Source organism: Molothrus ater, chromosome 1, assembly GCF_012460135.2.
Source record: "Molothrus ater isolate BHLD 08-10-18 breed brown headed cowbird chromosome 1, BPBGC_Mater_1.1, whole genome shotgun sequence".
Classification (NCBI taxonomy): domain Eukaryota; kingdom Metazoa; phylum Chordata; class Aves; order Passeriformes; family Icteridae; genus Molothrus; species Molothrus ater.
Genome location: NC_050478.2, coordinates 14,806,962 through 14,951,140, shown reverse-complemented (window position 1 = coordinate 14,951,140; position 144,179 = coordinate 14,806,962). Strand labels below are relative to the sequence as shown.

Genomic DNA, 144,179 nt, shown 5'->3' with positions numbered 1-144,179 from the left:
TCAAAGGCCAGAAGCAGGAGAATTTTTCCTGGGGTTTGTTCATTTTTGAGTGTAATTTCACAGAGGCACGCTCAGGTTTCTTAAGTGGTTTAGTATTCAACATTCAAAACTAGCCAGCTGACTGGTTTCCTTGAGCCTGGAGGAAGCTCTTAGCAGTCCTCACAGAGAATCACTTCTGTACCAAGCCATGCTAAACCATGACAGTAATACATACGTATCAAGTACAATTGTTAACTTCAAAAGCAGTAATTTTTTAACAAGAAAGCATGCTAAATGACTACTATTAACTAACACACTACAGCTTACAGTTTCTATTCTTCAGTCATTCTCCACTGTGATTGCAGAGCTGATTACTCCCACCGAGATGCAACACCTCATTCATTTGAATCCATAGCTTTCCATTTAAAAATGCAATGGTTTCAATCATTTGTCAGAATGATTTTAAATTCAAATCCTAATCAAACTTTCTGGCTGCTCTTCACATTACAGGAAGATTTGTATGTAGATACTGTAGTTCCAGTCACTCCTGAAAATATCACCTGGCATTTAAAGACAGACCACCTAGGAAATTCAACAAATGTTTTCATTTTGTCCATCTATTTCTACATATAGTTTTCCAAGCATATTTATTTCTACTACACAACTGAGTCCATTCACTGCATAACAGAGCAGTACCAAAAAGCCTTTTTTTATACCACTATCTATTATGTCCTGTGCCCTGCCACAAAACAAAGTTCAACTGGGTTAACTGAGGTTTGGTCTTGAAAATCTCTTATTTGGTGTTCATAGAGATTAGTATCTTCCAAGTCATCACCAGGGCCAAATTATTTACATTATCCTTATTCCTCCAGGAACTGTGGGTAAGATAAATTGTTTGTAACCTCTAGCTTCCACCTTTTCAAAAGTCTGTTGACTGTTAGGAGGTTTTGGGTTGGAATTTTTGAGGGATTTTATGTTTTTTTTTTTTTTGCTTGTTTGTTTTAAAGCATGGTTTAGTGCCTTTTCTCTCTCCTCAGAGATCATGTGCCCCTCTGAAGTTCTCAAATAGCTGTAAAATTATTCCAGACTGTTTCTTTAAATTCCTGGCATGAATTTTAGATGGGCTAGTCAAGCTCAAAGACTGTAATTTGTCACATTAGAATAAAACTTATCTAACAGCCACCACAAGGTTCAGCCTTGTGCCCCTTGCTGTCATCCTCCATACTACCACAGCCTTATGTCAGACTGAATCTATGATGACAGCTATGGGAACCAATTCCACAAAAAGCCATCACTGTCCTGTTATTTCCCCTGAAAACAATTAGAAACAATTAGTCATCTGAAAAATTGGCTCCCTGAACTGCCAGGATGTGTGTATGCAAAGCAGTGGGGAAATGCAGAAGAAAGAAAGAAAGAAAGATGATCCCCTTTGGCAGCAGTTACCCATTACACTGGCTTAACTGCTTCATTAAATTTAAAAAGTCTTTTTTAAATGAATACCAAAGACAAAAACCCCCCACTAAGACTCAGGAAACATTTCAACCATCTCAAGTATCAAGTACAATCAAGAAAAAACTTCTTCTTACTACAAACATTCACAGAATATTCTCATCTTATTCTACACCTTCATTGCTAGATGGATCTCACCTTGTTCCTTCTTTCAAGATATACCTTTCATGTAAATAGGAATTGTTCACATATTTTTGTTCCTATTAACAAGTTTCCACTTTCAATGTAATCACATTTCTTTCTTAATGTACCCTTCTGATTGAAACAGCATTGAAATACCTGCATTTGTTTTACAAAAACACTCAGCCTGAACTGCTTAACACCACAGCAGGCTGCTTTGGAATTTCTTCCCTTTCTATTCCAGCTTGCTTCCCTTAGATCTTCCACACATACCATTTCAGAACATGTACTTATTGAAGGGAGTTTATTCTCCCTGAAACTGCTTTGCACTTTTACGTTTCCCTATTTTCAACCTATTAGCTCTGCTTATATCCAGACAACCTTTCATTTTCAGTTGCTTTCTCTGCCTGACATAGAATGCTATTGTAATTATAATTTTACGAGTGCTGTAATGCTAATTTGATCCAGTAATTTCAGAACAATTGTACTGTTCTTCAAACTTCATTCCTTTTACTTTTTACTAATGCTCAGCCAAATATGTGTTAGAAGTTAAAGAGTTCATACAAGAAAACCCTAAAAATCTGCTCACTTTTCCCAGCACCCAAGTTGGCTTTCCATCAGCTTAGCATCCTATACTGGCTCTCCAAGTGGTCTGACAATCCCAACAAAAAAGGGATGCGGTGGGAGCACTCAGCTCAGAGACAGAGGGTGTCACAGAGGATGTCTTAGGGAAGGCACAGCTTCATCACTCTTTGTAACACTCAGCCAGAAACATGAACCAAGGGGCAGGCACTGACCTCTTTTCTCTGGTGACAAGTGACAGGACCTCAGGAACAGCTAGAAGCTGTGTCAAGAGAGGTTTAGCTTGGATATTACAAAAAGGTTCTTCAGCCAGAACAGGCTGCCCAGGGAAGTGGTCACAGAACCAGTCTGACAGAGTTCAGGAAGTGTTTGGACAACACTCTTGGGCACATGGTGTGACTGTTGGGCTTGTACAGTGCAGGCTCAGGAGCTGGACTTTATGATCCTTGTGGGTCCCTTCCAACTCTGGTATTTCATTATTCTATTAACTGCACCTTATTCTCCACACTATATTCCCATCCAGAAAATTATCTGGACAGTTAAAACACCAATACATACCAGATTACACTGTTAGTTGTTTAAATAACCAAAAGCTTGATAATGACTTTCATCCCTTAGTTCCTCTAATTAAAAGAGTCTACAGGAAAAGCCCACCAAAACAGCAACTCTTTTTCTGAGTATGTAGAATGTAACAAAGGATGATGCAATTTCATAAGCAAAATTATGCGTTGACACTAATTGTCATTCTGTGGTCTTCCTTCCTAGTAATTTTAGGACAGCAAGTTTATCCCCTGTATCCACTCTTACTGCACACTAGTATCACCATACATGCTCCAAAACATCAAAGAGTGACAGGATAATCTAAAGCAAGCTGACAGCAACAAAGGCACAAAGGCACGAGGGAAATCAAAGCAGAGCAGTACTCATTACAGACTGAAGGAACCAGAACTTGTGGTCAGTGCTGCTTTGTGGTGGGCAGTAGGACCTCTGTCAAATGATAATGCAAGGATGTAGGGCTAATTCTTTGTCACAAGTTCAGTATTTCCATCTTTTATGCATTTCTAGCACAGTACATTCAAAAATGTGAATTACAATAATTAGAACACAAAAGAAAGGATACTGTGATTGTGGCTCAATCTAACTACCAGCAGGCACTCCTGCTTGCAAGCAGAAACAAGGAGAAGCACAGCAACTGCAAGCAAGCAGTATTTGCCTTCTTTCACATTTTGGTAATACTTCTTAAATTTTTGGCAACATGACTGTGGGATTTTAAATTAGTTGCAGTTTCTAAAATAAACTGGCACTTAGAGAGAACACAGAGGTTTCTTTGACAAAATATCTACTCTGGAGACCATATTCCAAGTAAGATAACCACAGCACACAGCATTAAAAGACTAAGTGACATAACCTGTCATTACAGTTAAACAAACCAGAGCGATAAAATGCATATTACTCTTTTGAAACGACAACTGAAAAAGCGTTACTGCAGTAGCAATGAGTGCATCTTCTCAAGAAATAAAGGAAAAAATCCACTTTTTTGTAATTTGATTGTATGTTTCCTCAAATATTTTCTCCAATTAATTCAGACCTCTTAGAAATAATAATTTAAGGCACATCTGCTTATGGAAATTACTGAAAGAGTCAGCTCTCAAGGCCAGTGTGCAGAACAGAAAGTCTCCCAATACCCCAAGTCTACCCTTACTAAGCAAGAGAGTGGTGTCTTTGCTGGAGGGGAAGCAAAGGTGGGGTGGACAAGTAGAAAATTTTAAAAGTACTGGTACTTCTAAAAAGCACACATGACTGAGTTCAAGCCCGTGCAGATCAGAATCACATCTTTGTCTCTGCAACAAAACCAATACAAAAACAAACTACATCTGATTGTGTCATTACTGGGAACTAAGGCAAATCACTGCCCATCTACTGGTCTCTGCAGAACTGCTGATTTACATCACTATGACTGGGCAAAATCCTCTCACATCCACCCCTGACAAGTGTTTTCCCAAGGCTACCACTTCACTGCACTTGCAGTGTTTAAGGTGCAAGAACTGAAAGGGAACCAGTTTCCATAGACAGTTGTCAAGAAGCATTAGGTTCACAACAGTTACACTGAACCAGATTATAGCTGACACACAATCAAGGCCATACAAACTCCTAGACCTGCCTTTTTTAATACACATTTTACCTCCTAGCAGCTTATGGTCCAAAAAAACTTCTAAACACACACACAAAAAATCCAACAAAATTGCAGCTTATTTGAAACAAATACATTAATCTATAATTAAGAGCAAATAAGAAAATATTAAGAATTGAAAAAACCAGAAGCTGTTCATCATGTCATCAAGAGGTGGTAAACTGGTGCACGAACAACCTGATTCCAGGCTTATAAGGTAAAGGGTTTTGGCTGCTCAGAGTAGGGACTGCTGAAACACTTCTATGACCTACTGCACACAAGTCACTCTCCAACCTCCACCTTTGCTTGTTCAGTGACCCACAGGACACATTGTGTCTCAGCCATATAAGATCTCAGTAACCTGCAGGGTCAGGGAAGAAGGCCTCTTGGAAGCATGACGGTCAAGTTAAGCAAATTTTGAGAAAATTTGTGTACAGATTCAATCCAATAGATCTCTCCACAAAGAAGACAGAAAGGAATAAACACCTGAACTGGTTCATTCTCTTCACCTCCTTCTGTTATCAGATCTTAGCCATCCTGTAACTTACTAATCAGACAACTTCTATCCAAGATTAGGAGGAACATGAGGAGTAATATCAGACAGTTGTGTGCAAAACAAAGAGGTCTGTATTTTTTTAATGCCTTGCCTTATTCTGTACTCACATAATTCCTTCTCCATTCCTAGAACCAGTTCAGCCACTGGAAATATGTTTCTGTGGGACTCAGGGGCAGTTAAATGCCACCATAATAGAGAAAGCTCACCCAGGGACAGGGAAGCACTAGCAATGCTGCAAAAGAAATGTACAGAAAGCACACCAGAACACAGAAGACATCTTAGATCAATGCAAACTGTTCCAAGACACTGCCTCTGCACCACTCTTCCCTTCAGGGCAGAAAGTGGCTCTAGTGGCTTCTGGTATGACTGAAAGCAAAAATGCTTAGTTCCTCCTGAGCAGCAGCTCCACAGGTCATTACAGAAGCACTTATCACAGTAAGATACCACACACTGCCCTTAGTTCCTCACACACATACGCTGTCACACCTAACTGCTTACAAAACAACAAACATATTCTGACAAGTTTATTACAGCACTTGTTTCCAAACCTGCTGCTGAAAAGTTCCAAACATGACTGAGGTTGTACTGATGAGGGCAATTTGAGTCTGCCTTGCAATGTACAGAAGTCTTCAATGGGTATTCTGGCACAAGACCAGTCTCTGAGTTCCAGTGATCCTTGACTGAGACCCAGAATCCAGCTCCTGAATAACAGATGATAGATCTGGCCTTTGATAATGGCAAGGCAATAGTCTTGTAGGTAAGCATAACTGCAGCTCTGACTCTCTTGAACTCAAGTACATGAATATCATGTAAGTGTTAGCAATAGTTTAAATCTGGTCACAAGAAGCCCACATGATCAAAACAGGACAGAAAAGGTGGGTCAGCAAAGCAGCCTTCCTTGCTCTACCTGTGATGGGTCCTAAGGAAAAGAGCAGATGACTTCTGTCCCTCATCTGGCCCACAGGCAATTGTAGCCCTCCTTCTATTATGACTCTCAGTATATATGGACACACAGTGAACACCTTCTATCAACTGAAGCTGCCTGCAGATCCACCCAGACCACACAGCTTTACATCTTCCCTTCTGATGCTCTTCTGTCAAGACCTCTCAATGGCCTGAATCGTTCTACACAGCAGAGAAAAACTTTTCTTGTTGTTACAGCAGAGCCTAAAACTGTCCCTTCATGGAGGGGAAACTATGGACGTCACTCCTGTTTATCAACTGATGTCAGTCTCTTGAGTAGTCAGTTAAGAAGGATTTTTCTACTGTAATCACTGTAATAATTAGATCTCTGTTAAAAATGCCAACTTAAAAGAGTTGCATAAGTTTAAATAGCAATAACTCAGTGAAAATGGGATCTAATTTACATCTAAAAATGCACGGGTTTGTAATTAACAAAGTATCAAAAACCCCTTCGGAATTATTAGACTTTTCTCTAGAACACTGGTCAGAAATCAGAGAGATCAGCCACACCACCTTGAGCATTGTAGCAGACTGTTTCCCCCATGTTCAAATCAGACATTTCTAAGAGCATGGAAGGAGTCCTTTCATTTGAAGAAATCTTGCATCTGTATTTGTGGACTCACAGCAGCAAATTACTTACAACTCAGAGGAAATTTTCACCTTCTATTGTTGTTCAGTGAATGGTGGTAGACAGGTGGAGGGCTCACAGGACATTTAACCCAGAAATCTAACATTAGTACTAGAGCTCATGACAACACTAGAAGAAATGGAGAGTGACTTGTTATCCTGTTACCAGTAGACTGAAATCAGTTTCGTGTTTTAAACTATTGTGCAAAACAGACAGAGATGGAGAAATGAATGAGACTGGCTCCAAACATGCTGGAGAGGATGAGATACACAACCTAGGAACCCTAGGAATCAGGAAAATTCAAGTATTTAACACATACATTAATTATGCAGTATAGTTCACAAACATAATGTACCTCCATCTTTCCAGGCACAGGTCCCATTCAGACCACCTAAAGAGACTTGTCTGCCTGCCAAATTGCCACTGCACAACATACATTCAGCAGCACAGGTCTTGGTATCAAGTTGAAGTATTTTGTTTAGGAATTGCAGAAGATCAAAACTGGCAGAAGGCACTAAACCATCTCCTCAGTGCTGGTAATGGCCATGCCTATCCCTTCTTCTGTAACCACTCTGGCTCTCATGAACTCCTCAGCCTAGGCAGCCTTGTAACCCACAGACCACAGAGAGAAGGGAACTCGCTCTTAGGTGAGTCTTCTCGTGAGCTTAATCAGTCTACAGGCAATGCAAAGACCAGGAGAAAACCTAGGAAATCACTGGAACTGCCTCTTCTCACTACTAACATTTAAACCAGCTCAGCTTGTCTCACACAACTTTGCCACATCAGACTTAACTGCAAACTTGTCCAAGAGCCCCTTCCTTACCTCAGCCTGCTGTTCCAGCTGTGTGCTCATCTGAGACTGCAATGAATGAAAACTATTTCAAGTCATCTACAGTAAACAAAGTAATTTTCCCTTAAATAAGGATTCCAAAGAACACATTAAGATGCTTTTAATGTATTATGTAAATACACACCCAGGGCATGACCTCTACTCTGAAATCAGACTGTAACACAAAGTGAATTGAGATTTTTATCCAGTACAAAAGAACATAGTTTCTAGGACACAGTATACAACTGAATGGAAACAGCTCCTTTCCTTTCCACAGTCTTCAGCTATAACATTTAGAACAGCCTGCATAAAGTTTTGTAACAAAATTATTCTCCTCTTATATGGACTATTGAAGTGGAACTTCAAGATCATTTCATTAGTTGACTAATAATTGTATCAAGTTCCCAAGTTGAAGGATATCACTGCATCTACCTTGCTACTTGCTTAAAACATTTCTGTGCATTACCAAATACTTTGTAACTCAGATAATTTTGCATGGCAAAAGCTTACACTTGGATTCCAGCATTTTTATTAGTTACAGGGACTTAGTACTACTGTTGAGTGTTATCTGAATAACAAGAAACATGGTAACTCAACAAGTTTGTATTCTGTTTCACCATCCTTCCACATGCCGATAACACAGGGTTGTGTATTCCAACCCAGACATGAGCCTCAACTGCTCTAGTTTTAAATCCTCACCAAATACTATACATAGCACTGGGTGAAGTTAAAGGCTAAGCCAAAAATCTACATTCCACAGACAGCAGAATTAGAAAGAATTCAACTCAGCTGAGTGAAATTTTTGACCTTTCTCTCAAAGTTTTTTACATAAACTATGAACAACAGTATGCCTATCACTGCTTCCATAGGCTTTGTTCTTCAGACCAGGTTTTCCAATGACACTCATTAAACCAACCCTCTTCTCCCTTTGCAGTTCACACCTCTCGATCTGGATCCAACAATCCTGGCAGCAGTACACAGTACAATCCAGACAGGTGAGACAAATGAACAAAGCCATAAGAGTGAGCATCACCCCATCTCCCCAGCATTAAGTTCATCAAGGGCTCAGAAACATTCCCTTTCACAGGCCACACATCACAAACTGCAAAAATCAACAGTTTCCCAGATCACATATGATCAAAGAGTCTGAAGAAAAAACAAGTCCAAGAACAGGATCTAGTTGGTTTGGGGTTTTTCTTAGAAGTATTAAAAACAGATCTTGAAAATTTTACCTACCTAGAACTACTATTTTTCCTCTCAGAAGTTGCGGTAAAACTTTAAAACTCAGTATTGCCTACAGCTTGACTGTCATATTTCTGAACACCAAATTGCACAACTACGCAAGGACTTCAAATAAACAAATGTCCAATTTGGTTGGCTGGGGCAGCCTCAATGCCAGGCATCATCAGTAAGCAAACTCTTCACAGAATGCAGAAACATTTTTGGACACTTGCAAGACAAGTGTGCTTTCTATCAGAGTACCACTTTGTCTCTCAAAAAGGAGCCCATGGGCATCATTACCAAGGAGAGTAAAAAAGCACAAAACCCACTGCCATGCTTCCACAGCTGTTCTCTCTGAGCCACAAGATATCAGAACCTGGGAGTCTCATTTTAGTCTTTGTGTTTAGCAGGCCAATAATTTATTTCCTCTATGAACTTTTTAGGCCAGTATGCTCTATCCAACTCTAATGTTAAAGAGGCTTGAAAGAAACTCAATACATTTGCAACTTTGTATTTTGTTCATTTACCTTTCTCATCAACCAAAACCAGCAATTTAAAAAAAAAACCCAAACAAACAAACCAGTGAGTGAATAGGGTTTACACAGGATCTCTAGCAAACAAAACTAAACCAGCTGTACCTCCCCTAAGACTGCTTCATTTACAACAAGCCTGTCAGGTTTAACTACCTCTTCTGTACAGTTTTATTACCTCAAGCAGTCATTCACATTAAGTAGTAACAGAATTTAATTGGTGTTTCTACTGAACATTATACAATAATATGGGGACAGAAAAACACTAAAACCATTAACAAGAAAACAAAGTATCAACATTTTCTAAGTTCATTCATTCATGAGTTGAGGTTCAGCACCTCATGTCAAATAAAAAAGAAATCTGCCTTAAAAGCTAAACAATCTAAGCACCTTTTAAGAAGTCACATGTGCATTCCACATAAAAAAGCTCATATATAACAGTTGCATTAAAAAAATTCAAAGTAAAGAAGCTTCCAGAGCATTGTCTTAAACTATCAAGTTTATTTATTATTTCAAAAATAAACAAACAAACCTTTTTAACATTAACCACTTCAGTGCTATGGGGAAGAAAAAGTCTGCAGAAAAAGCATACAGTGCACCATAGCCATGACTAAAAGCTAATCTGTTAAACAAGCCCTTTTGCAGACTTCACAATATCCAAGTACTTGAGTCCTCTGTATATCACAAAATGGAAATAAATTGCTATATAGTGCTGAGCAGAAATGTGAGCTGCATAAGCACACACAGGATGCCAGAGTACACCTAACCTTGTCTTTTGAATACCTGTCAGTGCCAATGGTATCAAAGTTCCTACCTCATACTTCTACAAATTACAATACTTGTTACAAGAAAAAAACCAAAACATTGCAGATTGCAACTTAGTAAAAGGAGCTTTTTAACATACCAAGACAGCAAGATATCAAGAGGGATGATAAAGACATTTGAGAAAATTGAAGTAAGATCCACAAAGTATAAATGCTAGCAGAGACATAATAAAGTTTTACTACATAAGGCATCTAGTAAAAAGGAAATTTGCTTAGCAATTACTTAGAATTGCTCTAGCAAATTACATTTTGTCAAAGTACATTCATGAAAATGCAAGTAGAACTACCCATACTTTTCAACTAAACACACTGAGCTTCCATATTTGCAACACCAACAGATCAGTGTTTCAGGTCTGATTCCACACAGGTGGGAAAGTGCTTCCCCAACAGTGACAGGTGCAATAGTGAGTAACTCAGACTTTCCTGCTATAGATGTCAGTCTACAGTTTGTAAATCTGCGTATTTAGACCTTTTGCTTGACTTAGAATAAACATTACTGCATATCAATGCAAAGATGCTGCCTAGAGAAGAGGCCCTGTATGAGGCTGAAAAGCTTAGACAAAATAGCAGCTTAAAAGTTTCCTGATCAGTAATGTACATTTTGAATTATAAGCTCCTATGAGTCAGACCAGTTATTCATTGTGCTTTGTAATCCCCAAGTTTATTTAGACTGCCTTTAAAAATGGAGGGTAGACTAGCATTTCATAGTCATGACCTTCTACCTGCAATTATGATCAAACCTGTTTTCAAGGTATAAACACTCAGCAACAAAGTAAAGTCACACATAGGAGGGTAGGAAAGGAAGAACAGAAGTGAATGGGAAAGGTTTCCTCTAAGGACAAGCATTTCCTTAATACTTGGAAGCCCAGTGTATTTTAAGTGACATTGTTATTCTCTCTGTGCACCCAGTGAGAGTGAAGTGTCTGAGTGAGACAAAACAACTGCCCAATGTCATGTACAAGGAGAGTCAGCCAAATCCCACTGCTCCAGTCCCAACAGAGGTGCCTGCTTTTCCACCACAGGTGCAGCTTCTCAATGGCTGCAGGGGAATCAAGTTACAGCGGTATGAATACCCATGATTTGATGTGTCTACACAAGATACATAAACGTATCTACAAAATGTATAAACATATTAAGCACAACAAACACTTCAGAGACTGCTTTGTGCCCTTCTCAAACACTGAGTCTGAGAATATAGCCCATGTATAAGTAGAGAAACAAAGTTAAGAGGACTCTAGAAAATATTCTTATGCCAGACATGCTACCTGTCTCTCTCACCACGTGGTGCCAGGCAAATTACCAGAGACTCTGAGGTATTTGTACTTGTCATTAATTCATTATACCTCTTTTGTGCAAGAACTATTTTAGCTACATTACCATTAATGAGTATATTTATAAAGGATTATTTAGCACATTGTGTTTTGAAAAATATCAACTTGATGCTGCATACATTCCCAAAGAATAAAACTGAGAGCTGCCTGATGTTATGCTTTTGAATTATCAACTGCAGCTTCAGTTTCATACTGCTTCCCACATTACAGTAACTGCAAGCCAAAGTAAACTGAGGTTCCCTCAATCCCTGGAAATGATCCTGTTGCCAAAAGCTGAGTCAGGACCTCGAGTTCCAATTCCACCTGTCCAGACAGTGCCATCTGCTAAAGTGGTGGGCTTACTTCCTTCAAACTCCCAGCAATAAACCCCATCTAACATCCTTAGATAATGTGGATGTGTAATTCATATTTAACAAACATGCAAGAGCAAAGTGTTGAAACGATTCAGAGTTAACTTATCAGCCAGCATTTAACCCATCAGCCAGCATTTAACCCTAGGAACTTCTGAAGAGAAAGTACACCACAGCCTAAATTGTGCACACTCACTCTCCCTGGTAATGGTGGGAACAAGCCACAAAAACAAAACAAACATCCAGCCAGTATAAACACAGTTGGGAACTCTACATACACACCTGACCACAATGCAAAACAATCGGGGTTAAGACACTCTCCAGCAAAATTAACGCTGAATCTTCCCCTTCCTTCTACTAACTAAAACAAATGCTGCTCACAGTGTTTCTCTTGAGTACAGGTCAAGTAAGAAGGCAAACTTACTTTGCTGAGAGACAGGACAATGATTTTCCTAAGAAAATCAATACTGGAAAACATTCAAAATATTATTTTCCATAAAATTACACCATTGAAACCACAACTTAATACAAGCCAAAATACAACTTAATACAAGCCAAAATATGTCAGATACCTCCCTACTTTAATTTTTAAAATTACTGAGTTAAGCCAACTTCTGGATACATTTAATAATAATCAAGCTACGAAATCATGCACAGGGACCTTTTTTACCTGATGAAATGAATGAATAATGAACAGATTGATGACTTGGTTTCACAAGTTTGTTTTTTTTATAGGCTCTCATTTACCAATGAGACTATCTATGAATATTTTTCTTATTGCTTCAGGATGGCTCCAGAATTTCATACTATCCTGCCACACAATGAAACTTCTGATGAAACTTGTTCCACAACCTACCCATGACAGCAATTCCTCAAAGTTAGTGCTAGTAGATGTTTGTTATTTTCCTCAGTAACAGAAACTTACTAGGACCACTTCAGAGCTTCTCTTTCCTCACCAGCTTCCCCAGCAAGGTTTTGTATTTATTTCTAGGACATTCTGCAGCCCATATCCCCATCACTTAAAGACAGCTAAGGCCCTCAAAGAAAACATTTCACAACTACCAGCACAAGGTCCCTTTGTAATAAAGTACAGATGCTGTGGAAAACCAGACCAGACATAAGGGTTTAAGCATTAACTGCAACAAACCTCATGTTCTCTGTTCTAGTCCAAGATGTGCCAATTTTTTTTCAATATTCTAAACTTCTTCTCAAAACAAGACACCTCAAAGGAAATAATTCTTCTTCAGAGGAAGGCTGAGAGCAGGAACACGCAACAGAAGTTTCTGTTCATCAATTTTATCCTACAGCTCTGGTAAAGATTGGTTAGACAGAGGTGCTTTGTAAACATTCATGTTTCACTGATTTCCACCCCCCACACCTTCTCACAGAACAAACCTTACATTATTGACCAGAAAAGGGAAGCTGTTTTACCTCAGTTTTAGTAGCTCAAGTTCCTTCACCTCATACATTCAGCAAGAGCATAAATTCTTGCCTATTAACCTGAAGTACCATGAAAAACATTAGTTCCCCAAGAGGGACTGTATTAAACTACCTTTAATCCTAGTACTTGAACAGCCTCATTTTGTACTTGGCCTATTTCAAGACCACAGCATCTTCATCAGAAAACAAAGCAAGCACACTAATGTTAATAATAACTTCCTTCTAACTGAATAAGATAAATAGCAAGAGAAGGGCAAACAAGGCAAAGAACACATGAAATAAAAAAAAAAGTATCCCTGAGAACCAGGAAAGAGCACATAAGTGCATCTCTAAGTATCTGAAAGGTCCAGCACTTCTGTGTAAGTAACCTGCTTAAAGGATTCTGTACATAATACAAAACATTCTGCAGCACTCAGATTCATTAACTCTTACCTGTAGCCTTGCTCATGAACTTGCAAATAAAACCACCCTGTTGTCTTGAATTCAGCCTTTTTACAAGATTTACCCAGATTTATCAGATCTGGGTTACTGAATTGTAAGTATTGCAAATCACATTACAATACTGCAAACTCTTATTCTGAAGCCAGTTCCTATTTTCTGCCACTCTCTTCAGAATTCTTTCTTGTATAAGTACAGAGAAAAATCAAGTACCAAAAAGGCACATAGGACATGTCCTGCTGAAATACTAATGCAGGATTGGGGCTGGGGGGAATAGCCTCACCTCACAGTGAAAAGCTTCATTTGTTAAGCAAAAACAAGGGCACAGGGGAAATGAGAAATCCAATTTTATTATCAGTGTTTAAAGAAATTTAAGAAGGAGAACAAAACTAGAGAATTTAGAAATACAAGAGAATGGGGCATTTCAAATAATTAAGTCCTGGTAAATGCCTGGAAGAAAATATGTTATATCTATATAGACAGAGTAACATGGAGAATGATAATGGCACAAAGAGCAAAACAAAAACATCAAATCCTGTAAAGTGTTTCCACCAAGAAAAGCATTTTCAGTGAGACTAATTACAGATCAATAGTTTGGAAGAGCAACAGGCACCCTTTCTTAACATCTTTAATTCACAACCATTACAATTTCACAACAAGACACATGACAAAATCCTTGTGGTCTGAAAAGGAAAATCTAGAAAAAGAAGCCTATGCAGAATTCATCTTTGCAATCTGACACCTTCCTAGTAGCCATGTTCTGAATTGAACATCTAACTAAAAAATCTGAAGACTACAGCTCTTAAAATCATAACAGAAAACAAACAGTAGCACTAGATGTGTGTAGAGGGCAGCCTTTATTACCAATGCCTCTCCTCAAATGTAAGCTTCATAAGCCTTCCAGGCAGGCTACAAAATCCGTGATTTCTGTTTACAACTCGGAAGGAACCTTGAAGTCTTGAAATTGATATAAAGTACAAACTCGAACGGATGTTGGAAAGCAATCCAAATACACCCTCTTGAAAGCTTCCAATTCAAAAAGCATTAATTTCTTAATTCCTGATTAAATATAAGGAAACCAATCTTTAAGTATGGTACTTAAACCTTAAGAGGATCATTTCCTCTCTCACTCAAACTATCTATCTGTGCTTGAAGAAACTGACAGAGCAGAAAGTTTTCAAACTTTTATTCCAGCCTCAATTGATGCAATTCACCTTCACATATCTGTTTACCCAGAACAGGGTTAGTCCTTGAAAGCACACAAAGCAGAATACACAGAAATACAAACACAAGTGGATGGGAGAGCAGAGCACACTCACTGAACAGAAGTGAGACAAAAAAGCAGCAGCCAGCATCTTCTGCCTGGTTCATCAGTCATTTGATGGGTTCCTTGACACTAAAGCTAGTGTTTCCTCTTACAAGTACAATGTGGAAAAGTAGTAGAAAAAGAACAGCAACTTATTACATACATCTATGGTCTGCCAATGACAATATTCTGCTCTAGCAGAGCACATGCCCACACATGAACATATACTCAGTCCTATAAAACAGGAACTTGAAACAATAATGCATTGACTTAGAAGTATTCAAAACTCAGACTAAATACCTGTAACAAATTGGTAAATAATTGTACATACATTTCTGAGGAATATAATCATATTATCACGGCACAATTATTGTGATGACTACAAGCAAAGTGGTCTACTCGATGAAAAGATGAGCAGATTTAAGGGCTGGCTACATTGCATAATCTTCCTACCTGAAGCAAATTAATACTAGGCAGGTTCCTATGAGTAACTAAAATTTTGCTGGAATAAATACAGAATGTTAGCTATTAAAATGAAAAGAAAACTAAGGACACATCACTATGTTTCTCAAACATTAAGGTTACTGAACTATTGTCCCTAGCATTATTCATATTCTGCATACAACTAATACCCAATCCTTAGCTGAAATACATTATATGATGGATGAAAGCTGGAAGATGATGGCTCAAAGCCAGGAAGATAACATTTCTGGGCTCCTCTTTTAAGGCCAGCTATGAAAATTCTCAGAAGGTAAAGCCTTTCCATACAAGTCTGGCTTTAAAATTATTTACAGTTGACCCTGACAAACTCTTCTCCTCAAATCCCTGCCAGTTGTATTACTTCTTGTGCTCTCACAAATGCTTCTAGCAAAGTTGTATTTGTGGGCATCCTCCTTTCCCTGGCTTAATATAAACAATTTGAGACACATTTTTGAACTTTGCCAACTGTTAAACATGCTCATTGCAAGTGAGTTCTAGGTACACCTAAACTTCTTAACCTCAAGTGTGAGCATGGACAATTGGTCTCACTGTAGTTAAAACTCTGCTGTGCAGAAAGCCACTGCAGTTACAAGACTTCTCTGTGTGCAATTATTGGCATGTCCACAACAGGGCAAAAAAACCCTGAGAATGCATTCATCAAACAAATTCCGTAAGAGCAGTCTTTCCCTTTCTAAGGAAGGTCAGCTTCCTTAAGAGGGACAACTTCCTTAAGAGGAACTCATAGAATAGAGTCACAGAATATCCAGAGTTGGAACAGACCCCCAGGGATCAAGTCCTACTCCTGGCTCTGCCCAGAACAATCCCAAGAGTTACACCATGTGCCTGAGAACACTGTCCAGATGCTTCTTGAACTCTGTCAGGTTTGGTGCTGTGACCACTTCCACGGGGAACCTGTTCCAGTGCCTAACTGTGCTCTGGGTGAAGAAGCTTTTGCTAATATCCACCCTAAATGTTACTTGACACAGTTCATGTCTTTTAGATTATTGAAAATATCTTAATAATCCTGCTTTCAAAAGGAAAAACTTCTTTCAATATTAGTATTATAGACAATAATCAAACTGAAGTCTGCCAATTCATATCCTCCTCAATTTCAAAAGAGCATCTGGACCTCTTGGAGAAACCTCTGACATGCATACCCAACTCCCACTATTTTCTGAAAGTTTAAGTATTTCCAGCATTACTTCAGAGTATAGCATACAGCTTTACCATTATCACATGCTTAAGTGAGAGCATATACAGAACATTGCCTTATCACACCACTTCCATGGCAGACCCCAGCTCACAACTTCAACTTAGGGCATGACTTCCCTATGGTGTAACAACAGGACATGTATCATGATTCCTCAACTTTTACACAGAGCTGTCAGCTTCCAGGCAGCTGTCAAACCCCAAAGGTATAATCTATACGTCTTCTTAATAGATGAAGGCCCACCCCAGTGAGAAACCAGAAGCAAAATTTACTCAAATAAATTCCAGCAACCTGTAACAGAAGTCTATGCCACCACCATCCCTCTGACTTTAAAGGGAGCACTGCTGCTACAGGTGGGTTTCACATCACAGGATTAACAACATTCTTCAGGGAGCTGAAGGTGGTGCATGAATTGATCACTACAGGAGCTACTCCTCATCATCTGCCAGATTTCCTAACTTGCATGAATACTCAGAATAACTTAAATATAACTTAAATAACATCAAACAGAACAGAAAACTTTATTGTAACTGAAGATGGAATGTGCAGGAACTCATCACTATTACTCTTACATGTGAAATTAGGCCCCACTTGTCATGAGCTGCCACCTTATTTCTCTCTAAATTCTGTCTAAGCACTTCAAACCTTTTTCACACAGGTTCATCTGAAGTAAACAACTAAGTTCAGTACCAAACTAAACAGTAAAGTTAAGGTCATGACATGAACTCACAGAAAAATCTCCTCCAACTACAAACTGAGGTGTCCGTGGACTTACTTTAGACAAAACTGCAAAAAGCCCTTGTTTCTGTGTTCACCTCCTATCAAACATGCAGGTTCTTGGAAACCTCATCTACAAGTTCAGTGTATTGAAAATTATGCACTAAAAAAAGGTTAGACTGGCATACAAAATTAATGCCTTTGCTATGAGTGAGCAGCAAAGATGCTCAAAGGGGAACACAATACAAACAAAAAACCAGTACTCTTCCAGTTCATGGGACTCATGAATCCAAGACTATGCAAAAAGAGGTGTCTCTACTCTCCCCATTTACTTGAAAATCCTTTCATGTTTCAGTTGTCCTTTTCTAAAAAGAGACCACTAAAGGAGTTCAGCTGTTCTGCTTAAAATTTCAGGACTTCTACAGCTGGAGAGGAGGGCACAGATTCTCTTCTGTTAGTAAGCAAAAAACTTTATAGTTTCCTAACACACATCAAAGGAAAAAAAAACCAAAAAACCAAGCCCAGACTGGAAACTATTGATTCAGTTACAGTACCTGCTATGATTTTACATTCATGTAATTCTGATGCCCCCAACAAGATTCTAAAATACTCAATATCCATGAATCCTGTGTCAGTAAGGCAGTGGTTATTTTAAGAACACTTAAGGCAGCACACACACACAATTACACACACTTCTGTGGAAGCACTCACAGAATGCAGTTTCTTAATAAAAAAGACTGGAGAACCCTTTAGTGAAATTTCCATATGTAAGTTAACACTGTTCATACACTGACTCACTACACTCAGCTACATGCTTACTTCACACATTTTGAATTCATTAGGGCTTAGATGGTAACATATGGATGCCTTTTTGTACATTCCTTACCAACTTTTTCCCTTGATAAGCCAAAACCAGCTGTTTCAGCAGCAAGAGACCCTGGATATGGTAGCCTCCCAATGCCTGCAGTATGGATTTGGGAGGAGAAAGACATTTGTCTGTCTAGATATGGCTTGGCAGAGATCTATGCTAGCAGTGCCCAAGGCAATTCCATGGAAAGGATGTGATCCTCGAGCCTATCCAAACTGGGTAAATGAAAATTTACCATGTAGTTCTTTGTTAAATTAAGATACATCCTATTAGAGAATATGTTTGAAGTCTTCTGAAGCATTTGAATGAATATTAGCTTATCTTCACTGGGTCTTCTATAGCATTTAGCAAATACTGACAGGTCATGCTGAAGGGGGAAGAAGGGGGAAAATTACATCTAATAATGAAATTTTAACAAATAAGCTTTTCTTACACATCCCCAAAACCAGGGCAGGAAAGATAATATGACTGTGGATTTAAAGAGATCAAAAGCACAGTTTAAACTATTTCAACAGTTTGCTGACACACCAGGTAACAGAGTATGACAGTATCCAGAAATGATAATTACACACACAGACTGAATTCCACCCGCTGTGCAAGCTGTCACACCATGACACATACACAAAGGAAAACAGTAAGAACTGAATGAACAGCTGTACAGATTTTAATTTTGGACTCTGGGTGCTTAATTCTTCTATCTGAAACTAGCAACACTAACTAAAATTAGAAATCAAGCTTTAAATTTAAACTGTAATCCACAAGAGAACAACTCCATGTAGTGCACCACTGTCAGAAATCTAGCAGGGCAAGCAAGCAGCTACTCCAGAGCTAGGTGAGGACAGGGACTCATCACCAGACCAGGATGCCAGTCAGAAGAGGGAGTTAGGAATAATTCAATAAAGAAACAGCACTCTCTCTCTCTCCTGCCTCAACACCAGATGTCAGAGACACTGGCATTTTAAAAACTTTACATGAGGGAGAAAGTGCATTTAACCTATACAAACTTGAACACACAAAAGACAAAAATCAAAACTAATATCCAAAACCTTAGCAGACCAAAGTACTATCAGAATTTACATGAGGACAACAAACTCACTCAAGGAAAAAGTCAAACAACCGCCTTCCACAAACCCATGATAATTCTCACAACCCTAGGGCTGTTATTAACTCTGGAAATGTCACCAACACAGACAAATTATTAGGTAATTAATTTCTCAGATCTAAGGGACTTAATTAAATGTATCCCTGCTCATGCTAATCTTTGCTAGGGCACTGCTTCAACTAAGAAATTTTAACTTCCCAACATTTTAAAATACCTTATAATGCTGACATGATGTCCTTCAAACACATGGCTTGGTTCCTTTTTAAAACTCCCTTGAAAAAACCAAAAACCCAACTATAATCATAATCATTTTCCATAAGGATTTATTTTATAAATTATCCACAAAGTCACAACAATCCATCCCCCCTCAGCCCCCAAACTTCAATTTTTTAAGAGAATATAGAGGCTAGGTATGTAGAGTGTGTTCTTTGTACTTTCCTTTCAAAAAATGCAAGGAAAACAAGTGTAGTTTCCCTTGGTTTGGTCGGAAGCCACCAAATCTAGGCTGCCTGCAGAGCTATACATGCTTTCTCTCTGAAATGTCACTGAACATGTTCAAAAAGCTTCAGTCTGTCATTTTTTCCCACTTTTTATCCTGCTTAACTAAAGTTACTTCTGCTCTGCTTTCCCAGCTGCCTCCTTTCTGTCTAGAATCTGAATTTCTAGTAAAAAAAAAAAATAACACTCTCCTCAGAAATAGTAAACCACAGGATACACAAAGCAACACCTTTTTAAAAGTCCTTTTTAAATGATGAACAAATCTACTCCACCTACTTGTTTATTCATAGTAATCAAGTCTTAATAGCCAAATCTGCTGTACTGTATTACTAACAGTGGTCTGTTGTCTGGTTCTCAAAATTACAGCATCAAGGATCTGTTTTGCTCAAAACCAGCATTTTGAAATAACATAAGGGATGTTTATTGTTACATAAGAAGATTCATTACATTTTGAAGGGTTTTTTTTAGATGTACATGATACTTTTTAATTTCTTAGATGCAGCAACAGACTTTGCAACAGCCACAATGTGTTTACCTCAGAAACCTGGCAGCTAAACCAACTGTCAGAACACAGGATGAGTTGGTAACCTCCAGTACCACTGTCTGCATGTCAAAGAGGTTTTTTACTGGTCCTTTACCTCCTAACAAAACCACTGACTGAAGCCAAGCCATGGCCAGGCAAGGCAGACTCTACAGAATTAACACCACTCAAGGCCCTTAGCTGTCACTTCCTTTAAAAGGGTTACTTTTTATATATCCCTGGATCAACTGCATATTTTACAGCTCCCAGAGACTCAGCAAGGTTGTTTTTCCTTCAGAAGACTTAGAGAATATCACTTCTGAACTGCAGTTTCCAGTTGTAATAAGGAAGATGCACTATTTTTGCTATTTACTTCTTTGTAGGAACATGATGGGAGAAAGATAAGATGAAAGGGAAGCAAAATAAGCATCAAAACAGTAATTAGTCATTTAAATATCTTGTGACTCGATGCCTGAATATTAAATCTCTTTGATTGCATTTTTCCCTAGGGAAAGTTATTTAGTCAAGAGGAGAACTCTTAGCTCCAAATATCTGTTCATTTAAAATTACATTTATGCAAAACTCAAACCAATGATAGAATTCTATTTATAAAAAGTTATAAATGCTAATCCATACTAGTTGAAGACACCCTCTCCTCCAAAATCTTATGGACACTTGGCCATCTGTTTGTAATAAAACATCTATCATTTCTGTGAGCATTAGGGAAAAAATCCTCCAATTCAAGTCTTCAGCTACATAGCACAAACTATCAACTTACCAAAATCCTGCATGGCCTGAAGTTTGGGAAACAGAATACAGGAGGGTATTGAACCTATGAGGTTTTCCCCAACTTAAGTCATAGAACTCTGTTGTCAACACTAATATAAACTGAAGAGAAAGCTTTTTAGGGCAAGAAGGAAGGAAGGAAATTTAGAGTAACTCTGCAGAAACAATAAGGAACAAGAGTTTAATAGCGACTATTTTATGTATGAAGGTCCAAAAAAGATTCAGAAGGACACTTGTGCTTACTGATGGCAAACAAATTTCTTTTGGGGGTGTGTGTTTGTGTGTGTACACACACATTCAAAACAAATGCAGAAGCAAACTCCAGCTGTGGGAAGTGTCTACCTACTCCCAGAGCTAACCCTCAAAGCTAAATTTAGGAAACAAAAGCATCACATTAACCACAAAAACAAGTCTTATAATTAATGTTTAAAATTTTTTCCTTACCCATGACTACTTAGGTAGGATATATATGTCTGGGTTTAGGGAGATGATACAGACAGGCCATGTAATTTTCTAGCCTGAAAACTTGTAACTGCCAGGCAAACAGTAAAAGAGAAAGACAGCAACCTGACATTTCTACAAATAAATGCATGCATGCAGTCTCACTCTCCTGAACTGAGAGATAAACTCAGCAAGTGTCACAGCATACAGCAAAATTTAATATTCTGGTACATGAGGAAATAAAAGGTGCTTTCTCTCATATTCAGAATCTACAGGTATCAATTCAGAATATATCTACTGCACCCAAAGGAAACACAAGCATCCTAAGCACTGCTACCTACCACTTAAATACTCCTCAATCAATACCATGCTAATGTTTTAAGCACCTTCACAAAAATAAACACCACCAAAACAACTCGATAAAACCCAACCTACCAGTTAGAAAAATAATAAAATCCTGCAAGACCGCTACACTTCACAATATACATTTTAGCACATGTGTAAAGCAACTTATGGCTTGCAGAAGACTTGGAAATACCAAATTATGTTAAAATGGTAAGGAGTTATGTTAAAAAAAGCCTTAGAGAATGGTTACTCTATGGACAACAACATGCAAAGGGCATTACTCTCTAGAAATCTTTCTGCCTGAAGACATTTCATAAAAATTCACTGAGGCCATTAACTAAGAGCAATAGTGCCACAAAGAGGAAACTCCATTTAAAGATGATACCTCTCTTAAAACAAATGTAACTCCAAGTTTGCTACATCTAGAACTAGGAACTAAAAACTTTACAGCCTGTCACCTTCAAAGGACAAAGAAGTCTGACAAATAGAAAAACTCAGGCCTATGAAACTCTAACAGAATCACTGAATATTCTCAGTTGGAAGGGCCCCACAAGGATCATCGAGTCCAACTCTTCAGTGAATGGTCCATATGGGGATGGATCCCACAGCCTTGGCACTACCCGCACGCTGCTCTGACCAACCGAGCTAGTGTCACCTTTGTTCTTAGCACCAAATTTCAAAACCTGCTTACATAACTGTATTTCTGCAGTACTTCCCTATTTGCTGTGCCCAATGCACAGATGGGGAGAACTGATTATACTACGGAAATAATTAAAGATTTACAACACTGCAAATAACGCACTTCAGAGCAGAGTCTTCAACAATAACAGTTACCAAGTGTTTTACCTTCAGCAAAAGCAGCTACTTATTGTCTGACCTATCTTGGAAAGTGCTGAGTGAATGATTAAATGACCCTGAAGTTCAAAATGGTTTAAAGTTTCATCCTCCACTGAGACAGCAAAACCGAGCAGGAAGTGATAGACTTTTAGCCTCCAACACGGATTTCCTTACTCTGAGCAGTGCTTCAGAACTGACTTTCGTGGGGACCGTCACAACTTCACCTACACCGCGCCTGTCTGATGGCACTTACAGGGCTCTTAGATAAACCTAAATATAAATCCTTCCACTTCCTATTTCAAGGCAAAAGGAAAAGGCACCACCGGGGCCCCACCGGGCCCCGCTCCCCTGAGGGCGGCCGGGCCCGCGCGCGCTCCCGCCGCCGCGCGCCCCCCGCGGCGCCGTCCGGCTCGGCAGCGCCCCCCGGCGGGGGAGCGCGCACATGGCGCCGCCGCCGGGCCCCGTCTGCTCCTCGCGGCTGCCGCACCAGGCCCGGCCCAAGGACCGAGACACAAAATGGCGGCCGCCCCGCTGTGTCACGTGACCCCCTTTGTGCCTTTCGGGGCCCGGCGGAGGGGCCGCCGGCGGCCGCGGGGCACGAGCGGGGGGCGAAGGGGCCGTGAGGGAGCTCCTGGGGAGGGCGCGGTGAAGGATGGCCGGGCTCGGCGCTTTCCCGCCCCGGGTGTCCCCCCCCTCCCGGCGGGCGGGGAGAGTGGGGAGAAGATGGCGGCCATTTTGTGCTTGCGCAGAGGCGAAGGTGGGGGCCCGGGTGCGGGGGGGATGGTGGGACCCGGCCGAGGGGGGGGGGGGGGTCTCACGTACCGACTCCTCTTCCTTCTCCATGCCCGTGGGCATCTGCGGCACGGCCCGGTTAATGGAGGCATATTCGGCCAAGTCAGGCAGGTCCTCGCAGCGGAAGACGGGCAGCGGCTTGGACGCGTCCAGCGCCCGGGCCCGGAACGACAGTTTGCTCATGTTAGGCGGCGATGGCGGCTCCGGCTGGGAAGGGGGGGGCGACAGCAAGCGCGCTCCGAGCTGAGAGCCGGACCCCGCCGAGCGATCTCATGGAGGGACCGGGGCTCCCCCGGCGGGGCGGGGCGCACTCCGACACGGGGCCCGGCGGCGCCCGCTGGCGCGGCTGGGCTGGGCGCTGGCTCCGCTCCTCCGCCGCTCCGGTTCCGCTCAATACGCCACGGCCAACATGGCGGACATTAAACCTCGACTGGCCGCCTCTTTCAGCCAACCCCAGCGCCACAGCCATTCCCACACTGCATCGCGCAGGGCGCGGGCACGGCGCCGCCCGGGGGGAGCGCGCGCGGCGCGGGCACGGCGGCGCGGGCTCGGGAGCGCGGGACGCTGCGAGCGGCCCGAGCGGGATCGGGAGCGCGGGAAGGCTCGGAGCCGCCGGAGCCAGATCGGGGCACAGGGATCAGGGGCGCAGTCGGGAGCAAAGGGAGTTTTAATCAACGTGTGCGGCACCGCTCCGCCCTCCGGCCGCCGAGCTGTGCCGCGGATCCGCGCTCCGCTCCTGCCGGGGTGAGGAAGTTGGGGCAGCCCCCAGCCCCTCAGCCCGGGGGGAACCTCCCCTGGAGCCGCGCCTGACCATGACAGCTCTGGGAAACCTGGCCGAGAGAGGCGGGGAGGTGCCGGCCCCGACCTTTCCAGCCTCTCGGGGGCCGGAAGCGGGACAGGGGTGCCGGGTTCTGAATTCACCCCGACCCGGGAGGGCTGCGGTGCCCCCGGCCGCGGCCGGAGCGTCGCCCCGCGAGTGGGGGGGGTCCGACGGCGGGGCCGCCCCGGGAGCGCCCCTCGCCTCAGGCCCCGGCCGCGGCCCCGCCGCCGGGCGCTGTCCCTCTCTCTCCGCGCCGCCGAACCGGGTTCGCGTCCGTGCTAAATAAAGGGGAAGCGCGGGCACCTGCCCGAAAACGGTGAAGAACCATAAGAACCGGGCACCTCCACAACGGCATTTCCACCCCTTTTCTCTGAGGTTTTCAGAAACTTAGTCCGGCAGCAAAGTGCAGACACGTGAACTGGTTTAAGCCTTGCGTGGACTTAAGTTGTTATCAGTGACCCGGCTCAAGCGAGCTCACCCCAGGCAATGGGTAGAACCCACTTGAGCGTGTCTGATTAGGGAAGCTCGTTTACATCTCAATGAGTCGATTAAAGTGATGCACTGTTCGGCTCTAAGCAAGGGATCGGAAATGCCGAGTTAGCCCCGTCTCGGTGCTCTCTGCACAAGCCGCCCCAGGGCATCCCAGCGCGGCCGCAGGAGCGTCAAACTCCGCTCCGGCCAGGCCAGGGCTGCAGCCGCCCAGCTGAGGAGCTCTACGTGCCCGTGTATGCTCTCGCACCAGGTTACAGGTAATTCTAGCTCTGTAGTCAAAGCTATCTTATCAAAGTTATGCTTAGTTTCATTTAAAATGCTAGATAGTTATGTGTTGACTGAATTTCAGCGTCCCTCCACTTCTAATGCAAAATACTGTAGTTTTTACGGTCACACGGGAATCGGTGGACAAAACTTTGCTCTTTATCACATACTACTCTTGGGAAACAACTTTCAGAAATACGGCATAGGTAGAGCAAAAAAAAACCCAGAAAACCAAAAATAGAAAAATCTTATTTTGCTTAGCAATTTTAGAAATCTCTATAAAAGAAGCAAAAACCATTTTTAAAATCGCACCACCTTAATAATAACACCACTCACCTCAACCTTAAGCCACTACTAGGCACTAGATGAAATATTGCTAGATGCAGTTGTTGACAGAATTTTCAAGCCAACTATTTGCATGACTGTTTGGGAAACCAAAACCTGCTATGTTTCCCAAGCTGATTAAACTGCAACTCATTTGGCTTCATAACTTCTCTGGGATGCTAAATTCTACCTGTACTGCAAATGGGTGATGCAGTGGAAGACAGCTGCTAGGGAGAATGAGACTATTTTTTTTTAAGAGAGCCTTGTTTGTTGTTTTTTAATTTTTTTTTCAGGAGAGTGGCATGAACTAAGTATCATTGTATTCATTTTTATTTCAGTAGTTACATCAGAATCAAATGTTTAACCATGCACATTGCCTTTTACTCTATTTCTAAAGCTTAAAACACACACTAGTTCAAAAAATATAATCCTAAAATAAATTGCCCATAAAGCATCTACACCCTTTTCCACAAATACTAAATAATTTAGTTTATCCAATTAGCAGACAGATAAGGTGCTGAGAAAAAAGAACAAAAAAAATCACAATATGCCATCATAGATTAGCTTTGACTTTAAAAATTAAATGAAAATTAAATACCTGGCAGCTAAGCAAAAAAAAAAAAAAAAAAAAAGCCATTAAGTATAACTCTCCACTTATACTGATGAAAGGAAAACAATACATAATGAACATAATGAAAACCAAAGTACTGAAAATATCCTGAACTATAAAGGAAGAATAATCAAATTCAAACTTATCCTTAATTGACCTTTGCATTTCTAACCCTGCCACAGGCTTGAGAAAAGTGCAGAACAAGCAGAAAGGACAATAACGTTTGGAGACAAAGAGGACAGTGCATTAAGAAAAAGTTTTGGCATGAAACACTTGGATTCATCAGCTTTTAATGTTTTGCCAATAAAAGAGATTGTGTTAAAGTATTTTGTAGCAGAAGATGATTAGCCCTCAAAATTAATTTGCTAGTATGATGGAAAGTGTGATAACTGAAAACAGTGTGACATCAGCCCTGATGTCTGCTCACAGGAAAAAGTATGGAACATAACCAGACTGATATTTCCATTTTCTCTTCCTTTCAGTAAGAAAATGCAGGTATATTTTAGGGTTTTTTTCAATTTTGTAGCTTATATCAAAATGCACAATTTACATCTGTAGCCATCAGTGCTGCACTATGACAGTAGCTAATGCAGAATTGGTATGTTTTGTATAGTGACCAAGATACTCTCTGCAAGCTCTCAGTAAAAGATCAGTAAGTATAAATTAATTTTTTGAACCTAAGTGCTATGTGTCTATTTTAAAAACTGAACTGTAGGATAAAGGGACTGAAATATAATGAAAAGACATTTAGAATTGCTATCATTATTGCTTTTTAAATGGCTGAAATAATTTGGGGCATTTCTTTAAGGCTTTATCTTTTTATGATCACAATTAAAAGGACAAGGTTAACTGAAATGAAAGCACTTTGTGTATCAGCTATGCAGCTGGTAAATATAACCCTTTCAAAATACATTCAAAAGTACTAAATTCAGACTGAGCATTATGGGCAAAGATACCCCTTGATCCATCCACCTCCAGACAGGGGGGTAGGGGTCCCTTGTGCTCTCATCTAACTCAGGTTTGTGGAGCCCAAAAACATAACTTCTATTTTGGTTTGCAAGTCCTGTGTACTGTTGGACAAGTTTTTATACATTTTGGTACTTAGTTAGTTTTATGGCTTAAAACCTCTGAGTTCAAGAAGGACTTCAGTCATTTATTTAAGCATGAATTGTAGCCTTTGGCACATGGAGTTAATATTGCCTCCCATTTTAGCAGTAATCATCACAAAAGTACTACACATAACATGCATATAAGTTAAACCATGTCACTTTTGTTGCCTTTTGGCCTCAAGCATTTTGAATTTTAAAGATATAAAATTCTAGGAGACCGTTGTTCAATTTGAAAAAAAGAAAAATCTTTTAAAAATATTTTGGTTTTTTTTTAATTAGGGTTTGTTTGCATTTTGTATATACACTGATTTTTGTATCCATAAATATTTGCAATTTTTTTTTCACTCTGTTACTACCTTACACCCTACTTCTAATAACTCTTCATTTATTTATGCAGCAATTTTGTTGACCTGTTTTTTTTTTAATGCCCTTTTTTTTAAATACTCCAAAGTTGAGTAATAATACTCCAGCATCCTCACAAAAACAAAGCTCATCCTCAAACAGATATGCCATGGAGGCATATCCAAAAGAGAAGGAAAAGCTACTGGCAGCAATTCTCTTACTGAGAAGAGACAAAGCTAAGAGAGGAGCAGCAAAAGCTATTGCCAGATTTCTAGTTTTCCAGTAACAGCTAAACTCTTAGAGGTGGTGGAGACAGTTGTCCATAGGAGGACTAAGAAGACTTCAAAAGGAATTAATGACTAAAGGTTAATGACTTAATTAATTATTTAGGATTATTATTTTACAGACTCACCATTGTCCTAACATCACCTGGACAGATAAGCAAGAAAATGGTAAAATGGGCTCTATCTGAAAACACAAAGGATTTGATAGAGTTTTTTTAGTACTGTCAGAAGAGAATCACTTTATATAACTTGTTTTGGAGACTCAAGTTTTTATGTGTCTAGGGAAAACACATCACAGTGGAAGCAGTTATTCTCTTAGAGACAGTGGTGGTAAAAAGACACAAATTATGCTGAGACTCTTCTGTCTTGAAATACATCTTTCCCTGCTTAAGTTTTAATGGATTCAGAACAGGTGTCCTAGGAATTGTAAGGGTTAAAAGTGACTTATGATTTTCTCCTTCATGTTTTCATTTTTTTACACATATCCCCTCTAAAATACTTTGCTAGACACACCTTGAATTCTTGATTTAGTCATCTTTACTAGCAAGTAATTTCACAAATTAATTGTTTAGTATTAAGTAGTAAGATAAAAGGGAACAAAACAAAGTCCAAAAATGCTTCATTTTATGCTCTGGGTTTTTGTTTTTTTTAAAAGTCTTTATCCAAAACATTTTATATTCTAACATACAGAATAATAATAATAATACTAAAATCACAATTCATTAGGTAAACACAATTTGAGCAGGGTGGTTTGGTTACCTCTTCTGACTTAGGCATGGACTTCTGCAAACATCAGATTATAACACATGAATAATCTCTGAGTCAAGTAAATTTAATCACATGATCCTGTATTATTTCTAGTAGAACAGCCAGCAGAAGGGCAAAGCCCTTATGCTTTGCTTGCAAAAAAACCCTAACACAAACAACAAAAAACCCAAGCAAACAAACAAAAAAGCAAGCAAAACCACAAGCACATTTAAAAAAACCAAAACAAACAACAACCAACCAAGCATAAAAGCCCTGCCTTCTCCTGCCAACACAATTGCTAGTTCTTCAATCAAAGAGCTAAGGATGTCTTACTTTGATATTCTGCATAGCATAAGGTGGAAGGCTAAAAAAAGGCAAACAGAAGTAGAGAAATTATAGCTGTACACGTGTCTGCACACTGTCCCAAATCCTTCAATTGACTACTGAGCTAAAACAAACAAACAAAAAAAACCAATACGCACACCTGGCACCACTACATAAACCTCAAGTGCCAGTGCTCACAGCCCAACCTGGGATAAAGGGGTAAACTGGGGACAGGCTCTGTGCCTTTGCATGACTTCAGAAACTTTACTTCTACCCTGGTAGTTGCCTGGCTCTATGTAAATGCAAATAAAATACAAATTCAGTTCAATAGTAAGAGCTGAATGTCTTACTATCACATGCTCTAACTTTTTAGATTTTTACCTTACACTTCCAAGATAGAAATCCTGCCTTGAAAGTCAAGTTAAGAAAAATCATTTCAAGTGCTTCAGGGATTCCGGTAAGTATGATCAAGTATTTTCAAACTTCAAAATTACATTGCTGATGTTAAATAACATGGAGTTAAGTTAATGTGGAGTTACAATATAACTTTATCTATAAGTATATAACTTTATATAACAAAGACAAATGCTTTAATTTACAGTTCCTGAATCAGAATGAAAGTAGGTTATCTGCTTCCCTCACACAATTGAGGAAAACAGTGGCTTATACCGAGATAGGAATTAGCTTGCCTTCAGAAATCTTTTGGTGCAGGAAAGTATATTTACATCTTGGAATGAAGAGGCATTTCCTAACATATATGTTTAGATTTTTTTTTATTTTAATGTTAGTGAGATGTACCTACATACCTACAATGTAAGTGAACTCTTGAGTTCCACATGAAATTAATACAAATATGTTATTAAGTACCTTATACAGGCTATACCATCTTTATTTAACATAAATACATTTCTCCAAAGGAATGAAAAAAATACAAATAACTCAGCTTTTGGATTTCCAAAGCTAGTTATTAGTTCTTGCCAGCTTGCAAGAACACAAATATTCTTTCCATTTTAGAAGTGGATTTTTTACACACTGCAGTTTGACTTATACTAAATTAAGCATGAGTGAATGTTATAAAACTATTGCTTGTCTTCTGGGATACAAATAATAATGATCATATTTATAACCCAATGTTTATATATAAAGTTAAGAAAGCATAAATTAATAATGCTGCATTAGTGGGAAAAAAAGGCCTAATGAATTAAGTTTGACTGTAAATATCCAGCAGAGGAGGCTAGTTCTGAATAGAAAACTGATCAGATGAGACTGTTTTGAGATATCCTTACCTATATAATGATAGCAGATGCTTAAAATGTAAAATTCTGATAGGGTTAACCTGAAGAAAATGTAATTTCTGAGGTTTTTCAACATTTAGAGAACTTGTGGGGGGTGGGCAGATGTTGAGAGGGAAGTGTTTTGGTCTAGATGAAACAAGAAGTTGCCGTGAGAAGAAAAATAGAGAAATCACATGATCCTATTTTCTCTGTCACTAATGTAGGTGGGATAATGGAAACCAGAGGTGCTGCGATATCCCTGGAATTTTCTTCTCAGCTCCCCTGCGAAATCCCCAAATCTGCTGTTAGGGCAATCTGAGAAGCAGAGCCAAATGGAAGGTGGTTTTCTCAAGTCATTCAGGTTACAAGCAGGTAAGACTTGCACCCCCTCATCCATTTCTGACAAAGACACTCAGTTCCCATTCTTTATTGTACAGTGTGTCAGTTTTTGGCTGTTCTGACATTCTGCTCCTCTGACCAAGAGAACACGACAGAGCCCTGTCATTAACACTGGGGTTAATGTGCACCAGCACATTAATGTGCACCAGCCTGCCACTGGTCACACGTGCCAAGTCTGCTGAGCTTTTGACTTATAAGCAACTCAAGAAAGGTGTTAGCTTAGAGGAACACAACCTAATTAAAATAAATATCAAGGGAGAATATGAAAGATGGGAAGGAAAACAGTTTCTCACATTAAAGTAGTTCATCTGGAGGTCTGATTGACTAGACCTTCCAAATCCCACAGATTCCCATAATATCCAATTTTTAACTTGGAAATTGTTTCAGAGATGACAAAAGAAAGCAGAATACTTTCTTATGGAATCTTCATTCATTATGTGCTTATAGATGGATATGGGCTAAACAGAAAGTTTCTATGCAGAGTTATCAGATGTATGTTTTCCCCCCCTCTGTTATCCAGCATGGTTTCTCTTTAAAAGATGCTGATTGCAGCAGTTTTCTTGAATTGTGAATACACAAGCACTTTGGCTAAAGACATCAAGATGTTCTGCCTTGTGTGGATACCTTTAAGACCATCAGAAATAACACAGCTGCTCTGAATTATAACCTTTTAAATTGAATTTTAAATTTTCTTGAGGAAAAAAAAAATCTTTTGAATAAATCCAGCCAGAAAACATGCCCTATCTACCCCTGGTGTTACAGATGAAAAACTGTCAGGTGAAAGGACCCTTTCAAGAAGTTATCCTTTTAGTGATCAGGTTATGGCAGCACCAAGACTCTTTGATAAATAGAAAGGGATGCCTTGAAATCCTCAGATCTGAGTCACTTGATTTTTAAGTCTGTTTGAACAAACATGGAAAGCTCACTCTTATTTGTATTAATGAATATTCCAGATGCACATCCCTGTGAGGCCAAAGGTCTTACCTCCATTTAGTCATTTTCTCAAGGCTCTGAAGGAGAGTAAGGATTAAGAGCTAACTTTTCATTACCTAAATCATGCATAGGTCAGTATTAGCAAACTCAGGGGCATGGGATATCTCTGATTAAGTGAGGGCATTCATAACTGAACAGGAGGCAGATGGAGACCTGATCAAGATACTCAGTTAAATTTAAGATACAGTTCTTATCACATCAGACATCCAAAATTTGGTTGTGTTTATTTGCTTGTTGTTTTTGCTGTTGTTGGAGTCCTTTTGTCATTTTTTGAAGCTATGATTTACTTGATCTCTTTCTTTCCACTGAGGATTACAGATTTAACAATACTTGTCTAAAGGCAAGTGAAAGAAAGAAGTTCTACATGAATGTATACAATACAGGGATTCTGAGTCACTCAGAAGCCCAACTTACTGTAAATCCTGAGAAATACCTGGATTTAACACCACCTTTCAGGCCCATTTCCCAGGTCTCTAACCCAAGTCAAAACCAAAAAGAAACCTGATAAAAGGAAGACTGCTCTGGGAAGAACAAATGTGCTCAGTGTTCCCTGGAATTCCTACATTTTACATTTAAACATTATTGGCTAAAATCCATGAGGCAGTCCTGGGAGTGGGATGAGATTGAACCCCACCTTTTCTCTCTTCCTCTGGAAATCCCAGTGCTCAGTGCATTGTAAAATCTAACTCATCCTTTTCCCATTACCTAGCAATAGTGCTCCAGGTTCTGCTCAACAACATAAGATGGCAAGTCAGCATCCCCCATTTTCAGTCATTTGCTCCAAGCTGGAATTCCCATGGACTACATTTAGAGCTCTTGCTATTTTTACTGGTGCTCAAAGCAATAGCCACTGCACCTGTAACTACTGCTTTCTGTTGTATGGTGTTGGTTGGCTCTGAGGAACTTTCCATTTACCATCCAGGAGCTCCAGAACAGCATCCCAACTTGCTGCTCAAGTAGTGAAGTCTAGGACTCACATATTATTTGGCAATTCCCATCTCTCTGTTGTTTATATTGGGACATAAGCAGAGAGAATAATTTTTAGCAAATGTACCAACTTTTTAAGCACTGCAATGCCTTCTGACCACCAATTTCAGGCTCTAGCTACTATTCATAGAGAACTGATGAACAAACCTTCCTATTAAGGAAGTTTATATTATTGGTATTATCTTTCTCCTAGATAGTCCAGTGGTAACACAATTAACTGGAGATGTGACTTAGTAAAGGGTTTAAAGAAGCCCACAGGACCTGAAGCCACTGGTGTGTGGTCACATCTATCCAAGGCATATTTTGTTGCTCACAACAGCAACACAGGAGTTATATTTCAAACCTCTGACATTCTCTCACCCTGTATATTTACTAAAGAATTTAAAATCTAGGATTGTCTCTTCACTGCAACATGAATTAACTTCTTGTGCTATTTGCTAAGAGAGGAAAAATATGAAGAATGCTAAAAGGTGGAAGGATGTGCTAGCTACAGCAGTTCCTCTGGCATATAGGATTTAGAGCAGATAATTTCGTAACACTGAAAGGTCATGCAAATACCAGTCTGGAAGAGATGTGGAGAGACCCAACTTTGTAGAAGATGAGTCTGAAGCGGGCATGTAATATATTGTCCTTTGTTCACCACTGGGAAACAGGTGATCCTAGAAGCAATTTTTAAACTAATTATTCATTGCAACAAGTTGATGCTGACAAGTATGATGTGGAGAAGTACAGCTAGCAAAGTTATGAAATTAGAAAGGTGAGAAACAAGATTATGTCACAAGATGTCCAGCGTAGAGATAGCTCCCCCACTTTTGAAACCTTGCTGGATCAAAGACACAATGAACACTTTAGAGCCCTCAAAAGATAACAGAGAGGAGTCCCAGGCACCAAGATGTGTTATCAGCACAGGAAACTGGGGAGCACAACACATGAGTCAATGAAGCAGGGGGGTATGGCTTTTGTTTGAGCTGAGCCCCAAACAACATTCTTCTACACCACCAACCCACTTCTGAGGAACTGTTTGCACAGTGTTTTGGTTAACTTTGGAAGCTGGTTATATCTGCCTGGGATCTACACATCTTGCATTAACTACTATTCACCATTTTAGACAGCCATTTTTACTATGACTCTTACTTGAGTACATAATATTAGTAATATTAGTAAGAGGAATCTCACCAAGGCACAAAGAACATTTTGGTCACTCAGTTTGAATTAAGCTCTTGAAAAAGATTGGTTTATAGTACGATCCCATACTTCAAATAGTTTTAAGCCACAAGACCCAAATATCTTTCAAGGGTGTCTGGACTCTATATAGACTTTATAGGTAAAAGGGAAACTGTACTAGGAGAAAAATACATTAGTTTTGGCATCTTAGAAATGGAGGTATATATAAGGGAGAAAATTAAGAAACCTGCCAAAATAAAATTTAAAAACAAACAAAAAGAAGTTCTTATGCCGCTTGAGGTCCTGGAATTCCACATACTGGTATTTCAGAAGGAGCATGTGGAGAGAACACAATAAAGATTGAACTACCCCACAGAAATTACTCTTCCAGGCATTTCTGCAGAAGATGCAGGAGGCAAATTAGTTGCTAGCTTTGAGAGGATGCACAATCTTAAACACTTCTTACTCCTTATTGGCAACACAATGGCTCAAAAAGAAAGGAGGAGATAAGTGTGAGAATCACCGTATTACAGATCAGCACTTTACTCTTCTCACCTTACGATTTGATGGGAGTAAAACCAGACACTTTCATCAGATACAGCTTCAAAGTTGCAAAACCACAACCAAAGTTAAAGAGTAGCCTCAGTTGAATGGGAGAGAGGGGAGAAAGTGTGAAGCAAGTTTCCATTCAGATTTCATGTTCTTGCTGACTTCATTGAGCTCGAAGTGACTGAGCAGCAAGATCACAACAATCAGTTCATGGCCTGCATGCACAGGGTGCAGCCACAAGAAATCATAACTTTCATGGTGCAGGATGATAAGAGCATTAAAATACCTTCAGTAAGCACCTCAGTTTATCATTTGTTCAGTACTGTTGTCCATGGATGAGCACACTGAGTATTGGTCTAAATGATGTCAAAAAAGAAAAGTTGCATCAGAATTTAAGAACCCAGTGATTCTCTAAGATTGATAAATATTGTAATGAACTCAACAACTGGCACTACTTCTGTTGGCATAAACTGTGCCCAAAATGCCAACATTATGTCCTAGTGATCAGGTCTCAGAAATGGAAATGGAGAATGGCCAAAATCCACACTTTCTAAGAGGGTTTATGTCTTGCTATTTTTCCTCAAGTCTAAGAGTTGTACCAGGACACCAAAGAAGTAATGGTCATCCTGCACTGTCATAGGCCACCAGGTCTCTGCTCCAGCCAAGAATCCATAAAAGATCTTGTCTGACAGAGCAGAGATGATAAAAGCTGGCTGCTCTCTTGGATATACATTTGGTACGGGTAGGAGGTTGCAAGATGTATTTTACCTAAGACTGAAGCAAAATTTACCTTCTTTTAAAAAAGGATAATGAATAAGAGACCATTACGGAGATCTACTGAAGTTTTATATCTGTTTCCATAAAACTAATTAACTTAATGAGCAAATTCTTTGAACCGATATCTAAATGCATTATTGAAGATTTAAACATTCACAAGAAGTTTTTAGAGACTGTTTCAAACTGCCTAGTATTTGTCAAATTTATTCTTTGAAAATGCTGAAGACATTGAAATGTAAAATAGATGCAAAGGCCTCTAAAATTATCAGCTTTTATCACTCCAAAATAACAGGCACATAGATTCCTTAAAAATGTGTTAAATTTAATGTCAAATTTGTTCCTGAACCTGTTGAGTTTCCAATATATGCTCTGATCATGGGCTTGACTATGTCTTCCCACCCATCTTAGAATATTAATCACTTCTGTTTTCTTACACCTAATATGGATGTTAGCAGAAAGCCTTCTAATCCTTTTGCACTTAGAACCGAGGTGATCTGTAGGTTGTAACAAAAGAGAACAACACACATTAACATGTATCTATGTATAAAGACAGGTAAAATGCATGCTCTACTTAGCAACAGGAAAGAACCCACCCACCTCAGGTGAATCCTCTTACAATCTGAAGGACTACATAAGGTTTTCTCTTCTTTTCAACCCCACCTTCATACCCAACCCAAACTCCTACAGACCTCATCAGAAGAATTGCATATGCAAGCACGAGAGCGAGGGGGACCTTAGGGCTTGACAACCAGCCGTGGATGGAACATTTAACTTCACAACAAGCAAACAATGGACTAGTTGCACAATAAGTGTGTGCCAAAGCCTTCCATATTGGCTGCAAAAAACAATTTTAAAATCTTTCATCTGCAGCCACTGTAAAATCATTTTGGGGGTGGGGCCGAAAATCTCATCACTGAGGAAAACTGGACCCTAGGCACAGGTCTGAAAAAAAAATTAAGGATCTGCTTCATTACACAAACCAGCGAAAGGGTGAGGTCATGCCTCTGCCGGGCCATAGTTCATGCGACGCTACAATTTTCTAGAGATACAATTTCATCGTCATTCTAACTAATTTGCGGTTACTTTTGATACAGAGAAAAGGAAAAGATACAATAGATCAACCCGTGCCCCACCTTTCTCCCTCCGGCCCCCTCCCCCTTTAGAGCCAGGGACACGAATTGTTTCGGAGCCCCACAGCGCCACCAGCACAGAGCAACGCAAAACAAAAAAGATCTCTCACCGGGTGAAAAAAAAAAAAAAAAAGGAAAAAAAAAAGAAAGCGCCTAGAAAAATGCCAAAATTTACAAAATGTCTCCCAAATGTACCTTCTTGGGAGGAAAAGACCAAACAAACCACTCAACCCCCTCCCTCCCCCCGCCCCCCCCCCAAAAAAAAAGAACAAACAACCCAACACCAAGACATCTAAGTGAAGTGTGGGGAAATAAGAACCTTTATATAACTAATGCTTTAAGCTAATTATCACAAGAGGTGGAATTTGTTAATAAAAAGGTCACTGTTTAGTAAGAGACATAACTTAATATAAACCCTCTTATGTCCATCTCCACCTTCACCATACCAAGGGCAGTTTTCCCCCTTACTTTAGACCAAAGTAATCCATCAAGAGCCATCACAAATGGCATTGTAAACTCTTTTAGCTACCACCAGACCATACAGTAGCAACACAATATGCTTCTTTATACACGAGAGCTGCATTATATTTATATATACAGTCACATATTTGCTCCTGGATCCGTTTATTACTCGGTAAAGAATTCCCCTTGCCCCCCCGCCCCAACAAAAAGCCAGAACGAAAAAAAAAAAAAAAACCAAGTCCATCTGGAAAATATTTGAGTTCTTATACCCCTAAACTGAAGTTAAATTGTTTTTAATCTTTGCGTGTATAAAATTTTAAAGAGGAAACAAAACTGACTTCAGTAATTGTCGCTATTAAGGAGACACCGTTGGGTGGGATTCACATGAGATCAAAGCTATGAAAAATACAAGACTACGTTTTGTTCATCAACACAACGAAAATCCTCCACAGCACTAATACACACCAAAAACCCGCAGAAAAGAATATTTTTGGTTAAAACCACAAACTTACCTTCGAAGAAGGCAGCCCTTGCAAAAGGGCTGTAACAATATGGACTGCATACTCGCTTTCCTACAACCAGCCACCTCCATGCTGCAAAGGGCTTCCCGAACATCCTTAAAATATTTCGCAAATGCAGAAAGTGAGACTTTTCTTTTCTTTCCTTTTTTTTTTTTTTTTCTTCCCTCCTCCCTCTCTTCTTTCCTCCCCCTCCCCGTCACCCCGCCAGGATCGCCGGGCGAGGAAGGAGGCGGCTTCCCGAGGGTCGGCGGGCGATGCCGGCGGGCGGCCGCAGCCGGGGCGGGGGACCCGGTGCCGCCGGGGTCACAACTTTGCCGGGGCTGGCGTTGGCTCGATGGGCTACGCGGGCAGCGGCGCCCCCGCCCGCCCCCCGCTCCCCCCGCCGCCGCCGCCTGGAAAAATGCAGTGTGCCATTTTACACCCGCCTCTGGAGCACACAGGACCAAAGTCTAGCGCTGGTTTTCGGTGACACTGCAAAACTACGGCTCGCCCCGCGCAACCCCACGCCTCATCCTCCCCTCGGAGAGAGCAGCTGCCCCTTGAGAATTAATAAAGAAAGACAGTTGGACAAAATAATTCCGAGACTTCGCCGTTTTCCCTCCGTCCCTCCCCCCGCCCCCGCCCCCACTCCGAAGCCCGCAGCAAGTTTGTGCCGCCCGGCGCATCCCTCGGCCTCCCCCCGCGGCACCCCCGCACCCCCGCCCCGCCGGGCTCCGGCAGCCTCGCAGCATCCGAAAGAGCCAGTCATGCCTGAAACAAAATCCATGATTCCTGGAAAGTGGGCAGCCTTGAATCCCAACAAATACTCGATTTACTTACAATTATAAATACCTACCTTATGAAAGGACTAAATTAACACTAAATTCAACAGATACATCCGTTACGGCAGGAATAGTTTTTCCATAAATACTGTTTTAAAAACCCCTCCTTATACTGACTGACAGAATTCTACCATGCTGCCCACAAACAAAATGGCTGTGGCACCGAGTTTTTTGGTTCCTCCCACTGTGCCTCCCCCTGGCCTCCAGGAAGTGGTAGAAATCCAAAATAAAATCCGCACGAAAAGTACAATACATCAGCCAAACTCCGCACGGCACCGCCAGACAACATCGGGAGGGAAGCACATTCACCAACACTGTAGTTTCTCGAGGATTTTTATTGTTTTTAAAAGGGCATCAATCACTGGGAATTTACATCACTGTGTAATTTGAACTTCCTGCTTTACATATTTATAAGGTCTTTCACCTATCTTGGCAGGCTTTCAAATTAAGTGGGTTGGGAAATTTGATGCTGTGGCTCCAGTTTGTGAGCTGAGTCAGGTAGTGCCTGCTGGAGCTGGGCTCTGAAACGTCGGGCAAATTCTGACACCTTCCCTGTTCAGTGCAAGATAAAATAATCCCCCTCGCATATCACAGTCTCGTAAGCGAGCATGTAGGCACCAAGGAGCCCCTGGAATGAGGATTCTCAGCAGAAACTGAAATTTAGGCCTCTTGCACATAAATACACGCTTTGTAATATTTATCATTTTGCATTTGTAGTTCACAGCAGTCTCCCTGAATCATGATCTCTGTGGAAATAATCTTGGATTTTCTCTTATTACGACCCCGTTTAGTGTTGCAGCCCTTTAACTTTTGCGAAATTCACCCTAAAATAAAAATAAACAGGAAGATATAGCGTATTTCTATTAGGGATTATGATAAAAATGTCACTATGTGGTCCTATATCTGAGCCGCCAATCTTGCCAGGCAGTAGCACAACTCCTCTTGCACGCTGCCTCGTGGGCTCCGCAGGGCTGATTCATTTCCCGTGAGAATCCTTTTCCTGCCTTTAGGAGGAGTTACAATGGAGACAGGCTGTCAGACCTGCCGAGCCCGATCCAGCCCTATATTAAAACACTTGAATTAATATTCTCACCTACTGCTATTCTAAACCTTTTTCAGAGGCATTGAAAAAACAGTGGAATCGGTGATGTTTTTCCTGAACCACCTCATATTTCTTAGATTTAAAACAAAACAAAACAAAACAAACAAAAAAACCAAAACAAACAAACAAACAAAAAAAAACACCAAAAAAAAAACCCTCCCAAAAAAACCTGCAGAGAACTTGGGGCAAATTTTCCGTTGGTATAATTTGTTTGTATCATCGTGTTATCTAGCAGCCTTAATCCTGAACTGTGATTATAATGTTATATTGTATAGGAATATAGGGCAAAAAGATAATTCCTGCCTGAAGAACTCCAAAGTATAAGACAAAAGACAGCAGATGGCTATGGGCAGATGAGGGAAACAATGAGACTGTATTGATCAGCGAGGAAGGCACAGTTTGCAACACACCATCACTCCAACTCTTCTTTCTATGTGTACTTCATGGTGAAGAAGACATAAGGTGGGATTTGCTGAAGAAAATTAATCAGGTTTTGTGGCTGTTGAAAGAAACTTCCAGCAAGAGGGACAGCATGGAAGAAAGCACAAAGCTGTTTGAAAAAGCAGCAGGTGAACTACAGAAACCTAATCAAATTGGCATTAATCTTTGTATAATGACAGAAAATAGATAAGGAGGAAGTAGGCTATTGAAAGCATTGAAAATACAGACACAAAGCTTATGTTTGAGACAGAGGAGGCAAAGAAAGGATCCAAAAGGCATGGTAGAAAAATCATAAGCCAGGCCTGCTAGCAGTAAACAAGCCCTAGGGAAAAAAGTAGACAGTAGTTCACGTTGTATGGGCCTGAAGAGATGTAGCACAGTTTTTTAGGAAAAAATAAGTGTTTTTCTTAACTATGAGTTTGGGGACTCTGTGTTGATTGTCTGCACCTTCCTCCTAGATTGTACTTAGTGAATTCTTAAGTCCTTCTCCTGATGGTAGTGTTTAGTGTGTGGACACCTGATTACTAAAGGGTCCCCTCAAAGTTGTTAAAAGGAGTGGGTAAGCACATAGGAAGGCTGGGACCAAGCTGACCTTTCACATTGGGAAAGTTGCTTCTTCCATCACTTGTTTTTGGAGAGACCTTCATCTGCCAGCAGTGCCCCATGGGTTACTGAATGTCTTACACCAGCACAGGTCTGCCAGATGCATGGTGGAGGGGCAGGAAGGACTCTGCTTTAGGGCATAGCTACAGCCAGGACAGCAAATCATGCTTTGGAGGGGGAGTATGGTCTGTAGGCTCAGAGCCCTCTCAGGACACCCTTTACTATGTTGCTATAGGTTATTAAACATTTTCACATTTTTTCTTTATTTTCCACATTTGCAGTAGTAGCAGGCACGTATTTTTTAATTCTTTGTACTTCTTCTGCACAAACCACCTCAGATAACTTTGCATTTACTATGAGACTCTTAAGTCTGTTGGCTAGTTATGCTACAACTTGGGGTTAAACACTACACAGTAAATAACCTCAAATAAGCAAAGCCTTGGTGAACGTCTGTGGAATTATTGTGGTGTGGCAAATGTGAAAGAATTTGGCTGGATTCTTTTGTTACAGGCTGAACTGAACTGCAACTGTCCCAGTTCCTTCAGATTTGAAGGTTACTAGTTCTGTAGATAAGCTGATGTGTGGTAACTGTTTAAGCCACGGTCATTTTCTCTCATGTTGGATCTCATCATCAGTTTTAACTGAAAACAGTGTGTATCAAGTGCTAAATGTTAAGAATTGAGATAGGGATTGAAATACACGTTGTGGCTGTTTCTTTTAAATCTGGATGAGTGTTCCAAGAAAAGTTGAACCATATGTTGTCAGGCTTTAAGAATAACCCCAGAATTCTTACAGTTCAGAGTAACTGAAAAGAGCACCACCACCCATTCTGCACTTTTTTTTTCCTGCTTTGTCCACTGCTTGGTGGGAATGTTTGCCTTGAGATTTTGCTCAAAAAGAGAGAAATAGAATATCTGTAAAGGAGCAAAGAAAAAAACTAGCTACATTTTAGGATTTAGACTAACACATAAAAAAAAAAGTGGCTAAAACCTCATAGCACTCAAATAACAGCTCCTTACTGAAATTAGAGAAACTACTTTTTACATTCTGCTTGCAGTATAATTGCTTTATTATTCTTTATCTTTCATTTGCATTGATCTTTATCTTGCCCATAAAGATTTAACTCTATTGCCATATTTTCCAAGTAGTTCTCTATCTCTACACTTGTAATAAACAAATTACACTGATCTCCTTTTGACAATATTTTCATGATGTCTTTAGGAAGGGAATTACCAGTTGTGTTCAGTAAATCATTAGATAGATAGCAAGAGATGGAGGTTATCAAAGGGCTTTTGCAACTCATATGTAAATATTCATTTGTTTTCTTTCATAAAAGTGGCATTGAATGTTTTTTGGTTGAAAGATCACCAAATGCATAAATAGTTTGCATTTTTATTCAATAGATAATGTTCACATAGCTGCATAACTGCTCTTGAAGAATGAAAAAAGGTATTTGCTGTAATTTGGAAAATTCATAAATTATAGCATAAGAATGGATTATTGGTGCCTGACTGCATTATAAAGGAGGACACAGGCTCCCCTAGCTTAATTCTTGCTTGACCCAGGTCAGATATTTTTTAAAAAGCATGCAGTCTTGACTAAAAATGCATAGTGGTAAAAAAAATCCACAAAATCTTTACTAAATTGCTACAGTGATTACTTAATTCACTTTAAATCACACACTCTGTTCCATATTAAACCTCCTCTTTCCATTTCTCTGTCCAAGTCCAGGTGTTGTTTGAGTATATAAGACTCACAAAATGTTACTCTTTGTTAGGGATGTTATGTGATTTTAGTACTTCTCTAATTTACCAGTAATCTTCATGCTCAGTATTCCATGCACATGAGAGATAAGCACAATATGCCAACAGCAATGACTCTACTTGCCAGTACTAAAGAAACTCCTTCTATTTTTTATGCATATCGCAACATTTTATTTGCTTTCCTGCAGCCTTACAGATACCCCTTGTTCAGCAAACCCTCCCATTAATACCTGTATCCTTTGCAGTAGTCTCTTTTCAGTTGTATCATCTCCCTGCTTCTCTCAATAGGACTTAACATTGCTCTCAGGATTTAACTTTTGCCCCTGCACAGATACATGGACTGCTCTACTTGGGCCCACCTTAAAAAGCCCATCCAAATTACCTTTTATCAATAACTCATTCACAGCTGCTTTCTTCTCATTCAAACTCTGTAGCACTGTGAGCATCAGTAAGGATTCCTTTCCATGTCACTCTTACCTTAAGCAGTGTTTTCATTTGCTTCAGACACTGAACTTGTACTGCTGACTTCATGTCCTTGTACTGGGACTCTCTCTTCAAATGCCTTATGACTGGACCAAGAGGATTTAAAAGCCAGTGTTGTCACAGATTGGTGTGTCTTTCACTCTTCTCACATCACAAGTCCTGCCAGTGGCAGATCTCATGGTTTGAGGATGATGCTTGGTGGCAAAAGATGTGGAAAAAGAATAAAGTCAATTTAAATGGAAAAGCAATTTATTATAAAAATGCGTGTAGGTCTTCTGAAAATAAAAACCAGAAATAAACCTCGAGAACATCTGTAGCTGTTGGCTGCCAAGGTATGCCACACATCTTGGAGTATAGTTTTTCTCCCCTTCCTGTTTTTTGTGTTGTATATTTGTTGATGGTCCTAAAGTACCTAATCAGATCCCCTGCACAGACTGGTCAGGTCATAATCTACATATTTTTATGAATGAACAATCTTCCTTAGTTTTAGAATGTATCTTCTGGAATGTATCTTCTGTTGAATCGCTATAGGACTCAAAAGATGCTGTCCTTTCAGAATTAAAGCTATGTCCATATGACAAGTCCAATATGGTTATTAAAAAAAAATTTAGCCACCCCATGTTGGCACACATACATTTTGAAAACGTCTCCTCTTTTAGTTGTCTAATTGGTTGAAGCTGATGGGGAAATACTGGGTGTGATTTCAGAATAAAGTCAGGAAAAAAATCTAGAAAAAAGAAAAGCCCACTGTGAAAGCTTTCCTTTAACTTAGCCAGCTACTTGATTGGTATTGTTCTGTGTATTGCCCCTGTTATGTGCTGATATTTGAAACAGCCATATAAGCTTTGGTCCAGATCCTGAAATTTTATGTGGAAAGGTATTCCATGCTTTTTTAATCCAAGCGCTGGATCCTCATCCATGTGTTAAAACTGATCCTGAATAACTACTCAGTGCTCTGTTTGCAAGCACAACTAACTGTAAAAACATCTTTTTCACTTGCTTTCACTCCTCTTTTGTGCCTGCAGTGGTCCTTGCGAGAGCACCGCTCCCATTCTGCAGGACAGACCTGTTGCTGCTGTTGGATTGTTTAAGATGTGCTGTGCCAAAACAAGGGAATGAGCAATTGGTGCTTCTGCTTTACTGGTTCACTCTGCTCTTTTCTCATACTTCCACCTTCTGATAATTAAGGGAGTCTCATGGATTTTATTAGATGAGCTACTATTGGAAACCATTTTCCCATATGATTTATTGTACCTAGGAAATTCCAGCTGCAGCGCCATGGATTCAGATGAGGTGAATAATGGCTGCAGTCCATCTGTGTTCCGCTGACTTGCCTGCTGACTGGTTTATGTGTTCAGCAGATTTTATCTGTCCTTTTCTGAATTCACATTTGTCATTTAGAATAAAGGGCCACTGTTGAAAACATCTCAGAGCTGTTCAGAGTCACCCTTGGTGTTCACTTTTACTGCTGCTGCAAACAAATGCACCATCTGTGTGGCAAAGGCAGCGCTGTCACAATTCAGTTTTCTTTTCTGAAATGTTCTGATGCTAGTGACATAGTGAATGGAAGCCAGTTTAGTCAGCAAAAGCTTGATGAGCTTTGGAAGGAGGGTATCAAGGGGAATTTAAGAAAAGCCTGTATTTGCATACAGATTTGGGGATATGTAGGTCTGAGATGTCTGAATCAAAGTCCTTTACAATTCCAGATCAAGAAAGACTATGAACTGCAGTCATAACAGCTTTAATTTCTCCTCCTAGTTTAAGTAAGTTTAGCCTTCTTATATAATTTTGTTTCAGTTTGTGCACCTTTTACTGAGGAGCTAAAATCAGGCAACATAAAATCTGGTCAGCAAGCTCAAGGCATTAATTGGTCATCTCATCTGAAATTCCAGGATGCAAATGATAAGGCATTAATCATTTTAAGATATTAGAATACAGTGGCTGTTTTTTCATGCCGTTATTAATTGCTGTTGGAAAGCAAAGTGGTTCAAATACATTCTCTGGTATTATTACAGCATCCATCATATTCTCAAAGATAAAACTGCCTATTTGACAGGTCTGCTCTTTTGCATTATTATTATCAGCTGTAATATTTCAAACCACTCAGGGACAAATACTAGACTTGTGACCTATTTTTTACCTAATTATTTTAAAATTCTTTATTGTATCCTAATTTTGCTGATCAAATATTCTTTGCTTTTTAAGATTCTTGTTGGTCCTCTAGAGATTCTGACTTACAGTATGTATTTACTGGCAATTTCCCTATTTTAAGTTTAAACAATGTGTTTGTTATTAATCTTTTTCTTAATGTTAGAAAATGCTCTGAAGGCTAAGCTGACCAAACTTAATTTGCTTGTTGGTTAGAAATGCAATCAAGCAAGGGAAAGTACACATTAGTGAAGTTACCATGCTGCCTTTTCATGTAGAGCCTTCCATATCTCATCTTACCCTGGCTGTGATTTTGCCCTCCCTGAATGTGCTGCAGAGGCAGCAATAACCTCCATTCCTGTGCTGCTCATGTACAGTAAGGAATGTGCCCTTGCCCTGCTCCTTCCACTCACAGGGACCAGTGGTAGCGGGATCTCTTAGCAAGGGGCTGGAAGAGCCTTTCTATTCTGTCTATAAAAATCCTCTGTAATTTCCACAAAGAAGAAATATCAGACCAAAAGGAAATATCCTACAAGCTAGATCTAGTACAGGTACTGCCAGCGGGATCACAACATCTTATTTACACAGTAAATTTCCATGAAGCATTGCCAGAGCCCTCTTGGTCTGAGCAAAGATGGAGAATACACAGCATCCAAGGCTCAGGCTGCCACACAAATATCTTAATGTGAATGTTTCCCAGTGGTTTGTAAATGGCACATCTGCAAGTGGTGAGCTACCCTTGCAACAGAGATCATTAAACCTCATAGAAATGTGCTTCACAGTATGGTATAAGATTCAAAAAAAGCCTTTTGTTTTGCCTTAACCACAGAAGCCAGCTTAAAAAAGGTGTCTCAGTCCACAAATGGGGAAAAGGAAAATTAAACAGTGTATAAATACTTCCTTTATTCTCATAGCTGCTTATTTCATCTCAGTTTCCTCTTAATTTTTAAAACTAGCATGGGATATATTTTGTGGTAACAGAACTTTAGCTTTTACCTTATAAATAGTCATTAACATTCCTCCTGATTTTGCTTCCCTAAAATTATTTAGCTTATATTTGGTTTATTTCTGAGAGTCAAAATGTGTATTTTTAAGAATGTGCATTTGCTGAAAACAGAGTCAGATTAGTTGTGATGGAAAACTGTTGAAACCTGGAAGAGTAGTTCAGTTTGAAAATTTCTGCATTAGTGTCAGTCATTAATAAAGTTATTGGCAGCTGTATTTAGTTCTTGGTGATTGGATTTTTTTAAGGGAAGCAAACGACAAGGTGCTGACTGTCAGCAGAAGGTGCCAATTCTGGTACATGTTCATTAGGAACCGAAACTTCTTGTATTCAAAACAGTCCTATTTTTGTCATTTGCAGTGTGTAGGTTCTTACTGGAAATGAACCTTTGACAGATGAGACCCTGAGATACAGACCATGGAGAGTCATGCACCTGGGCACTTTGGCTCTGACCAGGCAGAACCTGTCAGAGAGCAGCTGCAGTGTCCCTCCAGTGCCTGAGGGCCCAGCCAGCCCCACCAGCAAGGAGGTGTCCAGTTACTCAACATGGTCCCCAAGCCAACACTGGGCAATATCTGTGCTTCAGTGTACATCTGGGCTATGACACACTCCCAATTTGTGATTTCTGCTCCTTGGTAGATCTGTCTAACCTGACCTGAGTCAGCAGTGCACCACTGCAGCAAGAAAAGCAAACTGAATCCTGGGCTGCACCTGCAGGGATGGTATTGGCAGAGATAGAAGAGATGTGAGAATCCCATTCTACACAGGGCTTGTTGGGCCACACCTGGGGTACAGTGCCCAGCTCTGGTCACCACAGTTCAAGAAACACAAGGACAGACTGGAACAGGTTCAAAGGAGGGCCACAAAGGTGATCAGAGAGCTGGAGAGACTGTCCTACAAGGAAAGAGGAGTCTGATTTTTTTCTCCCTGGAAAAGAGAAGGCTGAGCTCATCACAATATTCCAGTATTTAAAGAGAGGAGGATGGATGTTCTCAATTCACAAGAAGCCACATGGAGAAAAAGAGGGGCTTCAGGAAGAAGTTGCATCAGGAGAGGTTTCATCATGATAGAAAGAAATTTTTTACACTGAGAACAAACATTCACTGGATCAGCCTCTCCAGGGGTGTGGTAGAGTCTCCATCACTGGTGGTTTTTAAGATGTAGAGTCCTTGTCAGTGGAGGTTTTCAAGATGTGACTGGGCAGGGTGCTGGGTAATCTGACCTAGACTCCCATTTCCTTTTCCCTTTCTCAGATGATCTTTTGATGATCCTTCTGACCTGGGCTGGTCTGTGATTTTATGGCATGCTCCATTGCTGTGTTTTATACTAGGGACTCCTTTACTTGCTGGCTTTGTGCCTTGCCATAGACCACACTTGCTCTTCAAGCTGGTTCATCCATTGTTTTAAATCCTGGATTACTTTTACTGGGATCCTGTTCCTGACTCTACCCTAGCAAAGTTTCTTTAGGTTTGCCTGCTTCAATATGCTCAGTGCACATGCAGAGCACTGATTACATCTCTCCAGTCCTCCCTCAGCCAAGTTTCATATTTATTTATCTCAGAAATCTTCCAGACCTTTTCCCATGCCAGAGATACCCAGGCTCCGTGGTACTTTTTCCTCCAGATGATAAAGATGTCCCTTATCTCTCCAACAGTGCCTCACATCCTTCTGTTGCCAGCCAGACACTTTGTGTTAGTCCCTCTCAGGGCTCCTGTGTGCCCTGCATGCTCTTGTATGAAGCTTTGCTATTCTTTTCATCTTTTGCATGACTCTTTATTTTACTTTTCCTGTCATGACCTTCGCTGCTCTTTTTCTCCCTGCTCCACAGGCACTGCATTTCCTCTGTGCTTTCCCCATAAGATTTTTCTGTTTCTTACCATTTACAACATTCTGCCTGTACTTTTTTGTCTTTCTCTTCTGTTGAAAAGATAAAACTTACAGCCTTCTAGAATTTTAAAACTCTGTTTGGCGGGTCAGCAGTCCTGAAGTGTGGCATAATGTTATGTTCAGAGCTTCGAGTTACAGAGAGGGAAATAAATACGAGTGTCCTATTTCATTTGAACTCTGAAGGATTCTCATTTGTTCTTGAGTACAGAGATTACCACTCCTGAATGGTAACTTATGTTCCCTAAACTGACAACATATTTTTGGGCCAGTCTTGGTCCCATCTTCTTCTTCATATAATGCAAGAGTAGGAGGGAGAATCACAGATGTGACTGCTGTCTGTGTAATCCTTGAAATTAATACACACAAAATCCAGCCATGTTTTTCCAGGCCCTGCATGTGTTGGGGCATGCCCCTGGGTATGCACTCTGGTGATCCCTAGATGGCAACAAGGCATAATGACAACCTTCAGGGAACAGCTCAAGAACCCTGGAGCTGCTTTAACCCACTCCTTTGGCTGACTTGAGTCTTAGTAGTCATATCCCCCCTTCAGCTTGAGTCCTGCTCTGAGTGCAGCTGAGAAAGAAATGAATTTTACTGTCTTTGACTTGGAACTTCTATTCTTTTATATGCTGTAGGTTTTCTCTGGGCCTGTCTTATAACTCCTTTAAGTGCTCCTTTTTCATAGCTGCATGAAAACTTGAAGGAAAATGAATCTATCTAAGGGACAAAATTTTCCTTGTGACTCCAAGGTTTTATGGCAAGGGAAAACAGTAGTATAAGTCTTATAAAACTTTTTGTGCAACACAAATCAAAAGGTGAAAAATAATGTTGGCAATCTAAGGAAGGGCCCAAGAACAGCAGTTTCTAAATATTGAGACAAAAAAGTCAAAATTGAAATAATGAGATTGAAAAATAGCCCTGAAAATTCATACCATGCTGTACTTCTGTTCATTCTGCTTCAGAATCTTTGAATCAGCAGCCCTGGGAAAAATAAGCTAAAATTCATCCCATGTCTCTAGACATGCACAAATGTACTAAAAAATCTCAAGTATCTATTTGGAGAATCTTTGCCAAAACATATCTCAGTAACCTTTGCATTAAGGTTAAAATGATACTTTTTAAACAATAAATATGGCCTTACATAGACTTTAACCTGTTTTGTTGCCTACTAACATTAAAGTCATTATTCTGTTCTACGTGTGGTTTCACATTGCCAGTGATTGGCTCTAGATAGTAGAGTTGTATTTGCAACAAAGTCTTTTTAGTATCTGTCTGGTAAAATTTTTTGTAAATAATATCTACTTTACTGTGAATATATCATGCTGCCTTAACCCAAAAAACCAAAGGAACCTGCCATCCCTGAGTATCTTATCTAACCTGTAACACAGTTTTTTCTGACCCCAGTGTATGCTGGTGTAATTAATAGGTTTCACATGGCAGAACTCCCTCGATAAAACTATTAAAAATACCCTAATTTTCCAATCTTTTTGGAAGCCAAACATATCAAAAGGACCTCATGGCTCAAGCATAAGAACTCTGGCTTTGTGTAATTCCCACATTTTGTCACATTTCAGTACTGGCTTGGCATCAATACCAACTACAGCTGCTGAAGAACAGTTTGATGTCTGGGACGTGGAGTGGGAGAAAATGGCTGGAGCATTAGAGCATGGTCTTATTTCATAAGGAGTTGGCATCCCTTCAGTCCCCAAAAAATTATTTCTGACTCAGCATGCAATGAAATCATATACCACACCTTTTCATTCCATGATTGACTGGTGAAATACTCTCTTCTGAATTAATTTATGTATTCTTTTGACATATATCAGCATAACTGTTGATTTACTGAAGATGTTAGGACTGCTGCAGCCCATGTCCTGTGCAAATATTGCCTGGTGCAATGTGTGTGAACCACATATATTGATCATGGGTAACTGCTTTGAAACTCCCTTTCTTATTCCTGTTTCTAGTGGTTGCCTAATCAATTCCTGCACCAAAATACTGACCACTGAGTTGTAACTGGACTGGAGATTTCTCAACCTCTCAAATTGTAAAGTGAGCCCTGATGTCCACCCTCCTGTACTTAGCAGCACATAGTAACATTAGTTCAAATATGAATGACCAAGAAAACTTTTATATTTAGAGCTGTGCAGTTATGTGGAAGCAGATGAAGGCATCAGGTGCATACTACAATTACTTGACTTGAAAATAAAATGTTAAAAAGTGAAATACCTCCTGTGTGTTTGCCACAAGGGGTATCTGGGCTAATGCCAGAACACCCACATGCAGACTGTTCACTTCTGTGTGGCAGAGAGGAGTGCTGGAGGAATCAGCTGTAGGGCTCTAGCATCCACTGCTGGACAACAAGTAACATGGATTGATGCAAAGAGAAATGCAGCTGGTTTTGTTCAGACATGAAGAAATAATGATGATGATGAAGTTGGACTCAAAAATATCAGGTAGTTTCACCAACATTTATATCTTTTCAATCTTACAAAGAATTAAAGTGAACTAGTACCTAAGTTCATATTGCTTGGAAGTACTTTATAAGACTGGTAATACTTTCATACAAAATACTTCACAGGCACTATGAAATCGCCCCTGAGCTGAAGTCAATTATTTTACACAAGAGAGAGCTGGGCTCCCACATGCTCTTCTTAGTTCTTTTCTACAAAGCTTTAGCACAGACCTTTATTTCAGGTAGACTTAAGACATTTGTCAGACAGGATAGGTATAAATGCTTCTGTCACCATGAAAAAAAACCAGCTTAGATGGGTTTACTTGGGTTTTAGTCTCATTTTGTTTTCTGAGCCCAAAGTCCTTCTCCCCACTGTTAACATATTTTTCTTTTTACTTACTGGATATCGTTTGATCAATCACGAGTAAACCTACTCACACTTCATTGAGTTTCCTCATTTATCAAACAACACACCAAGTGCAGTTGGGAGACTGTTGAGCCAGCATAAAATCAAATGGACTTTGTTACTGCAGTACTAATAAGCTTAACATCTTGGAAAAGAAGGAAGAAAAGACTGAACATATGTAAGTTTCATAGCAAGAATTCTCCTGGAATAAAATGTAAAATACAAGGAGAATCTAATTCTTTATTAAGCATGTGAGTAAGAAGTTTGTTTCTGTAGTGAAATATTACTAGTCAAAGGGTTGGAAACGTTAGAAATATTCTTTTACATGAGCCTTAAAAGTGATATTAAAAGTGCTAATCCTTTTGGGAAAATTCAGGTAAGATGAAATATTATAAAAAACATGACCATTTTAGTTTAGTTTTATTATTGGGGCTTTTTTGACTTGTAACTTTGCTTATAAACTATTTTGCTCCACCTTTCTAACACTTCAGATCAGTAATTCTTGATGGTTGATTAACACTTTTATTCTGTATAGCTACATTTGAAGATTTTAGGCAGTAGGTAATACTGTACTTTGCATAAGTAAAGTATTAGATCCTAGAAATACATAAATTGCATATTTATGTGATTAATGAAAGATTAATTATATTTAAACTAAAAGTACTTCATGAATTTTATATAGTATGATAATTGTTTACAATTTCCATTTATTAAGTCAATACATTTTTCAGCTCAAGCTCTTTGCATAACAAGTTCAATGAATAAGTAGGAAAATTGAGGGCCTGCAGATCAAATTGGCACAATTCTACATTAAAATACACCATTTATGCTTATTTTTTCATTGATGTACTGATTTTATTGGTAGACTTGGATGTAAAACTCTCAGGAATACACTTTTTTCTCTAACGATACAATTTAAGAGGAAGATTCTTCAATAAAATTCAGAAATAAAGAGCAATTTGTCAGCTCCTTTACAGTCATGCAGACCAGTACCAACATGAAAGATCTCATTAATTTCAGATAAACTTGTCAAGAAGATCAAAGTCAAATTAGTAGTGTAATGTGGTGTACAAGTGTATTGAAGTATCATTACTAGATGACTACAGGTAAAAGGAAGACTATTCTTTTCTAAGCTTTCTTTTATGTCTGTGCTTACAGAGACCTTCTAAAGTTGACTGATATTTGGACAGCATCTGACAAATGTTTCAAATCATCAATTCATCATTTCACATGTGGTTTGCTAAATGAGCAATGACACTTGATTCTGTTGAATTTCAGAAATGTCTTATTTTAGCAAAACTCAATTTCCATTCAGAGTAAGGCTACTCTGAGATGTTCCTTAGAGTGAATAGTTGCTTTAAATACTTCTGTGATCTTTCTCTTTACTCAATTAATGTTGTTTTTTATTGTCTTTACTTCAACTCATCTGTTTAATGTAGGACCCAGAATTCCCTTCCTTCTCTACAGATTTCCTCTTAAATTTCCAGCAGGGCTTTGCAGCAGGCTTCATGAGGAAATGCAGTTTTTACTGTCATGTATTGCAGTCCATCTCTGATACATTTTTGAACCTGCTGGCCAGTTTCAATCATATCTAACAAAGAAAGAAACTGTGTTTATGTCAGTCTGCTTTTTCTGTTCATAATTCAAATATCTAGCCACAATCAGAGTTTTGTGAACTCCTAGTGATATTCATGTATGTAAATGCATTCAGCTCCTACTAATTCCATTCAAACAGAGAGATACCATATTGATACCCTCTCTGAAGAAATTCTTACAGAAAATAAGTGCACAGAGAAGTTCTATAGTGGAGACGTGGCCTCTGTCCTTCTACTATTTTTTTTATAATTTAAAGGTTTTATTACTTGCAGCAGTTTTTATAACAAAGTACCATCAATATTGTGGTGTATTTATTTTAGCTCCATCACCACATTAACAGTTTGTTTGCCTAGTTGGGATCATATCCTGAGCTACCAAAGGGTTTGAATAAAATGCTTTCTCATAAGCACTTCACCCCACTTGTGGAATTGGAGAAATCATTGAGAAGTCTGATTGCATTACTTTCAGAAGTAAAATGTGTTTTCTGACAAAGGTTCAACTAAATATGATTTTAGATAACATAGCATAATAAATTAGAATTTAAACAACTGGAGAACAAGATATCTCCATGAATCAGTAGTTCTGGCTTGTTGGGAAAGCAGAGGTTTCGTGGTACCATGAAAAGTTTTCTTTGGGATACAAACCCAGCTGATAGACAGCCAGAGAAGGGCACAGGAATCTCAGCCAGGCCAGATCTGAGAATGCTCTCACTTTATCTGGCATGGGCTGGTGTGTGCTTGGTCAGTAAGGTGAGAAAGTGAGGACAGCCAGGGGGAAAGTGAAATGTCAGGCAGCTCCTAAGGACAGCAGACCCCTGGGGAGTGACATGGGGAGTGACATGGGGAGCAGCCACAGGCAGGGGGATCCCTGCAAGGTGGGGACATCCTGAGCTGCCACAGGAGGTGGTGGAGGGAAGTTCTTCCTGCATCTGGTTCCCAATGCTCATTTTTTACCAACAGATATACCCTCCATGAATTTGTGAAGCATATCTAAAATCCATTTATATTTTCAGTTTCTATAATAGAAATTATTTCTGAGTATACTTAATTTGTAAATGGCTGATTGATTTTCTAATCTGCCCTGATTTTAAAAACAGTGATAATTTTTAACTCACATTCTGCCATCACTTCTAATTCCATGGTTTTACTGTATCTGTCAGATAAGAAGGATTCTGTTGTATTTTGGAGAAATCTGCAATCAATTTCTTAACTCAAGTGAAGCAATTCAATGCCTTTTTCTATCTCTGTCACCTTTCTCTGCTCCTTTTCTACATTTTTATTCTCTCTGAGGTAGGACTGCCAGAGGTAAATGTAGTAGTCAAGATGTGGACATGCCATCCATGCATACAGCAGGACAATGATGTTTTCTTCTGAATTTTAGTTTTCTTTGCTAATTATCCTGTGCTGATTTTTATTTCAGTAATCCAATAGATTTTAACATTATTCACTTAATACTAAGAGTTATTTCTCTTTGTAGAACCAACTACAATAAGATCAATCTTTTTCAGGAGAGGGAAGAAGAATTATGGTAACTTAGAATCCATTTTTATATACATGCAGTTGCACTTTATTTTCCCAGTGTGCTCTTACAGAAATGATGGCGACTTCTCTCCAGGTATACTATATTTATCCATCTTCAAAATTGCATCTGTGATAGTTTCTGCTAACAACTTTCCCAAGAGGGAGGTCACACTTAGGAGCTTAAAGTTTCCAGGATCATATAGGGACACCTTGTGAAGTGATTGTTTCTCACATTCAGTTTTCCTGGTACTGAGATTTTAGAACAATCAGGTCTAGTATTGTCACATTTTGGAGCAGAGACTTGGAATTCGGCAGCAGAACCTCTCTGATATTAGTAATGCAAATTTGCTATTTTTAGGACTGGTCAAATTTTGGCCAAGTAGGTCTGGGAAAACAATTCCTATGTGTTCAGTAAAGAGCAATAGATTTTTCTTAACTCTATGACATCCAATTTACTGTTTTGACTTCTTTATGGAAATTGTGTATGGCATATATTTTTTTAGAAATAATGCATGCATATGTAGCATTCTCCATTACATGTTCCTATGTATTAATCAGACTCTTACTCTGCTGTGCCTTGTAGGAAGTGGGGTCACTGGATCCCCACAGCTGTTTGTCTATCCCTGCCTCCCATCTGGCTTAGCAAAGAGCTGGCTTAGTCTGAGGACTCCAGAGCTCAGCAGAATGCCCAGCATTTCTGTCGTGGTCCTGGAAGGTACTGTGGTGCTAAAACTGAGACAGTGAGTAATGTCTCAGGCTTTCCTTGCTCAAACACTACCAAGTGGAGAGCTTGCAGATGCAGACTGACTGGTGCACAGGTCTGCTGGGCAGCTGCACATTGAAGACCAAGAGAATGTGGTTAGCAGGAAAAACCAGAAGCTGGATGGCAAAGGAAGAAGGAGAAACCCCTGTGGGATTTTAGAATGAATCCATAATTCTTGGAGTCAATGTGTGTGTCTGCTATCATCAAATAGCTTTGAAATAATTGAAAAGGTAAGTGACCTCTCTCAATTTCTCTGTGTAGAAGACAGCAACAAGCTGCTGGGCAGTTTCCTTGTGTTGTCAGTCTGAAGGGTTCAGTATTGTTACACCCTATGTGGGTATAACTGTATGATGAAATTTCTGGAGAGGCAGGGCAGAGAAAGTAGTACATGTTTATACTTCTCCTTTTTTTCCTTTAGTTGTTTGAGAAGCTATATTCATATTGAAGTAAAATAAAAACCAGCACTCAAAGCCCAGTTTTTGAGACATGTTAAAGCTGCAAGTTTCCTGTAGGACTGAGTGTTGTGCATGCCAGCTTCATTTGGACAACTTCTGCAAACAGGAGGTTACTTTGTACTTTTTAACTACAAGATCCCTGCTTCCTACAGTGCATGAAACTTGGTCCTCATTGAATGAACTTGTCTCTGATATTCCCAGATGATTTCTTTTCAGAATATGTAAAGTGAATATGCAGGAAATGAGGCAGAAACGTGCCTCAGAAAAAGAAAGGGTTCAGGCAGCTGCCCAGCCCCCCAGTAGAATGAAATCCTGTCTTCCTGTATGATCCTGGCCCAGTTACTCCAGTAAAAGCTGGAAAAGTGCTGGAAATTGTGTTTATGTCAGTCTGCTTTTTGTGTTTATAATTCAAATATCTAACCAGCTTGGAAATGTCAAAATGAAGTCAGTGGGAACCCAGAACACACAAAATGTTAACACTGGAAAAAAAATCAAAGCTCACCTTAAAATAGGTGCTCAAAGCTCACTTTCAGAATAGGTTGACATTACTGACTTTGCTCTCTTCACACTCATGTATAGAATTACACTGTCACCTCATCCATCATAACAAAGTGTCTTTGAAAATGCATGAAGTAATGTTTTTAAAGTACTCACAGAGGTGACCTGCCCTGTAAAGAAAGAGGAAAAAGCCACCAGAAAGTGATAATCCCTTTCCAAAGCATTGTTTGCAAGTTGTGTAATGTACATCAACAACTGGAATGAAGTTATCAATAGCAATTGGTTTAGGGATTCCCACTCTGGAAAGTCAAGATGTTTCAGGTACAGGATGACATTAATTTTCCCATGAGATGTTATGATATATCAAGTACAAAGAAGCAGAAATTGAAGTTATAATTGCAAACTTAATTATGGCATTTCCTAAGCTGCAAGTACCTGATCACACAACAATAAGTATTTAAATGCAGCATATGTCCAAGTTCAATGTTTATAACCTGGCCCAGTAATCTGTCCAGGATTATGCTCCTTGTTGTATTAAGTATGAAATTTGAATACCTAATCCACTTGTTTTTGCAGGCTGCTCAGCAACCACCTTTTTAAAATGAGTCATCACATTAATCTCTTTCCCTGCTTGCATGATTTATATCTGAGTAAAGATACACTATAATGAAGAGTGAATGGATAAAATAAACATGCAGTTGCAAAGATTACATATTTTTGCATTTTCAAATCATTAGCTATGATTTCTTGCTCTTGCTTTACCCAATTTATTGTGCAAATGTTACTCTGTTTCATTGTGCACATTATGAGAGGGATGGGGCTTCTGTTTATTCAGAGTTGATTTCTCTCTCACTGGAGCTGAGCACTTGGAACAGAAAAGACATGTGCATGTCAAGGAGCGTTACTTAAATTTTCAGTTAATGAATTTACTGCACTATAGTGTTGTATCTTAAGCTTGTCCTCTTGCTAGTCACTAATCATTAGATATTAAATAATACAATAATTGGACTCCAGCACACTCATCATGGAAAGCTTTGTGGTTCTTGGTGCTGCACAGACACTGGGACAATGTGGTCTCTGCAAGCAAATTACACAAAGAGACCTGGGGGTCTCTGACCAGGAGATTGGGGAAGGAAATTGCTGAGATGCTGAAGGCTGCTCCTGTGACCATCACATCCTCCAAGCCCACAGCCTGCCCCATCAGTGTTTCAAAACTGGTTATATTACATACATGCCACACAGAAAGAGGAAAAAGTGAGTATTAGCTGAATCCTGCTATGTTAGACTGAGTATATTTTTTTTACTCAGACATTCACTATTTCACTATAGAAATAAGCAGGACAACTTGAGGATGCTCCACTTCCTGTTTTTTCCAGGATCAACTCCCTTCCATTAGAAAAACATTTTCACACAGGTAGTGGATCATGTCTCATTCTGTTAATGTTCTCTATACCTTAAATATGGTTTTGATTTGTATTATTTATGTTTATAGTCATGACTTATGTGCATAGCAGTGTGCTTGTGTTATTTTTGTATAACAGCACAGAGGGTTTTTCATAGTGAGCTTGTAAAGATGTCATTCACTGTTACTGGCTCTTTTTTCTGTGAATTCATTTTTCATTAGCAACATCAGTTTATGAACATCACAACATTTAACTAGAATACAGTGCATTTTATTTGTGATTTATATAGTCTTGGAGAACCTTACAAATATTAATTAATGTTGCCATGTCTCTGTGAAGTAGCAGACATATTCATTTGGCAGATGGGGAAACTGAGGCACGGAGAGTTCATTTGAATGACCTAAAATCACTCAGCAGATCTGAGACAGTGCAGGCCTTTAATACAGGATCACCTTTAATCTCTGCAGCATCATGGCTGTTATTTTTACATGAGGACAGTTATAGATTAGCATCAGTGTATGTTCAGATATTAATCTCTACTGATCCATTTACCTACAAAACTATTTCAAGACAAATTAAAACATGTTTCTACTTCAGGCACAGCTGTCTGTTGCTTGTATTGTGGTAAAACTTAATCTAGATGTTTCAAAATAAATTGGTTAGTCAAGGTTTTGCTGTAATTGGTGTATCAGCAGCACAGATTTCACTCACCAAAGCATGACTGAATCAGAGGAAAAAAAATCCTTGAGGAAAAGTTGAAGAAGCATTACAAGGACTGAATTTGGAAAAGTATTTATATCAATATATCTATTGCTTTTACTTCCTTGCTATATTTTTGTTGTTGTTACTGTTTTGATACCTTTCTTAAAAGGAACAACAATTTTTAAATTTGGAAAAGGAAGCGGATAAATTCCTATAGGGTGGTAAAATCACCTTAGTGGAGTCTTTTATTCCTCTTTCAAAGAAATGGGAAATGCAACATTAAGATTAATTTCTCATAACATTGGAGGCCTGTCACACAGACATTTGTGTTTCAGCTGCTCTACTGAACTCCTTTCATAGTTAACAGAGATAATCAGGCATTCCTAATGACCAATTTATCTGAACTGTTTTAAGGATCTATTTTGGGGCAAGATTAATTGCATTCTAGAAACATCCATTTCTTTCCATTTGCCAGAAAGTCAAACAAGTTTAATTAGAGACTAATTCAAATGGAGACATGTAAACTGGATGAGATGAATTACTGATTCTCTGTAATCTTAAACAAGGTTACAGCTTGCCCATACTTTTAACTGGAACACTGAAAATATATCTGCTATACACTAAAAGCATTGATGAAATGCTAAAATACAGCAGCTTAAAAAAAGGCAAGAAATGGAAATTTGATCAGTCATGTCCTCTATACTAACTTCTGTAAGTATGGCAAATTTTCATATATACTGGAATATTCATTTGTCTTTTTGAGCTTTCATTTTAAACTCCCATTTTGTAACTTGCATAATTCTTTTTCTGGAAGGTGTTCCATTAAAAAATATTAAACATGTTTTAACCTAAAAATTGAGGAACTTTAAACTCTAAAATTAGGGAAAATGTCCAGTAATTTCTCATAAAAGCTTAATTCAACTTTTCTACTTTCAATTCATGCTATTTGAAAAGCTTTAAAAATGTTGTAACCACTTTTTATATTTTTACTTTTATATTTGAATGTGCTTTGCTGTAGCTGTGCTACAGATATTAAGTGTATATTTGACTTGAAGCTTAAACAATATTAAAATTTAAAGAATTCTTCAGCTAAAAAGGGATTTAGGAAGTGCTTATATGCTTTGAAGTGAACCTGAGCAACAGAATTTCAATGCAAATATTTTTATAATTTATACTTTAATAGGAAGCTTCAAAGTCTAACAAGAAATTTAGCAAAATCTAGTCGTATTCCAGACACAAGTTTTTCAAGAAAAATTAGTTACAAAAATGTAGAAGAGGATCACATTGGTGTTTCTGACCTTACTATGGAAAAAATGCTGAAGGGTTATCTGAGAAAGGACAAAAAAGTGACTTAAAAGTGAAGGCAAAATACAGTGTTACCTTCCAAGGTCATTACTGAAACTGATGAATTAGTGCAGAAATTGGCAGTAGTGAATCAAGGAAAACAAGCTCTAAAAAAAGGAAAAGTCCTACATGAATGGAAGAAACTGCAGAAGTTGGAACACCACTTCAAAAAAGGATGTTAAATTATGTAAATAATGACTAGCAGAGAGAAAGCAGTGTAGCAATCATGTGGGTTCAGCAGGCAAGTTAAGAAAAAAGATCAAATTCAGAAGTAAGGTGAGCTGGATAAACCCAAGGAATTAGATTCACCCCAGGTAATCTCAGACAGACAAGAGAAAACTGCTGCCTCTGCATTCCAGGTCTGGCATTCACAGGGCTAATTCATATGATAACTTGAACCTGAAATCATTAAAAATATTTGCAAAAATAGATAAGCATTCTTATCCACTTGCTGCAGGTGAAATCTATGATTCTGAGAGGTAAGAAGTCTGCCAGGCTTTCACAGGCAATACTTTAGTATTACTGCCATGGAAGCAGCTGATGTCACTGTAATTTACAGCACCTCTGATGCTAGTGCTGAGTTATGTCTGTGCTCAGGGGCTCTTGGATTTCTTTCCTCTCCATCTGAATAGAAAGCCTTGTATTTCACTGATGCAAGCTCTAAATTCATCCAGCCTTCAGGCAGGTTTCCTTCATATTCTTGGGTACAAAAGGGTTCATTTGAAGGAGGATGGGATGGGACAGGATATGATACTTGTGCTTGTCATTTTCCAAAGAAGTCATACATTTCTGGTTTGTTTTTGGTTTTTCTTTCCTCCTGTCTAATACAGTATCAAGAATCAGCCATAACTACCTCTCCTTGTTTTACTCTAAATAGGCAGAAGCCCAAGACAGGAAAACCTGATCAAATTACTGAGTCCAGTCCAGCTACAGCAAGATGTATTTTACTGGTGGTTTTAGTATAAAGGAACCAGATGGTAGGAGATGGTAGAGTCCTATTTTCCAAGGTGTTGGTCATCACATTAGCTGCAAATTTGCATTGCATTTTGCCTATTCCAATCTTGAAGTGTGTTTTGTGAACTTAGTATAGTAGTTAAATATTCCAGAAGAAACAGAAGTAAATGAGAACAGAGGTTATTAGATTTTCTCATACACTGGACAGGTGAAATTAATAATTTTTATTACTATAGATTACTGTGTCTGTTTATTACTGTTGCTCTCTGTCTGTTAGCAATTGACACTTAGCTTAATTCAGTGAGAAAACTGTCTTGTTCATAACCTGAACTGCAGCTGTTTAAAATTGGAGAAACTGATTGCAGGAGAAGGATTTATTTTGTTTTCCTACCTGTCCTTTAATTTTTTCAGTTTTGTGAAATTCCCAGGATTAAAATGTTTCACTTTAACTTTTCTCATTGTTTTGTGAGAGAAAAATACAGCCATAAAGGAACTGAATCTAGATTATAATGATTATAATGAGGAAACAAAATATTTCCTCTATTTCTGAAACAATCCATTGGCTCTTGGGTATTCTTAGTTCCCATGCTTGAATGTATTGATGAGTTTTGCTTCCTTAAACTGTAGTGAAACACATAACCCTCCCAGAAATTATTTTTCAGCACTTGAACACAGCCTGTTTGGCTTTTGGGGACTTTTGCATGAAAATATTTTCTGTCTTGGACTTCATCAGTTCCTCTACATGCAGTAACAGAGGCTGCAGTGGAATGTTCTGGACTGTTACGTGACATTTATACTGCAGTATTTGACTCCAGAGCCATCTACAAGAATCTCATGATGGATGGAGGTAAAAGCCTAACACAGAAATTGAAATTTATAGGATTATCCTTAAAAGCATTAAAATACAGTCAAGAACATGTTTTGGACCAGAATACTTCCATGGTTGCTAGCCATGTGGAAACAATGAATATGATTCTAAAGCAGCAGTGGTAACCTACAGCAAACCTTTATTATCTCTGTTCTCCTTTCAGCATTGGAAGATGACACATCCAGCACTACTGTGTGTGAACTCTCTTCTTAGTCATATTTGTTCCCATATTCAGCAGTTCAAAATACACCCCAATACCTCCACAATAATAGATAGTCTGTAGTTTTCCAAATATTGAAGAATTTCTTTGAAGTTATCAACTGCCAGCATTTCAATGGTTTCATATCAGACTTCTCAATCTTGAAAAAGCTGATGGAATAAAGTAAAGAAGGAACTGAATTCCTGAATAAGGTTCTGTGAATTTGTATAAATAAAATTGAGGGGGGAAAAAAGGGAAACATCATTCAATTTATCAGTTTTGAAATAAGTTCTATTAAATTAATTAACTACTTCTGAGTTCTTCAAGGTAGCTCATTAATTTGTAGTTTGAATGAGTTTACTCAGGACCTGGATATGTTAAAATAAAAGCATTTATCAGCTGACTAATGTTGTATTAAGAGTAAACAATATCATAAAATGTTATAATTTTTCATTATAGAATGTAACTTTGGAAACCATCTTGCCTGAAGAAGAAAATCTTCCATGGACTATTTCAAAAAGGAAGTAGTAGATGTTAAAGGTAAATGCTCTCTTTTCTTTAGAAAGAAGATTACCTGACTGTAACTATTGCCATCGTGCCAAAAATCACCAGAGACCTTGGAATTTGCTTCCCAAACTTAGTGGTTTAACAATATTAAGGACCATTTCTCTCTGCTGCACTGGGAATGTGTTATACCAATGAACAGGTTTCCAACTGAGCTGATTATCTATAAAAGGTGTTCAGTCATGCTGACATACAGAAAGTATGAACGTTAAATAATTGTAAAACATAATACGTGACGACAATTATATGAAAATTTATGTGCATTCATGTGTTTTGCCATTAAAAATATTTTTGCTGTATGGAGACTATTTATACAAGTAAAGCTTATACTTTCATAATGGCTGTCAAATGAGGACCCTACACCAGAAGCAGAAAATACCCATAATTAAATTAGGTCCAGACAAACAACAATGTAGGGTCCCTGCAATGACAATGATTACTTTCAAAGTAACTCCATAAATTATTAGAGTTATCTTTTGTGGCAGTCAGTCTTCCTTGAATGACTACATTATGTCTCCTTAATTGCTAAATGCTTTGAACCTGCAGGGTGAGCAGGAGAAATCAAACACACCTGGCCTTTTAAAGTTTCTGCTGCAATTCCTGCAATGACTGTCAGCCTTACTTGCTCTTTGTCTGTGGACTAAAAATATGGCAGCATGAGTATTTTTAAAATTCTAAAAATTAGTGAAAGAATTTTGTTCAATAGGTAGCTAAGAAAACTGGAATTTATCTGTGTTCTCAGTCTTTTCAGACTGCAAAAAAAAGGTACTGTTTGGATGTTGCACTGATATTTCCACATTGGCAATTAATTTATGTCTTAACCTTTTTCATGCCTGTCTCCTGAACATTAAGGTTTTGCTTCTGTAAAAAGAAATAATGAGTCTTATGTCTGCAGATAGCTTTGCCTGCTTGGGAACATATTCTCATCATGCAAATAAGTTTGTAACATAGCAAAATTTTAAGTCTGCATTTTTGGGTAAATATATAACAACAGAAACATGATATATATTAATCCTTTTTTGATCTTGTTTTGTACTAAGTGGTGCTTCAGCTATTTTAAAGCTTTATTATTATTGTTATTATAGCAGGAAAGTATGCAGTAGTGTTAATATAAATTATTAGCAAGGCTGTAATGTATTATATATTTATATATTTTAGATCTAGAGTCCAAAAATACCATAGAATTAAAAAGAGAACATAGTTTTAAAATAAAATATGTTATTCTATGTCCTAGATTAAAGCTTATGTGTTTTTCTAAAGTAACCTTTGTTTTTTTCACCATTCCCAAGGAACTAGAACTTCTACTAGATGGCAAAAGACTGCCATCAATAAATCAAATGAGTAAAATCCAACAGGCAGCAGCAGCTGGCCTGGAAACTGCTAAATGGAAAGCTGCTCCTGTATGGTCCTGGTCAGAGAACATGAAACATGTCCTGAAGATGCTGACAGTTTGCCCCCAGTAAAGTGCTCTTTATTTTCTTGTGGGTTTTTTTCCCCTCTGCTATGACTGAAACCCGACCAGCTCCATAAAATCTTAAGTTTGTGCCAGTTCCTCATCTATCTGCATGAAATGGCTGCTAAAGGATGAGGTAAGGATATAATAAAGGATGAGGTAAAGGTATGCTACAGTGAAGTGTAGCATTCTCGTCTGAGGATGAAATTGCCAACCTCTGTGCTATGCAAGTGCTTTCCAAAATGGTCCCAAATTCCTGTGTCTGGACTGGTTCTTGCATTGCCTTCATCAGTGACTGAAAATGCAGGGACTGCACAGCCTGCAGCAAGAAATGCCAGAAAGGCCAATTCTTAGGAGTTGTAGAAAGTTTTTTTCACTCTTTCAGAAAACACCGTGTGCCAGTTTCTAGAGGAAAAGCAGACACTGTTTAGATGTTTTCTCTATTGAACATCTTTCTGAGTAGCTTTTATCTTTGCAAGGAAACAGTGGAGCTTTGGCACAGTAAAACTTGCTAAGCTGTCATCAGGTACAGAAGATCTGAAAGGCAGAGGAGCTTTTGAAGACAGTTAAATACACAGAAGAACTGCTAAATGCAGCAGAGATATAGAGATCTGTATTCTATTATTTAGGTCCCTGTTTAATTTACTCTATCACCTCACATGGCACTTATTGGGAAATGTTACTGCTCTGGCCATTCCCAGTCTCAGGATGAAGAAACAGATGCTTGTGAAAGTTACTGGAGGTGCCGTGAAAAGTAGAATTATTTTAAGAGGAACTTAAATAGGGTAAAATGCTTTATATGATACATAGATGACAGACTGTCAAACATATTACACAAGACTGGGAATACTGGCAGAATGTACAAAATATAAATAGGCATCAAGCTTAATGAGAGAAAATATGTTCTGAGGGAACTGTAGAGCTATAGAGATGAACAGGAAGAGTACCCATGAATGCATAGAGCTGTGCATGAGCTAATGCATCCTGCCAAGAAGCTCAGTACCACTGGGGGTACTTCACTGATTCTAATTTTAAACTAGCTCAGATATTGCTTCTACTTGGCAATTGGATATAGTTTATCTTGTATAGTGTTCAATTTTTTTTTAACATGCAGATTTATGTCACATGGACATTTAAAAGCATCACTGAAAAGTTTAAGTTTGATATCAAAGGGAACTAGGCCTTGGTGGAAGAATTTAGATGGTTCAGTCTTGAGACAAAGGTGTTGCATGAACAAATTGAAAGGGTTTTTAAAAGGTTTCTTTATAACATTTTATTAGGACTTAAAGGAAGCCCCCTTCTGTTTGGAAAAGAGGGAAGGAAGAGGTTGAGTAGATGAAGATCCCAAAATGGCATGTGGATTTTCTTTTTTCAGAGCAATGTGAGGAAAAAACTTTGAAAGTATCCTGAGAACACATACCTGAATGTGTCTAAAGTAAAGGTATGACAAGTTTTTGGGAAGAAAGACAAAAGTTTTTTCTTAAGATTGGCTAAAGCTGATAAAACCTTGATATTACATAATTTGAGAGAAGGACAGATGGAGAATATTGCTGGAAGAACAAGTAATGATGCTGAGCTTGATTTGTTAGTCATCAGCATGGAGATGATAACTGAGGATGTGTCAGGTGATAAAATTGCTTGGAGAGAGAGCATAATGTAAGATAAGCAAAAGGCTACATACACTGCCCTGGGGAATAATGAGAGTGGGGAAAGAGCAAAAATACTCATCAAAAGATCAACTACAAGAACAGTCTTGGAAAGACCTGGAGTGAAAAAAACCATATCTTCAAGTCTAGTGGTTATAAAATGTCAGGAAGGCAAGAATGATCAATGGCATCAAAAATTGGATGAAGGTAAAAGAAGGAAGTATGGGGATGAAGGACAGGCAGATTGTGCATCTCAAGGAGCAGCAGGAGTAGGCTTTCCCACATGGTGAGGCCCTCTGGCAGATGACAATGACAGCAAGATGGTCGGAGGTACTGACAGGGGCACAATCCCACAGAAGCTGGGCAAGGCAAGCTGAGCTGGTCAGGTTGTGGTTGTTGGTGTCACCAGACAGTCCAGATCATGAGGCAAGTGCAAAATGATGAGACATAACCGGAGGTCAAGGTCAGAATCAGGGTAAGAATGAGGCTGGCGGCAGCAGCCAAGCCCAATCACAGCACAGTGACCAGGCAAGCCCAAGGTCATGGCAGGGGACAGCACAGCCAGGCCATGGCCAGGCAAACCCAGAGCAGAGCCCAGCAGGGGCTGGGCACTCCCAGGTCCCAGCCTGGGAGAAGGGACTGGCTCTGGCACAGCTCTTGGCTCAGCTTAGTGCCCGGCTGCAGCGTTCCAGAGCCAGCCTTGGGCAGGGCAGCTCAGGCCCTGGCAGGGGCACCAGGCTGAGCTCAGTAACTCCCTGCACTCAGCGGCTGGGGCTGGGCTCTGGCACCATCACATTTTCTGAAAAATCTCTTTGCCCAGGATTCTTCCTGGGAAGCTGAGAAGCCTCAGAGAAAAAGGAAAGCAATATTATCTCATTTGCTTCTCCTGTGTTTTGCTGCTTTGGAATTCTTTACCAAAGTGTTTGGACATTCTTTACCAGCAGGGATTGTTTCATTGGTTTCTGCTGTGAGCGTTCTCACTCATTGGCCAATCATGGCCAAGCTGTGTCAGGACTCTGGAAGGAGTCACGAGTTTTCATTATTATCTTTTTAGCCTTCTGTCAGTTTCCTTTCTGTATTCTTTAGTATAGTTTAGTTTAGTATTCTTTAGTATAATATAGATCATAAAATAATAAATTAGCCTTCTAAGAACATGGAGTCGGATTCATCATTCCTCTCTTCGTCAAGGGTCCCTGAAAGTACGACAAGAATTGGGCACAGGTAATGGGAATTTGGTCATTGGGTTAATTGGAGTCAGGAACTCATCCCCAGGCCTATGCCTGCCCATTATTCCTTCTTGCTATTGCAATGTGTAATGTGGGAAAACAATTTGTTATGATCTAGAGGCTGGAATGAGAATCACAGCTGCATTGTGATAAAAACAAGAAGATAATCAGTGTTTTGAAGAGCTTAAATATAAAGTACAACCCATTCAGGAGGGAAGAGTTAACAAGATAATAGAAAGGCTATTGTTTTCCAGTCCCTGTGCACTTTTAAATTTTGGTATTGTTTAAATGTGAGCTTTCCTTTCACGGCTTAGAAATTTCTTTCTCAACATCACTCACAGTATAGGCTAATAATTTATCATGGATGTTATTTCCAACATAAAATTTAAGCTCAAGATCCATCTGTTAGGATTCAATTTTTAAAGAAAAATATGAACATAGTTTTCTAGCTAAAGGAGCTATCAAGCCAGTGAAGGCTTCTTGCAGTTTTGGAATGAAATCTGAAAGACCTGCAGGAAAGGCTGGGTCTGGCAGGCAGCCAAGCAGGCAGCACAAATGGCAGCACACAGCTGCAGTCTGATGCTGGATTATTTATTCATGTGTGTCCATGGAGTAGAATCATGGAGACATTCATATCTCTCAGGACTAGGAGTGCAGGACTGGCTTTTTATAAACATGGAAATTATTTTTAGCAATTCTTAATGTTTCGAATTCTTTCCCTTGAGATGTGAAGAAAAGGAAGTTGAAGGGAATATCTGTTTTGACATAAGTGAAAATGGACATTGACTGAACTTCTGAAATGGGGGAGTGATATTTTAGATTGTCTAAGAGCTACTTAGGCATTTTTTAAAATAAAAAACGTTAAAATACTGATAACCCAGGAGCATATTAGTTAAAGATGCATAAAAATAAACTTCTGATCTATGTCTGCAATACTAGGTTGTCACTATAAATCAAAAATATTACCAAAGGTATAAATTTCAGCAGGTAGGAATTAGGTGCTTTTATTCTCTAAGCTATACAGAGAGAGGGTGTTACACACTTGCCTTATATCTTTGTCACAGTACATTTCAGTTTATAGACTTTTTTAAATATTCAATTTAAATATTTTAATATTAATATTTTCTGTATCTAATTTCAGTATACTGTATTTATTATGAGATTGCAAAGGCAACTTTTCAACAGTAAGAACTCTAGCTTAAAATCTTATATTACAAAAGCTTATAAAACTTTAAATTGAGTAATATATCTCTCATTTCCTAAAGGGAAGCAGGATATGAGCTGAAAAGAACTTTAGCTGCAAGTCTGAAAGAAAAATTGAAAGCCCTGCAGCAAGTGAGGAATTCTGCAGCAGAACAGGCAAGTGCACATGGGCCAGAGGGTGAGACCCTCTGTGGGCATTTGTCTGCATGTACAGTCAGTAAAATTATGGCTCTGGTAGACAGTCCTAGGATGGACACTTAAAGTATTTTTTATTTTTTCATTTTCACTTTAATTGAAAATACATATTGTTGACACGTGTGTGTGATTTGGAATATGTCAGATGAAATGTTAATATTCTAAACTGATCTATGCAGATAAATATCTATAAAAGATAATTAGCCTTAAGAGTCTTTTGCCCTGTCAAGATGGGAAGACAAGTCAGGGGATTCTAAATTCTTTTTTTGATAGAGGCCTCAGTCTCTTTCTTTCTAACTCAGACTTAATTAATAGAACAGAAAAAATAAAGTTAACGATCCAAATATGTACTGAAGTATTTTTAACATTAATCAAATTTACCTGAAAGTTCTCAATGAGTTTTGAAATGCAAATTTTGTGATGTTTGACCTTTGAAGACCAGTGTTGTAAGGCACAGGAGGCAGAGCTAATTTATGTAGACTTTTCCTCTGTGTTCTGGTCACTGCAGTCGTTGCTGTTTTGTGTCCTTGCAGTTCCTGAAGATGCAGAATCCTTATGGGCTGTGTTCATCTTCTCTGCCCTGCTGCAGCTGCCTTCCTTCTGCAAGCCCCTGAAACACTGTGCTATGATTTAGGTGTTGGCTAGGATGTGTTTTGTGTCTGAATATAACTCTTAATTACTCTCTGCAATTGTTATGTGGCCAGTGACATTTTAGTGTATGAACTTAATATGAAAATTTGATGATAAAATATTGTAGTTATAAGAAACAATTCAGTATAAAACTGTTGTTAGACTATAAATTCAGATAATATCTATTTGGGAACTAGTGAAATAAATAATAAATCTTTGAAAGATTTTCCAAGAGCAGGAAAAGGTTGGTTCAAACAATTTTTATTCTACTTTTTGTCCGATTTTCTGATTTTGTTAAACTCTAATGAAACTGATGGGATGTTTCAGATAATGGGAAAGAAATATTAACCTTGTTACACTACAAAATGCTGTACTACAAGGGCACAGGCAGTGCCCCAGTCTGCAGGGGCATGAGCAGAGTGCTTGTTTGTGAGCTGAGGATTGTCTTGGAAAGGTGCTGAACAAATGGGCTGGTCAAGGAGCTGCTTGGACAGATAATTTATGGTCATTCTTGAAACTGTGGAGAGTTTCCAGGAAGCTCTAATGGAGCTACTGTTGTGCAAGTGTTTTAAAACCAATGGTTGTGCTGGTGTTTTAAAAGAATATAGGGGACAGTATCAGTTTGATATGGGATAGAATCATTTAGCAGGGCAATATTAATAGAAAACTAAGGGAAGAAAATATAGCTGATGTCACTCACTCTTGTTTTATGGAAGATAAGATGCAAGCCAACTTAATTTTTATTTTTGAGCAGTGCTGACGGTACCCTATTTATTAATAGCAGTTCTAATGCTGGCAGGGCTGAGATCTGCAAGTTAGTAGAGTTTTGCAGAAAGATATTTTAACTACAAAATTAGATAAATATGGATTAACTGTTCTGCCAAGTAATTCCAGCTGAATATTTGTCAGCTTTGTGATGTGTTCCTTACCAAAGTAAAATGAAAATAGGTTATTTTCATTTTAATTTTCTATCTCAAAAGGAATCAATTGAGGAAAACCTGATGGCAGGACCCTGAATTCAGTGCAAAGGTCAGACCTTATCCTGCTTTGGCACTTAGGGCAGAATGTTCCACAGGAAACTGAGGTGCCCAAGTCAAAGAGAGCAGTCCAGCAAAAGCTGAATGTGTTACATAATTACCTATTTACAGGGTAACATGCCTCCCTGGTTTTCAACTGCCCAAAAGATTTCCAGGTTTCTGACTGCACAGTGATCCAGCTTCAACAAGGAATGGAGTCCAACAAAGCTCTTACTCAGCCACTGAACTGTATCACACTTGCCCATACCCAGGGAGGGCTCAGGGCTCTGGATCCTGTATGGATGAAGGTGCCAGTGAAAGGAAATAACTGACATAAAATTTCATTTTTAGTATTTTCTGTTTGCTCTCTGTAGACAATATTTCAAACAGAAGCAGAGAATGACTGTAATTCAGTTTGGGGATTAAATGAATTGGCACTTGGATCATTTCACTCAAACACCAGTTCTTAAAGAAATGTAAGATGCATTAAGATGCTTCCAAGTTAGAGGTGGCTTTGGGAACTCCAGTCTGTAAACTACCTCGAAACGGCTGCACTTTCTGTTCTGGTGGTAGAATTCATACATCATGTGAAAAAATTGAATGTGAAGCAGTGGGCTGGGGGTGTCTCCTTAATCAGGTGCTGGTAACAGCCTGGATATTTTTTTCTGATGTATCAGACTAAAGTGAAGTGTCTCTTACTGCCAGGAGTCTCTTCTGCAACAGCTCCCAGATCCCTTAATACACACTACATCCTATTGCTGTCTGAGAGATTTATGGGAAAGTGCTCTAGTTGTACATCAGTGGAGAGCCTGGAAATTAAAAGAATTTGTTGTTTTCTGTTCTGGGAGGGATGTTTGGATGAGCCCATTAGCATGACAGAGAGGAGCAGGGCAGACAGCCTTATTTCAATAAGTCCATTATTTCTTTTGATTCATATTTTAAAATAGTAAATGTAATTTACTTCTACTTATTGCTGCAAAGTATTTCTGTTGTGATAGAAAAGAAAATGCAGGAGGTAACTGAAGGCTTTTGCTTACAAGATTGGAATCAAACTGGAAAGGTCTGCAAGAAGCTGGGGGTCTTACAGCTGGCCAGTGCTGGGACATGAATGGTAAATACCAAAGAACATAAAGGTTTTTGACCTTCCTGGGCCAGTTTAAGGCTTCATATAATCCAGTGCCCTCTCTCCATCTGTGCTCACATGGAGAGAAAATGTGTAGAGAAAAAAAAATTATTCTTCCCAGCATAATCTCCAATTTCAAGGTAAGCAATATTTGCTAGGTTCTGTAGCTAATATCCCATGATGAATTCCTCTTTTGTGACTTTATCTGCTCATTTTAAATACATACAGTATTTAAATACCTATAGTATGTCAGAATCTTTCACAACTTATGGGTTATGGGAAGATGTACCTTACATTTATTTCTTGGGGCTGTCTTTGTCTGATAACTCTTTGGTCTTCCCCTATTCACCTTCTCCACTGCCTCTCACAGTAAGTCACTATGGTATCCTTGTTGTCTTTTCCAGGCTGAAAATCCCTTTGTATTTTGTAATCCCCTGTACAGAAAGTGGCGTGTAACTTTTGTTATATCATCCTCCTCTGTGTCTTTTCTCACTTTATCCATTCCTTTTATCTTTGCTGAGAAGGCTGAAACTGAAGTGGTACTCAAGATTTAGTCACACCAGTCTTTTCTTAAAAAATATTACTCTTTTGCTTTTTACTTTTTCTAGCAATCCCTACTTGTGCTGTGTGTTTTATTGACTATTACTGAGCATTAATGTGATGGTCTGTATCTGATTTCCTGAGTAGGCACCAGGTAGTTCAGGGACTGTCCCTGAATACACACAGGTAATGACAGGTTTGTACCCTTTAGCTGGCTTAAATGGATGGGTTTGGTTTTCCCAGTGGACAGCAGTGGGTGTTGTCTCCCCCTCAGTAAAGCTTTTGACACTGTTTGCCACAGCATCATTGCAGGGTGATGGAGTTTAGGCAGACAGGAGGGCATGAGGTGGGTTGAAAGCTGCCTGAAATGCCAGGGCTGAGGGGGCTGTGATTGGTGGCACAAACCTGGAGGCAGCCACCAGTGGGGGATCCAAGGGCTTGACACTGGGCCCCTCCCAGTTCAGCATCCCCTAGAAAGGCCTGAAGGATGGGGACACCCTCAGCACCTCCAGAGACAAACAAAACTGGGAGGAGTGGGTGGCTCCCCGCAGGGCTGGGGCTGCAGGGGGACCTGGCACGCTGGGAATGGAAAGAATCTGGCAATGGAAGAAACCCTTGTGACACTCAATGAGGGCAAGTGCCAAGACCGTTCCCTGGGGAGGAATAACCCCAAGCCTCAGCACACCCTGGGGCCCAGTGTGTGGAAAGCAGCCCTGCAGAAGGACATGGCTGGCCCTGGTGACAGCACAAGGAGCAGGCAGTGACTCAGTGCCCCCATGGCAAAGGTGGCAGTGGTGTCCTGGACTGCACTGAGAGGGGAGCTGCCAGCAGGTTGAAAACTCACCCATGGCACCTCTCAGATTGGAGAACTGGTAACTGGGTTCCTATGATATGTTTTTAACCTTCTGCCTTAATTGCTGTTCCTTCTTTTGAAGACTTTCTTCACATCCCCTGGCAGTTTCTGCAATGGTCTTGATGCAAAGCAGTGTTAGAAGGCTTTGGAAGTCCAGTTGTATGAAATGATCTCTTTGCATGTTGCTGATTCCCTCAAAGTTCACATTTGTGAGATAGGATTTCCCTCTGCCCATGCTGATTCTTACACCATGTCACACTTATCCCTGTGTCCACTTATAATTCCTACCAGACAGTGGTAGAAACATCTGGGTAACTCTTTTTTTTTTAAATTCTAAGTCCCAGAAAGCCTCTTAAAAATTGAGACTATGTGTGTTAGACATTTCCCATTCATATGGCAATGAGACCAGGCACTCATCCTTGGGTTCCTTAAGGCTTCTCAAATGATTGGCTTTTGGCACTTGCTGCTATTCCTTCTGCTGATTCCCATCTGGAATATTTTGAATAATTTATCTGGTATTTGCCCTCTGCTGGGGAATGTTAGGTTGGCTGTCTCATGAAACACTTCCATATGAAATACAAAAGCAAAGAATGAGTTTACATATTTTGTAATTTCTTTACTCCAACTGTCCTTCTTAATCTCGGTGTCAGACTTCTTTTTACAGTCTATTTATTATTTCTTGTGCCTTTCATGAGGAACTAAATCCTCTTTAGCATACTTCTAATGTTTAAATTTCTTTTGTATTTTCAGCTTTTTCAAGGATATCTTTGATCAGCTACTTTTACTGGCTTTTTAACCCAGCCTTCTCTTTCTGTAATCTTTCTAAAATCTTCCTTGAACACGTTCTCTGGTGCCCAAGAAAAATTTGGTGACTCCATTCAAACATACTTATAGTTACCTCCTTGAATTAATTTTGTTTTCCCATTTTGCAATTAGGCATTACTATAGTAGATGGTTTGACTAACAATTGTCATATTTTTAGAGTTTGAGATATTATTCTGATTGTATTATTATTCTGATAGTATGCTATGTCAGCACCCTCATTAAAAACATTCCCAAGTACTTTGAAACTATGTCCTACAGTGGTTTTCTTTCTATCTGCAATTTATCCATTTTATTGAGATGGGGTTAATGTATTTATTATCATTAATGAACAGTCACTGGAGTTACATTGCAGCAATCTGTGTTCTAATGGTTGGATTCACAGCTGCTAATAAATATTTTCTTTCTGTTAGATAAATGCTTTGGCAGCAACTGATTTTTCAAAAAGAAAATCAGAAGTGCTTCAAAAACATCCTCTAAATAGTAGAAGTGTGTAGCTAGAATATATTCACCATCTCTACCTCATCAGTATTTTACTTTACTAAAAGCTTCTCCTTTTTATCCTACTTGCATTCTGTGTTCCTCTGAGAATGAGTTTTTGCTTGTTATGGAAAAGAAAACATATTGTAGCTTTTGCAGAAGGGGAACAAACCCATCAGCATCCCCAGAGCATCAATTTATCACTCCAGACTCCTCATGTGTAGGTGCTCAAGACTGTGCTTAGACTACTTTCCAAGCAGACTTAGAGGCAGTTTTAAGGTAGGAGGCTCAACATACTATTGCAAAATTAGTTAATCAATAAACCACGATTACAGAGAATTACTTTCTTTAGCTGACTTGTATTTCTGTCTTTACTTTCTATCCAGGATAAGAAACTGATTATTACAACTGCCATAAAACAATTCTAGCTTAGCTCTTTAGTTACTAGACAGGAGCTGAGGAGATGGATGGATTAAGAATAGTAAGACTATGGGTATATTAACTGTATTTATTTTAAAAAGGAGAAACTGCTGGGATCTTACATGTGGCTTGTGTGGGATCACAGTCTTCTGGGTTGAAGCACTGCTACTGACTGTAAGAGTTCACTGCTCTGTCAGCTGGCAGAATTCAGGTAAGTACCTGAGGACACTGTTTACAAACCAGTGAGGATTCACAACTACTCCTGGCTCCCAGCATCTACATTTTATCCCATTTGAACTACATCTTCTCTCTTAGCTGCATCATCCAATCCTGGTTAAAGCAAATCCCACAATCTGTGACCCTTATCTTGAATCTGATCCTGTAGGATGGCAGCTGCTCTCTCTCATTTAAGCAACTGTTCACTTGGAGATATTAAGCAGCTTTCATCTGCCTGGAAGCCTCTATTGGAAACCCAGTTCAAACAAGGGTTTGGAAAAGCTCTCTTAATGGGCCACTTAAAGCCTTCAGCATCTCTGTGGAAAAGCAGCCTACCAATCCACAAAAGCATTTTGAAACCAGACTTGTTAAGGAAACTGGAAAACATGTAACATAATGAGTGGACAGGTTAATGCACATGTAATTAAATATTGGACTAATTTGGGAGCACTGGTAATACTGTACAGGGGTCAGTGTTCCTAAATGTCAGCTTCCTGTGTGACATTAACTCCTTTCAGGGCATATTTGGTATCATTACAATTACTACCTCGAAGAGATGCAATTCTCAGGTTTTTTGAATAGTAACAACTTCTACAAGATGAAGAGACAAGATCAAGTATTTTAAGGTATTTTATTTAATAAATAACCAGTAATAGCATTGTAAAAAGTGAACATCTGTTAAAACAAAAAGGCACTTAAAACAAGAATATGACTATGATGTAGTTTGAATGGTCAGAGGCAAATATACATGGCACATGTCAAGAATGATGTGACTCTTCACATGACAAACTATGCAATCTTAGCTACAGGGTAAAGGCAAATTTACAGCTAAGACTGCTCAAAAAATAAAAGGAAAAAAAAGCTTGTGTTGATACAAAAATATTACAAAAAGATTTGCAACCAAATACGTTTAAAAGATTAGAAGGTGACAAAGCACCAGGCTTGAAAGCAAAGAAACATTACAGAATAAAGACACAGCATCACTAAGGCCCTTAGGTGATCTGAGGATGTCTTGGTAAGGTACTTCATGATACTGCCACCCAGGGCTTGAATTTACAAAGAAAAACTAAGTAAGTTACCAGTCAGCAACTTCTTCAGTAATGGCACGTATTTTAAAGCTATTTTGTCCTTCTTAACATTCTTCTCAAAACTTTTCATTTTAACCACAACCATACCTGGCAATATGCAACTTGAAAATCAAAGATAAGTATGCACATGCTTTTCAGTCTTGTACACTGCTCCCCTCCAGCTTACTCAACTTACCAAATACTTAATCATTTATCTAGCAAGTCAAAGACCAATTAACCACCAGCTCCATGCTACATGAGTTTAATTACATCTGCAAACTCAAGCCCTGATTTCCCTGTAAAGCTAAAAAGTTTAATACTAAATGGCTAGGCAGAGCCCTCATGCTGATTGCTTTAACCCCTTCCCTCCCAGTCCTGCCATGCAGCACCATGCCCTGCACAAGACCTGGATTCACAAAATGGGAATGGGAAAGGTCGAAAAGGCACCATGTGACCTGGGCTGACTAAGCTACACAGTCTCAAGTTTTGTGGTTTTTTTTGTCCAACCTCTGGCACCAATTACTCTTATTTGCAAAAAAAAAAAAAAAAATTAAAAAAAAATTAAAAAAAAAATAAATTACATAAGGTCTATTTTCACACAGGAAAACAAACCTGTATGTAATTCATTAGTAAAATCACTGCAGCTTGCCCTAAATCTATCTTATTGTGACTACAAAAGTTGCTATACTGCATACAGTGTTGTGAAGTTATACAAGCAGTGTTCATTTTCCCTCATATTTAGGATTGACCACAGTCGTCACTGCACTCTTGTAAATAGGATTTTCACCCTAGAAAAAGAAAGAAAATTATATTAACATTTAAATATATGAAAAAAGATATGTGTTTGCAAGAAGCATAAAAATCAGCGTAAGAAATTACCCATTAATGCTTTGTTTGTACACACAAACAGCTTAAGTCAAACTAGTTTTCCTTCTAGCAACTTGAACAAAGGCATGCACAGCTAATAAATAAAGCAGAGGGTTAGCAGGATCCTGTTCCATTTGCACCACAGAATTCCTTGGAGGCAGCTGAACCTCGGGGCTGAGCCACCACCCAGGGCTCTGCAGCCCAGGGCATTTTATAGAGAAGAACAGAATTGTAAACAACATTGTTTGACACCACGACTGACCACAGACCCCATTCTGCTATAATAAACATTTAAACAGCTTATCTTACATTGTAATTGAATTCTAGAAGCAACGTGGAAGGACTTCTAGTATTTTGCTAATACACAGTCAATATTTACAGTGAACATTCAGTACTTGTCATTCTCGTTTTATTCCTGCAGGTCTCCCCCAACCCCCATAAGAGCAAAATGTACAGATAAAACAAAGAAACTTTTGTACTGGTGCAGATGCTGTAATAAAACAATTATTTCTACTGATATGAGACAAGCCTACAGAACAATTGCTTACATCTCTCTTGCTGAGATTTAAAACCCCCCAAATGAAGCTTATTTTAAGCTTCCTTTCCCCCCAGGTTTCCTTCTATCTCAGTAAATCTTACTTCATTTATGACATCCTTGCACACCTCAGATGAACAGCTTGAACTCAAAATTAACAGATAAATCTTCACAGGAGAAAGGACCACTGCTAGAAGGGCCTGGAGCTGCAGCCCTGAGCTCTTAGCATAGCCTGAACCTCAGCCTAAATGAATGCTGTCTGCCAGCATGGAGCTCTCTGTGCACACACAACTGATTCCTGAGAAAATTCAGCTCAGTGAGGATGTCAGCTCGAGTGCTGCCCTGGCCAGGGCTGGATCTGCCCTTCAGCAGCAGTGAGGGAATCTCTGTCCCTTCAGAGCTCCCCACCCCAATCTGAGATGGGCTGTACAACCATATTGACTCAACTCCATTTACAATATTTCAGGTTAAACAGATTTTTCCTACACTCAATTAAAGGATGCACAAACACCAGGTGTCTATTTTTCAGGGTCATAAACCTGGAAAAACAGCTTGGAATACCACAGAATGTGCCAAATGCAAGCAAGAATCTCACTTGGTGTGAAATTTTCTCATCATGGCTCCTGGGAAGTTTGCTGCCTTCTGTTTGCAAGGCCCAGCACAGGATGAGTAACTGCTCCACCCCAACAACAGAGGCTGCTGCTGAGGGAGACCCTGCAGCTGCTCTCATGGTTCCTTTCACAGAAAAAGGGTTTTCTCCTCACAGCCAGCTTCTCTAGCATGCAAAGAGCAAGGTGGCACATCCAGTCTTGCCTAGATCCAAGAGATCTGTCCAGCCAGAACCTGGATTGCCAGACAATGGAAGTCAAAGCTCTCTGTTCAGTCTTCTCAAGACCTGAGTCAATGTCACCTGGACAGAGGTGTCACCTGAAGGAAGAGCTGGGTGTTCAGTGCTGGCTGTGCTTCACAAGTACAGTGTAACAGCAAAAGTCCCTTTCCCCTTCTATCAGTTCCCAGGCAAATGCTGTCTTGATTAGAAGTGTATCACCTACTGGTCTGGGAAGGGATGAGGAGTAACATTTGGTTGGGTTTTTTTCAATTTTAAATCATGGACAATCATGTGATGTGGCTAGTTCTCAGACACACTAATTAATCAATGCAAAATTATGACCTTCCCCAATATTTTTAGCAAAAGGTTTGCAATAGTAACATGCAAACAAAATGGGAAAAACATGCAGGGATGAGGGATTTCATCTGGTCCTGAAGTATCTCTTTATGCCTCAAAGTTCTTGGCAATGTACATTGCTTATTTCCTTGACAAGATTTAATGGAGAATTCTTAAAAATTTAAATGTAAACCAATAAAGTTTATGATGCAGAGGAAGTCTGTAAGCATAAGAGACTGCATCATATGCAGAGTAGAAGTTATTGTGCAGCTCCTCCATGGCAAGGCATTATGTAATACTTGTGCTGTGTGTAATACTTATCCTCCAACATTTTACAGAACAGACTCCTCTCAGCACAAACAGGGGCTATACACTCACATCTTCTAGTTGTAGAAGAGAGATAAATTCTACCAGATAGCCTAGGAATGGGTCTAAAGACAAGGCCTAAAACTTGGAAATTTGCTAGGTGCAACTCATACAACTAATTTGAACCTGAAATCAGGCTTAACATACAATTTGAATAACAAGATTGCAAGTTTTCTACTACACTGCTTTTTAAAGAGAAGTCAGAATTGAAGTTCTCATGCTGCTGATTTAGCATAAGCCCCATAAGGATATTGAAACTGTCAGAAGCACACAGTGGGATTTAGGTCACTGGATAAAGCACTTGACTAGCTGTCTCCCCATATCAGGTCAGTGTCTCAGTTCCCACTACAAATAATGGAGATTTAGTCAATACTCACAACTCTTCAGCTTAACCCAACCTGACATTTGATCAGCTAAATGGCTCCTGAGGCTCTACTGCCTAAAACTGCAACACAGGATCCACCTGATGGATCTGCAGGTTCCTTCCCTGCTCTCTTCTGGTGAAGCCCTGGCTGCTCCAGCCACCCCAACCACCCTGCCTTGGCAGGGTCTCCTGCAGACAGCTCTTCATTAAAATAAATATCCACTTATCCAACATGATGCTCCCCTCGCTCAGGGCCTCACAGCTGGCAGAGGGTATATATTTTCAGACATTAGAAGCATTCCAGTCTTTTAATTGGCCACTTAAAACATGGGATTCCAAACTTGCTGTCTTAGACAAATAGTAGGATTTTAAATGCTCCCTTTTCTTCATGGCACTGCAGAGAATACACTGGTTTAAGCATGCAGAGTTAGGGAAAACACATTTGCCACATGCCCCTACAACTGAAAAGTCCATGTACACCTAAACCAAAATTAAAATTAACAAACAGTAACTACATACAAGACTCAGTGAAATACTGAGCAAAATAAAGATGGAGGTACTTTTAAAAAGTCTTTAAAAGACTGGGGTGTTCAAAGGACAACAGTTCAGTCCAGTGTCGCATAAAGACGACACAGAATAGTTCTGTGTTCAATTAACCTTCTTATTCCTTTTGCTCCAGGGGCTCAGTGTTTCAACATTCACTGAAATTACCTCCACAGTGGGTTTAAGACCTAAGTCACTGTAAGAAATGGAGTTAAAGCTCAATGTTGTTCAAGAGCTGCTGTGACTGTTCCAGCCCCTGCTGCTGTCCAGCGCGGCTTCCCAGGAGCACGGGGCCGACTCCGTGCTCGGGCGGCCACCAGAGGGCGCTGCCAGCCCCATCCCGCCATCCATCCATCCATCCATCCATCCATCCATCCATCCATCCATCCATCCATCCATCCATCCATCCATCCATCCATCCATCCATCCATCCCCCTCCATCCATCCATCCATCCATCCATCCCCCTCCATCCATCCATCCATCCATCCATCCATCCATCCATCCATCCATCCATCCATCCATCCATCCATCCATCCCCCTCCATCCATCCCCCTCCATCCATCCCCCTCCATCCATCCCCCTCCATCCATCCCCCTCCATCCGTCCATCCATCCGTCCATCCATCCATCCATCCATCCATCCATCCATCCATCCATCCATCCATCCATCCATCCATCCATCCATCCATCCATCTCTCCCTCCATCCCTCCCTCCATCCATCCCTCTATCCATCCATCCATCCCCCTCCATCCATCCCTCCATCCCTCCATCCCTCCATCCCTCCATCCATCCCTCTATCCATCCATCCCCCTCCATCCATCCCTCCATCCCTCCGTCCGTCCATCCATCCATCCATCCATCCATCCATCCATCCATCCATCCATCCATCCATCCCTCCGTCCATCCCCCTCCATCCATCCCTCCGTCCATCCCTCCGTCCGTCCATCCATCCCTCCGTCCGTCCATCCATCCTTGGGCCACAAACCAGTGCTCACCGAACACAGCAATTCACAGGAAAGAGATTTACATGAAAGGCATCTCCGCCCCCACCCCCAGAGCACCTCCATCATTCAGCAGCAAGGTAAGTCACAGGAATAAATCCCAACTCAGGAGAAGAAGAAGTCCCTGTGATTTTGAGCACTTTGAATTGTTTCTGGGTTTTTTTTCATTTTAACCTGTAGCTGCTAATAAGGCTAACCAAATTACTACAGACTTAAATTTCTTATATTTTATCATTAGTGTCTAATATAAATGTGTTTATCACTTGTGAAATTCAAGATGACTGAATCTGGAGTCTGTTTGAAGATGCTTAGCAATGCACACTCTATCCCCATACAGGAGTGGTAATGGCATTCACTACAGATAGCAGCTCTGTGCTTTAAATTTGTGATGCAGCTTTTTAGTCCAGAAGAAATTCATCCTTAGACTTGTTACAAGCATGCACCAAAGATTTTATAGCTGGTTGGGGTAGAACCTGGGCAAACCCAGCTGCCTTGAGCATTGAGCACTGGGATGCTGTTGCATCATCTGCACCACCATGGACCAGCACCAGGGAAATACCTGAGTACCTGGTCCATGGCAAACTCCAGGTGCTGCAGTTCTCTCGCCACAGAGCCCCAGCCTGTGTGTGGACAAAGGCTGTGGGAGAGGGGAAGGGTCACACAAACTGCACAAAGTTAATTTGTGGATGCACACACCTGGAGGGAATCTATTATAGTGTGATTTTCATATAATGGGGTTTCAGATGACTTTCCTGTCTTGACATTACAAGCAACTCTTCATCTAAATGAGAGGCTATGGCAATAATGTAAAACCACCAGAAAATCTCATCCATAGGGAAAAGCAGGACCTTGTTTTACATCTCATGGCTCACCTACTTTGACAATTCTGACCTCCTCCTTTTCAGTGGTCCATAAGAATAAACCCACCTCCCTCTCTCCCCAGACTTCTAATATTTCTATGAATACCGACAATTATAAAGTCATGTTTAAAAAACCCAAAGCACATCCTTTCACACTTTTAACCTTCATATCTGAGTGAACCAAAAAGGCAGAAGTTAATCTCTCCATTTACACCAGAGTAAAGCTTTTTGCAGGAAATACATTTTGAGGAGAAATGGCAGCACCAAACATTACATCCTGAAGAGTCAGAGGGCAGAGAACAAGAGCAGAGAATGGAAGTTACACACCGTATGGTTTGTTAGGTGCTTGTCCTGCATGCAACAGAAAGTACACAATTAAGTGAATGGCAGAAGAACAGGTAACAGAGACTTCACCAGATGGAGTATGCGAAGTGTTAGAAAGGACCAAAAACTCAATTTCCTTCCCAGAATAATTGGCTCTGGGAAGAAAAATGAAAAGGAGGTGAATGTGGTTGATGTAGCAGGCAAAAGGAATGTTGTTTACAATCCATTCTGGACACACTGCAAAGTGAGATGATTGTGAAGAGGAAAGGAAGGTATTCATCAGGAAGGGCTTGGAATGCTACACAAAGTATTTGGAACTGTTGTCACAGTAAGAGCTTAAATATTCTCAGTTTCTGCTTTCTCCTCTTATTTTTCCTTTACAAAAACTTTCAAATGCAACACTGAAAAAGGGAGACAGCAGACAGTATCAAATTAGAGATATAGATCCTTCCCTTCCACTGGCTTCTGAAAAAAACTCCATGGATGTTTAATGGATGTGCTGCCTTCACAACTTCTTCATTCCCCTCCCTCTAGTCTCATCTCTACACTACTTTCTCTTAGTGCTCTTCTGACATCCATTCCCCATGTCAGCCTCCCTTTCCCTCCTTCCCCAGCAGCTGGGGGTCCCAGGGAAGGAGAACACCTCAAGCACTCATGGAAGGGCAATCTGGGAGTCTGCAAAAGGCATCAGCTCATCCCTTGTGCTTCACTGACTTCCTCTCCTGGACACTGCTGTTACTTTGGTGTGTTGGGTGTGAAGAGAACTGAACTCAGCAGCTCCAACCAAATGAGGGGCTCAGGCTGAGTTTAGGAGAGAGTAAGAAACTGAGTGGAAAATGCATCTAGGGGGGACAAGGATATTTCCTCCTGTCCTATTAATGTTCCATATCTATGGACACCCTAAAGCTGGCTAGGTTACAAGGACTGTGATATTGTCAGTTTCAATAGAAATAAGGATGAAAAAAATAAGGTGCACATTTAATTATAAAATTAGTAGAGTATATGCACTTCATACCTTAATTACAGACTAGGTCTATACTAGGTTGAGAAGCCAAAGCAGTTGACAAAAAAAGTAATGCTACTCTGCATGTTCACAGAGCTATTCCAATAAAAACACGGATATTTATAGGCTGGGATATTTTAAGAGTATCTAATCTAGCTTAGCAAAAATATTGATTTTAAGCAAACTGACTGCTGATTTGAAGAACTAGAAGACAAAGCATCCCTGTGTGTCTCTCAACAATCCAAAAATATTCTTCAATCCTAGGAGCTGCTCTATTATGTATCCACACATCTAGACAAAAAAATTTAAAAATCACTTGGAGTATAGTTTAAGCCAGTATTGGCAGTATTAGTAAGTAAGCAATCTCACTGTCAAAACCAGTTAAAAATTTTCAAGCTGCATTCTTGAAAGCCCCACAATCAAAGCAGAAGTAGATACACTGAGCAAGACTCAAACTGTGATTAACGGACTGTGACACACAGTGAGTTTGAAGTGACATGCAAAGGGGGAAAAAAGGAAAGAAAATGAAAGGAGATACAAACTGAGACTTAGAGACCAGCTTTACGTCCATAGTTTGGATTCTTGAAATTGTTAATAGGGCTCTTGTATATTGGATTTTCTTGCTGAAGTAAAAGAAATGGTCAATGTCGAATAATTCAACAGGAAAGAAAAAGCAACATTCTCAACTATCACTGAAAAAGAATCATGCTATATATAAAATAAAATGTTAGTAATTTTTTTTTCCCCATTACGAGATTAATCAATTTTCTTAAATAAAACCAAAAGGCTTTCTAGGACAATTTCTTAAAAATATATTTTCTCATCAAGCACATGGGGGCGTTGACTTCTACAGAACTGTGGTGAAGGGGCTCTTGATTAGCAGGCTCCTGACATTGCCCAGAGGCAGCGATTCTGCAGTCTCTGGAAGCCATAGAGCACAGGCTTGTTTTTCTTGCACATTTCTCTGTTGACAAAGAGCTGGGAAGATTTCAACAAACCAGTACCAGCCATGATTTTGTGACTTTATGGAAGTCTCCCAACTAACCCTGTGTGAGTATTTACAAGATTTCCTCAATCAGTGCAAAATTTTCTTCTTTGCTTTCTACAGAAATGACTCATCCTTGTAATAAATGCTTTAATCATAGGCTGTAGAGTGTGGTAGAACTGCAAAGCTGAACTGTTCTGTCACCATCACATTTCCTCTCTGAAATGTTATTTAAACCTGAGCAACTACTCTCTTTTCTTGCCTCAAGAAACACCTCTCCAAGAGGACTGGTTATAATGTGAAACACTTTAAAGCGCATGAACAAAAATCTTCTCTTTTTCCTCTGCTACTGCAGCTTTTATGCATAGAAAAGCTTCTTGACTCACCGTATCCCACTTGGCATTCATCTTCTCCTTTTCAAATTTAGCAAATTCTCTTCTGTCATGAATGATCATTAGTAGTTTCCAAATCAATAATAATGCAAGTCCAATAAGAACAATTCCAGCAACCACACCAGCTACAATGGGAATGATGTCAGGACCACTGGGGCACTCTGGGGAACAAAGCAAGGGAAACATGATTTTCCAAAATGGTAAAGGTAATGCATATCCAGAAGCTGTTAATGTTTGATTTTGTACTGAAGCCAGTATTTTAAATATCAAATAAGCCAATATTACTTTTCTTTCAAATAACAGAATTTTTGGAATATGTACATCCTGTAACATTCCAGCTTATTTTTATCCTTCTAATTTGCGTTTGATCTTAGCAACAGAACAACCGTTCTGTTCTGAACGATAGTCTATACGCTACTTACCCCTTAAGCTAATTATTTACAGTATTAAGAGTAAAATAACTAGCAACTGTATTTAAACATGCAAGAGCTCCAAGTCAAAGCTGTGACAGCACAAATGCCAACCAGCAGAACAGGCCCCACACACAGAAGCAGAATATCGTGAGTTGGAAGGGAACCACAAGGACCATTGAGTCCAACTCCTGTCCCTGCACAGGGAAGTCTCAAGAGTCACACCTGTGCCTGAGAACATTGTGCAAAGAATTCTTGACCTCTGTCAGGCTGGTGCTCTGACCACTTCCCTGGGGAGCCTGTTCCAGTGCCCAACCACCCTCTGGGTGAAGAACCTTTTCTAATATCCAGCCTAAACCTTCCCTGACACAACTTCAGGGCATTCCCTTGGGTGCTGTCATGGTCACCACAGAGATCAGTGTGTGCCCCTCCTCTTCCCCTCACAAAGAAGCTGTAGACTGTGATGAGATAGAAGGTGATTTAAAGTGGCTGACACAGAAATAATAACCCTCCAAATTAAAATCCAACTCCACTGTTAACATGAAATTCCCAATAACCACAAACTGAAGAAAGGCTTTTGCAGAGCTCAGTGCACAGACTGAAAGAGTCAGAAGCAAATGAATGCAAGTCCTCTACAACAGAACAACTGGATAGAACACAGCTTCCCCCACACTCCCTATCTTCATAGCTGCCTCTGCAAGAGTGAGGGAAGTGGGAAGGGACATGACAGGAATTCCTTGGGAGCCAGTCAGGAAAAAGTGTCTGCTCCACAGAGCACTGCTCTACTGACCAGAGCTTGTTCCTTCAGCACTTGTATGGCACAAATTAAGGTGCCTCCTCATGCACAATGGGCTTGATTCACCTTTGAGCTAAGGCAGCAGAAGTTTGTACATGAAAAGGTCAGGCCCCAAAAGCATAGGGCATATACAGCTTGTCCTAGGAGAGAGAGCTCCTCTATACTGTGGACTACTTTGGTAGAGTATTTAAAACATTCTGAATTGAAGCAGTATTTATTTCTAAGAGCCACTAGCCACTAGGACTGTGTTAAGAAATGATCATTAAAATGATACATTCTGAAAATTCCTCAAGTATATAATACAGCACTAAAACTCTAACGTGTATTTTCTATCAGGCCTTTAAAAATCAGGAGACCACAAACTGCTAAAGTACAGAACCATAAATTCTGCACTGTTAGATGCAACATCCAGTGATTCAAACTAACAATACTCTTGGTAAAGAAATGGTAAATTACTGATGGAGCTATAGAATTGTTGAATTGTTCTCACTTTTTTTTTCTATCAGAAGATTGATCTATTAAGGATCAACTAAACAAAATTATTTTGGGATCTACTATTGAAGGTACCACAGTCGAGTAAAAGCAAAGGTTTTCAGCATAAAAAAATTCAAGCAGTTTGCAGCATAGTACACAATCTCATGTAGACTGATCTCAAATTATCAAAAAAAGGAAAAGAAAAAAGGAACAAAACCCCACAGACTCCATTGTTTATGACCGGTAGCAGAAGCCTAGTTAAAAAAATTATCAAAATTTATCTAAATAGGACTTGCTACAGGAGAGATAAAGTAAGTCAGAGTACATCAAGTGCAAACAGGAAATGCTTCAACAAATACGCATATCTGATTTACCTTTTGTTTTTAAAAAATAGAATCTGTTTCTATATCAGCCCAAGGGTTTGAAAAATCTAGATCTAGGGACACACATGTTTTTCTAAAACTTTTTTCTACTTTTTTTTTCTACTTGGACATGCACAACTGTCACTCAGGTAACAGGCACCCATTTCTGAATGCATTTAACTCACCCAAATCAACCAGAGGCACCCAACAACTGCACAAATCAACAACAAAGGAGGAACAGGCAACATCATGTTCCTACCTGGGGTCTCCACCACGTGGACATTGGCTTCACCATTGGAGTTGACAGAGTAAGTGAAGTAGAACCAGCAGTCATCCACGTCCTTCTCTTTGCAGTGGGACAGGGGGTCGGGCTGGCCCGGCTGCGGCAGCTTGTCGCGGCTCTCCACGCGCGTCATGTTGAAGTGCATGCATTCCTGGGAACACGTCTCCTTCTTCTCGCCCTTATCGAAAGCTCTGCACTGAACACAGTCCCTGGGCAAGAACAAAACAGAAGAAGTGCTTCTGAATGTGTTCATGGAAGATTTCTAGCATTTAATCTCAAGAAATGTTATGGAGAAAACAGGGCAAAAAGCCCAAAAAAACCCAACCCTTTTGCCACAAAGGTTAGGAAAAAAATAAAGTAAGACATGGCGTTTACCAGTCAGAACATTTATATACCTTGAGATTGACAAAAGCCCTTTTCATAAAATCCTCTTTCCCTGAATGACCCACAGGTTTGAAGGACAGAAAAAAAACCCAAACTTTTTCAACACCTCTACCTGGGAAATGAATACTCTCAGAGAAGGCTCTGTAAGAACAGGGTACTTAGAGTGGAACACACACAGGTTAAAAAGAAAAACTCAGTGATGAGCTTTACAGTGGGGTATCACTGAATAATTAATTGAAAAAAGCAGATTGAACAGGATTTTTATACTAAAAATACCAAGTTTTTTTCTCAGCACAAAGTGAGTTGCACAGGAATCCTCTTAGCCACTAATCCTAAACATATTTCAAAGTTTTCACACAGAAAACACTAGGTTTCTAAAAACCTGGATTTCCAAATTTCACTGGCCCACATAGGTCTAGGTTTAGTTATTGACTGTCAAGGTAGTAATTTCAGTAGTATTTCTTTTAAATAAAAATCTTAGTGGAAGTTTTACTTATCTTTGTTTTAAAAATTCTCACATATGACAAACTCAAAATGCACAGAAGCTGGGACTTGGTTTTCTGGGTACGTACTTGTGCTCTGCACAGACACCAAGGCAAGTCTGACACATTTCACAGGTGGGGCCTTGGAATTTGGGATCTGTACAGTTACAGGTGCCACATTCACAGGTTCCTCTTCCATTGCAAATCTGCCCATTCGATGCCATACACGGTGTAGTATCCAAGGAACAATCGCAGGCGCTGCCAGTGAAGTTGGGGAAACACTCGCACACTCTGCACTTGCAGATCCCGTTTCCTGTGCAGTGAAAAGGTATTGCAATGAAATCAAGTCTAATATAAAAACATCTGTGACAATGAGAAATAAATCTTCACCACCTCAGGGTAGATAAAAGAAAAAGAAATCATGGTGAGATAATGAAGAATGAATTAAGAGGTACAAAATAAATTTTGAATTTATACTCCCTGAAAGACTACTTGCAGGCATTTGTTCCCTTTTCCCATTCTCCTATATATATGGATTTCTCTTCATAAACAAAATAACAAGACTCAGGAATATGAGATCAAGAATAGTATAATGTGATGACCATATCTCCCCTGGGTGAAGAGCATGACAGCACTGCTTCAGTTTACAATCTTGTATGCATTGACTGCTACATGATAATACAGATAGATACAGACTGCTACAGCTAAATGGACCACTCCTGTCTTCCTATCTATCACTATACAAATGTACAAAGTAAGACTTAAAAAGATGAGGAGTGCACTAACCAAGTATTCAAAACACAGAAAAATGAAACAGCTTTGGCTCCACAGGACACCAACATTCAGCTGCTGTACTTCTGACCTCACACACCCAACCCAACTTCATGCTCCTTACACTCTCTGCACAATCAACAAGATGCCTTTATACTGATCTGGATGACAAAGAAAGGTGTTTGGCTACTCCTCTCCTTCTCCAATGAATGAAGTGTTTCAGTCAACACTTTCCTGTCACTGTGTATTCTGGAACATCACCACCATTGCTCCCATCCTTTGTAGAGCAATAGTGGATTCTGAGCAAATCAGACAAATGAGGTATTCTCATCACTCAGTTAGAGCTTAGTGGCTTCTCTGTTTTATTTTTGCAGCACAGACAACACTGAGATAGTAGTTATACTCCTACCAGATACTTCCACATGCAAAGTAGCAAAATAATTTAGACACTGGGTGCTGAATGTTTTAAATTGCTTTTGATTTCAGGAATTAACTATCATCAAAGTCTTGCTTCAAGTGCTTAAGGTGTTTTTCTGGATCTTGCACATTCTAGTCTTCACTTACCCTTCAGAACAGTGTCAAGCAGTTCACTGGTATCCTGTCAAGCACTCACTATTACAAGTAAGCTGAGGGTATTCTCTCGTTCTTTTGACACAGTGCTTACTTACACTGAGCCAGTACAACATTACAATCTCAGGACAGCTGTCTCAGCCTTCTTTACTGAAATACCTGAGGGTAACTCTGTGATAAGCAGCAGAAGTCAAGTTCACTTTATGCCCTTCTTGGAGCTGTGATTGAAGGAAGGTGAAATGTGCATTAACAGACTACCTGTTCAGAGGGCTGTTTTATTAACAGACAAGTGTTTGTAATCACTACATCTGTGAGTATCCTCATCTCTGTTATCAAGTGGCTTTGATCTTTTAGCTAAGTATCTCTACTCTGCTGGGTAGAGAAGACAGACTTGTGAACTGCTGACCAGCTTTTCCTGCAGAAAGCTGAAGCATCTCTCACCTCCACAGATTAAACCATTTGACCGATCACAGTTGAAGTTGTCACATTCACAGTATTTGCCAGAATACACTTCATTGGTGTTCTCCCTTTTCTTGCACACACATTGTCCACAAATGCATTCTCCATTGTTACTGCAGATTTCTGTGCTGTTCTCCCTCCTGCAGTAAGCATCCATATCCTCACTATTTACTTCATCTGTGCTACATTCACATAGTCTTCCAATACGTCCTTCATTACATCTGCAAGGTAAAAGCAGACTGAAAATGTAACCTTCACTGAAAGTCACACACACACACACACACAAAAAAAAAGGCCACAAGAATAGCACAAAGAACAGCACTAAAAGTGACTGCTCTCTCAAGGGATGTTTCAACTTAAACTTCAAATGAGGTTTCCAACAGACACCTATGTACCAGTTCTTGAAGGCACTGGAGCAAACTGGACTAAGCTGCTTTTATGCTGATTATCTTATCTGATATTCCAGGTGAGAGACTATGTGTCACTCCCTCTAACTAAACTGTCACATAATCATTATTAATCCCTCTCTCATGTGACAGAATAGTAATTATTTCGCAAGTGACAACAACTGTTCCCTGTAATGCTGTTGTATTTCAATGAAAAGGTTCTTATGAACAGCAATTAAGAAGGAGAGTAGATGATCTTCAGAGCTGCCAAACTGAGAACTTCAGGGATCAGCACTTCTCATCATCAAGGGTAAGATACAGATGAGAAAATGGAGGTTGCTCTTGTTCCCATCAGTGATCAACAGACTGTTACATGGTGTCCATCAGAGACAACAGATCATTGGGAATGTGCTGCATTTACAAAACAAAAGGCTGTGCTTACCCACAGGCCTGTTCTCACCCACATGAAGCCAAGTGGACACCAGTGACAGTGACACCAAGTGTAAGAAGTTTTTCTACACATAGATAGGAAAATCTGTTCTCTTGATTTAAAAAGGAACACCAAAACCTGATCTATATCCTTTAAAGTACTGACTCAAGGCCGAATTTGAATTCTGACTCATAAAACAATGCTGATCTAATGATCAATATTTAAGCATAGGGATTATTTGCAGAGATATGGCAGTATTTCAGAGTATCCTAAAAGAAACAGGCCTGTAACAGCAATTCTTGTTCTTAAAAAAAAAATTAGTAAACCCAAGTAAACCCTAATTAAGGAAATAAAGATCTTGCTCATATTTCTCTTTGGCAAAAATAAAGAAAATGTGTATTTATTTACCTGCACGCACCACATTCAAATGTTCCATTTCCTGCATGGCAGGCTGGACTATTAGGTTCTCCTTCACTCTGACACTGACACTCACAGATGAACTGGAGATTAATTTCAACTTCTTCAGTGAATCCCAGTGGTTTAATTTTAATTGTTTCATTTTGTTCTTTCTTTGGACATTCATTAGCTGTTATATTAATCTCAAATCTAACCTGCAAAAAAAAAAAAAAAAAAAGGGAGGTGTCATGTTACTACAAGGAGTTTTGTCTGTACTATTAAAAAGAAATGCTGTGTTGGACTTTTTAAGTGCATTTTGTACTTGGGCAGCAGATCATATACTCTGAGTTACCTCATCTCCAATAGAAATGTTAGAACACTTCCTTCCATCTTCTTGTGTGTCATTCACTCCATTCTTGCAGAAGGACTTGTAACTGATTGTCACTCCTTTTGGTAGCTTGGTATTTTCCAGGATGACCTCTGAAGAAAGGGACTGAAACAGCAGTTATTACCTAATTTCAAACTGAGTTGCAGAAGTGTTCTGTTGAAGAGCAGACATTATACAAATACACCCAGGTCTAAGCACCAACCCCAGAGGCACAGTGGAATTATTTAAGTTCCAATGTGCTGAGAAACACCAGCCCAGGGCTGCCCAAAGTCACTCTGTGGTCACTCCTTCCCATGTCTGAGCTTGTTACAAGGTCAGGACAGGTTTCCACAGATGTTGGAGCCACTTGTTTACCCCATGTACTCCAAAGAAGAAGGGAGCCTCATTTACACACAATGCAGCAATGAAGAAAATATTGTGGGGCCAAACCCAGCAAAATGGCCTTTTTTGCTAACAGTTGGAAGAAGGTAAAAGTGAAGAAGCTGAAGAAACAGTGTAGGATTTGGTTGTGAATTTTATTTTTTGAAAGGGAAAACGAGGATGGTAAGTTTTCCTTGTAATGCCATTTAAAATAACTTTAGGAGTGTATCTTTATACTCTTACTGCCACAGAGGCTTAATGATTACAGTGTTTTACAGCAATAAATACACTTGTATTTATAGTGTAGAACACTAACTAATCCACCTCAGAGTCTCTGCTTGAAAAACTTACAAGCAAGAAAAATTAATACATAAAATCTGAACTTACATTGTATGCATCAATGATCAGCTGAATCACATTACTGGAATTTGAAGACAATGTTCCCACTGCTGATTTGGGTATCAGATTTTTCAGTTCCTTTCAATATTGACAAAAAAGAAGGAAAAGTACAGTCTTACTATCAAACAGAGTATAATTTGCAGTAAAAATGATGATATAATGCATTAGTGGATTAACTAGTCAGGTACTTCAGAAAATAAAGCTGTGTTGCAGTGATGAACACATTTTTGAGGTTATACACAGCCTTACTGGCACAAACTCTACATTTGGTAAGAGAAACTAAGCCTTGTACAAGCTGACCACAATCTCTCTTCAACCACACTTGGAATACATTAAAAATAGGCAGGCATAATTTTCCAACAAAAATTTGAATACAGTTTAAGAAAGAACCCCAAAACCAAAAAAACAGGTTAAAAGAAGGAAAAATATGCATGTCCTTTACGAAGTCATTTCCTATTGCACAATCACATCCAGCAGTTTAGTTAATTTTAAGCATGGGATATATAAATAGAACAAAAGAGACAAAATATGTTCTTTCATAAGTGTGTCCCCTGATTCAGTGTCCACACCCCCCTCAGCTATTTTGATGTAAAAACGTTCACAAAAATTAGAACTGCAAATGTTTTCTCCACTCAGTCATACCTATAAAGAGTAGCTAGGAGAAGGGGCACTTTCTCACTGGAAACTACACAGAGAATCAGCTTTGATTTGATGAAATAAAAAAAGCTTAATAATAAAGTATGTGGGTAGCAAAATATTACTTCTACGATCACTTACTTCCACAATTACTTTAATTTCAAGTAAGTCAATTTTAATGACTTCAGAGTAATTTCTTTACCTTATAGACTGCCTGAAACTCTTCAGTAACAGCAAAGATTGTCTGAATATTGTTCTCACTAAGTTTCTGTACCAGATGAGCAATAGAGGGATAATCCTAAAAAAGTCAAGCATAAAATTAAATTCAAATTTGAGACATGTTGCTAGAAAATAATCAAAAAGACTCTGACATCATAAATACAAATCATCTTTAGAAACATACACAGAACTTCTAACTCTGCATGTCACAGTTCTAAAGCAAAACAACCTCTGAAAACAAACAGGCACTGGTAAGATTTCATATATGTCTCATGAAGATAGGTGTTTCCTCACATGGACGTTATCACATTCTATGCCATACAAAAGGTTAAATCCTTAATCTCAATGTCCTTAGAAGATTATCTTCAGTCCCTCAAAACCACTACTTTTTGCACTGTTTCACAAAGAAATGGTGAAATAAAACTGAATTGATTTTAGGTTTTTGATTGTGCTATTTTCACTCCAAGTCAGGAATATATGAACACCCAAACTTGGTGAAGCTTATTGTGGTTACCCCACCTGGTAATTTTTTCTCTTTGCATTATTTGTCAGATCTCCCTTCCAATAAACCACGAATGCAATGTTAACCATACTCTCACCATAAACTTTGCATCAGAAGATTTCAGTCCTAAAAAAACATTCAAGCAGATATTTTACAGTATTTTTCACTAGTAAACTATTCTGAAAATGAATACTGGTGAAATAATAAACTCATGACACAACCATCAGTTTTCCAGTGGACATACAAGTCCAGCTTAGGAGCTGGACTCTATGACCCCTGTGCATCCTTTCCAAATCAGAATATTCTGTGATTCAGTGTAGCATACAGGACTATTAGTCATCAAAAAGGTTAAAATCCAGCAACATATAGTCATAGCATGAAAGCTGCCATTTCCTGAAATTTTCCAATTAAGACTAGATTAGTTCCTGCACATTTGCTTTAGTTTAAGTAAAATCACTTAATGTAAACAGATAAATTTTCTAAGACATAGTGGTCTGACACTATATCAGATGACCCAATAAGTTCTTTTGAGCTTAAGCATCATAAAGTATTCATTTCCCTAGAAGATGATATAATGACTTACGTAATAGTGGCTCATTGTGTACACATTATTTTCCAGATGACATTTCCCATCATTTGGCAGAACAATTCCACCAAGTTTACCATCTCCTGCAAAGTGGAATCCAGCATCCGTGGAAAACACCAATAGTCTTGTAACATTCCTCCAGCCAATTTGTTCCTTGGGAAAAACACAAGCATATTTTTGGTATTTTGTACCAATTTATTTTAAACCATTGGGAACCAACTCTTGCAAGAGAAGCACATGGAAAATTAGAGACTTAGGAGAAGTCACATTGCAGAAGTGTCACCCTGGAAAACATTAATTCATGTAAACCTTGGAAACACTTGTGCTTCATTTAATGTCTGCTCTAAAATATCTGCTGCAGATTTTTCATCAAAGGCAAAAAAGATTCTTTTTGAGATAGACCCTGTTCAGTTCTCAGTGGAGTATCTGAATAGTGACAGGGTTTAGAAATCAGGCTCCTCAGTGCCAGTTCCACTCCCATGCCATGAGCAGGCAGCCCCAGGATGCTGATGTGCAGCACTGCTGCAGTGCTGAGCTGCCCAGCATAAGACTCTGGAGAATCATCAGGCTTTGCCAACCTAGTGCAGATCTGCACCCAGCACAGTGCTTGCCAGAGGACTGGCTCACCAGCATCCTGGCTCACAACTGTTTAATTATGTAAATTGCCCTTTTCTATTTTTTAAAATTTATTCATAGAACTGAAGCCCTAGCTAATTTAATGAAAGAAGACCATGCAGAAGTGTCATATACTAACAGTTACAACCAAAAAACCCTAAAAGGCTTATGATAAACACTGCATTTTAAATCAAGACTCCAGATCATTTCAGAAGGTCTTGAATCCATTGATCAACAGCAAAAATAATATGGAAACAAAGCAATAAACTTGGGTATTGCTATTTTGGGAGTCCATTTTGTACAGGTGCATAGAACAGTCTGAAAAAATGACAGAAACAAGTAACCTTTAGGCCTTCAAAAGTAAGTAAAAAACCAGTTTTCCATCTACTTTGAGAAACTAGTAAAAGTCACAACACACCAAATTTCTGCAACCACAAGAAGCTTCCAGACCTTAAAAATAATCTGAGAATAATTGCTTACTCAGGATCTCATACATTTTAAAGCAGAACCTGAGTCTTCCTCTACAGCAAACTTTAAAAGCTGAGTCCCTATGTGCTGTGATCACAACCTCTGTTTGGCACCTTCACATTTCCCAGTTTCATTCACTCATTCAATTCTTCCTCACCTACCCTGTCTTGCTCACAGGAGGTGACATACTCAAATGTCAGCCACCATAAAACACTAAGGCTGCATTCAAACAATTTCATCTAAAAGAAAAGTAAAAAAAAAAAAAATACACACTTACCCCACAAACTGCAACCTGCATTATTGCATCAAATCCACCTTCAGGAGAATCTAAGTTCCCAGAAATATGCTGTTTACCTACAAGTTCATTGAACTTGTTTCCTTCACTGGTAAGGCTGAGCACATTTTTATAGCTAAATGGACTTGTACAGTTTTGGTCCCCTGTACAAGGATTTCTGAGTTTGGCTGGTGTTGTACTTATATAAGGCATCACAGTTTTCTCCACAAAAGAGCCAAAGCCTAAGAAAAGAACAACAAAATCCCTGTAAGTTGAAGAATGGGAGTCTCATTTCTCATTATCACACAACAGAATTCAAATGCATTATAGCTGAACTGACATCAGAAATAGCTCTTATACTTGTTCATGTCCCATCTTCTCCACCAATGCCAAATACTTTTACACTGTTCAACGGGTCCTGTGTATTAGAACATCTGCCATTATACTGCTAAACTGAAAAAAAAATACTCTTCATATACAATAATGTGAAAAACATCAGGAAGGAAACTTAGAAGAAAATTATTGTATTTTTAGAACAGGCAAATCTTTCTTACCAATCCGAAAGTCTGAAGTTATTTTTTCCATCTCTAACATCAGAGCCGTTCCGAGACTTTTCACATTCTCTAAATCATCTTTCATAGAATAGGAGAGGTCCATAAGATAATAAAGGTCAATGGGGTAGTCTTCAGCTCTCTTGAATTTTAATGAAAATGTCTGGGGTTCCCCTGTTTTGGAGATTAAACAACAAACAGAAACCATTAAAAATTCCATAACTGCGCTGGCAAGAAAAATGCCTTTCTAAGGAAAGGCTTGTAAATTCTTATGAAGGTTTTGAATTACTAAAAGTGAGTTATTAAGGTGAGTTATTTTTTTCTCCTGTTGACTGAAATGCTTAACAACAAATTATGATTAAAAAAATGTCAACAAGTGTTTCTTTCAGATGTTCAACTTTGTATTTCTGAGGTACTTTATCTCCCCACAGAAAAATTATCATGCCAAAACCCAAGCTTCTTATAATTGCTGCAATTTCAAATCTTCATACTTGCAGTCATTCTAACAAGGCTCCTGTAAGACCTAATGGCACAAATTTTCGACATCTATTTTCATCCAAGATTACTTCAATAATTCTCAAAAGTTAAAAACTACATTATTTTAATAGGTTTATAAAAGAAAAAATAATTCTGGATGGAATATTGCAAGTTACTTTGCATCTACCAAGCTCAGAGCACAGAAATGGCAGTGAGAGAACAGCAAGTTAGTATTTGTTGTGATTGTAAGCCCAAACCCTGCATTTACCTACAGAAGAATGTAGTCTCACTCTGATGCTGAAAGACAGTGCAGAAGGACTGCACACACATACCACACACCCCCTTTCCCAGAAACTGGAACAGTATTCTTTTGCCTATTTTATATGAAATATGGAATTAAATCAATAGGATTGCCCACTCCTCTGAGTCATTGAACTTAAATGGAGTATTGCTGCTACTTAAGTTTGCTTAAAAATTAGGAAACATTTACTTAACATCAGCAAATTAGTGAAGTGAGAAAAACATTACATGAGCAAGTCACACAGCTATGTAACATGGTTTTCACAAAAAAAAACCCCAAACAACAAAGGGGAGAAAAAGCCAGCACAAAAAATCTGTTTCAATTTTCCTTAGCTAGTATTTCAAAAAGCCTGCACAGAAAGCAAGTATCTCTCTGCAGTTCTCAGTCTGTCAGAGAACTAATACCAATGGAAGTGCTTACAAACATCTTTTGGGTAATTAGATTCTGGTTGCCCAGGTCCCTGCTATGTTCTGATGAAGAAACTTCTGTGTCAGCAGAGGAACAGTAATTTGGTTTGAAGCAAAAAAGTTCCCATTAGAAATAAATAGGAGCCATACCAAAATTGCAAAAAAAATTTCATTACTTTTCTCTCTACATCATGCTGAGCCTGCTTCACATCACCTTCCAATTATCACTGCAACTACCACCAAGCAGCTGACCCCAAGTACAAGCTCTTCTTCCAGTAAAACACAAGGCAGCTGCTCAATGTGTCTACAATACCTAGGAACTCTCCCTGAGGACAATCTCCATTGGGCTCAAGTGAGCCACCAGCCCTGCTCCTCCCCACCTCCCTCATTTGAACTAGATAAAGTTCTCTTTAGGGGCTAGAAATGCTACACAATTACTTTGTGTTTTCACTGCTGTGGTTCTGTGCCCACATCTTTAGCCTCTGGAAGGTATTTTACGTAGCAATCCAAAAATTGTGCTGCATAACTACAAAAGCACTTTGTTCAGACATGCACACTTCAGGAAACAGCAGAACTTCAAGCAAAAGGAAATGCTCCAGTAACTTGATGTTTTTGCTGACTCCTCTACTTTTATCCTACAGGCACACTGTAGAAAATCAACTACAAAATACTGAAAACAAAACAATTTTACCTTTCTGATATATCTAACAATCCATGTTGTATCAATTTTCTCCTAAATTCTATTGGGAAAATAGAGCAAGTGATAATATCTAATCTTCCCCAAAAATCAAACAGTATTTGGAGTACCCAAACATGTGGAGCTAACTGAATGGCTCTGCTATCATTCACATTATCTGAAAAACAGTCATTTCTGTAACAAAATGGTTACACATGCAAATCAAAAAATGAAGACGTGGAAGCGACAGAGAATCATCCCAAAACTGGAACGAAACTCTCCTTACCAACTCTTAGATGCAGTGATAATTTCTGTGGCTGGATCTGTGTAATGGCTTCTGGTTTCAGCTTCTCTGCAGCACCTTTCTTACGGTTTGTCACTTCTCTATTTTCGAGCACCTGTTTGCTGCCTCTGGGATTCTCTATATCTTCCATGGGGCAGCCTTTACTCTTCAGTGCTGCCAAGTCATCACACCGGGCAGATGTTGGCTCTCCTTCTTGCAAAAAGTCCTAGAAAACACAGCAAAAGTGCAAATTGTTATATTCTACCCACAACTGCTCTTTCTACAATGATCACATCTAATTTTTTTCCAAAGTTCAGTAATAAAACACACAGTCTTGAAATACATTAAATGATACTACATATATTCAATGACTACTATTTACCCCAGGAGTTTGCATCTACTTATACTTATCTGTGTATAAGATACAAGAGAGGAAAAAAATAAAGCCCAATGCCAACTCCATCAGAAGTGGGACATCTGTTTAAATTGGCTACTCTAGAAGTGACTATGAGTAGAAAAAACTTTCATTTTCACATAGTACCAACGTGAACCTACTCATACAGCCTGCTTTTAACATTCTTTCCTTTTTAATTAAGATTATATAAGTGTACCTTGGTACTCCACAACAAAGTAAAAGCTATATGCTGACAGAGCAGGGCAAAGACAGACAACTCTTATTTTGGGGAAATTCAATCTGAAAGCAACACCCGTAAGCAAAATCAATCCTTAACTTTGTTCTGAACAACAAATTATCATTACATCAAACCTTAAAAAAGCTATAACCTCAAATATAAATAAATAAGGCTTCTAATTGAGAAACTTGGTAGTTCTGATTCTGCTCCCTCCCTTAAAATATGCATATAAATAAATGTATACTAAAGCTTGTCAGTTTTTGGTGACACAGACCTCCAGGAAATCTGATAGCTCAAGGTGAAATTATAAAATCAATCAGTTTAATTAAATATTGCAAGTTTATAAGCTGGTTTGGGGAATAGTAAGTAGGCAATATATAGAAATAAAAATAAATTATCATCTAGCAAGAAAAAGGAAAATTTCTCAGTTTCAATAACAAACCAAAGAAGAGCTATAGAAAATATTTTCCTCTGTTTCTAACCTGAAGAAGACATGTCAGCATACGGTGGTTATATTTTATATTTTGCAGTTTCCTAAACTTAATTTTTCTTAACATACCCTTTTTGTTTCATAATGAAACAAACTAGCCACCCACACAAACCTATCTCTTACTCCTCAGGTCTATCAACAGAAAACTAAAATTTGAAAATCTTTCTTTTAGAAGAAAAATCCCCTTCAATCTCTTTCCCTACTCCACCTACATCTGTCTAAAATTAGCTCTAACTCTAATGTCACTGGAAGACTATAATTAAGCATACTCAGACAGATTCCACATTGGAGTAATTTTAAATAACTATGAGACTGCTTATAGGGTCTGTATACACTTAGGATTTAGAAAAGGAGAAGTAACATTGTGAAAAATGTTTATACTCAAATCAGAAAAATCACAGCATTTGATTTTTAAAGTCCAAATAAGTATCGAATTGAAGAACTACAGGAAATTACTATTAATGAAAACAGTCATTTCTATACGGGTAAAGTATTTACTAGAGTTTGAAACCAAGGGGAAAAACCAAACCATAAAAAGATTTTTGCAACACTTACTGTTTTTTTACACCAGCCACAGTTTGGTCCTGCTTGTATACATTCCCCACATGACTTTGCATTTGCTTTTATGCAGTCGCTTCCACCTAGTGAGGAACGCAAATCTGTCACTTCAGGTATAAAAAGGTGTTTTACAACAACAGCCTTTCACTTTGGTTCACTCTGGTTTTGTAAACTAAGTTCTAACTACAGGTTATTGACAAGAGATACGACTGACCTACTGCCATTAGCATTTGTCTAGTGAGGATATATTTATCCACATAAATAACTGCTAAACAGATACAGTTTTAAAGCAGCAATTAACTACTGCAGTGCAATCAAGTGCCTTACCTTGCTGGGCAAATCCATTCCATATCAAGCAACAGAGGACGCCAGCACATGTGAGCCATTTGAAATTAGTCTGGAAGACAAAACAGAAACCAAACTGGATGATTTACTCTAATGAGTAAGTGCAAAAAAGATAATTTCACGAAGCTGTGGACACACAACAGTGTTTCAGAGGAGACAAGGAACACGGAACGAATGCAAATCTAATTATCCTAGTTGTACCACTGGACAGCTTTGCCCTAATACAAACCATGTTTGTGGGCTACACTGTATTTAGAAGACATCAAACAGGGTAGCTTCTTAAATTATTTTGAAATGCTCTTCTGCTAAGTAAACCAGCAAGCTATGAGAAATTTGGAAACGTTGTTGACTTGGGAGGAAGAACCCAGACCAAATTTTTAACACGTTATAAAAAATATTTATGCTCTGAATGTTATCACAGAGAGGCTTCTAAATAAAGCTACCACAGTCCTACAGGACGGAAACAGAGCTTCTAGACTCACACCTCTGTTTTAAGATAAACACCAAAACATGTTTTTTACAAAACATTTTCTTCATAATCTTCAAAGGGCATTTTACAGATTTGCACTTTATCCAACAAACTAGAAATTTAATCTCAAAATATGCACCATAAGGCATCCCTGACTTAAAATCTACCCGTTTTTTCTTCTTTAGACAACAGAAAATTAATGGATACCACCCATATCAAAGAAAAAAAAAAATTGCTCAGTGCTGTAAGTACTAATGAAAGGATAAATTTTTCTAAATTGTTTCCTACCTTAATAGCAGGTAGTCAGCCAGGGTCAGTTGCCTTTTAAATTTTGATACTATTTTAAATTATATTTCTCTTTTATTCATTTTAAGAGTTCTGAGAACTTAGATGATAACGGCCAGTTTCCTTGAACACCCTAAAATGTTGCTGCTATTTAAAGCCTCTCCAGTCATCCTTGAAACAAAAGTATTCTTAATAACTTTTTGTCCTAAAAAATATCGTGCAGTATAGCCAAGGAAAGTGAATTTGGCAGAATCTCCTGAACAGAATATGTCATTTTTCTAGAAGAAGTACTGTTTTTTGTATAAATTAGCAACAAAGTAAGCAATGCTCAAATTAGTTCAGCAGTTGAGCTTTGGTTTTTGCACACTGAAACACAATTGTTAATTTGCACATCCAGCCAGACCTACCAGAGAAGGGATGGCCACTCCAAAATCTGATGGGGAAAATTTCAAACAGAAGCCAAACCTTTGCTAACAAATTGTATCCAACAACAGTATTAGATGGCTCATATTTTTCTGATAAATCATTTTGGCTCACTTTTCAGTGGATGCTATGCTGAGAGGACAGGCAGTGCAGTTTAGACACAGCAGAATTAAGAGAATATGCTTTTGAACTACTTTGATAGATGTTATGCATAAACACAAAAGAAATTAGGGGTTAAAAAGAGAGGAGAAAATTGAAGCATGACTTCTAGCTTACTTAACTTTTGAACACTACTTTCTGCATATACACAACTTGAATTTCTCTCTGCACACTGTTGCAAGTGACCAGTCCTTCATTCACAAAAACTCTCTTCCAGAACACTTTTATTAAGTCCCTTTCTAAGTAATCACCTAAATTCAACCTGTGCAACCACAAACCTTGATCAGAGGGAAAGTGACCCCAGGAATGTGAGCAGGTGGAAGACAGATGAAGGGACTGAACCAAGGCTTGGAAAGACAGTGGTTACATGGTTAGGAGCTCACCTACCAAACCAGGAGTCCGGACAGCAAGTCCTTACCAGATTGCTCAATTTTCAGGTTCTTCTTTCCTGGTTTTATGGTAGGTATGCTGTGTTCAGCAAACTTTGCTTCCCTCAAGTGAAAGGATATTTTGTTATTTGAGAAGCAGTTTTGCTTTTAGTACAGCCCAGAATGGGGTGGACTTATCAGTAAGAAAAAAGCCAAGCTGCTGGCACCAGATGAGCACCAACTTTTCTGTCAGCCTAGACAAGAAAACTACAAACAGTTCACCTTTTTAGGGCAGACTAAGAGTGGATGCAGAGCAAGTCCACACAGATTATATAAATAAGTCAGCAAAGATGTGACACAGTGCTAAAGCTATGATTAAGACCGTTTGGAAGACAAACGTTCCAGTGGAAGAGCATCCGCGTGATGAATGCAGCTCTGGGCACAGTGTCCCAGCACGGCTAACAAGGAAAATGTCCTTTCCCATATATGGCTGTGCCAATGCCTCTCCGCAGCGGCTCGCTTCCTCTGCCTCCCCAGCTGAACAGCTTTTCCAGCTCTCTTCCTCTGCCTCCCCAGCTGAACAGCTTTTCCAGCTCTCTTCCTCTGCCTCCCCAGCTGAACAGCTTTTCCAGCTGCCGAGGGCTGGGAAACGCGAGCACAGATCTGCTGATGGGACTCAGCTCTGACTGCTGCCCCATGCAAATGAAGCCATGCACGCCCTCGTCCTCCCACCCTCCTGCAGCTGCTGCAGCGCCGAATGCATTCCCTGCAAGTCCCAGCAGATTCTTCCATCAAGGAAATAAACCCAAACAAATCACTCCGAGCGCACCGGCTGGCCAAAGGAAGCCTTTGGAAACCCTTGGTGGAGCTACAAATGTCGTGTCAGTATTCAACCAGAGATGACTGCAACTGAATAAAACCGCAATTGTTACAATGAATTAATATTTTAATGCAACATTTAACTATTTTCTATTATACTTGTTCCACCCTTTCTAAAGCCTTTGTGAAAAATGCCAATCACTTGGTTTTTTTTTTTTTTATATTTTAAAAGTTTGATAGTAATAAAATGGTTATAAAAATAGTAATACAATTAGAGTAATAATAATTTGGACAATTTGAATTAGGACAATATGAGACAATAGAAACAAAGAGTTACGGACATCCAGGTACCTTTTTCTGGGCAGCAAAAGCCCGAAAAAGGACATCCGTTAACAAAGGATTAACCTTTAAAAACAACAGCCTGTTGCATATTCATACACTTCATACATGATGCATAAATTCCATTCAAACACAGGATTCTGTCTGGTCATCGTCAGCTTCTTCCTCTGAATCCTAACAGCACCATCGAGGCAGGAAGAAGTTCGTTTCTTCTCATAAGAGGGCCATAAATTCTTTTTCTCTGAAAGATTTAGGTGTCCTGTGGCTGCTATCTCGCTGCAAGTCCTTTCTTTAAAAAAAAGTATCCTACATAGCATTGTTTCTATTTTAACAATTTTTAAAACCTAAAACTATATTTAACACACTACTTAAGAGAATTAATACAGCAGTACTTTCTAACACAACACATATAATATTCATTTTAATATTTGCAAAAAGCCAATCATAAAATAATGCATTTTTCATACCTTGAAAAAGATTCCAGAATCCTTGAAAAAGGGTTTTTTTTCCACCCTGAAAAAAAGCAACTTAAAGCCAAGAGACTGAAATCTCTTTAATACTGTATCACCACTTGGATCCTTTCTAAAAGGCTGCAAATGGTGTGCTGTTGAAAAACTGATTTTAAAATTATTTCTGCACATTTGTGAACCATACTCTGTTTTTGTTAAATATTTTAGGAAAACAAACATGGACATGATCTTAAACGTTTAGATTCAATGCTTTCCAAGTTGTTGTTTTTTTTTACTGTCTTGACAAACTAATGCTTGAAGAAAATTTTTTATTTATAAAATCAGCTTTGATGGAAATTTCTAGAGCTTTTAATTTGAAATTACTCATTAAGTGACAACAGAAAGAAGGAAGGATTATTTCTCCATAGAATTTTGAATTTGTAAATTAAGTATTTAGAACCGTCACATTCTGCTAATCATCAAAATATTTAGAAACTGACTACTCCACAGTACCAAAGCTTTAAATTTATTTATTAGAATGGCAATATCATCCCTCCAGAAAATTAACTGGGCAAATAGGATCAAGGAAGAAAGGTAAGAGTTATACACACATTTATTCTTTTGAAATTAAATACTGATGGCTACACTGCTCTCCTCTCATCACTCCCCAGCTCAGCACAGGCCACAGTTTATACAGATATTAAGCTAATATTAACAATGACGTGTTGGGCTCCTGCAGGATTATTCCCTTCAGCTGAGCTGCTCTTCTCACCCAGTAATGCAGAACCCACCAAGCTGATGGCAAGCACAGGAAAACACTCCATGGCATCTGCCCCTACTGCATTCTGAACTCTGCCTCAGTGCAAAGCTTTCCACTGAAACATGCAACCAGAGCACGGGGGAAACATTTCAGTGCGCAGCAGGAGCTGAGCTGTCGTGCAAACAAGCACCTTTTTAAAGCAGTATCCAGACAGCCACCTGACTCATAGCCCCACACACCACTCTAACTGCACTTAGAAACCTAGAAATGAATACACAACTCACACTTCTGGACTTGACTCGTGCTTCCCTCAGCCTGACACCTCTTAGCACGAGCTGTATTTTCACGGGTTTAAATCTCAGTTCAGAAATGCTGCACGGAATTGATTCCTCCTGGAGCTGATGTTACATTTACAGCCTCTTTCATGTAGTGCAAGGATGGAAAGTCACTGAAGAGAGCTGTCCCATTCTCCTTGCTGATTATTCCCTCTTGTTAGTCAACCTCCTGGCTGATTACTCTTGCTGCTTTCCTTTTTGATCAATGCCAGCATTACTGTGGCCACCAGGACAGCTGGAACAAGAAAAGATCTGTCTGAAACTAATCCAACAAAGAAAGTGTCTTGTTCCTTCCACCTGGCTACAAAATCACTTATCCTGGTGTGGCAGAAGTGGTGAGATGATGATGGAGAAAAACAGAACTTGGAGGGGACAGGGATGCAAAAGCTCCTGCTGCTCAGCCAGAGCCAGTGGTTGTGTGCTGGACTACACTGGTCACACAGCCAAGCCCCCACCCCCAGCATCAAGGCTCTGGTTAAAAAAGGAGCAGGAAGAGACAAGTTTCTAAAATAAGCAGAATGAAATAGTCTCTGGGGATGCCTGTTTCAGAACTTGATGGCTACCCTGCGAAAACAGTTCCTTCTTCCCTCCCTCCAGAAGGTTTTCTAGCATTAGCTGAGGGCCATGCTTTTCAGTGTGAATTTTATTGACTGGCAAAATGAATCCCATTGATATTTCTGAAAAAAAAAAGTGGGGGGAAAAGAAGGGACTGAAGAACCAAACAAACTTAGTGACACGGGACAGCAATTAGAGACGACAAACCTCTAGCAATGACCTCAAATACTTTTGACAACAGAACTCCCTCAACAGATGTCATTAATTACAATCCCCAAGTTGCCTGCACATGAAACAACTCTAAACATATCTGCTTGTACAACTATTCACTGTAAAGAAGCAATTCACTATAAAAGAAAGCACTAAAATGGCATCTTGCTGTTCTGTTTTGAGAGAGGCATATTACTAAGTCACCTGTAAAAAAAAAAAAAGTTTTACACTAAGGAGTTACTTGAGTTACTTTTGATTAAAGCTTTCAATAGCTTTAATCAAGAACTATTGAAAGCTATTTATGGGTATAGCTTTTTCCACAAATCTTAAATTGGTAATTCTTTATTTTCTGACCTTCACAGCTATGTTATTTACTTAATCAGTGTTACTGTGATAGTATAGTCAGAATACACCACATAGTAAATTCCAGGACCACCATTAAGAAACTACGTGATGCATTCTTCATTAAACAGGCAGAGATTTGGGATAAACACTGGTGCTTGAGTTGCTGGCAATTTTAATCAAAGAACCCAATCCTAAACTCAGCCTACAAAACTATTTGTTCCCTGGATGCAGACCAGCCTTGTGATGGCTGCCCTTCACAGAGGTCCAGCTCCTGACCTTGCATCATGACAGATGAACTAGCACAGCATCCCCATGTAGGGAAAGTGAATTTGATGGGAAAAGTCAAGATGGACAACAGAAGTGCAGTCCCCAGAGCAGGGCTTTGCAACACACCAATCCAAATGGGAATGCTCTAAGTAAGCCTTCCTTCAACAGCCTATCTACCAGCCTAACACCATGGCTCAAGACTACAATGTTCCTTCTGCCCCTGGTAACTTTACAGGCATGAACGCAGCAGGTTTTGAACTGCTTGCAGTAATGTGGAAAGAATGGGATGTTATCACAGACTGAAGTGCAAAATAAAAAATTCTTTAGCACTGAAATAACTTTTACACAAAAAGTTCAGCACATCAGGACTGCTTACTCAAAATGTTTCCTGAGAAAACTTTAAGGCATACCACTTCAGCTACTGTGATGCTACAGCATAAAAGAATCAACAGTATTTCACATTTGACTTAACTTCTGTTGGTTATTTCTAAGTTAATGGAATAAAACAAGTCTCCAAATACTCACGAGAATCACTTCTATAACCACTGTTTTATATATTTAAATAATATATAGTATACTAGTTAAGACTTAACTTTCAATTATAAGAGAGTTAAAATCTACAGAAAACTGATTTTCTGCTTAGGTTAGGGAGACCGGCTCCTCCATTCCAGCATGGTTCTGTAAGGTCACCTGCCACAATTAGTGTATGTCACTGTTAGTTCAGAAGATTCCCCTCCAGGGTTGGGAGTCCAAAAAGAGATGAGAATACACATTTGTGCATGCCCACACCATGAGAAAAGATACCACAATTGTACAAGTTTGACATCGAAACTCCTGTGCCGCACCCTGTGCCCAGTAAGGCAGGCAAACACCAAGAGTAATGCAACTGCCAAGACTCTGAGTTACACTACATTACTACCCACAGTTGATTCATACAGCTCTAAAAAATTTCCCACAAGATCAAGTAGCTTAAAATTCATCAAAAAAGACTGAATGCAGTGGGAAAAATCAGTAGGTGTTAGGTTCTAAAATACGCTTGTGTCTTTTGCTGAAACCCCAGCATGGGCACCTACAACACATGGCCTCTTCAGCAGAATAAATGAAAATGTTCATGTACAAGTACGAGCAGGCTGGCCACAGCTCATGAGAACAGAGCTGGAAGACTGTTCATGGTATCATCTTGTGTCCCCAGAGTATGGGGTGTTTGTTAGTTTATACAGGACACAGCTGCTTCAAGACTGAACCACTAACTTCACAAGCACTCACATGGTTTGACCGATTATTGCTTTTACATAGAATTTGCTCATGTTTGTTTCTGGGTTTCACAGAAGCTCTCAACTTTCTGACAGTTCTAAATAATGGAATGAAAAGCAACTGGGTATTTTTATGCAAATTAATTTTTGGTTTTGATTTGAATTATGGAATGGAAACAAATCTGCCCAAGTTAGGTGCCTGACTGCACGGAATTGTGGGGAAGGTTTTTCTTGATGGAAGACATAAATTTCATCTATAATCAGAAAAAATACAGGTAGAGGTTTCAGAACAACTGTAGATGATAAAGTTTTCGGGTATCTGACATCTCTGCACAATGAGAAAGATAAAATGCAGTAGATCCAGTTGGGACATAACAGAAGGTGGTAATGGCTCCCAGATATTTTACAGTATTGTAGCATTCACAGGAAGTAAGGTAAATGAGCTCCAGTCCCTCCTCAGCCCCAGAGGGTTTGCATTCCCATTTTCTGGGAATGCTCTATCATCCTACAGGATATACTAGTATGAGCTTTAATTAAACCTTTGTTCTGCTACACAGAACAAAAGGCACAGAGACAGAAAAACTGGTAGTTTTGTCTCTAGCTTACCTACTGAAGGGCTCATATAGCAGGAGCTAGATGAAAAGGGGTAAGTGGGGTTCCAGTTACTGTTCCCTGTAATATTTACAGATTTACAGCATATTGTCCATGAGAAAAAACAGACACTTGGGTTCATAATCTGAAGTACAAATTCTCACCAAATGCTCTTCCCTGAAGGAAACTGAAGGGAAACAGATGTATATTCACACTCAGACACGTAAGAGAGCCTCAACTGCAAACCTCCTGTGCTGTGGATGATCACTCGTCTGACCTGTGCATGCTGGGCTGAAATCCCTCTCTACTTGCAGACCTGACCAATCCAAACTATACAGACTTCTCTAGGGACTTACATTAAAAATGAATACAAGGAGCTAAATACAAGGAACCAAAGATGGCCAGGGAACTTCTAGAAAGCCAGAAAAACCTACAGAATATAGACTTTTATGGAACATAGCAAACCTATAAAGGCAGGGTAAATTACATACCATGCCTGATTTCATTCTATTTCTGTATGTGTTTCACTGTATTTCTGTGTTTTCACTAGCAAAATCTATTGACAATTTCTCTTAATGACAAACTCCTGCAATTGGCTGCACACCTAAGTAATACTCATCACAAGAAAAACAAGTGCCATAGCAAATTGTAAAGAAGACTATTGCTACTAAAGCCCACTCAATTTATTCACAGAATATTCTGAGATGGAAGGGACACACAAGGATCACTGAAGTCCAACTCCTGGCCCTGCAAAGGACAGTCCCAAGAATCACACCACGATTTGTCTTTTCATTAAATATCTCTATTTCAGAACCCACACATGTCAGAATTTCATGCTGACAGAAGGTAAAAGAACAGGAAAAAGATGCACAGAGGCAACTTGAAGATGCAGCTACTGACAAAGAGCCTTCATCTTTCTAGTCAGCAAACCCCAAGTGCAACCTTGATCTCTTCCCTTTGTTCTCAGGCTTTTTGGAGAGCACTGTAGTGCAGGCAGGATTAACACTGGTTACTCAGCACCACTTTTGAAGGAAGAACCTTTCTTCAAACAGTGTGTGTACACACTGCCATGCACAGACAGCTTGTAACTCATGACTAGATCTTCACAGTACTACCATACCACAAATCATTACTAATTTAAGAACACTGCTTTGCTGTATTAACCATCCTTGTCCCTGGCTTGGTTTGTATGCACATGAAGAGATGATTTGTATAACACTTTCTTGACCTGTTGAATCATAATTTGAAGCCAAGATTCCACAGTTCAGGAGTTACTCTGGAAAGCATCTCAATGCTTGAAAGACAGGTAGTACTTTGACACAGCTCACAAGAACAAGCAACCTGTGCATGATGACCACATATATGAAACAGTTCAAGAGCCAAGTCAGGTACTCTTTCTCACAAAAATGTTCCTTTTTATTTAAATATTTTTATCAGGCAAGTATCAATGAACTGCAATTTACAGCATGAACTCTGACAGCTGTATTTTGGAAAACTAGACTAACAAAGCAGGTGTATGGTGCTTAAAGTTCAACACTAAATTAGGAGAGAAATACAACTCTGCATGCTGTCCAGCAGAGCACTCAGACTTGCAACTACAGCTCATTAAAACGTCAGCAATGTGCTTTACATGTTGATTACCTATGGCTTATACCTAGTTTAAGCTATAACAATTACATCTCTGACAATCCAGTCTGCAACTACAACTTCCTCTACACTTCTTAAACTGTTGTGCCTATGAAACCCTGCGTTGTTGCATCCTGCCCACAGAACCTGAGGATTCATACAAGGATACAATGAAGCTCTTTGAATTTTAGGAAAGGAAAAAACAATGTCCTGTGCTGCTTATGCTGGTGTGCAAGCACCCTGCAAAGGCAGCAACTCTCCAAGCCTAAACCACTAAAACACACCAAGCCTATTGCTACTTTTTTTTTGCTTTTTATTGCTGTGGTTTAAAGTGTTTGCTACACCTACAGAACCTCTATACATGCACAGCTAGAAACTTTCCTCTTTAAGGATAAATATACAGCGTGGATATGCACCAATAACAAATATATGTCATTTTTTTCTCATTAGAACTGTCACTGTCAAAAATATCCCTTTTCCATACTCTTTCAAACATAAGCTTCCAATAGTTCATCACAAGTTTACTGACTCAAATCATGTTGTCTCCAGAAATTTATAAAAATTATCACCATACTCAATCTTGCTGTTGTCAGTAGGCATTTTTCTGTAACAAATATTTCAGGATTTTCATTACTACAAGCATCTCTTCACACAACTGTGATTAAAACAGAATTTAAAAAAATCTGTTGTTTCAGTACTTTTCAAATGCTTTTAGAACCATGAGTTGTTTTTGACATAACTTAATTTTCACTCTAGTAAATATAATTTTTTTGGTGGGAGAAAGTGTGAACTGGATACTTAACTTGTTTACATAGCTTTTTCCAGCCTACAAGACTTCTTGGCTACATTTAGCATTTCCATCACAGACAGATTACAATCAAGAATGCCACATAATGATTTAAGCCATTCTAGTAGAAAACATGGGGGTCTGTTCCATGTGGTATATTAAATTCCTGCATACTCTGCACCACTTACTACTCCCATAAAGACACTATTTAATTTTGTGCAACTTAAACCTCGCATTTATCCACACGGGGAAACGAAAAGTTTAGTTAAGCATATCAATATAGCTCTTACACAGCTGACTGTAACTGATGCTTCCGAGGCTGTACTGCCTCCATGACTATCACAACATCTGGTTAAACTTACTTTAATCCAAGCTTTTCTGTTAAAGTAAAAGCAGAACAGAGGCAAGTATGTTCTTAGGTAAAAAGCTAGAGAATTTCAATACATGCAGTGTCTCACTCATCTATGTCTTTAAGAAAAAACAATTGCAAATGTGCTGCCGGCTATTGCTGCGGGTACTGCAGGAAGCCAGCAGCTGGCACACCACAAAGAACACTCAGCGGAAACTCGTCTGTCGTTACACGGCAGAGTTCACCCACCAGGAGCTATCATTAACACCCAGGGTACAGTTTCAGAGGCCAAAACCCAGATGAAAGCAAACTGCAGCTGAAAGAATCAGCAGTGCTGCAGCATCTCCACAACAGCAACCTCTGACCCTTTGCTAACAACTCAGGGACCTCCCCCACCTCTATCCAAGCCAGCTCCTCTTGGACCTTGGGCCATCCCTTTCGCCTGTGTGTCAAATGGCACTTTCTGTAAGCCTCAGTGAAAACCAGACCTCCACACGGACAGAGGAGTGCTGAGGAAACAGCTTCTAAGAAGGGGCAGGTGGCTGTCAGGCTGACTGCCCTTCAAAATTACACTGGGCTCTCTGCTGCTGAATCAGCCTAAATTCAGGCTGTCGCAGGCCAACCACCCTAAGCTGATCTTGGATAAATTGTTTATAAATGCTCTGCAACACAGCCAGCTGGTTTGGGGAACTATTCTGATTTTATTTTTACAGGTTATCAGAATAAATTAGTTGGCTGAAAAAATTAACAGAAGCAAAGAACAAAACAATGAAGGATTTTAGGTTTGTTGTTTATTCATATTTCAGTTCAGAATTTGAATAGCAAGCACATAAAATAATGTTTACAGATAATATTCAAATATTTAACATCAACTTTTTAAAAAGATTCACTATTCAAACACAATTAGAATGAGACTTGTACTGGAACAACTTGTCCTCAACATTCTTAATGCCAGTGTCCACAAAAATGATCATGTAGAAACAATAAAAAATTGGTCATCCCACAGAACTACATACAGCCTTACTAATCTGTATCTATGAGATTTTGAATATAATTTAATCCTATATATATTTGATTTTGAATATAATTTAATCCTATATATATTTAATTTTTCATATGTATGTTATTGTCACGTTTTGACACTGCCACAATGCCAGTGCCCCCATGAGAATACTCTCTCCCTGGTTTCTGCTGTGAGATGTGACCGGGAATAAGCAAAGCAGGCTCCCACTTAGGGAGAAAAAATTTATTAACTACAAGGGAAAGAAAAAAAAAAAGAAACACACAAGGAAAATGAAAACTTCACAAATACATCTCCTCCTCCTCCCCACCAAATTCCCAATACACTACATCCCCCAAATCATCAACTCTTGGTCTGGCACCACCCTTCAGAATACTCAATCCTCAGTTCATCAAGAGGAGAAAGAGTCCTTCTTGTGCCAATGGTGACCTCTTCCTTCATGTCCAGTGCTCTCAACACTAAACACAGACCAGAGCTGCTTCTAGGGTCGACTTTTAAGGATGCCTCGTCCCACTCCAAAAAGGCACAGTCTCAACTTTGGGACATCTGTCCCCCCCATATTTTTCACCCCCTGGGGCCGAGGGTTACCCACACCGAACCCTCTTGGTCCTGAGGCATTGCCTCCCCCTGGAATGCAGTCCCTGTATCACAAGGAAACATGGCTCTGTCCATGGCTACACAAAGAGTCCAGCATAAGCTACTCCATCATCTCTTCCACACGAGTTCTTCTCTATTTCTCTCTGTGGCCCATTTCCTCTTATCTCATCTCTATCTCTCTTCTCATTCAGCTCCAGGAGGATTAGCATTTGTAAGGTTTCCATCATCCAAGAAAAGGGTTAAAAATCTGAGGCTCTGTCTGTCCAGAACTCCCACGGCTGCCCAGCTGGGCACCTTCTTGCCACCCTCCCTTCTCCTTCTCGGCCGGGCACTATTAAATTTCAAGGTGGCACAAGCACAGGCACAGGCTCTCTCTCTGCCTCTCCTGGGGCAGGGTGGCTGCCCGATGGCTGTCAGTGCTCCTCCACCCTTCCATCCTGCAGGGGCCTTCCCCTCCCTCTTGTCCAGGGCCCGGCCTACCCCACCCGGCCGCATGGCTGCCCCTGGGCCTACCTCACCCGGCCCCATGGCTGCCCCTGGGCCTACCCCACCCGGCCCCATGGCTGCCCCTGGGCCTACCTCACCCGGCCCCATGGCTGCCCCTGGGCCTACCTCACCCGGCCCCATGGCTGCCCCTGGGCCTACCTCACCCGGCCCCATGGCTGCCCCTGGGCCTACCTCACCCGGCCCCATGGCTGCCCCTGGGCCTACCTCACCCGGCCCCACGGCTGCCCCTGCCCCGCCCAGCCCGCAGCCGGGCAGGGGAGCTCTGAACCTTTCACTGACCAGAACCCAAGAGAGGCTCCCAGGGGAGAGCCCTGCTTTAACCCCATGTGCTCAGAGGCGGATCCAATGTCCCAATGGCCACATTAGGTGCCAATATTAAAATCTGAACACCCATTGGCCTGACCACAGCATCCCAGAAAACAAATTTCCTGTCAAACCACCACAGTTATATATTTTTGTGAACATAATTAATGATGATTATTAATTCAATGGCAGTGATAAAAGGCTAGGCAGAAGCACAAACTGAAACAAACAGTGGACTTTATCCAGATTTTGATGCAAATTTGAGCACTTGCAAAAAGCTCATCAATCTCAGGAAAAAAAAATAACTTCAACCTTAAAAGACTTTTTAATAGAAAAATCAAAACCACCCAGACTCATCACAAAGTACTCCATAAAAAGCAGTTCTGGCCAGAACAATCTGCCTATTCATACACTTTTGCTGCTTTCCAGAGCAGATTTTAAGCCTGGAGTCCACAAGCTGCTTCTAAGAGCACTGCAAAAGATAGTAAAAGGTGAGATTTCTCATGGTAGCCAAGTACATCAACCAGTTTGCTACTAGAGAACTCAGGAGACAGCTGAACTTCTCCAGACCCTAAAATTCCACACTGTGCACCCTTCATCTCTCTGGTGCCAACTATGGATGATACTTTTGCCCCTTAGCTGAGCCAGTGGAACAAGCTGAGCAATAACACCTTGCTGAGTGATTTCTCACCTGATCTAGCAAGTTAACATGGTTTACTCAAGTCAGAAGAGCACTGAAGCAGGCACGAGCAGATGCTGTGAGTTTCCAGAGCAGTTTATGCCAACTTATCTCTGGACTGCCACAGTGGCAGAGATCTCTCTGCCACTCTCTCTATGAGTTGCACGCTTTCCCCTTCCTCCCCTGGCTCTAAAGCACGTCCCTTGCAATGCATGTGATCTCCCAGCTGCAACAACTGACCTAGCTGAAAATGAATTTTTGGCCAAGCTGTTTTTCAGCCAGAACAGTTATTTCAATAACTCAATGTACAGCCCTATACCTTCCACCGCTGATGCAAGGAGGATGGCTAAACTGCACAGCTAGAGGCAGGAGGGACAGTTGAGACCTAGCGCTGGTATAAATTGCTGCAGAACCACATTCCTATGAAAATTAAACACAATTTTGGTTGAATTCATGGTTCAAAAGCCAATGGAACATTTTACAAAATATGAAATTCAAAGATATTTGAAAAGCAGTTGTCTGCTGCAGAGTTTTGAGTTATCACTAATGAGTGAGTTTTTTTTTTTAAACTCTGCAGTGACACAGCATTAAAATTGCTTCCAGCTACAACACATGTTAACCAAATTAATACAGATACTCTTCATTTAGAAAATGAAACTTCATTGTGAATTATGCACCAAAAAGAGGCAGTATTTGTGCAAACTCTTTTATTACTATCCAAACCAGACAGCTGGCAATGGCAAAAATGCTGGCAGTAATCTTACACAGTATAGCTACTCCTTAAAGCTGAAGTTGAGTTTTTCACTGAAAGGAGATATCTGTAACATAGATGTGTAACATTTTAGTCTAGTTTTAGAAAAGTTATGTAAACAACATGTGTAGTGGAGGAAGATAACACAAACACAGAAAAAAATGTTTGTTGCTGTTTATTGATTTTATTAAGTGGTTTTTAACAACCTATAGTTGGTATGTACAGCATGTTCTTCCAAAAAAGGAAATTTGCTGTTTCCTTTTTTATGCTGAAGTACACACCCAGGAAAAATTACACTGAAATTCTTGTACATTAATTTCTCACACTGATTTGTATTTGCACAGAAGTGACAAAAACAACACAAAAAATCATCCCCATTTTTGAACTACACAGAACAAGTGCTACCTTCTAAAATGTTACACTTTCAGGTGTTTCGGAAATGCACATAAGTTATATTCATATGTCACTGAAAGACAGATTTTTAATCTATTCTGCCACAAAATCAGCAAATTGACAATTAAAAAACTGTCAAGCCTTGTATCTTATGCAGATGGGCTATAGCATGCCTTTCAGCTGTGGGACAATCTCCACCTGGCATCACAAAGGCAGCACAATAACACACACTAAACACAACCTTGCAAAAGCACAGAAGGAAGCTCTGAGAAAGTAATTATTGACTTTATCCTAAGCCCACTAAAACTAATTTCCTAATACACAAGAAAATAAAACATCAGTGTAATAAGAAAAAAGCCCAGCCAGAATTCACTGGCAGCACATCAACCATGCTTACCCTAGCCAACCTTGTGGATGGCGACAGCAAAGATTTCCTCATTTCTCCTTTTCATTAACAGAAGAGGGAGCATTTCACTTGCTGACTGGACAAGCAGAAAGCCTTCAGCCACTCCATTCTCAAAGATGTGTCAGCAGTATCAGAAGTTATCCTGATACAAAATTTATTCCAAATTTATTTATAACCAACTACTAAAATGTGTCATCTTTTGACACCTGGGGGAGTGCTTTGATTTAACATCAAAAAGATGACGTTCTTTCATATTTATCTCCACTTCAGAAACAGGCCTTCCTTTTAGTTGTACTCATCTTTATCCAAAACCTCTTTACCCAAGATTTGGAACACCAGACAGCTGAGGATCTAGGTGGAGCTGGATGTTGCCAATTTAATACTTAAGCAGCTGAATTTGTAGAGGATGCTGGCCAAGCTACTGGAATGCCAGGTCCTTCAAATGACCTCCTATGGCCCTCAGGATGCCCCTGGACGCTCTGGTTACCCCACTGCTCACTGGAAGAGCATCCTCTGCTTTGTGGAAGATCACTCCCAGCAGGTCTTGCCAGCCTACAAGGACCCAGAGCTGATGAGGACAGATCAGATGCAGCTTCCTGCACAAGGGGAAGATGCGGCTCTTGGTGCCACTGCCCAAGGTAATCACACGTTAAGACACATTAAACTACAATTCCACCAAAGAAAATTAAGAAACACCAGAATATCAGCTTATCCCCCTTTCCAAATGGACACATCATTATTTCAATATTTACTTCAAGGACAAGATTATGCCAAACTACCCATCCCAGTCTCAGATTTGTTTTCCAGAGACCAAGTATGCACTGATATCCAAGATACCACCTTGACTCATCACCATTTCCTAAGTGAAATATTGACTCCTCCTAAATTAATCTGACACAATTATTTTTCTTCTCTTTTAAATAACCATAAATCAGTCATCTTTGAATGAGGGTAAGTTCAGTGTTTCAGTTCAGCCCAATATATAATTACTGTTTTTCATTCTACCACAAAGGACAAGAAAAGAAGAAATATTTCTCTTTTTCCATTCAGCTTCCACATCGAAAATGCCTTTACTTGTACATCTACAAAGTTTAAAATATATTGTTAATAGCTATAATAGAAAATTAAATGCAGGTACTTCTTTTAGTATAAATACTACAGAGAAATTTGTAGCTTAAAACAACAAGAATTCATACAAACAACAGCCCTTCCTGCTTTTACACTAGAATGTACCAAGAGCAAAAGTTAAAACTAAGTGAGTTAAAGCTAGGACTAAGTTAAGTATGTGATCTCATACAAAACCCAGAGCAGAAATAGGAGAACTACAAATATCATGCCAGTTATTTGAGGGAGGGAATTCTGGCATTAGGTATTGTATATGTTGCAGTTTATGAGCATTATAAAGAAGAATCTGCACTTAAACATGGTCTTACAGATTAGAATTTTTGAGAAAGTGACTTTTATAGTCTAATGATTTGCTGACAAAATGGGAGAACTGCATTAATTTAACAAAGATTTGCAAAATATTTTTCTGTGACAGAAAGGAATTAATAGAATGGTAAGGAAATACCAGTATCTTCTCAGCTCTTATGAGCAACAACAAAGTTAAGATTCCAGACTCAGTTCTGTTACTCAAAACTTCCCCTCTAATAAAACCACAAGAATAATAATGGCATTTCATTGCTGCTGTTGAAAAAGAAAAAAAATGAAACACATGAAACTGCTTTCAAGACAGAAAGCATGTTTCATAAGCCATTTTGCATCTGACTGTAAAGAGAAGTGAAAAAGATATAGCACAAAAAAAAATCACTAAAATATTTAAGAGCCTTTGCTCAGTGATACCCAAAGATGATTCCAAGTAGGAATTCTATGACCTTTTGCAAAAGAAAACATTAATATTATAGTCTCATCAGGCTAATTCCCCTACCATGTGCTTGGTTAAGTGCAAATTTTATTACCATCTTTCTGAACATATCCAATCCATTAATGAGAAAATACAATAGCCTAGGAAGTCCACTAACCACTCTGATTAAGAATAGAAAAATAATAGAAGGTGGTTATCACAAAAATACAGGATGTTTAATAGTAACATTCTGCTAAAGAGAGCTTCTTTAGTAGTGAAAAAGGCAATCATATTATTTAGTGATGTACAACAAGGTGCCTAGTGTCTCATTTTTCATTCACAGAAGTTAGAATCTTCACTTCCTGCATAACATTCCAACAAACTGCTGCTTAGAAAGCTTAGATGTGTCTTACATTGGGCTAGAAACTCACACAGCTAAAGCACACAACAATTCCTTACAATGAAGCCATATATACTTTTTACTGGTTCTTACACTAATAATCCACATGTTGGGAAAGAAAAAAGTTCAGAGAAAAAGTCTTCTCATAAATTTATTCTGACTTACAGTTTTAGGAGTTCAGGTTATTGGACCACACCTATGCAGGACAAATTAGGAAAAAAAAAAGAAGAAGAAATAGAATATGTCTTCCCATTTGTGGGTAAACACAAAAATGGCTTTGTAGGCTACCCCAGAAACGCCATAACCACAACAACTGACAGATTCTGGTCAATATTGTGGTCCCCTCTGGTTACCACATGACAAGAAACATCATCTTTTATAGAAAGTTGTCAACGCAGTACACCACAGAGCAGAGCAAGGAGGAACTACACAGTAAAAAGGAGAACATATTTGTCACCATAAATGACAATAGTCAGCAGCATTAGAACTATCCAACAGATTTTAATTTTCTGCCACAAAAGGAGCATTAAATCACACACAGATATTGCCAGTATCTGTCCAGGAGACAGAGCCACTGAATTTGTTCATCTATTCATTTGTTCTCAAATCTGTGATACTCCCTCCCTTTTGAAAAGCAAACAAACATCCTCTTCAGAAAAAAACAGCTAACTCTCTCCTACAACAAAAACTTATTGTCATGTACAGGTCTGAGATGTGTTTGTCTAAAAAATGTCCCTGCACACCTACACCACAACAGAAGCCTGAGAAACCTGGAGTAGAAGTGGCAGTGAGAATGCTGCTATTAGAAGGTGACTTCAAAGCAAGGCAAGTGAAGCAATTTGAAGAATCAGCAATATAAGGACAGATGGGAAATGAGAGGCAGGAAAACACAGACTGAACTCTGAGTTTTCTGCTGCTGGGAAACTGGAAATTTTCTACCAGGCACAGAATATAGCAGCTGACTTAAAAATCTAGTCATGGGGGAATAGTACACATACTGGCAAGTACTTTTTAATGACAATTCCAAAATAAATCTAACTACATATTGCCTTAATTACATTTTTAAGATTGATTAAATTAATGTAATTGCTTTATGAGCTCTACCAATAGAAGCAGCTTAAAAGGCAAAGGAAAAAAGAAAAAAAGGCACTCCCAACAAGGATTCCCTCTCAGAGGGCTGATGGCAGCCCCTAAGAATTAAAAGGATGCCAATGGGATTGGCCATCCTAAAAAAAAAGTTGGAAAAAATAAGTCACTTGACATTCTAGAAAACCAAAGGAGGCAGAATAGGCTCTGCTATTGTTAAGTATGGGTTCTGTTTTTTCTGGATCTATCTAATCAATGTCTTTTCCAAGTGCCTCATGAGGTGGCACGAGCAATCTTAAAGCTAGTGATTAATACTGATTTAACTTCACTTGAGCAATGCCTCACTGATTACAGCAGTCTGTCTTACATGGAAGGGGTACAAGACACACTTGGAAAGCAATGAGGAGGAAGAGGAAGGTCAGGTATAGCAGTGGCCAGCAAGCTTCCTCCACAAAACCAATTCCCTACCCCATGTTGAAGAGAACTACCAGAGAAAGTAGCACAGTCACACATCCAGTGCAGCAGTGACAGGGGACACCAGCAAAGGCTGCAGGAGGCACCATGAGCAGGCCCACACTGAAGAAAACCCAGGCTCCTGGACCATGTGCAGGAGAGGAACAACAGGGACTCTGCATGGCTGTCCACTAGAAGGAAAGGGAGCCTGATGCAGGACTAGAGCCTTTGCTTACTAAAAGGGTCCCAAAAGACAAAGTACTTCACAGCCTGTTGAGCAATCACAGCTGCAGCACCTTTTTCAGCACCAAGAGCCACAGCCAAGCACGAAGCCTGCAGCAGACTGATGAGAAGCTGGGAGAACCACAAGCGAAGTGTGCATCACATCACCCAACTAAATCGAGACTGGGTGGAAAGGCAGGCATGACAACTATTTACAAACAACTGACAGGCACTCATACCAGCAGCAGCAGCAAGGGAATTGTATTCAGGGCAAGGGAGACCACAGCACGTGCCCACCCCATGTGTGCACGGCTCTCCCCAAGTTCACCTTTCTGCCACCCAAGTTATCTACTTCCTGAAAAAAGCAAACAAGCTTTTTTCAAATCTGAACTACAGCAGAGCTACCCAATGAGAGGTATAGAGAGAGGAATGAAATCATGAATCAGGAAGAAAGAACAGCAGGAAAAGTTCTCAGACAGTTTTTTTTCAGCTTTGGGAATCGCTTCCCAAAGGAAGTGGCGTAAGGCTAACCACTTGAGTCATTTAAAATACTCAAGACAAGACACTAAAATTCTGCACTCGCATCAGAAATTCATGCACATTCTCAGAGAGACAAGCATCCCTCCAAAGAAGTCCTTCACAAGGGTGGGCCTTACTGGGGCCATGGCACAGATCAGATGCCTGAACAGAGACAGCAGAATGAGCTCCCTGGCTGCACCCACAGAGAACAACAGAGTTTTAACTGCTGACATTTCATTTTGAAATAAATATGGTTCATTTATCATGTGGCTGGCAAACAGATACAGCACTTAGCAGCTCCAATTTTGATTATGGTAAGATTATGCATGCCTGTCAGCTTTTCACCTTTCAGCTGAGACATCTTTGAAAAGGACAAAAGTTGAAGGTGTTCACATATTAAACTTGCCTTGTCTTGCCAATCTATTGCCAATGGCTTACTGTTTTTGCAACCCTTATAAATAGAGCCTTAGGCAAGCTTGCAAAATGCTACTTAATCACTACCCAGAGGCAAGTAATATTTTTTGTGACAGGAGAATGAATCATCGGTTTTGTCTGTTTCATCGCTGGGATGGATGTGGACAATGAATGTCTTTTCTCTTAGTCTTGCTTAATTTAGTCTAATTTACATCCTTCTAGTAGTATAATACTACTTTAAAAAGGCCCATACAAACAACCAAGAACAACAAAATCCCCTCACTGCTACCAAGCTGCCTCATTTCTCAAAACTAATTTTTCTCACACTGCTACCATCACCTACTAAATGATCTGCGTGCCAGGAGTACAAGTTATTTAAATCTTTTTCCACATACGTAGGGTCCTGCTTAATTTCAACACTTTAGCACACAAGTAGCATTAGCCGTGAGTGGTTCCACTAATGTAAATGGAGACAATCGTTACTCCTGAAAGTTTGTGTACCTTGGCATGAATAGGACTGTAGCAGCGATGGCAAATCTACCAGAAAAATCAACATTTTTCACCCAACAGCTATGTGCACATGTGCTGGCATGAATGGACTGCTGTATTCTGTCAAGGACAAATGAAGACGCAAACATGAACGCTGATCAGCTTTTCATAAACAGTCACAAAGACTACCTAATGAGTTTAGCAGGCAGTCAGATACTTATTCCATAACATAAAGACATCTGACATGGGCCTGAACAGTGAGTCAGAATGAATTTCCCATTGCTCCATGTTCCCTTCCAACCACCAGTAACTGAAGGCAGTAAGAGGAGACAAAGCACTGCGCTACTGCTCTAAGATTTTTCAGAAATCCCCGTGTGGGACATGGCACAGAGGCCTCACATTCCCACTCCACCCTGACAGAAGTTCATATCAAGCTATAGAGGCTCAGAGCCAGTTTGGACGGATTGAGCAGCCAAACGCTGCACTGCGACCATCCCGTCATTCAAACTGCACAGACCCCGCTCTCAGCGCTCGCTTTCTGCAGATCTGTGCAGATCCAAACCCGGAGTACTCAAGTTCCTGCACTGCCTCACTCTTTTCGTTCCCATTCCTGTAACTCCAGCGCCCGCTTCCCGTAGAAGGAACCTTCCCCCTCCGGCCGCCCGCCCTCGCCCTCACGCCCGGGAAGCCGCTCGAAACTTTCCCAGCCGAGTGCTGCCCCCGTCTCGGGCACAACCAGCGAGAGGCGGCGGCGGGCACAGGGCACGGCACCGGCACGGGTGCCGTCCCTCTCGGACAAGAGGGCTCGGGGCGCTGCCCAGGCTGGCCGCTACCCGCTGGTAGGGCCAGGGCCGGCCCCGAGCGGACAAAGGCCCGGCCGGCCCCGGCGACACAGGAGGCCCGAGGCCGCCGGCCCGCCGCCACAGGAAGCCGCAGGCTGGGTCCGACACCTTCCCGCCCACAGCGCCGGGCGGGCACGGCGGGAGGCGGCGCCCCCTCCTCCGCCCGGGACCGGCGCCGAGGGACCCGCACTCGGGGCGGCGGCGGCGCCCGGCGCGGGAAGCGGCGCTTGCAGTCCCGCACCGCCCGCCGGAGCCCGCCCGAGGCGCTGAGCCCCAGGGCGGCCACGGGCACCGTTCATCCCGCTCCTGGCCAGCTGCGACCCCCGCCCGTCCTCCCGTTACCTCGGCCATGGCTCCGGGCAGCGGGCGCGCTCCGGCCCGCCCGGCTCGCTGCTGCGGCGGCGTCCTGGGCTGGGCAGGGCAGGGCTGGGCTGGGCGCGGCGGGACGCCCAGGCTCGCTTCTCGCTGGCTGCCCGCCGCCGCCTGCTCCGAGCTGCTGCGGGAGCCCGGCCCGCGGGGGAGGGGAGGTCCGCGCTCCGCTTTACCCGCCCCGGAAACACATTCCTCCCCGCTCTCGTCAAGCGGGCCGGGGAGGCGTCTGCAGCGCGGCGCGGCGGGCAGGGACGAGGGAGCCGTGCCTGAGGCGGGGCTCGGTGCCCGCTTCCCCTCCGTGCCGCCCGCCAGCGCCTTATTTGGCGGGATTTGCCGGCGGGCCGGCCGCCCCCGGGCTGGGCCAGTGGGTGCGGACGGGGCTGGGGCTGCCCCGCGGCCCTCTCGCCCCTGGCGGTGTCGAAAGGCTGCTCGGCCCCAGCCCTTGTCCAGAGCTGCTCTTCTGGTTCCACGCGCGGGGACAGCGGGGAATCTGGACAGAGGGGGATTCCCTGTCCCTCTTGCTGGCAGCTGTTGCCAAGAGCAGTGGAAGTCACCAAGTGATGAGTGGGCTTGTCTGGTGCTCACACACGCTCCGAGCTAAAAAGTTGCTTTCCCCAAATCCCTCGGCCGGAGCCTGCTGGTGTTCGGAGCATGCTCTTGGTATTTTAGAGTGCCCCTTAAAATAGGTACTTGGGAAATTACCGATTAAAAAAAAAAAGAAAAAGCGTGCCATTCGACGCCTTTTTGAAGGTAATTTGTGGGAAACGCGAGGTATCAACTCGCAGAGCTCTAAGTACTGTGCCTTTATGTCTGGCTACTGGAGCTTGTGCCAGTTCTTGTTTTTGTATGGTTAACTTAACCAGCAGTGCTGCAACTTGTTTATAATTTTAATCACTTTCCCCCTGCTTGCTTTCTAGCTGTATTTTGGAATAAGAAAGGAATGATTCTAGTTTACTCGAGTGTGGCCTGTGATTCAACCCCGTGTTCCACTTGGGCCGTGCAGTGGTTTAGGGTGCAGTCTCATAACAGCTGTTTTAGCAGAAGCTTTTAATGCTGGTACAGCTGTAATTGCAAAACTGTTTTAGTGGTGTTGGAAAATGAGAATGAAATGACAGACTACTGCTCCAAGCAGCTCCATCAAAAGCAAGCACTGGACAAATGAAGTGGTAGCTAAATAACTTTGACATCCAAATATAAGGACAGCAGGGACTATACGTTTCAACAGGTAAATCAATATATAATATTAATACTGCCAGGAAAGAAGAAAGCCACCAGAAAGCCAAAGCTTTAAAAATGCTGAAAAATTAATGCCATGCAAAGTAAAAGCAAATGCCAGAGGGGTAGTGATCTGCCAAAAATGTGTGAAATTTAAGTATTGGAAGATAAAAATTAGTTTTATCCATGGTATTCTTCTCTGCTTCTTTATTTAAGGGGGAAAAAACACATCTGGTGCTAATTATGACAAGGTTGTGGATTTTGATCCTTGTGTGGGCCATTCACTTAAAAGATGGACTTTATGATCCTTGTGGGTTTCTTCTAACTCAGAATATTCTGTGATTTTGCCAGAATATGCAAATAGTGAGCAGCTGTCCACTTAGTAGTGTACTGCAAAGAAGTGGTGGCAAAAATGTGCCACTGAGATCACTGGGGCTCTGAGGAGTAAATAAAACTGCTCAACAGACTGGTTCAGGTGCTACCCAAGGCTCTGCTCAGATCTTAATGTGTGAAGTAGCCAGTGGCTGGCTGTGCTAAGCAGTAGGAAATCAAAAGGAAAAAGTCTCACAAATGGCTGAAAAATAAAATCACTGAATTATTTGGCTGCTTTCTGGACTCCTTTGGAGAGCACAGATGGGTATGAAAATCATGAGTTATTTTCCAACACTTGTGAAGTACTAAAGATGTCAGGGAAAAAAAAAGTGCTGAAGGTGTCTGAGCCAGTAGACACAATTGTAGGTGATGTCAAAATGTTTAATGTAGTGTCTCTATACTGCAGTGTACATGACATCTGGGAGAGTGAGTGAACAGTTTTGCACAGGAAGGCTCAAGAAAAGTTGGGTTTTCATGGATTAAGAGGGAACCTGGGAAGTGTTTTGTTCACTGTTAACTTATCTTGCAGATACAGATTTTATTATAACTTTTACACAAACACGAATCCCAAAGCAGGTTTTGCTGTGTCCAGTGGTGCCTTTGTAAAGAAGGCAGCTGTGTAAATCCGGGGTGCCCAGCTGCTGCTCCAGGGCTGGGCCTGAGTATCCCTGTGCCAGGCAGCTCTACTGCAATCCCTCCTAGTGCCTGGCTGGGAGCCTCTGGAGTCAGGGGTCACTTGGGTGCCTCCAGAGAAGCAGGAACTGGTTGGCAGGAGAAGCTGCAGCGTCTCCTAAGCTGTTATGAGGGTATTTTCTTGGCGGCAGTTTCCTGTTTGCCACATGTTCATGCCAAGCTGCTGAACTCTGACTTCCCAAAGCCACACAGCTGTCACCCTGTTCTCCAGCATCTTCTCCACTACTGCAGCTTGCAAAGTGTTTAGAGGGAGATATTTTTCAACTGAGGCCTCAGTGATAACAAACACAGGATGTGTTTTAATGTGCATGGTTTGCACATTAATACCAAATGCAAATGCCTCCCATCATGGCACCCATTAGGCAACTTCACAACCTCACCAGCTACTAAAACTTCCACCTTTACTTCATACTGTACCAGTTATCTCTCTCACCTCTGCCCCAGGCAGTGATAATTTATCTGTACTGCTCCACTTTCCCAACAAACTTTGTTACTGACAGCAGAGTACTTTCTCTTTCCACCCCTCTTCTTTTCCTTCCCTGCCTCTTCAAAATGCTCCTACCCTACTTAAGGTATTTTTTTCTTTCCAAACTAAAGAAAACCAAATTATAAACTCGAGGTAAAAAATCATGGTCTGGTCACAAAAGATAGGTAAAGGGTGGGGGAGAATAGAGGAAGTCAAAGTCATTTTCCCAAGGATGGGAATGAAGCCAGGAAAAGAAAGCAGGTCTTCTGGGAACACATCAGACTGCAGCCAATGAAGCCAGGAAAAGAAAGCAGGTTTCCTGGGAACACATCAGACTGCAGCCACCTGGGCTGAGCTGGCTGCAGGAGCACCCACTTTTCCTGGCCTGACCTTGGAGCAGAGAGCAGCAGCAGCTGCAGCCACTGTTTTATTCCAGCAGCAGCTGTGCAGTCACCAAGGGGCACAGCGAGCGCTGAGACCTCACTGGCAGCTGGTCAGCTCTGGGCTCTGGCTTCCAGAGTGGAGGATGGAGGAGATGTTGGGGCTTGGACAGAAGATTCACAGAGAAAGTATTAATAGAAGGGTCACTTAGTACAGGAAGTGATGGTGCTAAATGGTTGTGGTCATTGCTTTTGATAACAGGCTCTATTTGGCTGCTCATGAGGAGTGAGCAGCACTTCTCTGGAGGCAGCCTGTCAGACATGTATAGTGTGCCCATGATATAGAATGCTGTGTTTACACTGGAGCCAGGTTCTCCTTCCACAAACAAGCAGTGAAGTGAGTCACAAATGTTCAACCAGGAGATTGCTAGATTGCATCCTGTGGGCAAAGGTTTGCCCTGCAAGATTGTCTGCCTGCTGTTCATGGGAGCAATGTTCAGCACTTAGGAGCAATCAAGCTGATATATTCACACCTGGTTTATGATGAATGCTTAGATCTCTGCTTTCTTCACTCGACAGTCTGTGTTTAACATGAGCCTGACAAGGTCAGAGTCCACCAAGCCCTTCCTTCAGCTCGCCAGCATTTAAAAAGCAACTTGTGGCTGTCAGGCAAGAAGAAAGGAGAGGTCACCAGAGCACATGGCCCTTCTGGTGGCACTGTGCCCTTGCTGGCACAGAGCAGGCTGTTGGAGTAGAGGGGCTGGGGGACAGCTTTGTTCCAGTTGCACTGTGCTTTCTGATGCTTCCTCTGACTCGTTTTCTGCACTTTCTTCAGCTGAAGAGCTGCTCTCCCCTCTGTGCATATGTTTGGGTCGGCTGAGCTGTTGCTGTTACAATCCCTGCTGCCATTAGCATACACATTCCTTCTTGTTTGTCATATGGACTTACATCTTTCAAAGCACTTTTGTGGGACTCCTATGTCATTGTGAAGAGAGTTTGTTTTATGCAGAAAATCTATAAGACATTTTGATCCTCAATAAGCAAGGCAGGAATCCTTTTTCATTGCTAGGCATGAACTACAGGTTGCCCCTGTGTTCCAAAGTAAAGAAGTGAGCAGGAGTTAAGTGAAGAGACTAAAGCCTTTGAGATTTATGTTCAAGCACTCATACTCATGGTAACACAGGACAGAGAACTTCTGCAGCTCCTTATGTTGCTTGAAATGAATCATGTTTTCTAGAGAACTAGATTTAAAAACTTCAGGCTTGAAGATATTTTAGTGTTTAATTACCCAAGAAAAAATGCCTTTGGGAGATTAAAAATATCCCCAAAGGATGGTAATTCTGAATGCACAGTAAGTTTCTGAGATTCAGCAGTTAGTTAATTCTTACCATGTGCTGCTTTTTTTCTATGAGACTCTGAGATCACATGCCTACATATTCTATTCCATCCTTCTCAGGGGATTCCCACTGTTTAGACAAGCAGCTCATGCTCATTCAGGGGAAAAATGAATTCCACTGCACCCAAAGAAATGAGCAAGGATGATTGCAAGAGCTTTCCTTGAAGAATTATTCTGCTTAGGTCTTGCTCAGAGGGACATCCTGCAACATTTTAAGCTCAATGCAGTAGTTATTAGTGCATAAAATTACTTAAATTTAGACTTGTGCGGAGGAGAAGAAGGATAGAAATAAGAAAGGAGGAATTTTGGTATTGGCTGTATAAAAATTCTGCTAGTATTGAGAGTCTGTCATGAGAGTGGGAGTATGGACAGATTGAATGTTCATTGATATGTAGGGGAAAGAGGAGCTATGTGGAAAACAGAATATTTCAAGCAAGACTAGTAGGCAAGAAAAAAAGGCAAAAATAGTCTGAAGGAAATAAATAGTAATGGTACCACTGGGAAAAGAGATGTGGGCAAATGGAAGGACTATTGTATGAGGTGATTGGCTATTCTAGTAGAAAACAATGGCAAAAAAAGGCAGAACAGAATATTTTTTCTAATACTATTTCTGTCAAGTAGTAGAGTCCTATATTGAGATTTTTCTGAAACCCCCGGTTTATCCTCCCCATTATTGCACACCTGAAGTTATTTTCATGATTGTGTTTCTTCAAATAATTTCATTGACTTTTTTTAAAAGGTTTTTTTTTTTGTAAGGCTCACATCTAAAATGCTTTGTCAGTAATGATGTTTGGATGAAGATGCCAGAGATTTACAGCCAGAACCTCTTGCTTGTGCACTCTCAATGATCCCCATATGATGTCATCTTTCTAGAACAAGTGTCATCAATATTCTTTTTCTTAAGAGGTTATGTCTGGACGTTAATAGCAGTTTTGCTTGAATATTGATTTGTCCCACTACCTTGTCATCTAAGCAGAGTCTAATACAAAGCAATTCTGATTTTCTGTTGTCTATTCAGCCAGCTTTTCTTGCCTTCTTTATGATTCTGGCAGCAGTTGAAGTTATTTTGCAGCAGTCAGCTGTGTAACTCGCAGGACACATCAAGCAAAGAATTGAGTTTCTCAGTTTGCAGGTTCAGGCTCTTAAATGAAATTCGTCTTCAGGTAGGGAGAATTGTAGTTTGCTAGTATCCTTGGCAATAGGATATTCTGGCCACAGAATTTAAAACCACAAAGTTCTGATTTTAGCTGGGTGTAATGAACCAACAAGGAATGAAAGTGAAAAGATAATTGTTGATGAACTTACATACAACAAAGAGATTCACAAACAATTTTGAGAAAAGCTCAAAAAGAACAAGGTTGAACATTGCAAGGAGGTGAATTGATCACTCTAGTACAGGTTAAAAATGTATTTTAAAGTTAGTATGATTCTAATGCACATGTAGGCCATCCTGGATGTCCCATTGCTCAGATGGTAGGAAGGCATTTGGCTTTCAGCCTTTTGCTTCACAGCTTACCCGGGATCTGTGGTATTTTCTGTAACCACATACTTGAGTATGTGGCATTGGCTTTCTGCTGTAGCTGAGGTTTAGCTAAAATTAAACTGTCTTCAGACTAGTAAACATAAATCTTAATTCTCTTTGCTTGTCTGGTGTCTGTATCACAAAAAATCTTGTACCATGTATGATCCATCCTCCATCTTACCCTGTCCTTCCTTTTTATTCTCCCCATTTTCATCTGTGATCCTTCAGATTTCCTCACCTGCTTTGAACAGTCCTTTATCTCTGGTCTGCAGTGTAGGCTCTGGGCTGTTCCTTTTGCCAGTGGCACATACACCCTCATGCTTACATTCCTGCTGCACCGATCTGTCCCCAGTTCCCATTCAGAAAAGATGAATTCCAAGAGCTGTTGAGGCACACAATGTCCTCTGAAAATGAACCTGCAGGTTCCAGGAAAACTCCACCAACCTACTTTCCAGATTGGAGTCTGCATGCTGTAAGCAAAGTTTTTGGAAAATGTAAAATTCTAGTTTCTATCAAATATACATGTCCAGTCTCATAAAATAACCTGATTTACAAAGCTGTCATAAGAAAGGCCAGGGATGCCTCTAATGGCTTTAAGACCTTTGCCCTGAGGATAGGAGGTTGCAGGAATTATTTTAACTTCATTTTTTGTTATCTTTGTTTTACACTATTGAAAATGGCAGTCTGTTTTTACTTTCCAAAAGAAAACACACAACTTTAGGAAAGTTATTTTCTTAGATGCCTTCATCCTGATGCATTAATATAGCAAAGCTGTATAATAGGTAAAATGGGGTTATAAACAGAAATTCGGACATGACTGAAGACAGTAACTACTAGTTTTGTAGGTTTATGGGGACGTTGCTGAAGTCATATTATAAATTTCCTAGAACTGAGATTTGTAAAAAGCTATAAAATGAAAATAAGATGGTGTTCAATTTGAATAATTATCTTAGGTGACATAGCTGTCAGATAACATGTAAATCCTAAATTAAAATTGGTCTGTGCTGTGTAATTTCATTGTCTAAGCAGATCTGACAGACTAAGTTTAAAAGCCATGATAAATAGTATATATTAAATTAGCTTTGAAATATATCCATTTTGATAGTTTCTCTTTTGACAGCATGTCTTTTTTTAAAAAAATAAAAATTGTGGCATTTTTGTCCAAAACCTCCTCCTTTTAGTTTTTTTCCTTTATGAAAGCATCATAAAAGTCTAACACCTTATTTTAAATTAATTTACTTTTATTATTTTTCAAACATCAAAGCAGAAATGTTTTACTGGTGAAAATATCTATTTGTGGACTATAAAACTCTTCTGCAAGGCGTCCTGAAGAACACATCTGCTGTACTCAGGCCAGTGGATTCTCAGCTAGCTAAAGTAAGAGCAGCTCTTCACCTCTGCTGGTTTCCACACCTCCATCACTATTGACAGCTTGACAAAGGAGCCCAGCCTGTGATCCACCCTGCAAGCAGCCAGCACCACACCTTCCCTGGGATCCATCCCAGCCAGAGGCAGATCCTTAGATTCCAGGCTGCCACCAGCCAGTGGACACTGATTCATGCTGCCTGAAGATTAGTGCCTGAAAAGTCTTACATCTCTCTCCCTTGACTGTAACAACCTTCACTTAACTTTCACTTAACTTTTGCACTTCACTTAACTTTCCATGGGCAAAGTGGGGTGTGGAGAGCCCTCCCTCCCTCCCTCCTTTTATGTTCCACGGTTGTGGAAAATGGATCTGAGCACTGGCAGAAATGTGTGTGTGCCCTGTGCAGGCGGCCACAGGAAGTTGTGAGCTCTCTGCTAAGTAGATTAGCAACTGTAACCACGTCCTGAAGTTTTATAAACTTCTTACTCAGTTCTCTGTGAAACATTTCCACTTAGTCACTGGCTATTCAGCACAAATGATTGATCAGAAACATTCCTCTAATGTAAATCAGCCTTATCATGTTTAAATACAAATAAAACTTCTACCAGCCAGGATGTTATGCATACTGGGAGTGGGAGGGATGCAAACAGCTGGAAGCATTCCCTGTTTACTGAATCCATATTGCCATAGTGCTGCTTTGCATAGTTGGAGAATTGCTGTGGAGAAGGAGCAGTTCACAAAGAGTTTAAAATTGCTTGGCCTTAAGGGCGCATGATTTGCCTTTCATTTCATGCTTAGATTTCAGTCCTCTGTTTGGGCTAAAAATAAGGAGACAAATATTAAGTATACTGGCATTTCATTTATTCCACTAATTTCACTACCATCTTATAGTAGAGAACACCTTCCCACCAAACACTTGTTTCACATTTCAGAGAGTTCTTTCATGCTGCTGGGAGATGTATTTTCTGCCTTTGAAAGTACCATAAAAGTACAGAGAACTCACTCAAGCTGACTCATGGTTGGGGCAGATGATGCTTTCAGCTCAGCTGATTCTGGATAGCATTGCAAGTTATTTATACAACAGGCTTAAGGCTTTCAAGTGACTTGCTTGTTCCTCCTTATTTAAAATTTAATTTTATACCAGGCAAGCCTTAGGTATTTATGTAGCAATTTTATCTGCTGCACCTCATCCTTTTACTGGAGATAAACTGAATACAAGTGGTGTAATTTTTGTTTGGAGGCATTTTTATTTTCGGTTGGGAAAGGAAGGGACTGAAGTGAAAATGAAGGTTGTCATTCTTGTTGTCTGGACATTTTTGCTTTAGTCATACTCTCAGCCTTGACTTCTAAGTGCAAACAGGAACCTGAGTCACTTGTGGGAAAAGGTGCAGACTTGTTTGTGACACTTCACCTGCAGGAGAAGGTTTGTCCTTTGCTCTTACTCAGTTGTTGAAGTAAAACCAAATGACACTGATAAATCCATAAACTGAACTACTTGTATCACCCTACTTTCTTTATCTTACTGGACTTACTGTCTTCAGAGCACCGTGGTATTTCTGGAAATAAGCTTTTTTCCTGGAATATAGAAAATTAAATTTAAAATTTAAAAGATATATTTTTTTGCTAGGTAATTTTTATTATTTTTTCTTCTCACAGAAGTCATTGAATCACCTAGTAAAGGAAATACTCAGTTATGACATAATTTATGTCTAAAAGAAAAACCCAGGGTGGTTGTATTAAATGTCTTGCTGTATGACAGAGGAGAACTCATCTACCAACTACACAATATGCAGTTAATTTCATATAGGAGTTCATTGACAGTTTACTCACATGGCACTCTCTTGTAGAATATATTTAGAGTTTCATATCCTTACACTTATATCTATCACTTATACTGATAGAGGGTCCCTCAATGATACAGAGTGCTTTCCTGGCTGAGCAAGGAATGTGGATTCTGGTTTTGGCTCCTTAATTTTTAGATGTCACCCACTGGCATCTTCCTTTCTTTGCAGTACTGGTAAATAAAAGACCAAAAATTTATATGATTACATTTCTTGAAGTGAGGGAAAAGAGGTGGATTAATTATTGTGTAAGTGGAATCTGAATCTTGATCTATTTATATCTGTACATATATATGCATACCCATAGATGCAAATACATATGTGTGTATGTATCTGATTTATAAAGGTTTTTCTCTTCTGCACTAAAAACCTTTTCTTAAACTGTATCAGAGTGGTATCTCTCTATACTGTCTGGTTTTAATACTGATTGAGAACATTTAAATAACTCATCAATTCAATAGATGAAGTAGCTATTTACTGGTTTCTTAAAACTTTTTACGCTAAATTGTATGGGCTAAATTCAGGACAAAAATAGATCTGCTTTTGATTTTTTTAGCAGTGTTATTACAATATTCTCAGAGAAGAGTAACAAGTTTCTTATTGCCATTTATGTTCCCATGTTTCATACCCCCACTGGTATACCTGTTTGTTCTAGAAATAAGTAAGATTTGTCACTCTTTATTTTGGATAGGTAATTGCTCTAACTATGCTGCTATATGACCCTGAGATGCCACTGCTGCTCATGACTTTTCTAGGGAAAACATGAACCTTAGTCAGCACTTGAGTTCATGAGAAACTAGTGAAGCCTCTTCTGCTAAGTGCTTGTATCTTTATGTTTGCTTGCTTTTTAAATGAGCTATGGCAACATTTCAATTTGATATCAAAATTCATTGTGCAACTAAACTGTTCTTCCTTTCTCCTGTGGAGTGTTTGGTCAGCAGCATGCAGACTGCAGTGCTTATGGTGGCTGCACCCTGTTCCTGAGAGCATGAAGGATGGTGCTGTGCTGCTGGCATGGCTCAGCAGCCCTGGGCTTGTGCCATTTGCTTCATATTAGGCCCCTGGCTTGAGATATCTCAGTGAGGAAATGTCCCATGGTAACTGCCAAAGCTTTTTGTTTCACAACCCTTTTTCTGCTGGTGCCCCAGGTCAGCCTTCCCACAAACCTCATCCCAGGCTGCTGCTGTCGGCCTTGCTGCTGCTCTAAACTTTGTGCATGTCCTTGAGTGTTTTTCCAGCTGCTCAGCTGCTGCAGTACTTTTGGATTCTGAATATTCACGTCTCATCTCTTTCTGCATTTGCTAGAGATCCACTAATTGGGTCCAAACACTATGAGGCACACATAGATACACCAGTTGCTAGTGATTAAATGAAAAACCTTTCATGTTTCCATGTTAACTGGGCTAAAAAATGAGCCAGTAGAGTAAAAATGTAATTTGGCTGTGCAAAATTGAGATACTGCATATATACCACTTTCTAATATACTACCACCCACTTGAAATTATTATTCAAACATGCAAATTGGGTAACCCAAAAGAAAAGCCAGGCCACCTGTTCTCTGTGGCCTCCTTATTCTATTGTTCCACCATTCTTTGAAAATTGTTTTGTTGAAAACACTTTCACGAGCTGGCTGGCTGTTTTCCTGGAAAATAGCTTCTGAATAAATAATAGGATGTGGTGGAAACTCCATGGAAACTGCGGGGTTGTCAGCTCTGATTCCAGCTGTTGTCCTCATCCACATCTCCATTGTAACCAGTGGATCTATTTAAGTGTAAATCTTGTGGTTTCCTCCCTGACAGACTTCCAAGCTTTTTCCTTCACATTTCTACTGTGTGGACAGTTTTCATTAGCTCTTTTACAAGTCCACAGACTTTATCCAGAAGGGATGACCATTAGTAATTACCAATTTGTTTGTAATAGTTTGGTAAACCTGTTAATCTAGAGTCCATTGGCTTCATAGACTCACTTAAATTGCCATGCTAGAAAGGGAAATTAGTCAAAATCAAGAATGGTTTTAATGTTTGCAAGATATCCTGTGCAGCTCTTTTTGCAAATGATGGGCTCATTTTATTCTGAGCCCCTAAATCTAGAGTTCACTGTGAGGTTTGGTATCTTAGTCAGAGTATGTATTAATATAATACCAATATAAAGAAAAAAGAAGAGAAATGTGAGTACTTTAGAACAATTCCATTTCACAGGACAAACCCGATTTTTTTCTTCTACCTTAAATACATTATTCTGTGTTATATTTTGTTTTGAGTTTCTATTTTCATAACATAGAACTAGCTTCTTATTTTTTATGTTCCTCAGTTCTATAGACAGTGAGAGAAAATAACACCCTGAAGGTCCTGGCAGAGTCTTCTGAAGATATAAACTGTACAATAGGTGTGGTGTGCTTTTCCTCTGGGTAATGATCCTGCAAGGCAGGGCAGCATTGCTTCATGTGGGATTGTCTCATTTTAAGACTGTTAAAAGAGTGCCTACATTATGATTTCTTTTCCCACTAAATATTGCCAAAATATTTTTAAAAGAGGATTTCATTAAAACATATCAGACTTTGTAACACACAAACAATTAGGGAAAAAAGGCTGGAACTTTTTGAAAAGAAATGAAAATACTTAAGTTTAGTATACAAAAATGCTAATCTTCCACTGGAGAATAGGGAACAGGCATGGCTGGCATGGACACCCCTCAGTCTGTTGTTTTCTTGAGCAAGAAGAAAGGAATGATGTTTCTCCCATAGTTTTGTAATAAAACTATGAAAGAAAATTGAAATAGTACCAACAGACCTGAAACTGTAGTATTTTTCTCCATTGCTGCATTAAATTGAGTCCAGTAATGGAGAAATGTACTTCAGGGCTTAGCATTAACTGAGTTTACTGCAACTTATTAGAAAGAAGACTTTCCATTTGCAATGCATCTATAGAAGAAAAAGAAAGAAAGAAAGAAAGAAAGAAAGAAAGAAAGAAAGAAAGAAAGAAAGAAAGAAAGAAAGAAAGAAAGAAAGAAAGAAAGAAAGAAAGAAAGAAAGAAAGAAAGAAAGAAAGAAAGAAAGAAAGAAAGAAAGAAAGAAAGAAAGAAAGAAAGAAAGAAAGAAAGAAAGAAAGAAAGAAAGAAAGAAAGAAAGAAAGAAAGAAAGAAAGAAAGAAAGAAAGAAAGAAAGAAAGAAAGAAAGAAAGAAGAAGAAGAAGAAGGAAGGAAGGAAGGAAGGAAGGAAGGAAGGAAGGAAGGAAGGAAGGAAGGAAGGAAGGAAGGAAGGAAGGAAGGAAGGAAGGAAGGAAGGAAGGAAGGAAGGAAGGAAGGAAGGAAGGAAGGAAGGAAGGAAGGAAGGAAGGAAGGAAGGAAGGAAGGCGGTTTAGAGCTGTACCTGATCTCAGGGCTGTAAAGTTCTGCTGCCTCTAGTGTTGTCTGGCCCACATCTGCTGGGCTTCCTCAGAAACTCCTGCCAAGTAAGAGATATTCCAGACAGACCATGTCACATTCAACAATGCAGATTTTTTTTTTTGACAAAACTTGGTTGCCGAAGTGATCTTTTATAAATAGCTCTGTCTTATCTTTGGCTATGGCACCAAGCATGGAGATAGAAGATACTACCTTGTAGTGTGACCTTGGACTAGTTTTAGCTTAAATAATCATTTTAATGGAGTTTGTAAGCAGAGGTTCACTTTTATGACCCTTCATAAAATTTGTGATGCAGGTATCAGCTTGCTGGAACTTGCTAGCATCCTTTCCCTGGCAGGAGTAGGAACAGGAGCTGTGACCCTGGGCCAGATGGCTCTAGAGCAGGACTTTGAGGGAAGTGACAGTGCCTGCTTGCTCTGGTTCTTCCCAAGGCTATTGGTCATTGCTGGACACACAAAATTGATCAAGTGGCTGTGCTATGACCATTCTTACTTAGGTGTACAAGCCTTACTGAAGCCTCTTCTGCTATTGAGCAATAAAGTATTCCCTCTTCCTGTAGACTTGCTTCCAGATACATTTTCTGCTGCTTACCACGACCTCAGCTGATTTTGGAGCCTTTGTGTCTGTGAGGGCATTTGACAGATTTCTCTCATCTGCACTTAATTTTCTGAAGAAATTTCTGTTTCTCTGCTGAGTTTTTTATTTTCAATCTATGTAAGAAAATTAAACAATCTAAATATGCAGAAATTAATTGGCAAATGGAGGGAGGAGGATTAACCTCTACAAGTATTCAAAGGACACTGACATCAAGGAAGGAGAGGAATTTGTTAGGAGGATCCAAGACTTTATTCTAGACTCAAGAATAACTAAAACCAGAGTAAAAATGTATTTTTGGACAAGTACAAGGAAAAAACCTCCAAGGTTTACTGCTTTGTGGACGAGACTCCAGAAATAAAACTCTTTTGTCTCATAATTTATGAAGTTCTCTGGAATTCTGTGGGTAGAAGCATGCAGTAGAAGGATGGAAAAGGTTACCCAAGAGTCGTGATTGAAGTTCTCTAGGAAGAAACAAATTTGTTATTGGTGTCATTTATATGATGGCAGTCTACAGACAGAAAATAAGACTGAAGGGAAAGGCTCACCCATGGCCTGAGAGAATTGTAGACTAAGGCTCTGTCTGATCTGCCATTGGGTCTGTAGAGATGAACCCTGGAGACATAGGACTGTGGAATTCCAGTGCCTGGAGGGCTCTGCAGAGCCACTTATCTGGCTGCAGAGTAAGATCTGTGCCAAGAGACCCAGCTTCAGCTTGTATACCCTGAGCAGGTAGCGCCATCCTGGGTGTTCAGCTGTTTGATCTGGAGCTTTGGGAGACTTAATTGCTGATGAAAATCACATCTGCTTCATCTTTCCTATTCAATGTCTTTGTCCTGTTCTAAAAAGTGGCAGAGATGCCTCTTTGCTGGTAAAAGAGAATCCCAGCAGTTCCAGGGAGTGCTCCCCAGCCCAGGATCAGCTACACAAGTTGCTGGTGCGTGTTCAGACATCCTTACATGATACTAGAATGGACTTGTCTGCTTGACTAATCTGATCTGTGAGTAGAGAAGAAACTGCCCTTCCCCTTAATTTTTTCAAGTAACTTGTCTGAAAATGGTTGGCTCTTGAATGTGTTTGTGGCTTGGCCTCCAAGTTCCTTTCTAGGAAAATGAGAAGCTTTTGCAAACCAGATGATTACAGGACAATGCAAAACAAGCCCCAAACCTATATTTGTTGTCTTGTTATGGGACTTATGTACAGAAGCTGTACAGAAAACTGCTTGGGGCCACTTTATTTTAGTTTTGGACATTTATTTTCTCATGTACAAAAAACATTGTCTTTCTATTTTTAAAAATTGTAACTGGAATATATCAACCCTATAACTTAGGGAATGTATTTGAAATGATACAAAGCCTGCACTGTTGAGATGAAGGTATGAGACCAGTAGCAATCTCTGTACTGCTTTCTGAGGCAGTGTTACATGACTTTTAGTACACTAGGTATTCAAATTTTTTCACTGAGTTATCAGAAATGCATGCAGTGTTGGAAATGCAGCCACACCATAAAATTATCTATTTTTAAGACATGAAATTGTATCTAATGAAGCCTTCTCAAGATCTGCACTCACAGTTGTACTCCTCAGTTACTCATTAAACCCACCTTAGAGCCTGTGCATACAGAAGGACATATTTTCTTCCCTGTTTCCATATCTTCACATCTCTTTCTCTCTTACTTCCTTTTCTATTTTTCTTGCACATCAGTTCCTCCATCATCTGTTCAGTTCAGTGCATTCTCCCAGCTTGAGTGGAAAAACTTTGAAAATCCTGAAGGAGGCTTACAGGATGGAAGCAGCAGGAAATGAGGGTGCAGGAACAAAAAGGAAGCTCTTGCTCATTAAACAATGTGGCACTCTCAGCATGAGGGGAAAAAATGTGGTGAAGAGGGAAAGAATGTACATGCTTAAAATCCAGCCTGAACTGGGGCCATTCCTCTTCTGCTTCTTCCTAGCTTCTGCCTTGCTGAACTGAGGACTTTGGCCTTTATCCCTAGTTAATGAGCAGGAGAAACACAAACCCCCACGAAGCTAGCCTAAACCAAAAAGGATGTGTATAATATGCTTATTTTTGAGGGACATCAAGTAGTAACCTTTGAACGGAAGTTTACTCCAGTAAACAAGGCAAGAACTTGAGTTCTGAGAGTGGATTGTGAGAGTAAATATTTCTGCTTGAAATATTTTTTACATTCCAGAAATAGCTGGTGTTTTATATGAGCTGTTGATATGCAACCCATTCTAAATCAGTACAAATTTCCTTTCAAAATGTAGTGTTTATCCCTCTTCTAAATCTTTAACAAATATTTTAAATAAGACTTCTAACAGTTTTCCTGTTTGACATGTACTATTCTTTCAGCTCATAATTATTCTACTCAGAATTATTTTGGTTTTCATCACCAGCTACTATGAGTATGCCTGTCTTTTGCTTACTGCTGTAACTGGTGTTAAATGAAAAATGATCTGAACTGTCTCCCAGTAGAAATTAGCTTAATTACTGATGGCTCTCTAGCAATGGCCAAATGCAACACGGAAAGGTTTGCGGTAGGCGTCTAGGAAGGCTGGGAAGGCTCTGTAGTTAGCTGGAGATGAGCTCTGTGGTGTCATGGTTATGTTCCTTGTAATATCTGAAGTAGCTGGGGAAGAGCTTGTTTATGCATTTCTGCACAGCAGCCAAAATTACTCTATCGCGTCAAAGCTACAGTCGAGCTTCGGGGGCTTCTTCAAGCCAAATACCATTTAAGATACCATTTAAGATACTGTTTCAAATGCTTCCTAAAATCAAGTTGTTGCTGATTATATCCATGAAATTGTTTTCTTTTTTATAAGTAAGAAACAAAGTGTCTTTGTTTGTCAGATGTAACGTAACCCCTTTTTATAACCCAGTTCTTCCATTGTCTAGACCCTATTACTGATAGCTTCTATTAGTGGAGTAAATTGTCTCTAATTTGGAATTCAGAGTGGACAAGCTGTCAGTATTTCTATTTTACCCTTTAAAAAAACAAGTCACTTTTCTGGTCAGCTTTTGAGTGTGAAAGCTTCCCTCATAAACCACGTTTAATTCTATTCTGAATTGCTCTTTTTCCCTCTAAACAGTAATGATCACATAAAATGGCAGCACAGAAGACCTGTTTCCCTCTCACCAATCACCGAAGACTTCATGTTTGTGCGGCCATAATATCAAATTTAATGGGTCTGTGGATATGTCAGTGAAAGAGATGCATAATGTGAGAAGTAAGATACTGTAATTCTTTACTCAGTCCAGCTTTGTGCTCAAACAACTGACCTGATGGGGCAGTGAAAGGACTTCTTTCACACACTTGTCCCCCATTGTGTTCTGCAGGGGCCTTCACAGCATTAGAAGTATCTGACACAATTCCTGCTTTGTAGCAGTCCTGCTTACACCACGTTGGGTCCAAAGTAGCTGAAATACTGAGTCTCTTATAGTGAAAGAGGCTCTTTATTCATAGACTGTAAAGCCATAAGGGATCCTTGAGATCAAACTAGATGATCTCCTACATAACACAAGCCTTGCATAAATGCCTGTTTGAATAAAGCATATCTTTCAGAGAGCTTTTCACTTTTTGCTTGAAAGCCTCAGCTGATGAGGAATCCACCACAACCAGCTCTTGCATGTTCTTTTACTGTTTGCAATTTACAGCCCAAAGTCTGTTGCCAGTGTACAGCCTAGATCACACTGCTTCTGTTTCCAATCTGCTCTTCTTTCCTCTGGACTGTGACCAACTCACATTTTTTACTTTTTCTTGCAGAGTAGATAGAACAAAATGTAGGATAGAATAATGCCATATGTTTAGAGAAAAAATGTTAGTTAAAATATTAACATTCAATCTCCCTGTAGTTTTAATAAAATATATGCTACTAAGTTCCTACTATCAATTTTCAAGATTTACCATAGAATGTTAGTGAGAAATCTTTAGGTGTGTATGTGTTACAGATGCAGGTAAACCCCAAGGGCATTTTCAGACAGGTTGGTAGAAATTTGGATGAGACACCTCAATGTCTGTAAAGGATTGCCTTTGAAAAATAACATCTCAGTTACTTCCCAGTACAGTTGGAACAGGTCAACATCAGGTGCAGGTATTAGTGGGGCTCTGAAAGTGGTGGAGCTGGATCAGCATTCCACTGGTCCCAGGAAGAGGATTCCTGTGTCTGAAGTTGCTTCTCACTGTCTGTCCTTGTGTATGAGACAGGTGTCTTCAAGCATTCCCATGCTGTTGGGAAACTTGCAATCACTCTCCATTAATTTGATGTGATTAATGATGTGATGAAGTTAAAATGCATTTGAAGCAACAAATACAAAATTAGCAGCTACAGTTCCAAGTAGCATAAAAAAAAATGAGTCTTTCTTAAAAAAATGAGAGAATTGTTTATATACTTCCATTAATTATATGCAGGTCTTACAGCAAACTGTCAGCACACACTCACAACTTTGCAACAGTATTTTTAGTATTTCCTGTAAGCCAGAATGTGGATTTACACAGTTCACAGTTTTTTCATCAGTTTGCTTACCATGGCAGCATTGAAATAGATATCACTTAGCTCAAACTGGCTGGAATGTTTGATAGGACAGAAATTTAACTTGAAACTGAAAAATAAGATACCAGTAACTACTATTACATGTCCCTTACAAAGCCCATGAATTTATCTGTTCTTCCTCCCCTCTTTTTTACTTAATGCTGAAGAATTTTCTAGGTTAATGATACTTCCAGGCATAAATTCTTCTTCCAAGTCATATATTTTTTCACCTCAACCTGGTCCCTGAAACTATGTGGAAATATTCCTTGTTATGTGTGGCAAAGAGGGGAAGCAGGGGAGAGTATCCAGAACTCTGTTTTTTCAGAATGGCCATCATGGAGGACTGGGATACCATAAAGTTCAGCCAGTTACTCAAAAGTTAGTCTTGACACAAACAGGAGCAAGTTAAAAACAAATAAAACTACTTATTTATATAGTTGGAAAAAACCCCCCCATGAAATGCAGGACATGCAAAATCCATGAACGGAAATGAAAGTTGAAAAAACCCCAACACTCATATCTGGCAGAGGCTCTGGTTAGCACAGAATCTCCTTTCTCTCTGGACTAGTCATCTCTCAACCTGGTGGGTGCTTTACACTGGTCTTGAGTCTACAGCTTGAGGTTGCTTTCTCAGAAAAGTCCCCACCTAGGGGGCCCCTAGGTTTCTTCCTAGCCACATTCAGAGTCAAGGCTCCCATCCCCACCCCCATGTCAGCTAGTTAATACAGGCAAGGAAGGATTTGCACCCTTCTGCCAGTAAACTGGTGTTTACAGCTTCTGCTTTGGTGAGTTTAGGATGAAACCTCAATCTTGTAATCATGGACGTTGTTCTCTTTTCCAAAGAAGCTGTGCCAACTGCTAGCAGTAGGCAGGAAATTGAAAGTTCACATTTTTTAACACATTCACAGAAGTTAGAGTCATAGAATCATAGAATCATTTAGGTCAGGAAAGACCTAAATTGCACCTCTAAGATCAACAAGTCCAGCCATTAACTCAGCACTGCAAAGTCCACCACAAAACCATGTCTCTAAGTGCCACATCTTTTGTAAATACCTCCAGGGATGGTGACTCAACCACGTGCCTCAGCAGCCTGTTCCAATGCTTGACAATTCTTTTCAAGGTATTTTTCCTAATATCCAATTTGAACCTCAAATTCAAATTGAGGTCATTGGTGCCAATTGACGCCATTTCCTCTTGTCCTGTCACTTGTTACTTGGAAGAAGAGTAAACCCCAACCTGGCTACACCCTCTTTTAGGGCAGTTGCAGAGATTGGTGAGGTCCCTATAAGCCTCCTTTTCTCAGGCTAAACATCCCCAGCTCCCTCAGCCACTCCTCATAAGATGTGCTCCAGGAGCTTCATCACGGTATGCTTGTTGGGTCTGTGAAGTTACATCAGGAACTGACTGCTTCAATATTTTGGAAATGAAGTGTGAAGGTTCCTCCTGTAAATTTGGTTTTTTTGGCTTTCCTTTGGTTTTCCATCCCCCCCACCCCAGAATTAAAACAGAACCACAGTAAGCACAGATCCAATAAAGCGTATAAAGTTGTAACAGCAAATTTCTGTTTCTGGGCTTCTAGGTCTCTTGGGACAGGGAAAAAATACTTATAGCTATGTAAAGAGTGAAAGTGAGTATTTGCTTTTACTTGCAAAGTGAAGCACAGGTCCTTTAACAGAATCCCTGTGACAGGTAATTATATCACTTGGGTCTTGTCCCAGCAGTTATATTTTGAACTGTGGAGGTTGCTGGGCCAAGTGGGCTTTACTTTGCATGCCACTCTGTTATTTCACATTGTACCAAAATGAGCATCCCCTTGCCTGTCAACAAGCCACTAAATAAAGTATCTGTTTACTTCCCGAGGCTGCCAAGTTAGGCAGAGCTATAAATAGAAAAATAACTCTGACAGAGTAAGAGGGGTGAAATTTTATTGGAAAGGTTATCTGCCCAGTGGGGTTTAATAGTGTACTTAGGCTCATGTTTTGCTTGGTCCTTTTAGCCACATTCCAGGCTGATGCTTTGAAACAAATTTTTGGCTTCCGAACCAAAAAAGCAGCAATACAGTGGTTGTTGTGTGCCATCTAGTGTTCCCCATACGGAGCGGATTGCTGAGCAGGCTCGCCTGCGTTGCACGGGGAGGATGTCCCGCATCCCACATCCCACATCCTGCCCCTGCAAGACCATTGCAGTCCTGCCTTCCGTGCACAGCGCTGGCCGGCGGGAGGCGGACCCTGGTGCTGCCTGGCTCCAGGGCTGGAAAAGGGATGGAGGAAGGAGAGCCATGGGAGGGGAGAGCACTGAAATAGCTCCTTCAGATTACAGATAGATAGCACAGGTTAACATCACCTGTGGCTTGCACAAGGATATTACAACCTCTTAGATCACATCACAACCACAATGCACTGGAATACAGCACATCAAGGCTGTGACAGTCCCTGAATGGGGAGAAGAGAAATTTGGCTTAAAGCAAATGGACTGAATGTCCCTGTGCTGCAACTGGATATAGTGTAAGTCTAATATAAATGTCCCCTGCTGGATATAGTGTAAGTCTAATATAGACTCAGATCCTGTTTTGGTACTGCACAGGCTTTGCCTCCAGGGGCCCTGCAGGAGATGCCATGCTCAGAATGAGAAGAGCAGTTTACACACTTCATCTCTAAACTATTTTGGTTTAGTCTGTAGCTCTTCCAGTATGTCTGTTTTCACTGATCCCAAAATAACTACACCAAATACCTTGAGATGGGTGTTCTAGTAAGTGACTAATTTTAAGTGGTGTAAAAAAAATATGTCTGGAGAGTTGAAAAACTTGCAGGAAAGTCAGCAACTCCAAGGTGGTTTGAACCATGCCAAGGTTATTATGAAAAGTTTGTGAAAATTCAGAAAATTGAATCCACCCAGCACTAGTCTCTGACAACTAAGCCATGGAGATCGTTATGTAGCTCTGGCACTGCTTATGTGAGTTTTGCGGGTGACCACAGGGTAAACATTTGAAACCACACATTGTTCTGGGAATTAATGAGGAAGTGAGGTGTTGAGAAAGAGAATATTAAATGGAATTCAAACCATTTGAATTAGAAAAGAAAATACTACTGGGTGTGGAGAGGGAAGTAAGCAGACCTGAGCAGCAAGTCTAAGTTCAAGCTGGATTTTGACAGGACATATTTTTGTCAGGACTCTTTGTTCCAGTTTAGGTAAATGTAAGTTATTTTGGAGAGATAATTCATTACAAACAGAGGTCAGCATAAGCAACTGTAGATAAACTATGTTGAAAGAAAGATTGAACTTGTAAGTAATTCTCTGGGTATTCTATGACTGTAGGTGAAATTTGGAAGGCATATGCTTTTTAGTAGAATGCTTATTATTATGAAAAGAAAATTGGTTCAAGAAGAGCACTTGATAGAATCTCTAGGAAGAGTTGAAGTGTCTGACATTAAGAGAGTATGATAATCTTACTTTTGGGATCCTTCAGGAATCCAGGGCAATCCACTGTGTGCATGCAATGAGCCCACTTGATAAAAACAGTAACTCAAAATAATTGTGGTGACAGCCACATGTGAGAATGTTGCAGATTTAGAAGCCGTCCTCATACACAGTACAAAGCCCAAAAAAGGCAATTTTACACCTTCACAGTGATGTTATCTTTTAATTCAGTTGCTTTTGGCCCCTGCAACCTCTGTTCTCTTTCTCTTTTTAATACTAGAATAAACACTCTTTTTTCTCCCAATACTTACTGCTTTCAGTAGTTAAAGCAAAAAGTTAAACAGGCTTTGCAAAAATTGATTAAAAAAATCAATGCACATGAACTAGCCCAAGAGATATCTCTTGTAGACAAATGAACAAGCATGTGCCTCTTTTTACTAACCACTCGTGCATTCTTTGGATTTAAGTCAAAATCCTATTGGAAATTCAGGATTCTTTTTCTCTTAAACATAGCTTCTCTAAATCATGGGTTTGTCTTTGACTTTTTCAATTAGTTTGTTATTGACCAGAATATCTAGTCAGAGATTCACATGCAACCCGGGTTGGCTTTGCTGCTTTCATGATCCTGAGTGAGTCACCAGTTAGTGATGTCTCCCCTGGCATTCAAACAGTGGAAAACCTGGGAAGGAGTTATTTCTAGGAGGACTACAGAAGCATAGGTGATCATTTTTAGGTCTGTACAAAGACCTTTTTTTAACACATCCTGTGGATTTTGATTGCAAAATGGAACTTAAAGACAGCAGTGGATACCATCAAACTCTGCATCAAGATAGTGTGTGAAGGATATAGATACACATGGGCATTGTCACCCAGAGGCTGTCCCAAATATCACAGGGAATTTGTAAACTCTGTGTGTTCACAAATTTCTCCAAACATTTACACTATGTATTCCCTTTTATTTTCTGTGTGTTTCTGTATGGTATGCACAATACAGCTACCAGCTGATGGGGTTGGGCACTTCCTCCTATACAATGTTAATAATGGGGGAAAAATAAACATTGCACACAGCAGTATAAAATGATAATGCAGCCAGTTTCCTAAATGACAGATGAGATAAAGCTTGAGTCTGTAACTCAGGAAACACATCAGCATTTTCATCACACACAGCCTGGAATGCTAGCTATAAACAATAGGCTGGATACGTAAGGGGAGGAAAGGAGAGAATTACTAAGTCTAAACAATTTATCTAAGAGGAGTTTAATGAGCTACTTCTGTGTTTCAGTACAAACACAGGGCTTTAGCTCAAATCAGCAGATTCTTTAAGGCAGCATCTATAGAATTGTTAGCAGCAGTGGAAGGAAGGGAGAATGGCAAGAGGGTTGTGCAGAGGAGCTTTGTCATTACTTTGAAGAGAGGAGCTGCTCCATCCTGGGGAGGGTTGGGAGAGGTAAATGTGGATGAGGTTATTTACACTCTCCTCTGACCTTCCACATTGTTTGAACTCAGTGTTCCTTTATTTCCTATTTTATTCTATGTAGCTCTGAAGATGCTTTCAGAGAAGACAGTGCACCATATTAAAATGTAGAACTTTTCCAAGGAAAAGAACACAGAATCTCTGAAAATGAGTTATAGTCACCAGTCACATTTGTGTGACAAGACTCTCTGTTGGACAAACATACATAAATGAAATCGTAGGGTGAAGATCTTCCGGGCTCTGTAATGTGAAGGGGGACAAAGACTGCCCAGAGTCTCATTTATTTATTTTATCATGGTAGAGCTTAGCAGCCTTCATCTTGGATCAGTGCCTGTCAGAGTAGCTCCAGCATGAAATGACAGGTCCTGCCCCAAACTCTGCAAAAGCAACAAAGCCTAAACAGCCAAGCAGTGAGTAGAGCATCTCAGCCAAGATGAGGGCCAGCCCTTTGTCCATCATCAGGGTTCATCTGAAGAGAGGTAACAGGCCTGAACAGACAGGTAATCTAAGAAGTGATGGTGAAAAGTTGAGTCAGGGTGACTGTCCCAATGTCTACCATGGCTTCCTGGGCTTCCCTTTACCTTGAAATCAAGCTTTCACAGTGAGGACCAGGAGGCAGAAATCCACAGTAAACCCAGAATAGTCACTATGTCAATCTTGTGGGCCTGTCAGAGACACCCTGACAAAGCTTCTTGTTAAAAAAGCTGTGGTTGTAGGGCTCCTGATGAGCTGATTGAATAGGAACCTGCCTCCTCCAGGCAGCAGAGAGTGGAGGGAGGCACTTCTTCCCCAGTAAGAAGTGAGGGCACCCACATGACAGCACTGAAGCCAAGTACGACTCTTTGCTTTGAGAGTTTTCAGGGTACGTAAATGGAGTTGTCTTTGTTCCAGCTGTCTTTCCTCCTTGGAAGGCTGGTCCCATTTCTGAGTGCTATCAGGGGAGCTGGAGAAAATCAGAACTATGACAATACTTGAATAGTTGGCAACCTTCCCATGCTTTCAGATGGCTTTTAATACATAATGCTTTCGATGCACGCATTGCTAGGTAACACTGAGGCTGAAACTTCAATTTCAAGGTAATTAAGTTATCTGTTCCTCACCATCAGGATTTTACTGACAAGGGCTAAAGGCCCCTGAGAACCAGAGATCACAGTAGAACAATGGAATTGCGAGGCTGGAAATTTCTGGAGTTCTGTGTGTATTTATACACTCACTGTACACTAGCTATTTGTTTTAAAGAAGTGGAGTCTGGAACTGAAACAATGGGTCTCATTAAATTGCCAGAAGGTCAGGAGAGCCTGCCAATTCACAGGCCCTAGCCAGGTGGTTGGAAAAATATCACGAAACTGTGAGGAAGCTGAAGGACTAAAGAGCTTTCCACACAGCTTTTCTCAGGCCCCTGCAAAGCTGCCCTGCCCCTCTATGGGCAGCAGCCTCTTGCCTGCAGGACAACCAGTCATGGCAGTCCTCATCCCAGCTGGAGTCTGCACACAGACCCTGCTGCCTGCTCTGGGGAGCGTTCACAGGCTGCTTGTATGCTCTTAAGCTGACTTATTGGAGGATTCAAGGCTTTTCTTTAGGTGTGTTTAGGGGAGATTGGAGAAAAAGAAATAGTTCTTTGGAGATGAAGTAATGGCAAATATCCTGGAGATGGAAAAGGGAGGCCAAGATTTAGACCTTGACAACCTTGGCAGTGGAATAACCTCTGCTATGTAGGATTTGAATAAATGCATAATGCTCTTTTATGATCCCTTGAAAGAGGAAAACTGTCTTGCCAGCACAAAAATTCTCCTATCGACAGTATTGAATGTTTCAACAGAAAAACCTTGATGAAGTGAAAGCCAAGAGCATTAAGGATGTTGAGGCCTATTTTTCCCCTGCTTTTAGAAGCAGCATGAGTTGGTAAAAAGAGACACTTTGTACCAAAGTTTTTCTGGCTGTAAATATCTCAGGATATATTTTCTACCTTGTAAGGAGAATTCATACTCTGGGACAAAGGCTTTGCCAAAAAAACATACCAAGAAAGCTTAGAATGACGTTCTAATTTGCAAGACTTTGATTGTTCTGCCAGATGGTAGGACTTTTTACTGTGCCATAAGGTAGGCTGAACAGCAGAGACAGGAATAGTGGAATATGGCTTAGAGATCAAGTATTATGAAAATCTATCGGATCAAAATTGCTTAAAAGTTTTAATAAAAGTATGACTATCATCTCAATGAGTGACTAGTGACCTGATTTT

General features: G+C 39.9%; 2 protein-coding genes and 1 long non-coding RNA gene across 8 annotated transcripts in view; 1 reads left to right on the top strand and 2 right to left on the bottom strand.

Moving 5' to 3' along the window:
* The window catches only part of EPC1 (enhancer of polycomb homolog 1), a 64,893-nt gene extending 27,004 nt beyond the window's left edge, over positions 1–37,889 (bottom strand). For 2 of the 4 annotated variants that reach the window (XM_036401507.2, XM_036401517.2), the window contains exon 1: positions 23,403–23,829. In XM_036401507.2, the coding sequence (XP_036257400.1) occupies positions 23,403–23,555 (153 nt within the window). In that variant the 5' untranslated portion in view covers positions 23,556–23,829. Of the gene's footprint in view, positions 1–23,402; positions 23,830–36,935; positions 37,270–37,779 lie in introns of those variants that run through there. The other 2 variants (XM_036401527.2, XM_036401535.2) reach the window with 2 other exon arrangements.
* On the top strand, positions 24,043–37,520 carry LOC118698342 (uncharacterized). 2 transcript variants are annotated; one of them, XR_004981874.2, is made up of 4 exons: positions 24,043–24,941; positions 29,062–29,145; positions 30,187–30,334; positions 37,153–37,520. It is a non-coding gene; the product is annotated as an uncharacterized LOC118698342 (long non-coding RNA). The 2 variants fall into 2 exon arrangements; XR_004981873.1 differs by lacking the exon at positions 24,043–24,941 and having other exon boundaries at positions 27,439–29,145.
* Positions 37,890–73,357: 35,468 nt separating the features above from the next.
* ITGB1 (integrin subunit beta 1) lies at positions 73,358–119,379 on the bottom strand. Of its 2 annotated transcripts, XM_036406493.2 has the most exons (17): positions 119,245–119,379; positions 97,571–97,640; positions 97,241–97,326; positions 95,567–95,789; positions 93,423–93,593; positions 92,872–93,110; positions 91,509–91,664; positions 90,407–90,502; positions 89,557–89,646; positions 88,774–88,914; positions 88,434–88,636; positions 87,192–87,430; positions 85,500–85,722; positions 84,520–84,752; positions 82,213–82,379; positions 81,384–81,464; positions 74,561–74,600 (listed from the first exon to the last, which is right to left on the bottom strand). In XM_036406493.2, the coding sequence occupies exons 1-16, from the start codon at positions 119,251–119,253 to the stop codon at positions 81,390–81,392; spliced, it is 2,421 nt and encodes an 806-aa protein (XP_036262386.1). In that variant the 5' UTR covers positions 119,254–119,379; the 3' UTR covers positions 74,561–74,600; positions 81,384–81,389. The 2 variants fall into 2 exon arrangements, with proteins under 2 accessions (XP_036262387.1, XP_036262386.1); XM_036406494.2 differs by lacking the exon at positions 81,384–81,464 and having other exon boundaries at positions 73,358–74,600.
* Positions 119,380–144,179: the final 24,800 nt, after the last annotated feature.

Excerpts from the sequence above, each read along its gene's own strand:
- ITGB1 (XM_036406493.2), bottom strand. Across the intron at positions 90,503-91,508 it reads ACACAATGAGCCACTATTAC|GATTATCCCTCTATTGCTCA; the intron begins GTAAGTCATTAT and ends TGACTTTTTTAG. Across the intron at positions 89,647-90,406 it reads AGTTTCAGGCAGTCTATAAG|GAACTGAAAAATCTGATACC; the intron begins GTAAAGAAATTA and ends CAATATTGAAAG.